Source organism: Molossus molossus, unplaced genomic scaffold, assembly GCF_014108415.1.
Source record: "Molossus molossus isolate mMolMol1 unplaced genomic scaffold, mMolMol1.p scaffold_m16_p_21, whole genome shotgun sequence".
NCBI lineage: Eukaryota > Metazoa > Chordata > Mammalia > Chiroptera > Molossidae > Molossus > Molossus molossus.
In genome coordinates, this window is record NW_023425357.1 from 48,522,159 (window position 1) to 48,644,054 (window position 121,896).

The window sequence follows — 121,896 nt, forward strand, 5'->3', positions numbered from 1 at the left end:
AGATCAGCAAACTCCAACTTCTCCAGCTTTGGGCTGCAGCCCTAGTCTAGCGCCACCTGGACAGGTTATCCGTGTTTCTGCGGGTGCCCTTGCTGAGCCCCAGCTGCTCTGCCTGGGCCAGGGGCGAGGGAGTGGCCAGTCCATCGGGGCAACTGGGAAGCGTGAGGCCTGCGGGTGGGTCACTCCCTGGGTCCTCTGCTCTCTCATTCCCAGGCTCAGGTCTTGTTTCCTTGGCTCCCCTTGCTTTGCGCACCCTGGGATGACCGAAGATCGCACACGGAAAACTGCCTTGCTTGTGGTCGTCGTTGCTGAAAATGAAGCAACGTTTCAGCTCCACTTTTTATATTAAGAAACATTTCCTCTGGCCACCAACAAACATCCTTTAAGTAGCTGTCACCTGCAAAGTAATGGCTCTTTCTGTCTTCCTTGCTTTTCTTTCCATTTAATTTCCAGAAACAGCAGCTGCCCTTCCTGGAGAGTGAAGTGTTCGTGGTTAAGAGGCTGAGTTCGGTTTTGGCCACTTACCATCTGATGACTGTGGAGAGGGGGTTTGCATACACCAAGCCTCGGTTTTCTCATCACTGAAATGGGGATGCTAATAGTACCTACCTCGAAGAACAGTTCTGAGGATTAGGTGAGCTGAATACAGGTAAGTGCTTAGACCAGCATCTGACTCACAGCGCTCAGTAAGTGTTGGCTCTAGTTATTGTGACCAAATTGTTACTGTCCTGTGGTCCTTAGGAATGTATGGGGAGATGGGCAACAGGAATCCAAGATTCTACACTAAAGGAAGACCACCCACAGGAAGGAAATGCGAAAGGGAAATACCAGAGCAAAATAATGTAATTTCAGCTATAAATAGCAGAGCCAGCAATTCCTGTCATCCTGAAAAACAAGTAACCCCTTCCTCTATGTCATTTGAAGGATACATAGAGCCCCACCTGCTCTCCCAACACATGAAAGAGGAGTAACTGGGGAACCAGGTCCCCCAACAAAGCAAGAACTAGAAGCACCCAGCTGGGTGCCGCCCACAGCTTCGCTCTACCCCTGGTTGAACAGCCTTCAGCCTTCCTCAGCAACCCAGAGCCTGAGAACCCACCAGGAGCTTCCAGATAAAGTCCCGCCTTGGGAGACTCCTGGATGATCCTATGGCGTGGACTTCTGGGCTGGGTACTTGGATGGATTTCAGAAGCATCCCTTAGGATTCCAGAGCTGGACTTATCATCTGTAGCCAACTGGCTCCAACCTTTGCCTTCTTCAGATAGCTCAGCTTCTTAACCACTCATAGCTAATCATCACCATCATCATCATCACCATTATCCTCATCACCATCATCATCACCAGCATCATCACTACCACCATCATCATTACCACCATCATCACCACCATCATCACCATCACCACTATCCTCATCACCATCACCACCACCACCATCATCACCACTATCCTCAACACCATCATCACCACCACCATCATCACCACCACCATCATCACCACCACCATCATCACCACCCCCACCATCACCACTATCCTCATCACCATCATCACCACCACCATCATCACCACTATCCTCATCACCACCACCATCATCACCACTATCCTCATCACCACCATCATCACTACCACCATCACCATCACCATCATCATCACCCCCATCATCATCATCACCCCCATCATCACCACCATCACCACCATCATCACCCCCATCATCACCATCACCACCATCATCACCACCACCATCACCATCATCACCACCATCATCATCATCACCCCCATCATCATCATCACCCCATCATCACCATCACCACCATCATCAGTACCATCATCATCACCACCATCATCAGCATCATCATCAACATCACCATTATCACCATCATCATCACCATCATCACCATCATCATCACCATCATCACCATCATCATCACCATCATCACCATCATCACCATCATCACCATCATTACCACCATCACCACCACCATCACCACCACCATCATCACCATCATCATCACCATCATCATCACCATCATCACCATCATCATCACCATCATCACCATCATCACCATCATCATCACCATCATCACCATCATCATCACCATCATCACCATTATCATCACCATCATCACCATCATCACCATCATCATCACCACCACCACCATCACCATCATCATCACTAATGTTTCTTTTGAGCATTTACTACACAGCAGGCACTTTTCTGAATCCTAATGCATCCTGTCCAGTCACACCAAGGCCCCTAAAACCCTGTTCAAAAGGTCCCTCCTCCAGGAAGCCTCTGTTACTCTGTGAAAATGACAGAGGTGGTAAGGCCACAAATCCCACTATATATCAGACTCTGTTCTGAAAAAATCACACTGTGACGTTGCTGCCGTTAAACGACTCATGGCAACCATAGGGTGCCACCGAGGAGTAGCCACCAGGGAGAGTCAACCTTCTCCAAGGTCCCCAGGACCAGCGCCCAGGCCAGTCACTGAGCACCTCACTGGTCAACTGCTCCACCTCTTGGCTGCTGTCCCACACCCTCATGTGTCCCCACTTCCCTGGTGGATGGGGGGTTGAATGGCTTTATGGTGACAGACTTGGGAAGGGAATCTGGGGTGTGTCTAGGCTGTGAGCTCCTCGAGGACAGGGAAGTACCTCCCACCTGCATGTTGGTGCCCAGTCATGGACATTCAGGAATAAATGTGACCCAGCAAAGAAAACCATCAACAAAGTGAAAATGCAGCGTACTGCAAGGGTGAACATATTTTCAAATCATGTACCCGATAAAGCGTTAATATCCAAAATATATAAGGAACTCACGCAACTCAGTAGGAAAAAAACAAAAACAAAAACAAACAGAAAATCTGATTTAAAAAAATGGGCAAAAGATCTCAGTAGACATTTCTCCAAAGAAGGCATACAGATGGCCAACAGGTACAAGAAAAGATGCTCAACATCACGAATCTTTCTGGGAAATGCAAATCGGAACCACCATGAGGTATCACTTTGCATCAGAGAGAAAGGTTATCATCAGAAAGACCACAGATGACAAATACTGGCCGGAGTGTGAAGCAAAGGGAACACTCGCGCACTGTTGGTGGGAACGCAACTGATGCAGCCACCATGGAAAACAGTGTGAAGGTTCCTCAAGAAATTGAAAGTAGAACTACAATATGACCCAACAGTCCTACCTCTGGGTAGTTATCTGGGAGAAAAATGATCTCGAGATGTCTGCACCCCTCTGTTCACGGCAGCATGATTCACGGTAGCCAAGGTATGGAAGCCACGGTGTGGACGGATGAACGGGTCGAGGTGTGCTGCACACATATAACAACGTATCATTCAACCAGAAAGAGAAATCTTGCCCTTTGCGAAAACATGATGGACAGCGAGGGCATTGCTAAGTGAGGGCATTTCTCAGCCAGAGAAAGACATATGATCTCGCTTATATGTAGACTCTGAAAGCGTAAACAACAACACCAGCTCATAGACGTGGAACAGTTGGGGGTCGCCAGAGGCGAGGGGTAGAAGGTAGGCAAGATGGGTGAAGGGCGTCAGAAGGTACAAGCTAACGGGTAAGATCAGTGAGCCCTGGGGATGCTGTGCGCAGCATGGGCACCACGGTTAAGGATACTGTATTGCACATTTGAAGGTTGCCAAGAGAGTAGATCTTAGAACTTTTCATCATAAGAAAAAAATAATGCAACTATGTGTGGTGATGGGTGTTAACTAGACTCACTGTGGTGATCATTTTGATTTTTTTTTTTATCCTCACCCGAGGACATTTTTCCATTTTTTGTTCAGATAGAGTGGGAGGAAGAGAGAGAGGGGGAAACATCGATGTGAAAGGGACACATCGAGTGGCTGCCACCCGCACGACCAACCAGGGCCGGGGACGAACTGCAACCGAGGTACGTGCCCTTAGCGGGAACCGAACCCGGGTCTCTCTGGACCACAGGCTGATGCTCTAACTGCTGAGCCAAACCGGCCAGGGCATTTTGATTTTTTTTTTTATTAAATCCTCACTCAAGGATATTTTTTCTTTATCTTCAGATAGGGAGGGAGGAGTGAGGAAGGAGGAGAGAGGGAGAGAGAGAGAAACAATGATGTAAGAGAGACACATCAACTGGTTGCCTCCTGCATGACCCTGACCAGGGCCAGGGATGAACTGCAATTGAGATACATGCCCTTGGCTGGAATTGAACCCGCGACTCTGGGGATCGGGCCCACAACCTGGGCATGTGCCCTGACTGGGAATTGAACCGGCGACCTCTTGGCGCATGAGTCAACGCTCAACCACTGAGCCACACCAGCCAGACCATAAAATGATTTTTCAAAACAAAGGACGAATATGGAGTAAATTAACCCAGGGAGGAACAATCGAATAGAGGGGCTTCATCATTGCCCCTTGTAAGGCAAAACTTTGGGAGCTGAGCAATTCCTGATTCTCCCCTGTCCAATACCTGCCTCAGGGCTGCTGGGCCACAGTACACTCAGTGATACTTGTTGAATGAAAAAATGGATGTTAACTGAATATGTAAACTCCTAGCATCTATCATACTGTTCAATATAGTACACAGTATGTGCTCTGTAAATATTTGACAGTTAAATTAATGAATGAAATGATTAACAACATGCATACTACTTAGCAAATGACCAAAATAATTTTTTTCATTATCGCTCATTAATACTTACTGGAAACAGATTTGATACAACCACAGGACTGCTGGCCTGGCCGGTGTGGCTCAGGGGTTGAGTCTTGACCCTGCACCAAGAGGTCGCTGGTTCGATTCCTGGTCAGGGCACATGCCCAGGTTGTGGGCCTGATCCCCAGTGGGGGGCGTGCAGGAGGCAGCCAGTCGATGTTCTCTCTCTCTCTCTCCCTCTCCTCCTCTCTCTCTAAAATCAATAAAGGAAAAAAAATTTTTTAAAAACAACACACGACTGCTGGATTTCTTAGCAAGTTAAAAAACAAAACCAACTGGGGGAAAGTAGCCTGTGCCTAACCTTAAAACTCGCCATGTGGGTTCCAAGTCGCCCCAGGAGTCTGCCCTCGCCTGGGGGGGCCGAGCTGCTGGGAGGAGAGCAGAGGGCACCGGAGGAGGGTCCCTGGGCTCTCTCAGCCACGTTCTTCCCGAAATACACTTTTTCTATTCTCGACATCATTATCCGAGTTCCATAGGATGTTACAAGACACAAGGTAAACGTCAGTACACCTACGTGTTTGCGAAACGAAGCCGTTTAATCCGAGGAAATATGGTTGGTTCGTGTGATGGATGATGTTTGGACAGGCCGACTTCGTATAAAGTCAACATTTACGGGGCTCTCAGAGCTGGCTCCTTGGCTAAATCAAGGCTCCCCACCTCTGCTCAGCTTGATCCTTCATCAAACAGAATCAGAGCCAGCAACGGGAACAGCACAGACACATCCTCCAGAAACGTAGGGGCTGGGAGACCAAGGCTCAGAGCGGGACTCCCGGCTGACCCCAGGGGCGTTCCCGTCGTCCACCTGCTCCGGAGGGGGCGCTGCGCGACACGCCCATCCTCAGGCTGACCCTCTCCTTGCTCTGGCCTCAGATGCAGAGCAGCGGGGAGAGCTTTTTTGGCCACCAGCCTCAGGAACCTCTTTCTTCCTCCTCCTCCTCCTTTGGCTGGGAATATTTTCTTTAGGAAAACAAAAACTCGGAGCTCAGGAAGGGTGTGGCTGTGCAGAGGCAGGGGTCCCAGCCACCTACACCACCTGCCCCTGGCGCAACGAGGGGCTTGGGAACGGAAGGGAGCCCGGCTTTCTCACTCACTGGGACCCTGTCCTGATGCCCTGCCTGTCTTCCTCCATGTGTGTCCACACCTTGGGACTCCGCAATGGGCTGGATCCCTGCCTTCCTATTTCCTGCCTCATCCAGCGAACTTGGCTTGTCAGAGACTCTGCCTGTCATTCACTCCAGGTCTCGTCCCTGCCTCTCCATTGTTCTCCGTATGGCAGGAAACCCCTGCCCAGGCTCCCTGGCCAAGCGCCTTCCGGGTGGCTTTGTGTGGTGGGAGAAGCCGGTGGGGACAAGCACAGGCAGGGGAAGAATCAACGCTCCCCCTCTTGTTCTGCCGCAGGGGACACCTCAGCTGTGGCCGTATCTCCTCGATGGCTCCAGTTGCAGAGGACAGCCCTTATGTCTCTGGCTCCTTCAGGACAGCCCTTGTCACCAGGTGGCCAGCTCCACAGGCGGCCCGGGCCCTGGTCTAGCTTCTGCCCACCAGGTGGACTAAGGTTGGAGTCCCTCTTGTTGTCCCTAAGCTGTGTTCTTCACTGTCCCCTGTTAACTTCTCATCTCCATTCTCTGTGCAACCAATTCCCTGTATTCAATCCCCTCCGTTGAAAGGTCTGGAGTGACCTCTGGTTCCTGACCGAGGCACAGAAGCACCAAGAGTTACCCAAGGGAGTCGCCCGAGTGTTTATGTACAGAGTCACCAACGCGAGGCTCTGCACAGGTCGGTCAGTGGGGACGTCATTTGGCTGAGACTCACCCAAAGCTAAGGCCCCAGTTGCACCCACGGGGAAACCCGGCCGGAATGTAGAGGAAGGAGGAGGAGTCATCAGCTGCTCAGGTGCCTCCAGACACCACCAGGTGCATGCAGCCCGGCCTTGACCCTTCTCCCGTCCTCGCTCCTTCCTCTCAGCATGGAGCTGCCCCCCTGGCTGCTTGGGGGGCGGACTAACCCCTTTCCGCTGCTCTTTGGTCCAGTGGGGCCTCTCACTAACAACCAAGGACAAAGAAACGGAGATCACAGTGGGACTTAATGTGAAGCCACTTGAGTAGGTGGATTTAAGAGACCGAACTCCCTCTTTGTTTCTGAATGGTGCCATCGAGAACTTGAAGGTGTGCGGGCTTCAACTCTCGGGCGGGATTTCCCTGCAGGTGGGAGGTGACCCGGGGAGGAGGAGAAGGTCTGTGCGGGCCCCAGAGCTTGGCCAAGGGTTCTGCGGGCCTTTTCTTCCTGGACATGGGCCACCCTTGGCAGGAAGGCCAGAAAGGAGCCCGGGAGCCTGTCTCCCTCCCTGGAAGGGATTGCCTCCAAGCCACACATGGGCCCCCAGGTGGCAGGACCCGTCCCACTGCCCATTTGGGACAAATATATTTAAAAAAAAACAACAGAAAACACTGTGGAGTTTTGTCACTCTCTGTGGATTTTACCCACAGTCTGGGCAACACGACTTGATGACCTTGGTCTCAGAACCTTGCCCACAGCCCACCCTCCAGGGTCCTGGATTTCTGGAGGGCACGGCTGGTTAGATGACCGTGGCAGAGGCTGTCCCAGCGCAGCAGGACTTACGGACAGTGGCGCAGGGAGGGCAGGTCCAGGAGCAGGTTTGGCAAACGAGCGAGGACATCGGGGTGTTTCCTCTTCCCAGCCCCGCGAGCGCTCGCTGGATGCGTACGCGCCTTCGCTCATCTGGGCTCCACAGCAGCCCAGGGATCAGGGCGGGAGGGACTCGAGGCTCAGAGAGGCCAGGTCGTAGGCGGAGGCCACACAGCTGCCTGCGGCTCAAGTTGCGAGGACAGTGTTTAGGCTGCTCAACCCTGAGGCAAAGTAAACATCTGGTGAGGCCAGGCCAGCAGCTGGAGAGGCCGAGGGGAGGGTCCCAGCTTGGGATGTTGGATGTGTGCTGATGTGAAAGTCAGGCCAACGTAGCCAAATGAGGAACTGCGGGGAGAGGAGGACCCAGCTGGAAGGGAGCGACTCGGCGCACTTGGAAGGGAGCGTGTCCTGTCTCCTCTGGCCCTCCGACCTGCAGGCGCTGCCTGGAGCCGGTCTTCCTTGGAGATGGTCCCCCCAGAAAGTACCCTGAAGTGACAGTCTTGGCCGCCCGGACGGAGGACTGAGGGAAAGTAGAGGTCCAAGGGTTTCCAAGTCTGTGTGGCTCCATGTGTATTCCCTCTGGGTCGCAGTGTTTCTCAAAACGTGGTTATTGGAATCGCATTCCTCAGATGAGAACATATGCGTTGAATTAGACAAAATGCAAAAACCTAAATTACAAAAACCTGCGCACATTTTAAAACCAATGACGAGTGGTTTACACTGCACTTGACAGATAATTTAGAGATGCAGAGAGAAAATGACCCTTCTCAAGTTACCTTCGTGTAATCTGTTCTTTAAAATATTTTTTATTGATTTTTAGAGAGAGAGGAAGGTAGAAGGAGAGAGAGATAGAAACATACATGAGACAGACACATCGATTGGCTGCCTCCTGTGTGCCCCCCACTGGGGATTGAGCCCCTAACCCAGGCATGTGCCCTGCCCAGGAATCGAACCAGGACCTCTTGGTCCGAAGGCTGAGTAATTTTTTTTAAACAGCTTATTGGGGTGTAATTCACAACTATACGTTCCATCCATTTCAGGTGCTCAGTAGTTTTTAGTATGTTCACAGTTGTGTAATCACCACCACAATTAAGTTCGGAACATTTATTCACCCAAAAGAAACTCCGGGCCTTTAGCAATTATTCTTTATCACCTCCTGCCCCATTTCCCCAGCCTGAAGCAACCACTAACCTTTCTGTCTGTGGATTTCCTATTCTGGACATTTCACGCAAATGGAATCACATATGACGTGCTTTTCTGTGATTGGCTTCTTAGCATGAACCTTCTTTTCCAGGCCCATCACGTGGCGCATGGATACTTTGTTCCCTCTTGTTGATGAATAACGTTCCATTGTATGGATATACCACACTTCATGTATCCATGTGTAAGTTGAGGGACATTCAGATTGTTTCCACTTGTTGGCTATTAGGAATGATGCTTCTATGAGGATGAGTTACAAGTTTTTGTAGACATAGGTTTTAAATGTTCCTGGTACATACATAAGAGTGAAAGTGCTGGGTCCTAGGGCAGCTGTGACTGTTTCCCACAGGGCTGTCCCATTTCACATTCCCACCACCGTGTGGGAGGGTTTCAGTCTCCACAACGTTGTCAACCCTTGTTATTATCTGTCTTTCTTATCACAGCCACCCCACTGGGTGTGAAGTGGTCTCATTGTGGTTCTGGTGTGCATTTATTTCCCTGATGGTTAAAGGTGTTGCGTATCTTTCCATATATCCAATTTACCCTTGAATACTCTTTCTTTTTTTTTATTCCTCACCCAAGGATATTTTCCCACTTATTATCAGATAGATTGGGAGGAAGGGAGGGAGAGAGACGGAGAGAAACATTGATGTGATACAGCCACATCGATTGGTTGCCTTCCGCATGACCCGACCAGGGCTGGGGATGAACTGCAACCAAGGTACGTGCCCTTGACCGGAATCGAACCTGCGACTCAGTTGGCCCAGGGCCGATGCTCCAACTGCTGAGCCAAACCAGCCAGGGCTGAATACCCTGCCCCTAAACCCTAAACCTATTCCACTCCCTGAAGTGCAACTCCAGCCTGTTTCACTCTGCTGGCTCCCAGGTACCACAGAGCAGAGTCCAAACTGCTGGGTGTGGTGTTCAAGACCCTTCACAGTCTGTCTCCAGCCTGCCTGCGTCCGTCCCTCTCCCTCCTGTGCAGCTGTGCTGTGGCTTTTCCAGGCTGTTCCCTCTGCTTGTCCTCCCTTCCCTGGAGCGTCCGCCTAGACAGCAGTCACTGTTCTTCAGGCAGAAGCAGAGTGACGCCAAGCAGGCCCTCCTTCTGCACCACTCCAGGGACCACCACTCTCGAAACCCACGTCAGGGTCAGCCAGGTACATCCCACGGCCCAAATCCAGCCCGCCACCTGTTTCTGTACAGCGCGTGAACCAAGGGGAATACTTCGCATTTTTTTAATGGTTGGAAAATAATGAACAAGTAGCATATTTCATGACACAATGTCAGTGCCTGTAAATACAGTTTCACGGGGGTTTCGGCCAGCTCACTTGTGTGCACACACCAGCTACGGCCCCTCTGTGCTGTGACAGCAGGCAGGGCAGACGATTGCAGCAGATGGTCCGGCCCACAGAGCATGAAATATGGACGGTCTGGCCCTTCACGGAATGTGCTCGTTGATCCCCGGTCTACGTGAATGGTGCCCGGCATTGGGACTGTGCAAGCCTGGTGGGGTGCCCCAGCCTCCCCTAGAGCTCTCTCTACTGTCTCCTCTAATATTTATCACGGGGGGTAGTGCTGTGACTTCTTCCCAACGGGCTGTGCCCCGAAACCCGAGGCTGGCTCTCTGGTCTCGTCCATCTTTGTATCCTGTGTCGCCAGGGTCTGGCACAAAGAGGGACCTCTATGATGTGTCAATGCACTGAATTAAATACTCCTGGATAGACTGAAGATGAACTAATAAAACAGTAAATGTTTCAGAATTAGTGTAACTATAAAAACCATGAGAGCCCTCGTCAACTGATGGTCGTCAGCAATTCAAGCCAACAGGAGCCCCCAGTGTGGGGTGCGGTGAAGGAGGACACTGTATTCCGTGCAGAGCAGCTCCGCTGATACAGCCTGGCGGGGAGAACAACTCAGCCGTGGACAGCTCTGGGGGCAGGGGCCCCGGGCCAGGCTCTTTCCGCCAGACAGCTCTGCTCTGCTTGGGGCTGGTCTGCTTCGCACTGTGTGGGCTGCTTTCCCCTCTGCTTTGGTGGGACAGCTGCGGTATTTCTGCTCCAGGAAAGGTCAGCCTTGGGTGGGAAGGGAAAGTGTGTTCCCAGAGCCAGAGGGGAGCTGGACAGAAGGCCCCACCCCTGGTCCCTGACTGGTCCATCCTCATGCAAATAAGGACTCTGAGTCCCTACAGCCTGACTGGCCTAAAAGGCACTGGTTGGTCCTGGTCAGCGGTTAGAGCATCAGCCCGCGGACCAGAGAGACGTGGGTTCGGTTCCTGCTAAGGGCGTGTACTTCGGTTGCAGTTTGTCCCCGGCCCTGGTTGGGGTCATGTGAGTGGCAGCCATTCGATGTATCTCTCTCACATCAATGTTTCTCTCCCTCTCTTCCCCCCTCTCTCCTTCCCGCTCTAACTGAAGATAAATGCAAAAACGTCCACGGGTTAGGGTAAAAAAAATAAATATAAAAATAAAAAATAAAAGGCACTGATTGGTCAGAATAGAACCACTCTGATTGGCTGGAGCTGCACAGCTCTGATCGGAAGGGGAAAGCCTCAGTCCTATTGGTTGAAACAGGATCCCAGGAAGTCCTCTGCAGGGGCAGCTCAGCGCAGGCTTCTCCCTCCCTGAAGTGCAGGCAGGGCTGCTCGGCTGTTTTTATGTATTTATTTTAAAATATGTTTTTATTGACTTTTGAGAGAGAGAGAGAAAAACATCAATTGGTTGCCTTCTGCACACTCCCTACTGGGGATCAAGCCTGCAACCTGGGCACGTACCCTGACCAAGAATCGAACTGGGGCCTCTCAATTCATGGGACGATGCTCAATCCACTGAGCCACACGGGCCGGGCTAGGCTCTGTGTGTAAACATTTGAGCCCAGTTAGCCATCAAGAGCTCTTCTTAGTAGGTGTCTTTTTTTCCCCTTCAGGGTTCACACTCTGCTGGCAAATTTCTAGATCCATGAATTCTGAGTTTAAACACATTCCAGATTTCAGTATAATCTACATGGCTTCGTCTCGCTCTCCTCCTAGAGAGGCGCTCGTTGGCATACTGCACTGAAGGAAATTGCCATCCCTGGTTGCTGTCGGATGTTGGACAGGCTGCAGCACCCCTGACTCTGCGGGACTAGCCCAGGCTGCACAGAGCCCAGCCCCCGCAGTGTGATTCCTACAAGGGCAGGTGAAGGCGGAGTTCACCTGGGGAAATCAGAGCTCTCAGTGGAGAGGAAGCTGCGTTCAGTTTGGAGAAGGCAGTAGAAGAACTCGGAAGCCGTTACACTCAAGAAACATTTGTGGAATGCAGGGGGAAGGCACCAGCCAGCATGGAACCCACACTTTTGTGCTGGACACTAGGAAAAGGAGGCATCTGTCCTTCATCTCATTTAGTCCCTGAAGATGACTATTTCCGTCGAGGGCGCAGACCCAGAGAGGGGGCGCCACTGTGCATATGCACCCCGTAGAGCTTGCATTCGCATCCGGGTCTCGGCGAACCCCGCCTGTACCTCTCTGTCTACCAGAGTTCTTACTGGATATGGAGAGCTGGCCCCTTCCCAGCGGATTTCAACAGGCCTTTGTGTTCCTGGTTTCCCTGAAATGTATCTATGTCCCTGCAGGAGCCAAGTCCTAACCTCTGAACATGAATTAGAAGGGCTTTCAAGGGCCACCCTGTGTGTCCCCCACCATCTGCGTCTTCATCTCCTCTCCCCTCCCTCTCCCTAGCTCTCCAGATCAGTCGGGTTTTTTCTTCCTCACCAAACCCTCCCCTACTCATTGACCAATCGATCAGGTCCAGGGAACCCTCATGAGTCATCTGGGATTAAATCAGCCCTGGCCACTGTGGTTCAGGGGTTAGAGCATTGGCCCAATGATTGCCAGTTTGATTCCCAGTCAAGGGCACGTACCCAGGTTGCAGGTTTGATCCCTGGCTCGGATCAGGGTCATGTGGGAGGCAACCAATCAATGTGTCTCTCCCATCTCAATGTTGTTCTCTCTCTTCTTCTCTCTCTCTCTCTCCCCTCTTCCCTTCCACTCTATCTAAAAATCAATGGAAAAATATCCTCGGGCAAGGATTAACAACAACAACAAAAAGAAAAAATCAACAAATGAAGTTTAGAACTCACCAAATTGGGGCATATCGTTTGAGAATTCTTTTTTTTTTTTTTTGCATTTATCTTCAAATAGAGAGGGAGTAAAAGAGAGAGAAACATCGATGTGAGAGAGACACATGGAGTGGTTGCCACCCACACGACCCCAGCTGGGGCCAGGGACAAACTGCAACCGAGGTACACGCCCTTAGCGGGAACTGAACCCGGACCTCTCTGGACCAGGGGCCGACGCTCCAACCGCTGAGCCAAACCGGCCAGGGCTCATTTGAGGACTCTCAAAGGACTCCAGGAAACAGTGTCCTGCGGAGCAGGTGTCTTGGAGAAGCACTGAGCACCCGAGGAAGGCATTTCCAGCCCAGCCTCCACTGCGTGAGGCCACGCAACCGCTACTGTGGGAGCCCGTGTGCAGCAGTTGGAGAGCTATGCCCCCGAGTCATCGGTTCACCTGGTCCAGGGCCCTCGAGATCAGACCTGTGCGGAGCTAGTAGACGCAGCGCTGGCTCACAAACCCCGGGGCCTCCCACAGCAACGCTGGCTCAAGACCCTCGGGGCCCCCCACGGCCACGCTGGCTCACGAACCCTCGGGGCCCCCCACGGCAACGCTGGCTCACGACCCTCGGGCCCCCCCCCATGGCAACGCTGGCTCACGACCCTCGGGGCCCCCCACGGCAACGCTGGCTCACGGCCCTTGGGGCCCCCGTCTGCACCTGCCTTCTCAGACCAGCTTACTTCCTTCGCCACAAATAATTTTCGAGCTGTTTCTTCCCTAACCCAACCTGTGCAAGAGTCGTTTTCAACCAACATAGGTATCATTCCATTCTGACGACCCCACCTTTGAAGACTGGTGGGCGAGACTGGGGTCCTGGACAGTACTGTTTGGGGAGGTGGTTTTCTGGGCCGGGCCAAACTGCTTTGGTTGTTAAGTAACAACTCATCTTTAGTGGAAAACCTGGGTGAGGGTTGTGTGGTTGTGTCCTGGCCCCGACCGCCTCCCTGTGTAGCTCAGGTGTTCCCATCAGCAGGGGCTGCTGCACCTTGCGGGTTGCGGGTGTAGACTCACTCGTGTCTGTGATTGGCGCTTAGGAGGAGCAAGGGACGTCACAGAATCCGTGAGTGGGCCGGACTAGAACCAGGAGCCTCCTGGCCCATCCTTGAGCTCTGAAGGACCCCGAGGGAAGCCCCCCACTGACTGTTCTGCCCCAGGACACAGGGACCTGAGGCGGACAGGGCTGAAGAAAGATGCACTGGCCACTCTGTAGCATCTCTCTGAGCTCAGGTGTGCGCGCCATGACCCCTGGCCTGCTTCTGATTTGTTGTTGTGCGTCAGGTAATTACTGTGGAGACAGCAGCCTGGTTGACTCACAACAGTGACTGATAAACCCCCTCTCTTTGCAGTTAGGTGCTGATTTGTTGAGAAAAGTGGTGTGTGAGCTCAACTGAGAGTATTTCAGGCATCTGGAATGCCCCTCCTGATGAGCTCCTCATAAGTTCCAGCTAACAACCAGGTTTGTCTGTTTTTGTAAAAAAAAAAAAAGAAAAGAAAGAATAGAAAAACCTCTTATTTTTCCCTTCTAGGATTAAAAGAATTGTTGCCCAAACTTAAAGGATATCAAATTCGTTTTTTAAAAATGATATGTTAGCCCGGCCGGTGTGGCTCAGTGGCTGAGCGTTGACCCTGCACCCAGAGGTCGCCTATTTGATTCCCAGTCAGGGCACATGCCCAGGTTGTGGGCCTGATCCCCAGTGGGGGGCATGCAGGAGGCAGCCAATCGTTCTCTCTCATCAATGTTTCTATCTCTCTCTGTCTCTCTCAAATCAATAAAGAAAATAATTTTTTAAAAAATAATAATATGTTAAATGAGGGTTTGTGGACATGTCTCCAGCTCTCACATTTTAAAATCCCACGGGGCACAGAGATCTGTGTCCCTCCAATACGTTCAGTGATGCCCAGTGACGCCCAGTGACGCCGGCGCACCGACGTGTGACGTGAGAGCTCACAGGAGCTACAAGCAGCTGTAACTTCACGGACCCGGAAGCCCTAGGGAGGGCAGGAGGGCTCCACCTGTCATCCTAGCAGGTCGCTCGGTCCCATGACTTGTACTAAAAAGTGGCAAAGAAACAAAAGGTGACAGAGGCAGCCCAGTGTAGAGACATGGACTTTGGACGGGGACGTGGCCCTCAGTGTGCGGGCTGCACGGCTGCCCACCTGTCACGACCTCACGGGGCGGGTTACGTCTCCTGAGCCCCATTTCTTCGTTGATCAAGGGAGGACACAGCTGATAAAACGGGGAGACCCTGCAGTCTCAAGGGCCCCGTGCGTCAGTAATGTGGCCGGCCGGGCAGATGTGCAGTGGATGCTAAGTCTTCCCAGAGTTTGTTCTTTTCCACAAAATGAGAGCAGTGTTTCTAAGCAACACCACTTCCCAGACGGAGAAGCTCGGAGGAGGCACTGGCTGAGCTCTAGGTGGCTGGGCTTAGGGGTCTTTCCCAGGTCCCTGGACCCGTTCCCTGGGGCCCCGTTCCCTGGGGCCCCTGTGACCCAGCTTCGATGACAGGGAGGCAGGATATTTGAGATCCCGGCTGGGGAACAAGTGGGAGAAACCTAAGCCTGCTGGGACTTCGTCAGCTCCCCGCAGGCCTGCGTCAATTAGTTTAATGGACTCCTTTGTGTGGTCCCAGGAAGGGAGCGGAGGGGACTGTATTTCTTTGCTCTTCCCTTTCACTACCTGAGTTTCACAAAGGTGCATCTTTATATTGACTCAGAGGCCCTGGGTGTCAGGAGATCTATGCTTGTCCATCCCCGTTGCCATAACAACAAGGGCCTAAAGGGCGCCCGTTGCATCATGTCCCGCCTTGTTCTTTAATACCCAGAAAAAACAACAAAAAACATGACCACTCAGATCTTACACTCGTTCAAAGAAAAAAAAACCCAGCACTGTAGTTCACATAGTTTAAAGAATCACACAAATTATTTGGAAGCTGCCAAATGACTTATTCAACAAGATGCCCACCTGCCCTGACCAGTTAGCTTCCTGTCTCAGCCCTGGATACTCCATAGCATGGCCTTCGGGCCTCGCAGTAATTACCAAGTGGGCAAAGGACCCCTAGAGATCTGGCATCCCGCCCCCCGCCACACACACACACACACACACGGGACACTAGTACCAAGTATCCAGGTTCAGGGGCAAGAACTCAGTTCTTCACTGTATCTCACTTTTCTGGGTCAAAAATTTTGCAACTTGCTTCAGAGGGAATTATCCCCCCACCCCATTTTCACGTACATGCCCCGCACTTTCCCATGAAATCTCGTCCTTCCGGGTTGTGCCTGCAGAAGTTTGCATGTTTAATTAGAGAAGGAAATATTGAAACTGGGTAGAGGAACCCAGTGTGTTTTTCTCTTCATGTTTGAAAAATTATTTTAGCTGGTATGTTCCTCCAGCAAGAAAGAGGCATCAAGGAATTGTCTACAGGTTGGAGCCTTTTAAATTCTGGACTCTCTCTCTCTCTTTAATCCTCACCCGAGGATATTTTTCCATTTGCTTTCAGATGGGGGGGGGGGAGACACCAATGTGAGAGAGACGTGTCTACTGGTTGCCTCCTGCATGGCCCCGACCAGGGCCAGGGAGGAACCACAGCCGAGGTACTGCCCTTGCCTGGAATCGAACCCACAGTTCTGTGGTCCACGGGCCAGGCTAGTCTCTCTTGAGGACATCCCTAGCACAGTGATCTCTGGTGTTCTGTTTCACCCTATAACTTCCCTTGCAGGAGTCTGGAAAGTGCAAACTCAGGGAACGAGAAATGGAAACATATTCTAGGGGACTTGCCCAGGACAAAATGAAGACGAAGGAAATGTTGACAAAGGCATGTGTGAAGGTGCTAGAGAGTTCGTTATGGGGACAGAACACAGATGTTTACTAGAGAACACGCATGAGGGCGCACTGGCCAAACTCTCTGAAGGGGGAGTTCGCAAAAGGTCAGTCCCACGAAGCTGGGAAGGGTCAGCAAAAGGACACTCTGGACTGGTTCTCGAAAGACTCGAGAGATGGCCTGGCAGAGGGGTGGCCTGCCCGCCAGGAAAGAGGGGGGCTTGGAGAGGAACAATCAGTGCAGAGTCGGGAGAACGTGGGTGCATCCACACGACCTCGACTTGCCATCTGTGTTCGGGAAGCGGGCTGCTCCGGTCTTCAAAGCCATTTCCCGCCGCCAGTCGCCTGTGACTCCCCTGTGGTTCTGTGACCGTCGGGAATCCAGTGACAGCAAGCTTCTGTTCCGAATGTGCCCCATCTTTCCCTGGCTCAGTGGGATCGTGCCTTCCCTCTGCCTGAAACTCACTTCCTCTGATCAGCTCTGTTCCGTAGAACTTTCCAGAATGATGCAAGTGTTTTTATTAACCTGTGTTGTCCAATACAGTAACCACTAGTGAACTGTGGGCATTTCACACTTGAAATGTGGATAGAGTGACTGCAGAATAAAATTTTAACTTTTATTAATTTAAATGTAAATAACTGCACCTGGCTGGTGTGGCTCAGTGGTTGAGCGCTGACCCCTGCACCAAGAGGTCGCCGGTTCGATTCCCGGTCAGGGCACATGCCCAGGTTGTGGGCCTGATCCCCAATGGGGGGCGTGCAGGAGGCGGCCAGTCGATGTTCTCTCTCATCGATGTTTCTCTCTCTCTCTCCCTCTCCCTTCCCCTCTCTCTAAAATCAATCAATAAAAAATATTTTTAAAAAAATTTAGAAAAAATAAAATAAAATAAATGTAAGTAGCCACAGGTGGTCTCCCCGTTGGAGAGCAGGGTCCTGGACTTTCTCGGGCTGGCTCCTTTGCACTGTTCAGATCTCAGCTCTCGGTGACCTTCTCAGAGAAGCTACCTCGTAAGACTGCCACCCGTGGTGGGCAGAAGGACACCCCAGGTCTCCATGCCCCTCAGGACCTGGGGCTGTTACCTCTTACACAGCGAAAGGGAAGTAAGGTTGCAGGTGGAATGAAGTTACTAACCAGCTGACCTTGCAATGGGAAGGTGATCCTGCATTTTCTGGGTGGTCCCAACTCAGTCAGAGGAGTCCTTGAAGTTGGAAGGACGTAGAAGCCGTCCAGGCAGAGAGATAAGATGGATGAAAAAGGAGGAAGGACTTGAAATGTGAGAAGGAATCAACCCGCCACTGCTACTTTGAAGATGGATGAGGACGGCCATACCCAAGACCGTGGGCTTCTGGAAGGTGGGAACAGCCCAGCGGACAAGCAGCAGGGAGACAGGGACCTCGGTCCTACACCTGCAGGGACCAGGTCCTGCCGATGACCTCGCAGACAAGCACACGCGTGTCTGGGAGGGAGGTGAGGCCCGAGCCTGACACTGTGAGGCGCTGGGATTGCGGGACACAGCAGGGTGGGGAGGTGGGAGAGCAGGAGGTCAGGAGGAGGGTTTGAGGTCGAACTGGCCCCCGTGCCCATGCAGGGCGGGACCCTGAGAAGAATGCAGATTGTAGCCCCAAGCCTGGTAGCCAGGGTGTGTTTGTCCACGTGGGAGAGCAGGACATTTTTACCAGCAGTCTGTTAGTTTGTTTACACTTTTTAAATATGTATGCACATGGCTCTGGTACGAGGGGTTAGAGTGTCGGCCTGGGGACTATGGAGTCCCGGGTTCGATTCCCGCCAAGGGCACGTACCTCAGTTGCAGTTCATCCCTGGCCCCGGTTGGGGTCGTGCAGGTGGCAACCAGTTGATGTGTCTCAAAACAATGTCTCTCTCTCTCTCTCTCTCTCTCTCCCTCCCACTCTGTCTGAAGATAAAAAATGTAAAAATATCCTCGGGTGAGAATTATAAAAAAAAGTTCTTTTGTTCGGCCGGTATGGCTCAGTGGTTGAGCATTGACCCTGCACCAAGAGGTCGCCAGTTCGATTCCCGGTCAGGGCACATGTCCAGGTGGTGGGCCCGATCCCCAGTGGGGGGCGTGCAGGAGGCGGCCAGTCGATGTTCTCTCTCATCGATGTTTCTATCTCTCTCTCCCTCTCCCTTCCTCTCTCTCTAACATCAATAAAGGACAAATTAAATATTTAGGCACAAGTCTGGGGCCTCCGTTTGTGCTCCCGGTCTGGCCTCCGCAATGGGGGCCGGCCCGTTGCTTAGTCTCTACCTGGAATCTCACTGCTTCCCCGGAGGTCTCCCCGGTGCTCTTTCCTCCGGGACCCCCAAGCTCCCTGGAATGACGCTGTGCCTGCGTGTCGCCACTGCCTTCCCCGCTGAAGCGGGGGCTCCGGAGGGAGAGCAGGTCTGTCTCGCTCCCCGATGCTCTGCCAGCAGCCGGATGCAGTGGGTGCTTATTGCTAAGAGCTGGAGGGGGGGACAAGTGGGGGGGGAGCCCCGCAGCGGGCAGGCGGGGGGGGGGGGCCCGCAGCCGGGCAGGCGTGTCCCCCTGTGCACGGGGAGTGCGTAAGCTCTGCCCCGACCCTTCCCCACTTGGGAGAACTGGAAGGGGGGTCCCTGAGGTCTCTTTAGGTTTGGCATTTCTGTGGACATTGTGGGAAAGGGGCAAACCCCAGTGGTTCCCAGCCAGGAGGCTCCTACTGCCTATTAGCTATCTATGAATGTGTATCAGATTACTGCGAACGTAGCAGCTGAAAACAACAAACATCGGTTTTCCACAGTTTCCGTGGCCAGGAATCCGGGAGCGGCTCAGCTGGGTCCTGACTCAGGGGCTCTCCCGAGGCGCAGGCAAGCCGTGGGCCAGGGCTGCCGTCGCCCGAAAGCTGGACGGGGCTGGAGGAGCCTCTCAAGACAGCCACTCGTAGGCTGTTTCCTGGACACCTCGGCCCCTCGCGGCTGCTGACTGCAGGCCTTGGGATCTGAGTCACTCTGGCCACCGCGTCACTGCCGTACGGAGTGGAAGGGGTCAGCTAGTGGGAATCGCAGCGAAGGGACCGGGTCTGGGCGGCTCAGGAGGGGAAGAGCCACAGCTGGGGGACACGGTGACCTCGAGTCTGGCTTGGTCTGTGGGGTTGCATGGCTGGTGTGTCTTGGTGAACCCTTCGGCAGGAAGCAGGTCAATGGAGAGAAAAGGCGGCCTTCCTAGAGCGTCCCACGCGTCGGAGGCGCTCAGCACAGAGAGGGTGAAATTCCACTGCCCACTCCGGCCTCAGGAGAGCCGCCCTCTGGGAAGGGCTCCCGATAGGCGTCGCGCCCCAGTCCCCCCTGAATCAGGCTCTGATGGCGGTCGCAGCTGGCCTGGATCGCGGGCCCCATCTCGCCGGTCGGGCACAGACAGCGTTGTCCTCTCTCCGCGGGAATCACTGCCCTTTCTCTTCCAGGCTCAATGCCCCGAGGAGCCCTGATGAGACAGCAATTGAAGCTGCGCTGGTGACCGGTTCCCTGAGGGAAGGAGGGCCGACTGAGCGGCGGTGGCCCCAGTAACCTCAGTGGCACAGACGCCTTTTCCAAGCCAGCGAAACTGTGCCAAGTGGAAGGGTGTCAGGATGACATCCTCCGAATATCAGTTTCCTCCGCTCTGGCAGTGGAGAGGATTAATTAAACGCGTGTGAAGGGCTTTGAAAATGTAAGCCGTTAGGAATGATTGTCCTGTGTAAGGGGGAAAACAGAGTGCTTGGCTCATCACTGGGAGTGCTTGTCCCAGGATGGCTCCGAGAGCTACTTCTTTATTAAAAGAGAGAATGAACGACATGTGTCTATGGCATACACTTGCTGGGTTCGTTGATGTTTCTGTTGATTAGGACACAGACTGTGAGAGGCTGTTTTTTATTGACTACCAAAGAGACAGTTACTAAGAATCAATTGCTCGAACGTAGAGGGACACTTTCCCCGAAATGTTAGCAGACAGGCATTTGGTTTCTTTCAACAGGATCAAGGGACGAAGAGGCGGAGACAGCACCTGTGCAGTCAGGGGGCTCAGGGAGCCTCGTCCGCCTGGACGGACCCCGGCGGGGCCTCTGTCTTCATGGGCAGACTTGCCCAGGGACCTCTCTGCTCTGTCCCCAGACGTGATGTCTGAGAGCACGCCGTCCTCAGGGGCCCTCCGTTCCCTGTCAATCCGTGCCGACTGAGGACTCACGCTTTCCATTGTAGGTATCGGGTCCCTGCGGCTGCTGTAACCAAGACCACCACCGTGTTACTAACCGTTCTGGGGCCAGAGGGCTAACGTCCGTCTCAACCTGGACCCTCGCTTTCTCGCCCTTGGGAAGGTCCTCGTCCTCTCTGTGTTTTCTCATCTAGGAGACTTCGTGATGTTAGTTTTTATTAAGTAGCCCATGACTTAAGCACACAGTAGTTCAATAAATGCTAGTTCTTTCAAGGAAGAAGGAGCAAAGATCTGCCAATGATCAATGGAAACATGTAAAAGGAAAACTAACCAGGTGCCGTGGACAGCCAGAGGTTGGAAGGACGCAGTTCGTGTCCACTATTTCTTCACTTGCTCCACAATAATGGGAGGGCTCAGGACGTGCCAGGCCTCAATGGGGGCACATGGGGAATGTGACCTGGCCCCTGTCTTCAAAGGGCTTAGTGTACTCCTTAGCGTTAACAGGAGTTTAATGTATACTTTTTAAAAGGCTCAATTCTAATGAATATAAAGAAAAACTATGGATCCATGGAATGAGCGTGTGTGTGTGTGTGTTTTGGGGTCAGGACACAGGGATTGTACAAAAGCCCCAGTAGATAGTAACTTTATTTCAGATGACTTGGACTGACATTTGGAAAGTAAATGTTGTTAATATCACCTACCCCCCACAGATCATTAGATACATAAAAACCTAAATGATTTTTTAGCCTCTTGCAAAACTTAGTGCCTAGCATGTACCTTTTTTCCTGAAGAAACAGATTAAATCTGAGGAAAAATAAAGTGTTGTGGGCTAATGAGTTCCCTGCTCATTCGGGCTTTTGGGAACTTTCTGCAGTTGAGTCCAGCCTCATTTGGGGATGCTCACACCGTGTCTCCAACTTCTTCTTCGCCATGTTTGCCAGGATTTGTTTTGATGCTGGTTAGCACATCACCAGCCAGCAGTGAGTGACTGTAACAGGTGTGTCTGATGAGGGAAACATTGTTTCTGCCCTGCTTCGGGAATGTCTGACATGCTAGGGACCTGCTCTCCTTCGCCCGGCTGATCGGAATCTGTGTGAGAGGGGGGAGGGCCTCCCACTTTCGAGCCAAGAAAGGCTCCGGGGTTGGCTTACAGCAGAGCTAAGCTTGGAAGGGAATGCTAGTGTCTTCCGAGCTCTCCTCTGCAGCTGCCGAGCGGGGATTCGTGGTCAACACGAGAGCAGACAGAAGTAGTTTCTTGGGCAAGGGATCCGTGTGATTGCTTAGAAACACACAGGCGTGAGCGCCCCAGGAGGGATGGGTTTGGTCTTGTGAACTGGTCTGTGGTCAGACAACTGCCTTGACTTCAGTCACTGGGAAGTCACCTCGACTGCCTTCGCGGGTCCCGTCAACCTTGACGGCCTTCTCTGGGGCTGTGTGGAATCCAGGCAAAGGCCAGCTTGCTTTGACTGGTAGAGGACAGCGCGGGTCACTTGAACGGTAACGACACAGTCGTTGAGTGAGCCAGCGAACTAATAGAGGCTTCATGGAACGAATAGAGGTTTGAGAAACGGGCCTTACGAAACTTCAGGGCTTGCAAGGACCCAGACCGAAAGCTACCAGTTAGATCAGCAGCAGTGTGAGGACCTAACCAAGACAGGATTTACGTTACGGGAAAAGCGCATGGGTGACCGGGAGGAGGAAGAGTTGGGCAAAGGTTGTTTTTTCAGCTTTTGGGAGCATTTGGAATGTCACTGTATCATTGTATTGTTGTATGTGAAGGTCAGGGTTTATGCATCTGAAATATATACATACATATAACCATAATAAGTATACATGTAATTTATATGCATCTCTATATATGTATAATTTGAGTTCATTTTTCTGCAGTCAGGCACACCGATGTGCTCAAGAGATCTGGCCAGAGAGGTGTTTCGGAGTGCCCTTCAGTTCAGAAAAGGTGGGGAAAGAACCCACTGGTGTGCCGACAGCAATCAAGACTCAACAGAAGGTGTACAGGCCACACGGGCGGGGGGGGGGGGGGGCGTGCACCTCCAGTGCCTGATCAGGGAGGCTGTGCCACAGGACCCTACAGAACACCTGCTACAACAGGCCACCTTACTAAGCCTAGGAGACATAGCAACTCTACTTAATACAGAGACAAACACAGGGAGGTAGCTGAAAAGAGGAGACAAAGAAACACGTCCCAAATGAAAAAACTCCAGGAAAAGAACTAAACAAGCCCTGGCTGGTTTGGATCAGTGGTTAGAGCATTGGCCTCTGGACCAAAGATTCTCAGGTTCGATTCCAGTCAAGTGTAGGTTCGATCAGTCAGGATTGTGCAAAAGGCAACCAGCTATTGTGTCTCTCTCACACCAATGTTTTTCTCTCTCTCTCCCTCCCTCCCACTCTATTTGAAGATAAATGGAAAAATATCCTTGGGTGAGGATTTAAAAAAAGGAAAATACTAAACAAAACAGAGATAAACAATCTAACAGATGGAGAGTTCAAAACACTGCTTGTAAGGACGCCCAATGAACTTAGTGAGGAACTCAAGAGCATAATAAAGGACCAGTCAGAAATGAAGGATGCACTAACTGAAATAAAGAATAATTTACAGGGTCTCAACAATAGAGTAGGTGAAGCTGAGAATCAAACCATCAATTTGGAATATAAGGAAGCAAAAAAACACCCAGTCAGAATAGCTAAAAAAAAAAAAAAAGAGAGAGCCCTGGCCGGTTTGGCTCAGCGGTTAGAGCATCAGCCTGCGGTCCAGAGAGACCCGGGTTCGGTTCCTGCTAAGGGCACGTACCTTGGTTGCAGTTTGTCCCCGGCCCTGGTTGGTCGTGCGGGTGGCAGCCACTCGATGTGTCCCTTTCACATCGATGTTTCTCTCTCTCTCTCTGTTCCTCTCTCTCCCTCCCACTCTACCTGAACAAAAAATGTCCTTGGGTGAGGATAAAAAAAAAAAAAAAAGAATCCAAGGGATTCCAAAACGGCGGTGGTGTGAACGGAAGCTACACAGACCGTCTCCCAGGACCAAACTGGAATTACAACTAAAACACAGACAAATCGACGGGAAAAACCAACAGAAAAGCAGCTTGCGAGGACCATATAACCAGGGACACTGACTCGATCCTGGTAGGACTGTGGAGACGCGAGACGGGGCTGGGAGCCCACAGACAGCAGCAGCCTCAGCTGGGAACAACGCCCTCGGGTCACACTCCCAGGCGGCCCCACAGCGCAGCCGGGACAGACGCTAAAACCGCCACAGCCACTCACCTTGGGCTCCGGCAGAGGGAGGGCGGACTGGACTGGAACTGTGTCGGGACACTCGGGGTTTGGAGGGCGCTCAGAGCTTCCGCTGAGTGCAGCCACTCAGGACGGTGGCCATATTGCTCCTTCCCAGGGCTCTGAGGAGAGGCAGCAGCCCCTCCCTCGAAGATCCAACCCCACCCTGTGGGCCATTGAAGTGCTAATTGAGGCTCATTAACAACCAGCATCTGCCCCACCTCGGGAAATCCCCTTATGCTGAGCACCTGAGGGAGTTTTTCAATCAACTGACAACCCAAAACCCATCAAGTAACCTCAACTGCTAGCCTCCAGGCAAAAAGCTAGAGGATAACAGTACCTTTCCTGGGCTAGCAACTTTAACCAGGAAAGTAAGACTTGACAGTGGTGTTCAACGTGGGTCCTCCCTCGCTCATCTAAACCCAGGAGAGGGAGCCACAAACAGCAGAACACCAACACCCACAGGGAGAACTTGACAGGCTCCAAAGCCCACTGTGAGAGCCAAAATGGTGAAGCACAGAAACAGAAGCCAAATGAAAGAGCAAGACACCTCCACCGAAGATGAGATCAATGTGGAGCAGTTAGGCATGTTAACAGAGCTAGAATTCAGAGCCATGATCTTGAGGAAGCTCAACAGCATGAGTAAGGACATAGAAATGCTGAAAATAAGCCAATTGGAAATTAAAAACCATCAAGAAGAGATAAAAAATGACGTATCAGAAATGAAAAACACATTGGAAGGTTTAAAAAGCAGAGTAGAGGAAGCTGAGGACCAGATCAGTGAATTAGAAGACAGGGTAGAAAAAATCAAGCAATCAGAAAACCAAAAGGAAAAAAACTATTAAAAAAACAGGAAAACAGCTTAAGAGAACTGTGGGACAACTGGAAACGTAATAATATTCGCATCATAGGAGTCCCCAAAGAAGAAGAAAACGAGCAAGGGATAGAGAATATATAGGCCCACTACATATCTGATAAAATAGACTTCAATATGAACGCTCAGCAATGTGGGAATAGAGAAATCATATCTCACAATAATAAAGGCCATATATGAAAGACCTACAGCCAACATCATACTCAATGGGCAGAAACTAAAAACATTTCCATTAAGAACAGTAACAAGACAGGGATGTCCACTTTCGCCACTCTTATTTAACATAGTACTGGAAGTCTTAGCCACAGCAATCAGACATGAGGAAAAAATAAAAGGGATCCAAATTGGAAAGGAGGAAGCAAAACTGTCATTATTTGCAGATGACATGATATTATACATAGAAAACCCCAAAGACTCCATCAAATATCTACTAGACTTAATAAATGAATTTGGAAAAGTAGCAGGACACAAAATTAACGTCAAGAAATCGACGGCATTCTTGTACACCAATGATGAACTCACAGAAAGAGAAACCAAAAAAACAATCCCATTTACCATAGCGGCAAAAAAATTAAGATACCTAGGAATAAACTTAACCAAAGAAGTAAAGGACCTATTTGCAGAAAACTACAGGACATTGAAAAAGAAATAGAGGAAGATATAAAAAAGTGGAAGCACATACCTTGTTCATGGATTGGAAGAATTAACATCATTAAAATGTCCATACTACCCAAAGCAATCTATAGATTCAATGCAATCCCCATCAAAATACCAATGACATATTTCACAGAACTAGAACAAATACTTCAAAAGTTCATATGGAACCAAAAAAGTCCCCGAGGAGCCACAGCAATTTTGAAAAAGAAGGACAAAGTAGGTGGGATCACAATACCAGATATCAGGTTATACTACAAAGCGACTGTAATCAAAACAGCCTGGTACTGGCACAAGAACAGGCATATAGACCAGTGGAACAGAACTGAAAACCCAGAAATGGACCCAAGGCAATATGCTCAATTAGTATTTGACAAAGGTGGCAAGAGCATACAGTGGAGTAAAAACAGCCTCTTTAATAAATGGTGTTGGGAAAATTGGACAGCTACATGCAAAAAAGTGAAACTAGACCATCAACTTACGCCATACACAAAAATAAACTCAAAATGGATAAAAGACTTAAATGTGACCCGTGAATCCATAAAAATTCTAGAAGAAAATGTAGGCAACAAAATTTCGGACATCATACGCAGCAGAATTTTCACTGATACATCACCTAAGGCAACAGAAACAAAGGAGAAAATGAACACATGGGACTACATCAAACTAAAAAGCTTCTGCACAGCAAAAGAAACAATCATCAAAATGGAAAGGGAACCCACTGTATGGGAGAACATGACTGCCAATGATATATCAGATAAGGGGTTAATTTCCAATATATATAGAGTGCTCATAGGACTCAACAAAAGGAAGACAAAGAACCCAATTAAAAAATGACCTGAGGACCTAAAGAGACACCTCTCCAAACAGGACATACAAATGGCCAAGAGACATATGAAGAAATGCTCAACATCACTAGTCATCAGAGAGATGCAAATTAAAACAACAATGAGGTATCACCTCACACCTGTCAGAATGGCCGCCATCAACTAATCATCGAACAACAAGTGTTGGCGAGGGTGTGGAGAAAAGGGGACTCTAATACACTGCTGGTGGGAATGCAGACTGGTGCAGCCACTATGGAAAACAACATGGTTTTACCTCAAAAAATTAAAAATTGAACTTCCATTTGACCCAGTGATCCTGCTTCTAGGAATATACCCTAAGAAGCCTGAAACACCAATCAGAAAGAATATATGTACCCCCATGTTCATAGCAGCACTATTTACAATGGCTAAGATTTGGAAACAGTCCAAGTGTCCATCAGTAGAAGAATGGATAAAAAAGCGGTGGTACATATACACAATGGGATACTACGCAGCTGTAAGAAAGAAAGATCTCGTATCCTTTGAGACGACATGGAGGGATCCGGAAAGTATTATCCTAAGTGAAATAAGCCAAGCGGAAAAAGACAAATACCATATGATCTCACTTATATATGGAATATAATGAACATAATAGTCTGAGGAATACGGTAGACCCAGAAACATGGAAGTAGGGCACAGACTGACATCAGTCAGAAGAGGAGGTTGTGGGGGAGAGATAAACCACAGAACTTATATGCATGGATGCATGACCAATGGACAAGGACAACAAAGCTGGGGACGGGGCGGGTGTGGGGTGGGGAGGGAGGTGCCAATGGGGTAAAAAAGGAGAAACATCTGTTACGATAAAATAAATAAATAAATTTTTAAAAAGAATGCAGAAAAATGAGGATAGTGTAAGGAGTCTGTGGGAAATCTTCAAGCATGCCAACATTTGCATTATGGGGGTGCCAGAAGGAGAAGAGAGAGACCAAGAAATTGAAAACCTATTTGAAAAAATAATGACAGAAAACTTCCTTAACTTGGTGAAGGAAACAGACATACAAGTCCGGGAAGCACAGAGAGTCCCAAACAAGAATCCCGGCTGGTGTGGGTTGGTAGATTGAGCACTGGTCATCCCATGGCCTGAGAGAGGTCCTGGTTTCATTCCCAGCTGGGGCACATTCCCGGGTTTTGGGCTCCATCCCTAGTGGGGACATGCGGGAGGCAGCTGGTCAATATATTTTGCTCGCATCGATGTTTCTCTCTCTCTCTTCCTTCTGTCTCTAAAAAAAAACAAAAACAATAAAAACACTAAAAAAAAAAAAAACTTAAAAAGATGAACCAAAAGAGGCCTATATCAAGACACAGCATAATTAAAATTCAAAAGCTTAAAGACAAAGAGAGAATCTTAAAAGCAGCAAGGGAAAAGCCGTTAGTTACCTACACGGGAGTTCCCATAGACTGTCAGCTGATTTCGCAAAAGGAACTTTGCAGGCCAGAGGGGAGTGGCAAGAAATATTGAAAGTGGTGAAAAGCAAGAACCTACAAGCAAGATTCCTCTATCCTGCAGAGCTGTCATTTAGAATCGATGGACAGATCAAGAGATTCCCAGACAAGAAAAAGTTAAAGGAGTTCATCACCACCAAACCAGTATTATATGAAATGTTGAAAGGTCTTCTTGAAGAAGATAAAAAATATAAACAATAAGATGGCAATACATACATATCTATCAACAATTAAATCTACAAACCAAATGAGCAAGCAGAACAGAAACAGACTCATAGACACAGAACTTTTTGTTGCTTGCCAGATGGGAGGGGGCTGGGGGGATGGGTGGAAAAAGTTGAAGGAATTAAGAAGTACAAATTGGTTCTTAGACTGATGAACATCAGAGGGAAGGGTGGTGGGAAGAGATAAACTAAAGAATTTATATGCATATATGCATAACCAATGGACACAGACAATAGTGTGGGGAAGGTGGGAGGAGAGCGGGAGCAGGGAGGAGGGGGTCAAAGGGGGAAAAAGGAGGGGCATCTGTAATACTTTCAACAATAAAGATAACTTTTTAAAAATTCCATACCTTAGGATATTTTTTTATTTATCATTAGATAGAGTGGGAGGGAGGGAGGGAGAGAGACAGACAGAGAGAAACATTGATGTGATAGAGCCACACTGACTGGTTGTCTCCTGCATGACCCAACCAGGGCCTGGGACGAACCACAACTGAGGTACGTGCCCTAGACCGGAATCGAACCTGCAACTCATTGCTCTGTGGGCTGATGCTCTAACCACTGAGAAAACCGGCCAGGGCAATATAGATAAATTTTTAAAAAGGTAGGGGAGATAAGGAATGTGTGAGTATATGTGTATTTTTAGGGAATTCCCATGTAAAAGACATAGTGTTACCTAGTCTTGAAAATGTAGTTCAGCCCAGCTGGTGTGGCTCAGTGGATTGAGCGTGGTCCCAAGGACTGAGAAGTCCAGGTTGGATTTCTGGTCAGGGCACATGCCCAGGTTTCGGCTCCATCACCAGTAGGGGGCGTGCGGGAGGCAGCCAACTGATGTCTCTCACACCTATGTTTCTCTCTCTCCCTCTCTCTCTATAAAAATCAATTAAAAAAACATATCTTTGGTGAGGATTAAGAAAACACACACACGCAGGCCCTGGCCAGTTTGGCTCAGAGGTTAGAGTATCAGCCCACAGACCAAAGAGTCGTGGTTTTGATTCCGGTCAAGGGCACGTACCTTGGTTGCGGTTCGTCTGTGACCCCAGTCAGAGCTGGTCGGGGCCCCGCGGGAGGCAACCAGTCGATGTGTCCCTCTCACCTCGATGTTTCTCTCTCTCCCTTTCTCTCCCTCTCTCTCCCTCCCACTCTATCTGGAGATAAATAGAAAAATATCCTCGGGTGAGGATAAAAAAAAAAAAATCACAGACCAATGCAGTAAGTTGAAACACTTTCCTCTTAGTCCATTTATTCCCACTTTATCTCTTGGTGAAATCTCACCAGGCATCCTGGAGAGAAAGTATATGAGATATGGAGTTAATGGGAGTTCACAGGAGCCCCACATGTAGACATACCAGCGGTGCTTGCTTTATTCTCCAGGAAAGAGGAAAGTGAGGGTGTTTGCCGTCTCTGGAGGGGTCCTCAGGCCAGGTCCGGGACTAGCTCGTTCTCTTCCACTGGAGCTCATGGAACTGCCATTCGATGTGATTCGAGGGGAACAGGAAGGCTCCCTACCCTGAAATATTTTCCCCACGTGGCCTGAAAATATTTGGCACACATCCTGCGAGCCCATCAAGCAGAGCACTGTTTGGGTTGACCTTACAGCTTACACAGTGCTTTTCTATAGAGCCAGTCATGGAAACGGAGGCGCCTGCTAGGCAGAAGAGGATGTCTCCTTAGGGCTTCACAGTGGGGTGTTCCCCTTCCGGGCTTACAATGAGAGCAGGGATGTCCGCGTGCCTCCCGCACCTCTCCGCCCTTCGTGCCTTCCTCGTTCGTGCATTCCGCAGGCTTTGACTCCATCAGACGGAACCCCTCCTAAATCTAGTTAGCGTTAGCAGAGATAGAAGTAATGAGATTGGTTTTGTGCAGAAGGAAGGAGGTCATTTAGACTCCTGGAGAAGAGCAGGCATAAACCAGGCCACAAAGAGCAGCCAGAAGTTGTCTAAGTGACCGACTCGAAGGTCCCGGCACTTTCAGACCAACAGGTGTGCGGTGTCTTCAGGGGATTTCTCTGTCCCCAGCAGCTTCCAGAAACCCACCGGTTGGTAACTCCCTGTCAGCAGGGGCCAGAGGAGTACGGCTGTCATATTCAGATGGACCAAATGCGTTGGCAAGGAAAGGGGTGCAGATATCAGGGGGCCTGCGTTTGATTTTGGCAAAGTAGGGTGTTTGGGACTTTCGTGTCCACATTGGCAAATTCTCTCTAGTCAATTACACCGTTTGTAGCGAGGGGGAGGTTCCAGGGAGCAGAACACACTGACATGTCACCCCCATCCTGCTTTTCCCCGCTGGGGCCAGAAAGCGACGCCGGTTTCTTTTATTAACGCTGGAGAAGGCCAGTGGCGAGTTCCAATGCGTTGCTTGTGAAAACGGAAAATTTATCTCCAAACTGGAGCAAAACTGAACTCTCTTCACCTCTCCCCGCCCCAAAATGTGAGAGAAAAATTGCAGTTTAAATAGTGTGATTTGGGCCCTGGCCGGTTTGGCTCAGCGGTTAGACCCAGGTTCGGTTCCTGCTAAGGGCATGTACCTCGGGTGCAGTTTGTCCCCGGCCCCGGTTGGTCGTGCGGGTGGCAGCCACTCGATGTGTCCCTTTCACGTCGATGTTTCTCTCTCTCTCTCTCTTCCTCTCTCTCCCTCCCATTCTATCTGAACAACAACAACAAAAAAGTCCTCGGGTGAGGATAAAAAAAACACAAAAACAAATAAATAGTGTGATTTGGAAATATTTAATACTGTATTTTGTATAAGCAAATTTTATCATATGCTGAACATTGATACATATATACCAGGTACAGGAATGTATAAACAGAACAATGGATACTGTACTTTATGGGCGATTCAAAGGATTTTCAAGGATATCTTGAAATAATAATTTTTTTTTATCCTCACCCAAGGACATTTTTTCTTTTTTTTTTTTTTTTTTTAATTTTTGGGTTTTTTTTAATCCTCACCTGAGGACATTTTTCCATATTTTGTTCAGATAAAGTGGGAGGGAGAGAGGGAGAGAGAAAGAGAGACAAGCATCGACGTGAAAGGGACACATCGAGTGGCTGCCACCCACATGACCCAACCAGGGCCAGGGACAAACTGCAACCGAGGTACGCACCCTTAGCGGGAACCGAACCCAGGTCTCTCTGGACTGCAGGCTGACGCTCTACCGCTGAGCCAAACCGGCCAGGGCAAAATAATAATTTTTAATAATCACACTAATTTTTCTCTTTCAGGGAGAAGTTTAGAACCAACCAGGGCAGATGAGCTGCCACTCCCTGTCACGCTATTGCATGTACCATGTGTTCGCTTCATGTCGACCTTCCTGTAGTTGGCTGAGATCTATCTTATGTCGTTAAAACACGTTCTGTATTTCATCGTGTAAAGTCTAGTTTTGCCTTAATTGAGTCAAAATCGACAAACCTCCAAATGGCGGCTCTAGAAAGAACCCTCCTTTTCGGGTTTCCTCATCATTCACCTCCTACGCCCCTCTCCTCTGTGCCTGCAGGGACTCAGACTGCAAGGAACACACAGCCCTTCCTTGCCCTGACCCTTGGACCCCTGCCCCTGGAGCATGACCTGCAACCTCCTTATTTCCAGCTGTTTCCCGCTGGCCCCAGACATGTCGCAGCGAATGCCTCCGAAGCCAGGATTTACCTTCCTTCTCCCTGCTCCCTGTCCATCACCACTTCCCAAGCTAGAAATCTGAACGCAGCAATGGCGCTGGGCTCGGGTTGCAATCCTGCTCTGCCGCTTAGCCGCTGGGTCACCCTAGGCAAGCTGTTTGAGCTCTCTGTGCCTCCGCTGCCTCGTGTGGAACATGGGAATAATAATGCTACTGCTTCGTGGAGTTTTTGTGCGGACTGGTGAGGTGATGCAGGTGCCTGGCACAGAGCAGATGCTTAAAAACACCAGCTAATCCTGACATCTTTGTCTTCATGAGGTTTGGCCCTTCACCCTCCTTCATATCCCACCAGCCCTAAATCCCACCGATTCCCCTTGGAAGCAGCAGTCCCAGGAGTCCTTGTCCGCAGCCACCTCTTTGATTCAGAGCTTCGTTTCTGGCTCAGACAGAAGTGTTGTTCCTGGTCAGTCTTTGCCCGTTTTGGCCAATCCGCTCAAGCAAGCCCTACCTCCCATCACCCCCATTCAGTTTGGACATGATTCTTTCTCGTGATTGTCCTGTCACGCAAGTTACGCTGGCCTTGGAAAGCCTTTCCATCTTCCTACTCCTTCCTCAGCGAATCCTTTCTTGGCCTTACCAGTCTCAGAAGTACTGTCAGTTACATAATTTGGGTACCTTGGCCCACAAAGCCCAGCCTGCGGGGGACCCCACTAACATCGTCAGCATCAGCATCATCGTCTGCACTACATCCCTGTGCCTCCTGTCCTTCCATTTCTGACCCCTTCCCCTAAGGGGAAAAACCCACAGGGGAGATTCTTTTCAGTTCCTGGAACTGGGCAGCCTCATGACCACGCAAGGCGTTCCTCTGAGATGCATTTCCCCTCCTTCAAGTCCTGCACTCTGCGCTACTCCCAGCTCGGGTCCTTCCTCCTCATCCTTCCATTCTTCCCTCAGTCACCTCTCCTGTGCTTCACCTGGCCTGTTAATACCTTAGCCTCAGGCACCTGCCCCCTTTCCTTCTTTTGGAATATTTTGCACAGTTGAAGTGATCCATTTAGTTGGGAGACTGGTTAACGGTTGTCCCCCACTAGACTGTACACACTCACTGACTACAGAGCTAGTACCTCTGTGCCTGTGTTCCCAGAGTCTAGCGTGTGCCTGACATGTCGAATGAACGCAGAGGCGCATGAGTGCTCTTCCCCACCCGGTAAGCTCCGTGACTAAGCACAGTGGGTGACAGAACATCTTCGAACCCCTCTGTAAATATTGTTGAAGACATGAATAACACCGTCAACTACTGTACGAACCTAAGGAACTCACCCAAGTTCTTCGAGTGACTTTTGGCCTTTGGGGATCAGCATATGGGTAGTATATATGGCTTGTGCCTAAGAACACAAGGTTTTTTTGTTTTGTTTTTGTTTTGACTTTCCAGACCTCAAGAAACACTGTTAGCATTTGCTAAGGGTCCCAGAGGAAGACAGCGGCTGTGGCCAAGTGTTAGGTGGAGAACAGAGGTAACAGTATCCACACGGACACAGCCCGCCCACGTGTTCGGGAAGCTGGGGGTCGCCTTTGCCGTGGTCCCTAGGGTAACCGAGTGTGCGCGTGGGCTCAGGCAGAAACCCTTGTGTCAGTGGGCTGCGTGCTTACAAACTTCCCACGGAGACGATTTCCTCGTGGTGGGGAGGCTGGAGACGACGGGGAGACAGCTCCCCGGATGGCTCGGCAAGGTCGCAGGCCGGCGCTGGCTCAGGCAGCTCAGCAGCCCTGCAGCCAGCACAGGCTGGGAATGACACCTCCTTTCTTTCCCGGGGAGAGCGGAGCGCCCTGGGGCTCCCGACCAGAAACGGGAAGAGGCTGAGACTCTCGGGCTCTGGGGGAAGCGCGGCTCCACCATCGGGAGGGGCTTGGACCTCGTCTCCTCCAGGGTGGGGTCCCGGGCCGGCGGCCAGAAGGGCAGCGGGAAGGGCCCAGGAGCCAGCCACCGGGCCGGGCGGGGCGGCGGGGAGCCCGGGGCGCCTTCCCGGCCCGGCGACCCCTCGGGCCCCGGACAAAGCCCCGCGGGAGACGCGCCACGAGGGCCCAGCCGCGGCAGGCAGGCGGCGCTCCTCCCCGGGGGCCCCGGGGCGGGCAGGAGTGGGACCCGCCGGCGTCCGCTGGGCGTGAGGCGCGAGGCCGCAGCGCAGCACCGGGGAGCCCGAGCGCCCGGCGCCACGCTCCCGGAGCCGCCCCGCGACGCTCGCGCTGGGGGCGCCGGCCGCGCCGGCCGCGCCAGCGCCGCCGCGCCTCTGCGCCTGCGCGCGCGCGCGAAGCCCCGCCCCTCGGGCCGCCGGCGCGCGGGGCCGCGCCTCCTCATGGCGGCCGCCGCAGTGTGTGGTATTTAGCGGGAGCGCGCGGCGGGCTCGAGGACGCGCGGAACGGCGGCGGCGGCAGGGGGGAGCCGGGCGGCCGTTGCGGGGCGCGCTCTCGAGCGGCGGCGGCGGCGGCGGCGGCCCAGGGTGTCGGGTCGGTGTCGATACGGGGCAGAGGCGGTGGCGCTGCCTGCGGCGGCGGGGGTCGGCGGCGGCGACGGAGCGCGTGTGAGCCGGGGCCGGGGTCCGAGGCGCGCTCTCCGCCCACAGGTAAGTGCGGCCCGGCCCGGAGGGAGGAGCCGCGCGCGGGGCGCTCGGGGCGCAGGGCCGGCGGGCCTGGCCATGGCGGCGGGTCGGGGCGCGGGGCGCGGCAGCCCCGGGCCCGGCGCCTTTGTCTGGGCCCGACCGGCCGCCGAGCGCCGCCCCCCGCCCCTCCCCTCCCGCCGCCGCCGCCCCCGCCCCCCGCGCCCCGGGCCCGCCGCCGGCGGTGGGGTGGGCCCCGCGCGGCCGGCGAGGGCGGGATCGGGCCTCCTCGCCGCCGGCTCGGCCCGCGCGGGGAGGCGGGCCCGGCGGGGAGGCGCCCGCGCCCGCGGCGCCCGGCGCCGGCCTTTGTTGCGAAGGGTCCCGGGGTGCGCGGGCAACATGGCGGAGGTCAGCTGAGCGCGGGCCGCGCCGGCCGCTCCCCCGGCCCCTCGCGCGCGCCCGGCCCGGCCCGGCCCGGCGGCGCCGCGCCCGCCGGCCGCCCGGCCCGCGCCCGCTTTGTGCGCCGGGAAGAATGCAGCCTCCTCCCTTGTTTGTGTCGCCGGAGGAGGTCGCGCCCGCGGCTGGCCGGGCAGCGCCGGCCGTGGACGGCGAGCCCCGGTGTCCCCGGGCCCCCTCCCCCGGCACTTCGGGGTCCTCCCCCGGCGGGCCGCTCGGGGACGGGCAGGGCCCGGGCCGCGCTGCTGCGTGAGTGTCTCGGCTCCCGAGCCCGGAGCGGCGCGGGGGTGTGCGCGCTGCCACCCCCCGCGTGCTGGGGTCCGACCGGGCGGCCACGCCGGCCCAGCAGCCTGGACGTGGGCGCAGCGCGGGGCCGCCCGGCCTGGCGGCTGAGCTCCCACCACCCTGGGTAGGCGCCTGTCAAGGGTGGACCGCGAACTCTCCTGACCAGTTGAATGTGGGGAGCCCCGACCCGGTGCCCAGACCGCCTGCTGTGGGTCCGGTCCTGCCCCGCCGGCTTGTGACCTTGGGCCACACACTCAGCCCCCCCCTTGGTTCTCCTCCTCTGCGAAGTGGGTCAGTGAGGGGGCCGAGCTCATGGGATCGTGAGGAAATGGAAGCGATGCTGGCCGGAGGGCCGGGCGCTGCGGCAGGCCCGGGAGAGCGGGCTTGGGCCGGGCCGGGCCGGGCCGCCGTCCCCGGGCTCCAGACCTAGGGGCGGTCCTGGCTTATCCTGAGAAGCGCAGAGGCCGGAATGCGTGAGATCTCCTTATAAATGGTTAGTCCTTGGGTTTTTCTTTTAGTGCTTGGTTGTTGAAAGTGAAAATAAGAGTTTTAGAGGATACATTGACAGGTGTTTTGAGATAGTCGTATTTGGAAGTTTCTCTAGCAAGGGCTTTGGATGGGTTTGTGTGGTCTGAGATTTTTTAAAAACCCAGTCGATTAAAATGAGGTGCCCTTGGAGCACTTTTACACTGATGGGTCAGTTTGCTTCCAGGGACGGAGGTACTGGGAAAAGTCAGCAGTGAGTCCCTGGGTGTTAGGTGTCTGTGGTGTCACTGTCTCTTTCAGACATTCCTGAAGAGCAGAGTAGTGTGGTGGTGTCATGGTCAGCAGATGGCAGTGGCTCAAATTGTGAGGAGAGGATTTTGGTTAGGGTTAGGAAGATTTTGAGAATTAAAGTGGATTATACAAATTGTGTGACTTTTTGTTGTTGTTGTTGTTGTTCTGGACATTAAAAATGGACTTTTGTGACCTGAAATGGTTAGTTGCAACCCTAAAGTTTGCTTTGCCAGGTATTTCCTTTAGATATGTTATAGACTTGGTCGAAATGATCCCTCTTGGCACCCTTTCAGCATGATCTAGCAACATTTAATAATATCTTAAACTGAAGTACAGGAAATGAATAGATATGGAACTTTCCAGGATAAGTATTCCACAGATTACACATGTAGAAACAAATTTATTTCAATTTAGCTTAATATTGGTTGCCTCTAAGCATTGGGAAATTCTTATAAAATTGCTGTAAAGCAATACTCTTTAATAACTAATTAAGAAAAATATAATAGGCTAAAAATTAATTGGAGTTACAAAGGAAGTATCTAGCTATGGCAACAATGGCATAATTTGAAGAACAGGTCTTTATTTCGGTGTTTTGAAAACAGGTCTTACATAATGAGGGTAACACAGTAAGTTCAGTAACTTCTCAGTGACCACTGACATTTTAAAGCAGTTGATTTACTCAATTTCTAAAGATTGGATGTTTTTCTTAGAGATTTATTACAGACTTTTGATTATAATTATGGATTTTCTGTATATCCCTTGTGAAATGTTTAAATTCTGGATAACATAATTAATGTATGAAAACCTCAGACTTCCCACCACTCTCCCCACCCCTCCAAACAAACAAACAAACAACCCTGGGATAAAATTTTCTTCTTTATAATGTTTCTTTAATGGTTTGTTTTAAACAGCAATTTTTCTATTGGTTTTCCAAGGATGTACTTACTAGAGCATCTGCTGCAGAATGGCAGGGATTGTGGCTTTTATTCCTATATCATCAGTACCTATCACTCAATGCACATTTGTTTCCTGACTGACTACTGTCTCTATACAATGACACTAAGACCTCTGTTTCCTGAACTCTAGATTCATGTATTCTCTTGCCTGTAGGTCATTTTTAAAATGACCTTTTTTTGTTGTTAATCCTCACCTGAGGAGGATTGATTTTTAGAGAGAGAGGGAGGGAGGGAAACATCAATACGCCCTTGACCAGAATATAACCCAGTTTTAGATTCGCCACAAAAAAGAAGGTACTGAGATTTCCCATATACTCCCTGTCCCCATTCACACACAGCCTTCCCTAGTATCAGCATCCTCCACCAGAGTGGTACATTTGTTACAGTTGATGTACCTGCACTGACACATACTATCATCCAAACATCCCTGCTTTACATTCTGGTGAACTCTTTTTTTGTTGTTGTTCATCTTCACCTGAGGGTATTTTTCCATTGAGAGAGAGAGAGAGAGTTTTTTTTTTTAGATAGAGTGGAAGGGAGGGAGGGAGGATGGGGGAAGGAGGAGAGAGAAAAAAAGAAACATTGATGTGAGAGAGACACATCAATTGGTTGCCTCCCACACAACCCTGACCTGGGCTGAGGATCTAATCCGCAACCCAGGTACGTGCCTTTGACTGGGAATTGAACCCGAGACCCATGTCTACAGGCTGACCCTCTGACCGCTGAGCCACACCATTCAGACCAGTTCTTGTTTCCTCTTGATGTTGTATATTATGGATTTTGACAAACGTGTGATGATGTGTATACACTTCTGTGTATTAAGGTACTTCAAGTTTATGTGTCCCAAACTAAAACCTTTATTGTTACTAACTGTCCCAGGCTCTCACCCTCTAAATATATCCAGTTAGTGGTCAAGCCCTGATTTTTCCACTGTCTGGTTATCTCAAATCTGACATTGCTTATCTCGCTCTCTTCACATTTACATTCAGTCCTCTTCTGCCTTCTAAGTGGTCTGCCTGCTTTGGGGCTCTGCCCTCCCTCCAGTCCTTCTGCAGTTCAAGGAGCTGTCTACTGTAGTGACATCAAGGCCGTCAGTGTCAAGTTCCGAGTTCCTTGATACGAATAGGAAGTACAGAGCCTTCCTGAGCTGGCTCCCTTGTTACTTTCCTGCCGTTTTCAACTGTGGGCTTGTGGGTGCCTGTGTGGACCATATGGTCCCTCTTCCTGCTAAGCTCTATACTCAGTCGAGACCTCACTAAGTCGAGGTGGTCTTTCTGGGCCCTCACCTTGAATTGGGTGTCACCTCTCTGTTCCCATAGCACTCCCTGCTTGGTCCCACTCTGATGTGTATCCCTCCTGCCCCCAGTACACTGTGATCTCTATGGGGACTTTGTTTTGATCACCCCTGTGTCTGGAGTCTAACATGTTCTGGCGTGTATTTGGTGCTCAGTGATTCTGTTTCTTGAACTCTGTACTTGAACATCTCTGTGTCTTTGCTCACGATTGTTACTGTCTCTCAGTGTCTATCTGTGCCACTTTGGGCAAATGATGTAACCTCTCTCCACACTTTAGTTCCATGAGCAGGGAACAGGGACCATGCTTGTTGCCCCTCGCCCATGTCCCATACTGAGGAGTAGACAGGTGGCTCAGAGGACAGCGTTGGACCCGTTAGGCCTGGAGGGCTCTTGGCTCTGTCACGTACCAGTTGGGTTTGAGACTCGAAGCCCCTGGAAAGCAGGGACACTGCTGCTTGTGCCTCTAAAAGCACACTGCCTAATGCAAAGGACGTGCTTGGAGAACTTAAACACTAGTCAGGGAGGTTACTTGATTTCTTTGAACATGACCATGTGTATTCTGGCGAGGAAACTAGGATTACACATTGTGATTCGTGCTACAAAGGAGTGAGTCCGAGTGCTGAGGTGGAGGAGGCCTGTCGGAGACCAGGGCACAGGCCCTGGCAAAGGAGGAGAGAGCCAGCCAGCCCTTTGGAGGAGGGAGGGGAGCACCTCTGGTTGAGGAGTAGGCACAGGCCCCGAGGCAAGATGACATGGCCTGTTCTCCAGCTCCAAGAAGAGGGTACTGCTGGAGCGACTGGGCAAGGGGAGAGAGGCAGGGTCCAGGGAGGGATGTGAATTTTCTTTTATGGGCACTGAGAAAGTTTTCATCACAGGAGTAACATAATCCTCTTTTAACTTTCGAGCTTGCTATTGCTGTTGTTTGGAGAATGGATTGGCTAGAAGGCCAAATCTTTGATCAGGCAGTATTTGATTGTGACCTGGATTAAGGTGGTGGCAGTGAAGATGAAGAGAATTGGAGGATTTGAGAGATTTTGGAGACAGAATTAACAGGACTTGCTGATGGATTAGATACTTGAGGTGAGGGAAGGAAGGAATTAAGTGGTTTCTGGCTTGAGCAACTCTGGATCATGGTGCTATTTACCAAGATAGGAAAGGCTAGAGGGGGATGGGACAGAGGGATGGGAACAAACTCTAGAGTTCTGATAGGCTGGATTTGAGGTCTCTGGGACATCCAGCATGATCCGGTGAGGTAGGAGGGCAGTCCAGGTGTGGGTCGCAGAAGCCAGAGTGGGAGACGGGAGAGCGTGTTTGGATGTGAGAGAGAATGCACCAGTGGAGAAGGGGGAGAGATGCTAGACGGAAGGGGCATGGAGGCTTGAGCAGGCGAGAGGACAGGGCCCGAGAGAGCTCAGGTGCGGGCCTCTCGTTCCATTGGACGGGAGGGAAGGAGGCGGCAAGTCAGCATTTTATGGCTTCTGTTGTATCTTCTAAAGGGAGCGTGGGTGACGCCCTCAGTGGAAAGTATCTGTTGCTAGTGAAGACGGCACTGCGGCAGGTCCGAGATGTGGAGAGGGCCGCAGAGCGGGAGGGAGAGCGAGCCGGTGAACAGGCCTTGTCTTCCTCCCTCCTTCCGTGGGCGCGCACGCAGATAGACTGCTACATGCTCTTTTTCCTGCACTGTTTAATCTGTATTTGTACGCTTTTTCTTGAAGTCAGTACTTGTCTCTGTTTATTTTCTGCCTTGTTTTCTCTGGCTCACCGCTCTCCCCGTAGCCTTCCTTATCGCGAACGTTCAGGATGCTGCTTCCTGCGTTGTCCAGTTAGCTCCGTCGTGGCCCCTGTTCTGTGGGCAGGTCTGGTTCTGCGGCCCCTGCTGTCCTTCCTCTTTGTTGGTCCGGCTCCTTGTGTTTGAGGAGCTTACCCTCCAGGAGCTTCATGTCCAGGGAAGTGTGTTTTGAAACCTTGCATCATTCATCTGCCCTCAACACTTAGGATAATTTGTTTGGGCATCAACTCTAGAATGATAATCATTTTCTTTGAGGATTTTATTTTTTAAAATTTTACTTATTTTTTTAGAGAGAGAGAGATAGAAACATGGATGTGAGAGAGACATTGATTGTCTGCCTCCTGCACGCCCCCCACTGGGGATCGAGCCCATGACCTGGGCATGTGCCCTGACCGAGAACCGAACCGGGACTTCTCAGTCCGTGGGACGACGTTCAGTCCACTGAGCCACATCGGCCGGCAGCACAGCATACTTTATAAGTAAGGTTTAAAAAGCATGGTTTAATTTCCAGATGGAGGAACAGAGCGAACATCTACTGGAATGAGTGATACTTTCATATCCTAAGAGAATGTAAAACATAATCAGTAGTAAATAGTTGCGTTCAAACTTGAACACAAAGAACTGAGTGACTAGTGTTGGATGCTTTTATCTAGACACAGGGAGGCCTGGCTGTGTTGCAGTGGTGACTGTGCTAATCTTCACTGACAGTTCCAATGATTTCACGTCATCACCAAAATTCTATTGTTTGGTAATGTGTGCTCTGAAATAAGAAGGTTGAGGAAGCCTGTTTGACCTTCTTCCTTCCTCCTTTACTCTTACTTCTCTGCTCGTACCTCTTTTCTTGATACTTTGCTTTGATTTAATGTCTTAATGATTTAATGATACACTGAGACTGTCAGATTCTACAACAGAAATTTTCCACAGGCAACTACTTGCTAGGACTAGAGGTTTAATGTAAATAATTTAGGGACATTTTAAATATTTTGGTTGATTTTTATTAACATTGAAAATATGTATTGGATGCTGAGGTAAATATTCTGTACGACACCGGGAAGATTAGTTTTACTTTTTTTAGGGTTATTTGAAAGAAAATGAGATTTAGGAATAAAGCAGACAGTCTGATTCTGTTCTTACTACTTCTTAAATGTTCTGATCTTTAGGAGATACAGCCTACTCTCCGAGCTTAAGTCAGAGTGTGTGTGAAGCTGCTGACGCAGCCTTCCAGGCTGGGGGTGCCCAGTGTGGCTCCCTTCACGGCATGCTCCGTGACTTCACCAGATCCAGCGCAGTCCAAGTCCAGGTGATGGCAATAACACCGTAGGTTGAAACAGCAATTTTCAGTCAAGTCCTGAATCATCCGGGTCTGTTTGGTTCAGGATTCATTCCAGGGTTCCTAGGAAGGCTGTGTAAACACCACTCTGTGAGCTTGTTGTTAGTAACGTCTCAAATGTTCCCATATATTTGATCTCATTTAATGTCCAAAAATCTGTTGTTGGTGTTTTTATTGTGCATTCCCTCCAGCCATGGAAGGAGCCCTGTGGCTCCACATGCCCACCAGAATCTGCTGTGGTTCGTGTTCTGGATTTGGCCATTCTGATAGGTGTGCAGTGGTATCCTGTTTCAGTTTGCATATCCCTGATGATGTATGATGTGAAACATGTTTCATGTTCTCATTTACCATCCTTACATCTTTGGTAAGGTGTTTGTTAAGGTCGTTGCCCCCCCCTTTTTAAATACTTTTTCTTTATTGATTTTAGAGAGAGAGGAAGGGAGAGAGAGAGAGAGAGAAACACCGATGAGAGAGAACATCAATTGGCTGCCTCCTGCATGCCCCTCGCTGGGAATTGGACCCACAACCTGGGCATGTGCCCTGACTGGGAATCGCAGACCTCTTGGTGCAGGGGTCGACGCTCAACCACTGAGCCACACTGGCCGGGCTCTTTAGCACATATTTTAATCAGATTGTTTTCTTATTGTTAAGTTTCTTTCTGTTATTTGTATTGTCTTTGTGTGCAGTCTTTTATTTTATTTTTTATTTCTTTCCTTATTCATTTGAGAGAGAGAGAGAGAGAAACATCCATGAGAGAGAACATTGACTGGCCGCCTCCTGCATGTCCCCCACTGGGGATCAAGCCCACAACCTGGGCATTCGCCCGGGTTGGGAATCGAACCAGCGACCTCTTGGTGCAGGGTCGACGCTCAACCACTGAGCCACACCGGCCAGGCTGCGGTCTTTACTTCAGACAATTGTCAAAATACTATTAAGTTAACTATTAGATTATTCCTCAACACAAGAGCAAAGATCACCTCCTGCAGAAACTTAAGAACCATACACAGAACTTTACAGAACAGAGGAGTAACTTTAGCTGAAGACTCCTTTGTACATTTTGGATAATAGTCTTTTATCAGATATCTCTTTTGCAAATATTTTCTTCTACTCTGTGGTTTGTCTTCTCATCCTCTTGACAGTGTCTTTTGCAGGGCAGAACCTTTCTGATTTTAATCAAGTCCAACTTATTGATTGTTTCTTTCCTGGTTCATGTCTTTGGTGCTGTTTCTAGAAGTCATTGCCAAACCCAGAGTCATCTAGATTTTCTCCTATGTTGTCTTCTAGGAGTTTTATAGTTTTACATTTTACATTTAGGTTTGTGATTCATATTAATTTTTGTGAGGTATAAAATCCGTTTCTAGATTTATTTTACACTCATATTTGCCAAACTGTGGCCTGATCTTACTTGACCACTTAGTGGATTCCACATGGCTGACTGCCTTTTTTTTTTTTACTATGTCTTTACCATAAGATTGTTTATTATTTTATTATTTCATAATTATTTGCACCTTGACAAGGTTTATAATATTTACATTCTAATTTGTAATTATAGCCCTGGCCGGTTTGGCTCAGTGGTTAGAGCATCAGCCTGTGGTCCACAGAGACCCGGGTTCGGTTCCCGCTAAGGGCATGTACCTTGGCTGCAGTTTGTCCCTGGCCCTGGTTGGGTCGTGTGGGTGGCGGCCACTCGATGTGTCCCTTTCACATCGATGTTTCTCTCTCTTCCTCTCTCTCCTTCCCGCTCTGAGTAAAAAATGGAAAAATGTCCTCGGGTGAGGATAAAAGAAAAAAAAATTTGTAATTATAATGCCTGCAGTTTATCCTTAGTTCTGTATTTAAATGGCGTCACTGTTGACTAACTTCAATCTTTTTACCACTTACCATTATCTAAATTATTTTATTTTGATTCATCACTTGATTGGTTTGGTCCCCCCCTCATCAAATAATTTTCTTGCGGGTTCTTGGGTACTTTACTTGAGTTCTTGCGTATCTGCCTGTTGCTTTTTAAAAAAAATTTTTCTGATTATAGAAATAATACAGGTTCCCTATAAAAATGTAATAAAGTGCAGTTTATTCTAATATTGATACACATGTGAGTTTTTATGTATCTTCTTTAATCCCTGCCTTCCCTTGACTTCTGGGAAGCTGCCTTCTCCCAGTTTTTCTCTCCCCTTTGCTCTTCTTAGTTCTGTATATTTTTGCTACTCAGTGTAGGCCTCAATCAGCAGCATTGGCCACACCTGGAGGCTGATTAAACCTTCAGTCTCTCAGGCTCAGTTTCAGTTTCTAAATCAGAATCCGAATTTTAATAAGATCTTTAGATGCTTAGAGAGCACAGTGAAGTTTGATAACTATCGTAGACGAGGTGCCTCTACCTTCTCCTATAATGAACCCATAAATCTTTAAGTGTTTGGATTTGTCCTCCTCTTTAGTCTCCAATCTTTTTTAATTTTTAATTTTAATCCTCACTTGAGGATTTTTTTTTCTTCTATTTATCTTCAGATAGAGGGGGAGGGAGGGAGAGAGAAAGAAATATCAACAAGACAGGGACTCATCGACTGGTTTGCCTCCTGCACGACGCTGACCAGGGCCGGGGACGACCTGCTGAGCCAAACTGGCCAGGACTTTAGTCTCCAATCTCAACTCTTCTGTGTATCAACTGTTTTTTTTTTTTTTTTTTTTTTAAATTTTTTTTCCCTGTATTGATTTTAGAGAGAGAGGAAGGAAGAGGGAAAGAGAAAAATCGATGAGAGAGAACATCTATTGGCCACCTCCTGCATGTCTTCCACTGGGGATCTGGCCCACAACCTGGGCATGTGCCCTGACCGGGAATCGAACCGGTGACCTCTTGGTGCAGGGTCAACGCTCAACCACTGAGCCACACCGGATGGACTCAACTGTTTTTTGATTAGACATCTCCAGGCATCTCCAATTTGTGTCTCTGAACATGTTTCAGGATGTAATACAATGCCTGATAGGTTTAAGTTGTGCCTTTTTAAAAAAAAAAAAACAAAAACCTGAGATGGAACCCTCAAAATACAGTGATTTAGGCAGTAAAAAAACAAAGGCACTTGTTTTATGAATTTGAGTTCGGGTTTGCATATCCCTCTCCACGCCCGTCGTCACTCTGTTCCGATCCTGCGCTTGCAGCAGTCTTCCGCCCTGGCTCCCCGAGCCAGATCGCAGTCTTCCCAGGCCCGAGCTCCTCCGTGCCGGCACAGTCCCCACGCCCGGCGTCACTCTGTTCCCATCCTGCGCTTGCAGCAGTCTTCCGCCCTGGCTCCCCGAGCCAGATCGCAGTCTTCCCAGGCACGAGCTCCTCCGTGCCGGCACAGTCCCCAGACCACTGCTAGGGAAATATGTACAGTTAAACTCTTTTTCTTACTTTGCTGTAGTTCTGGGAACTAAAAAGAGGTTATTTTTTCTTAGTATTGTTTTATAACAAAGTTTGATTTTTAACTTGGTGTTTGAAGCTATTGCATTTTTTAATGAGACCTGCCTAAATTTTAATTTTGTTAGTGTGAAAAGTAAATCTTAAAATAGAAGGAATTTTTAACATTACATTTAACAAAAATTTTATTCATAATTCCCATCATAATGTCAAAATGCAGAAAGTACCTCCCCCCCTCCCGCCCCAAAAACCAATTGAGTAAAGTCCTTAGATGTTTGTTTTTTTAAATCCTTACCCAAGGATATTTTTCCATTTCTCTTCAGATAGAGAGGGAGGAAAGGGGGTGGAGTGGGAGAAGTATCCATGTGAGAGAGACACATTGATTGGTTGCCTCCTGCACAACCAGGGCTGGGGATGAACCACAACTGAGGTACGTGCCCTTGGCTGGAATCAAACCTGAGACTTTTTTGTCTGAGGGCTGACACTCTAACCACTGAACCAAACTGGCCAGGGCTTTTTAAAAAAATATGTTTTTATTGATTTTCCTTTTTTCAGAGAGGAAGGGAGAAAGAGAAAAATAGAAACATTGATGAGAGAGAAAAATATCTATTGACTGTCTCCTGCACACCCGCACTGGGAATCGAGCCCGCAGCCCTGGCATGTACCCTGACCAGGACTCAAACCAGTGCAGGGACTTCTTGGTGCATGGTATGACCCTCAACCAACTAAGCCACACTGGCCAGGCAGCCCTTACGTGTTTTGAATGGAGCATTTTCATTTAACCTCTTGATTTCTAAAACAGCAAATTTATAACTTGAACCTGTGCTTTTACAGTAAATATTATGTCATTTCTAGGAATAATTTTGGGAGAAGTAAAAAGGGATAATGAGCACTGGCCGGTTTGGCTTACTGGTTAAAATGTCAGCCCAAGGACCGAAGAGTCGAAGATTCAATTCCTGGTCAAGGGCACATACCTCGGTTTTGGGTTCGATCCCCGGCCCCAGTGGGGGTTGTGCGGGAGGCAGCCAATCGATGTATCTCTCTCACAATGATGTTCCACTCTCTCTCTCTGCCTCCACTCTATCTAAAAATCAATGGAAAATATCCTTGGGCGAGGATTTAAAAAAAAGGGGGGGGGGTAATGATACCTGCAGCTTTTTTTTACTAAATTAAGAATGCAGATTTTACTTATTTTGAGTGTTTTCACATTTTTTTAGTTAGGCTAATCTTTATAAAGCAGCTTCTTTATTGTTCCCTTTTAAGGAAACATAGCTAAAACCACCCATCTCCTGGCACTCAGATAACTGGCCTGTTGATCATTTTCTGGTGCATGGTCTTCCTGATTTCTCAGCCCACCCCTGGACCTCCTATGTTCTATTTGTAACGTGCTTTATGATACATTGTGCTACATTTCCTAGTTCTCCATTTTAAACTTATTTGTAAGTAACTATTAGCGTCCTGCTGCCGCTGCTCTAACATAACATTTTCACAGGTTCAGTGGCAAGTGATAGGATGGGGGCATTATTTGCCTGCTATGGTAACATTTTTAAAGTTGAAGAAAATGGTACTCACAGCATTATGAATTTATTAGAGTAGCCAGGCATGCTGTTAATGACTAATCAAAGGAATTCTTCGTCAGCCATTTAAATAGAAGGAAACAAGTTCCCACACGAGATTGAGAATAAAAGTCCATCTACTTCTCCTGCAGGTGTGTTGGCTGTCGAAGCAGTGGTGAGATGCTCTGAAATCGCTGGGACAACACAGGCTGATTCTCAGAAGTCGTTATTTCGATTAAAATGTATTTAACTTATATTTAATTTTAATATAATTATACTTATTTTTAATATATAATAAAGTAATATATTAATATATATTTATTTTTAATTATTAAACTTATTATTATTATTTATTTATTTTTTATCCTCACCTGAGGACATTTTTCCACTTTTTGTTCAGATAGAGTGGGAGGGAGAAAGAGGAAGAGAGAGAGAGAGAAACATCGACGTGAAAGGTACACATCGAGTGGCTGCCACCCGCACAACCAACCAGGGTCAGGGACAAACTGCAACCGAGGTACGTGCTCTTAGCGGGAACCGAACCCTGGTCTCTCTGGACCACAGGTTGACACTCTAACCACTGAGCCAAACAGGCCAGGGCTAAACTTATTATATTTATTTAAACTTAATCCCAAACTGGGCTTGAGATGTAGTCTTCAGAAAGTGTAGGAAATTAGTGCACTCTTGCAAAATGTTGGATTTTTGCTTACTTTGGATTCCATAGGCTTCTCTTAGTGTGTTGTAGTTTTTGTGAAATTTTCAGCCAGTGTAGTATTATACCTAATTGAGAAATTCTTTTAAGGTTTACTGTACTAAAAATCAGTTTAAATGGCAGTTGATCTTCAGCAGACATATCTGAGCACCTGTCCAAGCTGAAGGCATCTTTTAGATTGTAAGTCTGGAACCCACTCGTTGTAGGTCTCTAACTAGTTGATGACCCCAGGCAAGTAACTTGGAGGTCTCAGGCGAGTACTTACATATTTGGGATTTGTATCTCTGATACAAGTTACCCACCTCCCCCAATCCAGACAGAAGCCACTTGAGGCTGGAAATGCCCAGGCCTACAGTTGCAGGGTGGGGACTGGGTTTGACTCCAAGTGCAGATGACTCGAGAACACAGCTGCTTCCCTCTCCTGGCTCACTTGTTGAGAAGCTTGTCCACGGACTCATGATTTGCAGACAGTGCCGCAAGGCTCTGCACAGGGCCTCTGGAAGTTTGGGGGAATGCAGTTTTCTTTTCGCTTGAGGAATCAGTCACCCCCTGACTTGTTCTATACATTAGGGTTCTGCCTCGATCCTGTTTGGAAAGAGTTTCTATGCCTAAAACGTTGGAAGTCTCCTGTACTAGAGATCTGAGACCTACCTATCTGGAATAAATATGTATTGGAAAAGAAAATGTAGGTAATAATAATTTGTCAACAATGTATTTTCAGCTATATTCTACTCCTAGTTATGTTTTGCGCAGCTTAATAGTCAAATAAGGTTGAGGTGATTGAACACACCATCCGTAGGGGGGAAGTGAGTGGAGTTGAGGTTTATGCTGAAAGTGGGCAGTGTACAATCTTCTCCCGGTGCGCTCTGCTCCGGCTCCTGCGGGTTTCAAGGCTGCCCTCAGCGCCTAATGACAGGTTACCCTGGGAATGCGCCGCTGACGCAATGGGGCCGAGCCCAGGGCTCGACTGGGGCAAGGGTGATGCTTCAGAACAAAACAAGCTCCTGTGTTTAATGAGGCCAGTAAGACGGCTTTCCCACAGTGGGAAGAGAGTCTGGCTCCGTGCGGAGGTTGCAGTGGGAGTTAATACGGTTACGGGTGTTGTGCTCGCACTGCAGTGTGTGAAGCGAGAGCGGGTTTGAGGTGTGGCGCTGACGGGTGGGAATGGGGAAGTGAGTTGGGACGGAGGACGCGGAGTTGCCGGGTCGGCAGTAACTGAATGCAGGGGGTGGGGGGGAGCGCAGGGGTGCAGAGGGTGTTTGTCTGCCACACGTTTCCCACGCAGTCTGTGCAGCTTAGGCTGAAGCCACATGAGGTGCCGGTACCGAGTGTTTGGCCTACAAAACAGCACGTTTCGACCTAAATACAAGCTGGTGGAGACGCTGGGTTTGGCCCCACTGGGTCGGAGTTGCGTGGTGCAGTGTTGGAGCCGCCCTCTGCCCGGTGGGCGGGGCTTGGGCGGGGCTGAGCCTGTGGGCCCTCCCCCGACCGCGCCCCACCCTCTCCCCCACGAGCCCCGCCCTGCAGAGCCTCTGGGGCCGGGAGGAGTCTGCTGGCTCTCCGGGTGGAGCAGGCTTCTCCAGCCGCGCGCCCGGCCTCGGGCTCCTAAGGGCTCACCGGGCGGCCGGAGCCGGCAGTAAGTCCTGAGCCCGTCCCGAGCGCGTCACCTTGTCAGGGTGCCTCCGCTGCGCACCTCAAGTCCGCCTTCCCCGGGAGCTGGTCGGAGCCAGGCTCATGGATCTGGGAGGACACCCTGCTGGGCAGCTCAGCGATGGCGCCCGTGTTTTCGGAGACGCAGTCGAATTTGAGCTCGAGGAGGTGTGGTCCACTCCTTTTGGGACAGAAGAAGCTTTCTTTCCCTGCCTCCGGAGCTGGTGCTTCTGAGGAGAGAATGGAGTAGATGGAGCAGGGCAGTCCGCTTCGCTTCTGGACAGTCTGACCCCGACATGCTCAGGAACAGAAGCTGTTCCGGAGGGGCCTCTGCTCCAGTGTTTCTGCGTCGGGGGAAGGGCTGTGCGCTGCCTGGCTGCTCATGACCGGGAAGTCGGCCTCCCCTTTTCTGTACTCCTGGAGGGGCGTCTTGCTCACGTGTTTACCAGCCGCTGGGACTAGGAAGAGAAAAGGTATTGGCATTTAAGAGACTGGGTTGCTTAAACTGTGAACCCAGGAAGCTGTGAGCCGGTGGGATCCGCCTGGATCGGGACGGGCTGCAGCATAATGGAGCTCGCAGTGGCATTTCTTTTGATTTGCACTTAAACTTCAGGTTGCACCATGGCTTCTGCAGAGCTGTCCGTGGACTGCGGGCTGCAGGGTTGGGATGCTTTTCTGTTTGAAGATGCAGCTGGGTTCCACCTTGGAGCTTTGGGAGGTTCCAGCAGCTGCTATCTTGTGATGTAATACCTTCATTCACAGGAAATACCAGCGGCACTTCACCTGTTTTTACACTTTGAATAGGAATTTAACTTGTGCTTACCAGTATTTGGAAAAATAGTAAAGTATATTGTGACACGAACTTGAACTATTGTTAAATGTATAACTATTTTGCTAGACCAAGAAATTAAACTGGTGTTTTTCTTGCTTAGTAGTTATATTATGTGAATACAAACTGAGTTTACTGATCCTCAATGTGATTAGCTGTTTCTATTTAGTGATTTGAAAGGCATTGACTTTTTTGCCCGAGGAACCACTTTCCAATTATTTTGTTACTCACTTAAGTGAGCAGTACAAAATAGAACATGAAGCAGGCATACAGCACACACAGGGCATTTTGGCAGTGCTAACCCCATTGTTTGAAGTGACCTAAAATGCTGGGTCATCATGTGCACGGAGAACCTCCTGGGGAACCTGGATTACAGGAGAGCTCCTTTGTGGTTTCTTTGCTGGGGTAGAGCCCTGGCTGTACTGGCTGAGCAGTGATTTTTGTCATCCTGCATCCGTGTGATGAGCCACATTGTGATGGAATTCTGTTGTCCTTTTGTTTCCCCTTGAAATTGAGAATATTTTGGTGAACGTGGAATTTGTTTTGCACCTTCAGCCCCCACGTCAAGGGCTTTATTCTTGAGTAATGTAGAACCAAAATTGCATTTACATGGTCACATTGGTAGCCAGCATTGTGTTTTCAAAGTTAAATTCTTTGCAACAGAATAACGATTATAATGGAGAAAACTTTAAATTTGAGGCATTAAATTTTTGTCGTTGTTAATCCTCACCCAAGGATATTTTTCCATTGATTTTTAGATAGCGTGGAAAGGAAGGAGAGAGAGAAACATCAATGTGAGAGACACATCGATTGGTTGCATCCCACATGACCCCAACAACCAAGGCCAGAGATTGAACCTGCAACCAGGTGGGAATCGAACTGGGAATCGAACCCAAGACCCTTCAGTCCTCTGGCCAGGGCAAGGCATTAACTTTTAGTTTTGTAGAAATATGACTTATATAGTTATTGTGACTACACTCTTAGGCCAGGAGGCTGGTCTTTTGTCACTGAACTCAAGACATAGATTCCTGGGGAAAGGTGCTGTTTTATCTTCCACTCAGCCTGAAAGTTACATTGTTGATCATTTCTTCCAGATGATACTTCTGTCTTAAATGTTTTTTTAACTGTGCTGATGAGTATGTCAGCAGCAGTGATGAGCCCCTAGGGTACAAGGAATTCTGTAACTGTGGACGCGACCCCCCATCCCCAGTGTTGTGTGAGTCTCTCTGGTGCTTTTATCTTTATTATTTATTACCTTTTTCTGATCCTATTTCTCCTTTGCAAATTATATCTTATTTATATTCTAGAATGGAAGTAGAATAGAACTATTTTCTCTAAATAATCAACCTAAAATTTTTCAGGGTAGCCTTGCATTTGTCCTCTGTCCCCTCTCACTTTTTAGGGGGGCACCTCTTGGTAGGAAACCAAATTAATATCCAGCTGATGTTAACTTTCTGAGGGAAGACATAATAGATGGAGATGGGTGATGGGATGGCAGATGGCCTCGCGACCCCTCCATTCTCCAAGTATACCTCCAGAACAGATAACCGGTCATCACTAGGAGATAATCAGAGTTAGTATCTTGGTGACTCTTTGGGTGACTTATAACTAACTCCCTGTACCTATCAACAGCTGTGACTCTGAATGGGAAAAAATACTCAGTGGGGGAATTGAACATAGAGGGAGGAGAAAGTCCACTCAGAACTGATTTGATTCAACTTTTCTTGGTGGCTTATGGTCCAGGTTGTAGTTCAGCATTTATTCCACCAGTTTATCCAAGGATGGTTTTCACTTCATTTTTTAAGAAAGGGAGTTCTAATGTGTTCTGGAACATTTTGAAGAGAGATTTTATTTAGCTTAAAACTCCTAATAATCAAAATGCGTATTTTATGTAATTATGTTTTTTTAACCCTGTTTTCCTTTATTGTTTTACTCAGTAAATTTTGCATGAAACACATATAACTTTGTAAAACAAGTTACAACTATAATTACTTTTTTCTTTCCTCCTTTTATTTTTATTTATATTTTCTCTGCAGAAATGAGCCGCCAGACTGCAACGGCATTACCTACGGGGACCTCCAAGTGCACACCATCCCAGAGGGTGCCCGCCCTGACGGGCACCACTGCGTCCAACAATGACTTGGCTAGTCTCTTTGAGTGCCCCGTCTGCTTTGACTATGTGCTACCACCCATTCTTCAGTGTCAGAGTGGCCATCTCGTCTGTAGCAACTGTCGCCCGAAGCTCACATGCTGTCCAACCTGCCGTGGCCCCTTGGGGTCCATCCGCAACTTGGCTATGGAGAAAGTGGCCAATTCAGTACTTTTCCCATGTAAATATGCCTCTTCCGGGTGTGAAATAACTCTGCCACACACGGAAAAAGCAGACCACGAAGAGCTCTGTGAGTTTCGGCCTTACTCCTGCCCGTGCCCCGGTGCTTCCTGCAAGTGGCAGGGCTCTCTGGACGCCGTCATGCCTCACCTGATGCATCAGCACAAGTCCATCACCACCCTGCAGGGAGAGGACATCGTCTTCCTCGCCACAGACATCAACCTCCCCGGGGCTGTGGACTGGGTGATGATGCAGTCCTGCTTCGGCTTCCACTTCATGCTGGTGCTGGAGAAGCAGGAGAAGTACGACGGGCACCAGCAGTTCTTCGCCATCGTGCAGCTGATAGGAACACGCAAGCAGGCCGAGAACTTTGCTTATCGACTTGAGCTGAACGGGCACAGGCGGCGATTGACTTGGGAAGCCACGCCTCGGTCCATTCACGAGGGGATTGCAACAGCCATTATGAATAGCGACTGTCTAGTCTTCGACACCAGCATTGCACAGCTTTTTGCAGAAAATGGCAATTTAGGCATCAATGTGACTATTTCCATGTGTTGAAACGGCAATCAAACCTTTTCTGGCCAGTGTTTGAAACCATTGCGTTCGATTTCAGAGAATAGGCACCCTTTTGCCTGCCAACCTGAAACTTTTGGTAGGCGGAGCCAATCACATGAAGGTAGATACAAGGAAAGGCTGTTAAATACAGGAAACAGTTGCATGTAGTAACACTAATATATTTAAAATAAGTCAACAGTAAACCACTGAAAAAATATATATATATACACCCAAGATGGGCATCTTTTGTATTAAGGAAGCATTGTAAAATAATTCTGGATTTGTGTTTGTTGTAGATTGAGTGTACTGTTGAAAAATACTGGGTTGTTTTTGCGTGTGTGTGTGTGTGTGTGTGCGCGTGCGTGCGTGCGTGTTTGGGTTTTTTTCCTTTAACTGACAAGCCATGTTGAGTGGTCTTGGGCCACAGCTTTTCCCTTTGAGTCAATACATAGTGCTGCTGTGTGTGTACATTGTCGTGTGTGTATTTGCTAATTTTTATTAATTCTAGATTTTCATTAAATAAATTTGACTTTCTTTTCTGTAATTCAGGCTTTTCCCATCTTTTTTTGTACCTTTTTAAAGTTAGTGTTTTTTTTTTTTTGATATGCTTAATTGTTTTATGGTAAAGTTTATACATGTGTGTTCCATACATATTTTTCCTCCCCATTAATCAGTTCATTAGAAATACTTTAAATTCAGCTATTTTGTGAAGATAAGAATTCCAGAAAGGAAAGGTAACATCAGAAAAATTATCGGAAGCTATAAGGTGGTCGGTCGGTTGGTCGGTCGGTCTGTCTCTCTGTCTCTGTCTCTCTTTTTTTTTGTGCAGCTGTGTCATACCTTCAGACTTTTCTTTGAAAGGTTAGGATATACTGATTTTTCAAAATACCTAAAAAAAGAAAGATCAGGCTCTTTTCCCCCCACAGATATCTTTGGACAAATCACATGTTTAAAATTTGTTCTCGTATTTATTGTTTTTGCAAAAGAAGGCATCGTCTTACACAGTATTTGTAATTGAAAGCAAATTATTTGTTTTAAAAAAAGGCAGTTTGCAAAAAAAATGTTTTTGGTCTTTTATAATTCTCATTAAAAGGATATCTGGCAAATTAAAAACTCTTTTGTGTTTGCTTTAGCTGTAAGTTTGATTGCAACCCAAGGTGTTTTCCTGTTCAGGTCTGTACTTGACATCAGAAAGCAGTGCTCTGTTTGAAGTGCAGTGGGTTTCACGCTAAAGCACAGCCCAGAACAGGTCCGGTCCTCTGTCTGGACTGCAGCCCTCTCCCTCTTGCCCAATTGTGATTCTCACAGCTCCTAGAAGACCGATCAGTTAAAATGCCAATCACCTTTTTCCTCCTTAAAAAAACAAAACAAAACTGAGTTACTATTTCACAGCCTAGTGACTGAGCCTGGGCTCAGCAGCCAGACTTGCAAGGACCTACAGGCCAGTCCCAGCTCTAACCCACTCAGCAGCTGCCTCGAGGAGATAAGAAGATAAGAATTGAGGACTGAATCAGTACAGGTAAGTTATCTGCGTGTAATGAGCACCCAACAAATGGTGGCTGCTGGTATGGTCCTTCCAGCTAGCACCAGACAGCTCACTGTCGCACTGTCTCGCTACCGACGAGATGCCGAAACTGCCCCCGAATGACTGGAGGCCGTTTTCTGCGGTGTGGCTTTCGTGGGTCCCTGACTGGGGAAGTCGGGGTGACGGCGAGCTCACTTCTGCCTGTTTCCAGCTCCACCTGAGCACCGCTTTGTCAGCTGGGGCTGTGACGTGCGTGTCCGAGGCTGGCCGGCCCCGCCAGCACGCGTGTTTAGGAAAGCAGGGCCCCTCACAGCCTGCCACTGACCCCGGGCACGGGGCTGAACCGCGGTCTGCTTCCGGCGGAGCCCTTCCGTCCGCGGGCCGGTGAGGGTCTTCTCGTGGCGACACTTCCTTGTCTCTAGCTTTCTCGTCACTGTACGCTGCACAGAGCGGCGGAAGTGCCAGTGTCCTGGCGTCTGTTAGTCGTTATTCTGGGGGGTCAGCACCCCACCCCTGCGTTGTTCAAGGGTCACCTGTGGCGAATTGATTTGCAGAGTGATATCACCTTGTTTTTAAAATACTAAAAGACTTCGGAAATTAGAAAATGGCTCACACAGTGGAGATCTGTAACTTAACCTACCCAGAGATGACGAAATACTTGTATTTTTCTAGTCCTTTATGTGTATTTACATGTGCTGACACATTTAGTTTGAAATCATGTGATTTTAGGTAATGCCATTATGTAACCCCCTCACCTCCTAAACATTTCATCGCTTTAACAATCTTGGAAAAACTCCATTCTGGGTACATTCTGTGAGGATTGACTAATTTTAGCCAGTTTCCTGATGTTGGGTACTTAGTTGCTTTGTCCAGGAAAATTTTTTTAGCTATTTATAAATAACCTGTGACCATTCTATGTTTTCTGATATTCTTGGGGTCTTTTTTTTTTTAAGGTCTTAATACTTTTATCATTGTTTCCCGGAGGTTTCAAAGGACAGTGTTTCAAGTAACCATGTGAATGATTTTCCATTTGATTGTTACCTCATAGTTTGCTGATTTATGCAAATTGAGAGAGTAAAGTTTGTGTTCGACAGCTAGAGGCTGCCCGTTTAATGGATGTTTTCTGCGCTTCCTTCACAGGCGTGGCCTGCAGGGGTGATGCTGTGGAGCCAGAGCCTGTCCACTTGACTTTGATCTAGGTGTCGCTCTGAAACCTTTGTAGACTCAGCGTTCCGCTTTCTCCATTGATGCTCCTGCCCTTTTTCTGGTGTCTGGGTGTTTCTTCCAGGGATTGTAGCGGGGAAGGGAGGTGACACTCTGACTCGGTCCTCTTGCCCTAACGCTCTCAAATTTGTCATTGAATGTGTCCATGTGTCAGTGGCTGTCGGGGACACATTCTTCTGCTCTCAGTGATTGTAGTTATGACATGTCTGACTTCCAGTCCTAGTCCCGCCCCCCCCTCCTCAGGAGCTCAGCTCTGCAGACCAGGGACATCTGCAGTGATTCTCCGAATGGAACTTTATGCCATTCAGTGTCTGGAGCGGGAGAAGGACCCAGATGAACAACCAACCAACCCCTGGATCAAACCGGACACCTGGGGCCAGTCGGCCTGCGTGTTGGAGTTAGAGTGAGGTCAGCAGAGGCTGAGCTCAGGGTATGTAGTCGTGTGAGTTACGGGGACCCGTGGGCGGTGTCACGGAGACAACTCTGCGTGCGCTGCCAGTCTGACACCTGCATTGCCACCAGTGCGCATGCTCGACCGTGACGCGCAGTGATGGTCGGGGGTGCAGGGAACTCACTGCCCATTGGTATCGGGTGACAAAGCGCAGTGACGGTCGGGGTACAGGGGACTCACTGCCCATTGGTATCAGGTGACAAAGCGCAGTGACGGTCGGGGTACAGGGGACTCACTGCCCATTGGTATCGGGTGACAAAGCGCAGTGACAGTCGGGGGTGCAGGGGACTCACTGCCCATTGGTATCAGGTGACAAAGCGCAGAGACAGTCGGGGGTACAGGGGACTCACTGCCCATTGGTATCGGGTGACAAAGCGCAGTGACGGTCGGGGTACAGGGGACTCACTGCCCATTGGTATCAGGTGACAAAGCGCAGTGACGGTCGGGGGTACAGGGGACTCACTGCCCATTGGTATTGGGTGACAACGTGCAGTGACGGTCGGGGTGAAGGGGACTCACTGCCCATTGGTATCGGGTGACAACGTGCAGTGACGGTCGGGGGTGCAGGGGACTCACTGCCCATTGGTATCGGGTGACAACGTGCAGTGACGGTCGGGGGTGAAAGGGACTCACTGCCCATTGGTATCGGGTGACAAAGCGCAGTGACGGTCGGGGTGAAGGGGACTCACTGCCCATTGGTATCAGGTGACAAAGCGCAGTGACGGTCGGGGGTGAAGGGGACTCACTGCCCATTGGTATCGGGTGACAACGTGCAGTGACGGTCGGGGTGAAGGGGACTCACTGCCCATTGGTATCAGGTGACAAAGCGCAGTGACGGTCGGGGGTGAAGGGGACTCACTGCCCATTGGTATCGGGTGACAACACGCAGTGTGACGGTCGGGGTGCAGGGGACTCACTGCCCATTGGTATCGGGTGACAACGCGCAGTGTGACGGTCGGGGTGCAGGGGACTCACTGCCCATTGGTATCGGGTGACAATGCGCAGTGTGACGGTCAGGGTGCAGGGGACTCACTGCCCATTGGTATCAGGTGACAACGTGCAGTGACGGTCGGGGTGCAGGGGACTCACTGCCCATTGGTATCACGTGAAAATGGTGAACGGTTTGGATACAGATAGTGGTGATGGCTGCACAATATTGAGAATGTAGTTTCTGTCCCTGATTATAACTGTAACATGGTTAAAATGGTAAATTGTGTTGTTTTGCTGCAATAAAAGAGAGTAAGTGAACAAAAAAGCTAAATTAGAAGCAGTGCTGGAGAAACGGGTCAGACAGTTGGTGTCATGTGCAGCCCGTCTTCCCTGAACTCAAGTGCAGGCTGCGGGCACTGGGAGAGCCGTCCCGCGCCGGGTGTGGGGGACGCTGGTGGGTGGGAACCGCGCCCCGGGCGGCTGGACAAGCAGGCCGTCTCCCCTCCCCGAGGCAGTCGGGTCCCCTGGTGCCTCCCACCGGCCACAGCGGGCTCTGGACTGGGACTTGTCCTCCCAGAACCTCAGACCTTCCTAGCGGGTCTGAGCGCAGCCTCTGGTAACTCGCAGACCCCTCCCCCGAGGAATCCCCAGTGTCCTAGAGCTGGTCTCACAGCTTGAAACGAGTCCTGAAGCCCATCACTAGACACTGTCCGAAGCTGTTTAGCTCTGCAGGCTGGCCATCTTCATGAGCACATGACTGGACCGCAGCCTGCGTTTACCGGTACGGACAGCTAGGACCCAGGACGTCGCCCAGCCTGACCCCTGGTGCCCACTCCCTGGTGAGCTATGGGAGGAGAGGACCAAAGGGAGATGGCAGGGGTCAGGACAGCGAGCCCTCCTCCGGGGACCGGGCCTTCTGGGGTGACGGACGTCCAGGGCCAGCGTGTTCGCGGGCTGGGTGCGAACATGCTGCTCTGCCTGCCCCGTCGCGACGCTGCTTCCCTCCGCCGGAGGGGCCCGTGCTGGCTGTGGAGGCCGCACAGCTCACTCGCCTGGCCACGGCGTGTGCGGGGCCCACAGCCACGGGGCCGCGGTGTGACTCCCCAGGGCGCGGTGGCCGGGGGACCGACCTTCCTCACGGGTCCCGGGGCACCGGCAGGCTGCCGCCAGCGCTCTGCGTTTCGGGGGCAGTGACGATGCCATGAAAACGAAAGAATTTAATCGTTACACTTTATTAAATTAACGTTTCTATAATAAACATGAGCCACCGTTTGGGTGAGTTTCGTGACTGCTGCGATTATGTTCACGAGCGAAGGGATGTTTTGCTAACTCGACTGTTGTGAAAGGTCCACCCTGCAGTACCTGGGGCACTGCAGAGCTCAGGGTCCTGAGACGCTGAGCCGAGCCTACAGCTTGCTGTTTAAGAGACCAGGTCTGGCCTTGACGGCGAAGCCGCCGTCGAAAGCGGCGTTAAGGACCTCGTCCAGGCAGCTGGCGGTGATGAAGCTGAGATCCTGCCGCACGTGGCCCGGGATTTCTTCAAGGTCTTTCTCGTTCCTCTGAGGAATGATGATCCGCTTCAGCCCTGCTCTGTGTGCGGCCAGCACTTTGTCCTTGATCCCGCCCACCTGGGAGGAAGGACGAGTTACTGGGGCTGTGGAAGAAAGCCCGCCCCCCCTTGAACACAGCGCATCATCTTCCGTTCTGCGCACCATGAGCTAGGAAAGCTACTAAAAAGGTTAGCAAATCGTGAGTTGTTTTCATTGCAGTTGGTGTTACATTAGATCTTTCCGCGGGGGGAGTTTAGTCTGCTGCCGGGCGGCACCTCTCCTGAACACGGTTCCTGTCTGTGCTGCGAAGGTCTGCACCCCCAGCCTGCGCTGCAGCCACAGCTCGTCCTGGGCGGACTCGGGAAGCTGTGCTGTCTGACCAGACTCCGTCCCTACAGAGCTCAGCTGGGTGCCGGGGCCGCCGTGCCACCAGTGAAGACAGGTCCCCGCCACCTCGGCTCTGTGCTTTGACAGATGTCCACAAAACTAAAAGACACAGACACGGAGGCTAAACAACATGGTACTAAATAATGAATGGTTAATGAATTCAAGGAGGAACTCAAAAGACACCTTGAAACAAATGAAAATGAGAACACAATCCAAAATCTACAGGACACGACAAAAGCAATCCTAAGAGGGAAATTCATAGCATTACAGGCCTACCTCAAGTAAGACAAACCTCAATCTAACTTTACACCTAAAGGAACTCGAAAAAGAACAACAAAGTCCAAAGTGAATGGAAGAAAGAAAAAGATCAGAGCAGAAATAAATGGAAAATAAAAAAATTAAAGTACAAAACATCAATGAAACCAAGAATGGTTCTCTGAAAAGATAAACAAGACTGATACACCTTTAACCAAACTCTTCAAGAAAAAAAGAGTGAGGACCCAAAGAAAATCAGAAACGAAAGAGAAGTACCAACTGACACCATAGAAATACAAGGATTATAAGAAAATATCATGTATGCCAATAAATTGGACAGTCTGGACCAAATGGATAAATTCCTAAAAACATACAATCTTCCAAAACGGAATCAGAGGATCTGAATAGACAATTACAACTAGTGAAATTGAAGCAGTAATAAAAAAAACTCCCAACAAACACAAGTCCTGGACTGGATGGCTTTACAGGTGAATTTTGCCACATATTCAAAAAGAACTGACACCTGTCCTTCTCAAACTGTTCCAAAATGCTCAAGAGGAGGGAAGACCCTGAAGCACATTTTACGGGGCAGCATCATCCTAATTCCAAAACCAGGTAAAGACACTACAAAGAAAGAAAATTACAGACCAGTACTGATGAACACAGATGCTAAAACATCCTCCACAAAATATTAGCAAACCAGATCCAGCAATATATTTAAAAGTCTACACACCATGACCAAATGGGATTTATTCTGGGGATGCGAAGTCGATACAATATCCACAAATCAGTAAATGTGATATACCACATAAAGGATTTACAATGGAATGTCCATACTACCTAAAGCAATCTACAGATTCAATGCAATCAAGATAGTTCTGGCAGATTTCACAGAACTAGAACTAATATTCCAAAAATGTATACGGAACCACAAAAGACCCCGAAGAGCCAGCGTTCACTGAGAACGAAGAACCAAGTTGGAGGAGTCGTGTGACCCGGTAGGAAAGTCTTCACAAGCCACGGGAACCAAAGCAGCGGCAGCGGCTGGTCTGCTCACCGCACCCACTGCTGTCCTCTTCCAGGGCTCCCCAGGCCCTGCAGAGAGCAGGTGGATGGAGCCCCCGCGTGCACGGCGGACAGGGCGGTGCGGCACGGAGCTGGATGGGCTTCCCCTGCACGCCTGGGTCACTGGCGAGACGGGGGAGGGCTCTCTCCTCGGGGGTCCACAAGTCACTAGGATGGAACCGTTCTCCTGCCCGGGAAGGCCCTTCGAGCTGAAGACAGCCGGAGGGAGGTCCCAGTGCTCGCTGGACGATCTGTCCTCGTCCAGTGTCTGTCACTAGACCCCTGTGAGTCAGATGCTGGATCTGCCAGACTGAATTTTTTTTAATAACTTGGCCTCTGCTCGGAGCCGGACGGGTGGGCGGCCGCTGGGCCGAAGACGCCCGCGATGCCCTGGCTTTTCTCCCGCCTCCTTCCTGCTCCTGGGCTAAGCTCCTTCCAGGTTCCAGCTGGGAAGGCTGCCTCCCTCCAGCCCTGTGACCAGGACACTTCTAGCTCCCAGAAGCTGGCTGAACTGCCAACATCGACTCCCCCCTTTTTGCGGGTCAGAATGTTTCCCCTTTGTTCCTCCATCAGTCCGCCCACTCCTTGACCTGGGAAAGCAGGCCAGGTCGGGAAGCCCGAGCTCGTCTGCTCTAGGGCACAGCTGGCATTGCTGCCGCCCCTCCCTCCCTCCCTCCCTCCCAGGCGCCAGGCGAGGGAAGGAGGCCGCTGCCAGAGCAGACCCGGCGTGTTGTGGCGGACGGGCCTAGACCCTGACCTGCTTGTGCCGAGCACGGGTCTTCATCGGTGCGTCCGTGGCCTGACGACCTGCCTACTATCACTCGTCAAGTGGAGAGACTCCCAGAGCACAGGACACTCCGCCCCTCATCTGCTATGACCCGCCGCAGCGCTGTGCACGGGACACTCCGTCCCCTCATCTGCTATGACCCGCCGCAGCGCTGTGCACGGGCGCAGGCGACCGTGGCTTCACGCCTACCCTCCCGGGCCATGTCTCTGTCAGTGTTGCTATGAGCTAAGATATGGGCCCAGGTGTGCAGCTTTTTTTCAAAAGTTAGCAACTGCACATGGTGAGTCTTGACCGCCGTTGCTATTTTACAGTGCTCTCTTTTTTCTGATCCTCACCCGAGGATATTTTTCCATTTATCTTCAGATAGAGTGCAGGGAGAGAGAGAGAAACATCGATGTGAGAGAGACACATCAACTGGCTGCCTCCTGCATGACCCCGACCAGGGCTGGGGACCAACCGCAACCGAGGCACGTGCCCTTGACGGGAATCGAACCTGCGACTCACTGGTCCCCAGGCCGACGCTCTAACCACTGAGCAACCGGCCAGGGCTGCAGTGCTCATTTTCCTGCAGATCTACCAGCTCGAGCAATCTCATTACCTGTAGGGCAGGTGGCCTCCCAGGAGGGCCCGGCGGTAAGAGCTGCGCTTACAGTTTCCCAGTAGCTCCTCCCCTATTTAATTGTTGTTGCTCCTCACCTGAGAATATTTTCCCATTGATTTTTAGATAGAGCGGAAGAGAGGGACGGAGGGAGGGAGAGTGAGAGAGAGAGACACACACATCGATTGGGTGCTTCCCACATGACCCCAACCAGGGCTGGGGATCCAACCTGTGACCCTTTGGGCCTCAGGCTGACACTAACCACGGAGCAACACTAGCCAGGACAACTCCTATATTATTTTTTCTGTTGATTTTTTTTAGAGTGAGGAAGGGAGAAAGATTGAAACGTGGATGTGAAACAGAAACATTGATCTGCTGCCTCCTGCACGCCCCCTACTGGGGATCGAGCCCAAACCCGGGCCGGTGCTCACAGTCCCTGGGAGGACGCTCAGTCCACTGAGCCACACCGGCGCTCTCTGGTCCTGTTTTATGCCTGTGCTGTGTAGTTAACACTGTGCTAACTGGAGCAGACCTTCACCTAAGTAGCTGATACTACTGACGACAAGACTGATTCGTTTCCCTTAGCAAGTCCTCGTTCTTAGTAGAAGAAACATAGGAAGAACTGTTTTGTTTTTGAATTTGATCAAAACTTAAAAATATGAATTATAGCTATTTTAAAACTAAGATATTCATAGGAAGAAAGCAAACCACTATTTTAAATTTAAATACAACTATTAAAAACTCCACAGTAACAGGCAAGGCATCTGCACAGCAGCTCGCACTCACGGGCAGAACCAGGCCGCGCAGCGTGATCTCCCCGGTCATGGCCACGTCCGAGCGCACCAGCTGCCCGCTGAACAGGGAAGCGAGGCAGGTCACGATGGTGACCCCCGCGGACGGCCCGTCTTTTGTGACGGCTCCAGCTGGGAAGTGCAGGTGGATGTCTGTGTTGTCGAGAAGATCGAAACTTCCAGAAGCTTTACAAGGGAAAAATAGGATTTCAGTGTAGAAAAATTAAACCTGTTTTCTTTTTCTCTTAAAAGAGAAAATCAAAGCAATGAAAAAACAGAATGTTTTGGGTGAAGGACTCTTTCAGAACATTACTAGACAGCGCGGCCCGAGTGGGGTCTGGAAGAGCCGCGCCTTCTGTTCCGAGTGGGAGTAAAACAAAACAGACGGCCCTGAGGTGGGAGCTGGTGTCTCCAGGGCTCCAGGACCAGAGTCCGCCAGCTGACCCACAGCGCGTCCAGTCCCAGCCGTGGCCCGAGAGGCTGTGCGCTGCAGGCCCCGGGTCCCGGCCGTGGTCCGAGAGGCTGTGGGCTGCAGGCCCCGGGTCCCGGCCGTGGCCCGAGAGGCTGTGGGCTGCAGGCCTCGGCCCCGCGTGCCCCCCGCTGGCGCCTGCGCGCTCACCGGTAGTCAGGTGGAACCTCTTGGCGTTGCTGCGGAGCCAGCTGATGGCGAGGTGGGCGGACTCCTTCATGACGTCCCCCAGCTGGCCGGTCAGCGTCAGCTGGCCCTCGCCCTCCATTCGGCTCGCCTCCACGAACATGATCTCCCCGCCTAAGGGCGTCCACGCCAGCCCTATGGCCACTCCCGGCTGACTCAGGCGCTCAGACACCTGCAGAGTGGAGGAGGGTAGGCAGCGAAGAGCTCAGGCTGGCCGGGCTGACGGACCCGCCCCAGGACCCCTGCTCTGCACAGACTGGGGGTCACACTTAACGACTGGCTGGCGTTCTGCCTGGAGAAAGCGGAGCTTCCTCTGTGCATTTATCAGAAGTCGTTCTGCCCTAGGAGAACTGAGCTGGGCTCCCTAGGGCACATCGTACACATCCCCTCATCTTCGGGGCACACCCACTGTCACCACCAGGCTGCGCTATCTGTAGAGACTCCAGACCCCGACTTCCTGTGCTCCCGTGCCTGTCTCAGAACGCAGAGCCCTCGTAACCCGCATTCAGGAAGTGTGCGCTCCGGGGCGCGGACGGTGCACGTCGGACCCCTCAGGTTCCCTTCTCTGCTCCTCTGCTGTTACTGCGACAGACACGAAGCCCACTTCCTGGGGCCCACGCCCTCCCCGGGCGCTCACTGCCGTGGCAGACGGCGTCACTCCCGGGGTCGGGCCTCGCTGAGGAGCCAAACCGGTGAACAGAGCAAGTCATGAAACAGCAACAGTGGAAAGCAGTCCTAAGGACTGTCCCTCTGGGCCGCCACACCTGTGCCGCAGACGCTGCCGGGTCAGGGCGCTGAGCCGTCCCCCAGCCATCCTGAAGCCAGACCGCCGCGGGCCCCGCGCGGAGCAGCCGGCTGGCACTGAGCTGCTAGGCACGGGGCTCAGCTGCTGGCGCCCACTCCTTTCCCGAGGGGAGCAGGTGGGGGAAATTCTGATCTCCATGATTTCTCCAAAGTGCCGGGTGGCAGCATGGAAGCTTCTAGGCTGCAGGACACGGGAGAGCAGCTCCGGGCCCTGTCTGGGGCTGGGACAGGGGTGAGGAGGGGCCGGCAGGTGCCTGGGACCCGGTAACTCTGTGGCCTTCTTTCCAGGACAATAGGCCCCACGTAAACGCAGCCCCGTGTGGTTGGCTGCCCGCAGTGTCCCCCTGCTCACGCCCCTGCCTTGTCACACAGCAGCTGTCCCTCAGCTCTGTGCCGAGACCCTCAGCCCGGACGGCTTGGACGGCTCCCTCAGCTCCGTGCCGAGGCCCTCAGCCCGGACGGCTCCCTCAGCTCTGTGCCCAGACCCTCAGCCCAGACCCTCAGCCCGGACGGCTCCCTCAGCTCCGTGCCCAGACCCTCAGCCCGGACGGCTCCCTCAGCTCCGTGCCCAGACCCTCAGCCCGGACGGCTCCCTCAGCTCCGTGCCCAGACCCTCAGCCCGGACGGCTCCCTGAGCTCTGTGCCGAGGCCCTCAGCCCGGACGGCTCCCTCAGCTCCGTGCCCAGACCCTCAGCCCGGACGGCATGGACACAGGATTTCCAGTCGTGGATGTTTCGGTAGCATGTGCGGAGGGAGGGCAGGTCCCGTTCCCCTCGGAGGGTGCTGGAGCCCCTGGCCCCAGGGCAGTACCAGAGAGCCCCAGCCTGGCCTGAGGGGCACCGCTGAGGCCCTGGCGTGCGGAGACCGGGCGGGCGGGCAGGTGCTCACTACCATGGCGCCGCTGGGCATGGGGGCGTCTGCACTCTGCCGGCCCCCGCACCTGGCTTTGCCTGAGAGGCTGGCACGCCGAGGAGGACTCCTGGACTCCACCGCGGGGGTGAGAGGCAGTCTGCCCAGGATGCTCTCCGCCTCCCCGACAGCTCACCCACCACGAGCACTCTGCACACGCACCGGCTTTGCTGGCTGTGCGGCCCTGCGGACCGTGCCCTGCGAGAGCCCAGCGTTCCTGCCCGTCTCCATCGTCCACCCACCATCCTTTCCCGGACGTCCCAGTCTGGGTGCCAGCTCCCCCTCCCGCAGCGTCCCGCTCGCCTGGGTCCTCCGGACCCGCAGATGTTTCTACTTGGAGATGGTCTCCTTCGGCGTTGCCACGGCCACGCCGTCCTGCACCGCCCTCAGCCACAGCTCTGAAGAGCTGCCCACTGATTCCACCTCCGCCCTCCCCTCCCCTGTCCACGGCCACCAGCCACCGCTCCCTGCCAGCCCACACTGGCAGCAAACACGGGCTCTCCTGAGCCAGCAGCTCGTCCCTCTCAGCCCGTCTCCCTGATCCCAGTGCTCCCAGGTACCTGCCCTTCCCCCTGTGGGGACCTCAGCAGCGCGGGGGCTCTAACTGTGCTGTGCTTCCTGCCAACTCGAGTCTGCACCTCCGCCTAGGTCTGTGCTCTGACCCCAGACCTGCAGTCCACATGCCTGCACGCGGGTGCCTCCACCTCCCCTCGTCCCCCACCCACCTGTCCCTCTCCCCGGCGGGACCTCAGCAAGTCTGGCAGGTCCCGCTCGGACGCAGACATGGCAGCTGCCGGCTCAGGGCCGCTGTCCACCCCTCCCAGCGCTGACCTCTCTCCTGATCTGCCCGGCCGCTTCTCTGCTGGTGAGACTCTGGAGTGACAGGCCCTGCCCCTCCACTTTCGGGGTAACACAGACATTTAAGCCAAAGAGGGTCCCTAACACCACCCTGGGAACATGCGGCCTGTGTCCCAGGACTCCTGCCCACGCTCTCCCTGCACGAAGGACAAACCTGGTCCGGGGAGCTGTCCCAGAGCAGAGGACCTGCTCGGGGCCGCCCGTGTCCTGCGTCAGCAGCACCGGACCGGGAGCCTGTACCAAACCCCAAGCACGGCCTGAGACTAAGACAAAAGCCCCCCGCGCACCAGTCCGGCTTCTCCCCGCCCGTAAGCACTGCAGAGAGCGGAGGTCTCCTCACGGTGCGCCTCACCTCCATCTCGTACATCGGGGGCCCCAGGATGTCCTTCAGGGCGTGGAAGTCGATCAGAATTGGCATCTCTGGGGGGAGGGCCAAGTCGGCAGTGTCACTGAGGGACTCGCGTTTCGTGTCTTCTAAGATGTGTTCCCTGCTCCCTGAGAGAGAAAACTGTATTTAGAAACTCAGACTTGCCGGCCGACGACTCAGTGGCAGTAAGTGAGGCAGAGGCAGGGACGTCACCCGTCCAGCCCCTGGGCACCTGGGACTCGGGGTGCAGCCGGTGCGCGAGGGCCCGTGCGTCCCTGTCCCCAGGGAAGGGTGCTCCAGGAGGCAGGTCCTCGCCTGCCTTCTCTCTGAGGTTATGCTCCTGGGACAAGGACAGGGTGCTGCCCCGCCTTCAGAGGCCGGGGGGCGAAGGGCTGATGCAGCTGTCAGGTCGGCAGACCCCAAACTGTCCATCCCCTCTTCAGGGGAGTCCCACCAAGGGTCCTGGTAGGCAACATGAACTTGAAAACGACGCAACCCATATAAGCAATGCCTCTTGCACACACAGCTCAACTCCAAGACGACCATTTTCCAGTAGCAATAAATCCAACGGCAGTGCCGGGCGACAGGGCCTGACCCTCGCCCTGCCGTCCAGCTCCCGCGCGGTCCGAGAAGTGCTGAGGATACGCTCGCTCTGACCTTTGTCACACAGCCTTCCTGCGGGAAGCGATGAGGGCATGTCTGATACACAACGTGGATAATCACACGCACCTCGCACTGCACACCTGAACAGACTCTAGTTTGGCTACGGTTCTTCCATTCCGAACAAACCCCCTTCCTTCCAAAACTGATGACTGGCTGCGTTTAATGACATCAGCCCCTGCACAAGACCTAGGAGCATCCCCGAGTGAGGCCTGCAGCCGGGTGTGCACCCAGGGCGCCTCCGGACGGGCCGTGACGCTGGGACCGCACGGACAGCGGGCCACTTCCTGCCGCCTGCCGCCTGCCGCGGTGGGGCCACCTCTCGCTGCCTGTCTCCACACGGCTCTTGTGAGAATCGGCCTTGTCCCCTGATCCTTCAGAGTTCCGCTCTCGATTCTAGAAAGTCTTACTGATCGTCCCACCTTCCTACAGCACCGTCCGCCGGAGCCTGCAGCCGCGGGGCTGTCAGCTGTGGGCAGAGACGTCTGTCCACCGCCTGCCTCGGCTGCGGCGGGGCAAGGTCGCAGGTGGTCGGCTCGGCTCCGTGAGATCTCGGAGCAGGACAGGAAGCGGGTGTCACTGTTCCCCCAACACCAGTGCACAGAGGGGCACTCCCTGCTCGGTCACTGCACCCTGAGGTCCCTGGACGTCAGCCGGTGCAGGGAAGGGCTGTGGGCTTCTCCAGCCCAATGTGCTTTGTGGGGGGTTTTCTGAGCCCCGACTACGCTGCCAGCTCGGACTCCACTGTCACGGGAGGAAGGGAAGCGGGCGGGTGGAAGCCAACCTGTTATGTGACCAGTGCTTCAGGACCTCGAGCCCCTCCAAGGGGAGAGGTCAACTCAGAGCTACGAGCGGGGGGAGGGGCAGGAGAGCGGCGTCTGATGTACAGAGGTGGCCGCTTTCTCCAGGTATCGGACGCAGCAGCTGTGTCGGGAACATGCAACAGACAGGACGAGGCCGCGCTGCAAAATGCCCCGTCACCAGAACACAGCCTGGGAACTGGAGTGTGAGTCAAGGGGAGGGCGGCTGGCTGCGAGGACGGACACACAGGCAGATGGCCGTCCTCGGGCCAGGCCACAGAGCCGTGAGGAGCTCACCTCCCGACCTGACGTGGGCCCTGCTCGACCCTCCTCCGGGGATGACACGTCTCCTTCCAGGACCTTCTCTCGGGCTACAACAGCGGCTTTTAACAAACCGTCAGTACGCATATGAAAAAATGATTATTTCGCCAAGAAGCAGGGAAGTTTAATTAAAAGCAGGACACCATTTTCTGGTTACCAAAGTAAAGTAACTAGTAAACAAGAAATAACAAACAGCAAAGTGGAAGAAAGTGAAGATCTCAAATGCTGTTGCTTGTGAAACTATAAATTGGTTTGATTTTTCAGGAAAGTCATCTGTCAATATTTAGAGTACTATTTAAGCCCTGAACGGTTTGACTCAGCGGTCAGAGCACTGGCCCGTAGACCAGTGAGACCCGGGTTCGATTCTGGCCAAGGGCACATACCTCGGTTGCAGTTTGTCCCCGGCCCTGGTCCGGGGCGCACAGGAGGCAACCAGTCGATGTGTCCCTCTCGCATCGATGTTTCTCTCTCTCTCCCTCCCACTCTATCTGAAGATAAATGCAAAAATATCCTTGGGTGAGGATTAAAAAAAAAGAGAGTACTACTTAATACAGACTTCTAAGACTCACCTGTCTTGCTCCATCACCCCTTATTTTTTTTCTCATCTGTAAAATGGGCCTAAAAACACCCATTATGTAGAGTTCTGAGAGGACTAAAAGAGTAAATCCATGTAGAATGCTCAGAATATTGTCTAGCCCAAAGCAGGAACTTGATAAACAATGACCCTTCCTGCCCGAGTTGTCACAATAGCCAACTAATTTGGTCCCTCTCCCCAGCATTCCTACTATCCATTTCATTCACACCTGTAAAGGAATCTTTTAAAAATCACTGCTGTGTTGCCCTGGCCAGTTTGACTCAGCAGTTGGAACATTGGCCCACGGACCAAAGAGTCTCGGGTTGGATTCTGGTTGGGGGAACATACCTTGGCTGCGGTTCGATCCTTGTTCTGGTCGAGGTTGTGTGGGAGGCAGCTAATTGATGTGTCTCTCTCACGTCGATATTTCTCTCTCTCTCTCCTCTTCCCACTCTGTCTGAGGATAGATGGATGAATATCCTTAGGTGAGGATAAAAAAAAAAAAAAAATTCATAGCCCTGGCCAATTTGGCTCAGTGGTTAGAGTGTTGGCCCGAGGACCAATGAGGCTCGAGTTCAATTCCAGTCAAGGGTACGTACCTCGATTCTGATTCGTCCCCAGCCCTGATTGGGGTTGTGCGGGAGGCAGCCACTCAATGTGTCCCTCTCATATCAATGTTTCTCTCTCCCTCTCTCTCTCTCTCTCTCTCTCTCTCTCTCTCTCCCTCCCACTCTATCTGAGCAAAAATGGAAGACTATCTTTGGGTGAGGATTAAAAAAAAAATAAACAAAAATAAAAATAAATAAATATAAAAATCACTGCTGTGACTATATCATTTCTAGTCTTAAATATCTTCAATAGTTTTTTTCATCGCAAATTCCTAACTTCTAAGAGTTGCATTTGAGATCTACCTCAATATAGTGTCAACTTACATTTTTTTAAAAATTATTTTTTAAAATTCTCACCAGAGGAAATATTTTTGATTTTATTTTTATTTTTTAATCCTCACTCGAGGATATTTTTTTTCCATTTTTATCTTCAGATGGGGGGGGGGGGCAGAGAGAGAAAGAGAGAGAGAGAGAGAGAGAGAGAGACATCAATGTGAGAGGGACACATCGATTGGTTGCCCCCCATACGACCCTGACCAGGGCCGGGACCAAATCACTACCGAGGTATGTGCTCTTGACCGAAATTGAACCCACAACTGTTTGGTCCGCAGGCTGATACTCTACCGTTGGGCCAAACCTGCCAGGGTGTTTTGTTAATTTTAGAGAGAGAGGAAGGGGGAGAGAGAGAGAGAGAGAGAGAGAGAGAGAGAGAGAGAAATGTTAAGAAAGAAACCTCGATCAGCTGCTTTCCATACATTCCCTGACTGGGGATTGAACTGGAAACGCAGGTATGTGCCCGACCGGGAATTGAACTGGCGACCTTTTGGTGCACTGGATGGCGCTCCAACCAATGGAGCCACCCAGCTGGGGCTCAATTACATTTCTAGTTGTATCTCCCACTGTCCTGGAAGGCCTTCCCGGCTGGAGCAGGAGCCACCACCCAAACTGATATCTATGCAGCACAGTCTTGGGTAAGAAGCTGGGCCCTAGATTCCTCGTTGGCAAAGTGAAAGTGACGAGATGACCTCTGACCTTTCCATCTCATTGCATCTTGTGCCTTACACAGAACAGGTATTCAACTGTGGTCTCCCGAGTTAAACTGAATTTGGGCTATTTGATTTTTAAATCTTAATAACATCTGTGGACAACTGACAAATCACCAAAATACTTAATCATGACTTGGATTTGCCAAAAAATTACTCAGTTTTTAACAATGCTGACTTTGGCAAGTAAACAATATTTTTCATCAGTGAACATTAATCATATAACAAAATTATTACTAAATGATTAAAAATTTTCTTGAAAGTTGCACCCCATCACCCTGGGCTCCTGCAGATGGCCTGCTGGCCTGGACTGCGTGCTCGGTGTAGGAGGAGGGTGACCTGCAGCATTAACAGCGTGAGCCAACGGAGAACACTGCTTACATCTTCACTCTTCAGCACGCGAGTATGTATACATGGAGCCAGACCCGTTCAGGCACGGAGACAAAGACTGGTATGGCTGCAGTTATAACAATGACTAAGGTTTTTTTCTTTTCCCTAAACCGAGTCTACTGTAAAAATCAAGCTGAGATGCTGAGATTATTAGTGGCTTTGTTATTTCTTACATGATAGTAGAAGTATGTGCCCCAGAGCCAAACTGACCAGGGATACAATGTATCTGAGAGCCTCCTCTTGGGAAGGCAGAAAGAGAAAAACAAAGTATCTACAAAACAAATCAGAAAAACTTGAATGTTTCCAACTGAATAATCTGAGATGTCAGTTTCAGGCTAACCCTTTCCAGAAAGCCATGCTCCTGGCCAGGGAAAGTGTGCTAAGTGCAGCCAGGGCTCCTGCCCAGGGCTGCCAGGCTCCTGTGCCGCAGACCGTCAGTCTGTTCTCAAAGGAACGAGCTGTAATGGAGAAATCTGGGGATCAAATGCCCAGACAAACCTTCATACTAGCAAGAAAATCTTTGAAGTTCTCTATGCCAATATTTTCTTCATTATTTTGGGGATGATAAAACAACCTTAACATTATCAAATACAATTTTTTTCTTTCTTTTTTTATCCTCACCTGAGGACATTTTTTTGTTCAGATAGAGTGGGAGAGAGAGAGAGGAAGAAAGAGAGAGAGAAATATTGACGTGAAAGGGACACATCGAATGGCTGCCACCCGCACGACCCAAACAGGGCCGGAGACAAACCGCAACTGAGGTACGTGCCCTTAGTGGGAACCGAACCCGGGTCTCTCAGGACTGCAGGCCAACGTTCTAACCGCTGAGCCAAACCAGTAGGGTCCAAATACAATTTCTTTTAAGTTTACCTACTAAACATTTCTATTACATAGTAACTACTGAGATAGAAATGGACATTATGACTGTGACCATTTCTCAATTTTAGTAATAGTTATCCATAAAAATCAAGAACATAAAAAAAGCATCTAGAAAACATCTATTTATCCATCCAAATTAATTCTGAGATGTAAGCAAATGACCATTTTGTCTCCATTTACCAAAAGCAGTTTTAAAAACCTACAATATTTATAATAAATAAAATGAAGCTTTCAATGATCAATTAATTCAGTGACTCCATAGCACTTTAATTATCCTACACGTAAAAATTATTTGTATCTCTTCCTCCCCCAGTGGACTGCACAGTTGTGAGTTCTCTTCCATCAGCTTCCCAGAATCCAGTCTAGACCCTGGCGCACGTAAGTACTCAGTCAATGCTAACTCACTGATGAAATGAATCAATGTTACACAAGAGCCCAAGACCTGGGCCCCTAACAGTCCCACACCAGGGAACTCACACCTGCCTTCCAGCAGGTTCTCTGCATTAATAAACCTCATTTCCAGTGTTAGAGATTCGGACAGTAGTCTTGGAGAATTATTTTGATTAGCAGTTAAAGTGCAGAGGCCATTTGTAATATTAAAAAGTACTGTTTTATTCTCTCTCAACCGAAAAGGCTGGCTTCCACGAGAATGACAATGACATCCAAAGGCCACTGCTCTCCTATGGGATCATTAAATGGGACAATGACTCTTCCGCTGGGCTTTGCCTTCACTGCAATGCAGCTCCCTCTGGTCTACGCGGGCGAATCACTCTCTCACGCCAGGCCGACGAGGGAACGGTCAGTGACCATGTCAGGAAAAGTACTTGCTGCATCTTCACGCCATGGGCAATGTACACCAATATGGTATTTTCATCTCAACACTAGCACACCACTTGATTTCAGATGTTTGGACACACATATGCTGCCTAATATCCCTACAAATGCAAAGGATTTAGTGCAGAAAGTCTCATCCCTAGATTTAATCGTCTCATAACCTTGGTTTTCTCTAACAGAACCCACAAACCCCCAAAGCTTTAGAACTGGCAAGCCAGGTCCCTTGGAACTGAAACTCTCTCATGTCCATGTTCCTCAGCTGCTAACCTTAGTTCCTTTGACTCTTGGAAGAGTTTATTTATCCTGAACCACTAATACAATAAAAAAGAAGATAAGCGTGAACAAATGAAGCAAGACTTTAAATACTGGAAATGCAAAACTTCTGAGCCCTGTCTGTGCAGCCTGGCCCTCCTAACACTTTAGCTCGAGTCTGGTGGGTGGGCGTTCAGGGCACACGCCAGTGCAGGCCTCGCGAAGTCCTCTGATGATCACGTGGCTCCGTGCTGACGGCTACACTGCCACGGCCTTTCCCTTCGTCAGTCCGTGGGAGTACGTGGAAGCTCAAAGTTGTGCTGCTTACAGATCAGGCACACCATCAACACCCAACACCGAGACTCGTCACTGTGCTCAGGACTCCCTCCAGCAGACACGGCATCTCTGCAGAACGGAGCTCTGACTCCTGGGGATCGCAACGGTCCAAAACCAACAGCATCTGCCTGCGGTTCTGGGCTCAGAGGTGCACACACAAACTACTCTGTTTTGTTCTAACTCTAGCCAGAAAGGAAGATAAGGGATTTAAGTTAAAATGTTTGAGGAATTTTGTATGTAACTGGAATCAAGTAATAGAAAATTACAATTATCCTTGCTTAACTGAAAACAGCCCGCATGGTTTTTATGTCCACAAACAAAACAAACGAGAGTATCAACAAAATCCACATTAAGAGCTGACAAATAGAGGTCATTTCCACTGTTGTTAAAGAATCATTCCTTTGCTGTGGGTCTTATTACACGTTTCCCTCCCGAAGGCCCACAAACTGCTCTTCTTGTTTCTGAAATTTGCACCCTCTATTAACAAGTCAAACCATAGGTTTTCTTTAGAACTCAAAATATTTCAACTCTTTGAAATGGGGTTTGTATTGATAGAAATGATATGTATAAAAACTTCCTTTAAAATAAAATTTAAAAACCTGTGAGCCAGCCTTCAAGACGGGCCCCCGTGACCCCGACTCCCGGGGTCTGCAGGCTGTGCGGGCCCCCTCTCGCTGTGCCGCGCTGTCGCGCTGTGTGACCACCAGGGCACGGCTGCTGGCTTGGCTGTTTCGCCCTCTCACGGAGACTCCGGGAGCCAGCAGCCGGGCTGTGAGCCCGGGAGCGCCCTGCGTGGTGCACAGCTGAAGGTCTGGCGAGCGAGGCACCGGGGCTGCTAACAAGCATGTCAGTGAGCCTGGAAGCTGGTCCCTAGGTGACCCTTCAGCTGGCAGCTCGGCTGGACCCTCGCGAGGTCTTGAGCAGAACTGCCGGCTGAGCTGCTCCTGGCCCGGCCCGGAGAACGTGAGAGGACACTGCTGGTTACATGCTGCCACCGAGCGCGCGAGGGGCGCTGTGTTACCCAGCACGAGTGCGCCCCTGTGAAACCCAAAGTCAGGAGACGGACCGGCCACAGGTACCAGGCAGCGCCAAGGAAAAAGATTTCAGTGAAAGGCGACACAGGCTGAGCTCCCTTCCTCAGAGGACAGCAGGGAGCACTTCCCACTGACACAAGACAGGCAGCCGCAGAGCAGGGGGAAGGGCCAGAGAGCAGCCGGGAAGGGCCGGAGAGCAGGGGGAAGGGCCGAGAGCAGGGGGAAGGGCCGAGAGCAGGGGGAAGGGCCGGAGAGCAGGGGGAAGGGCCGGAGAGCAGGGGGAAGGGCCGGAGAGCAGCGGGGAAGGGCCGAGAGCAGCCGGGAAGGGCCGCAGAGCAGCGGGGAAGGGCCGGAGAGCAGGGGGAAGGGCCGAGAGCAGCGGGGAAGGGCCGCAGAGCAGCGGGGAAGGGCAGGAGAGCAGGGGGAAGGGCCGAGAGCAGGGGGAAGGGCCGGAGGGCAGCCGGGAAGGGCCCTAGAGCAGGGGGAAGGGCCGGAGAGCAGGGGGAAGGGCCGAGAGCAGGGGGAAGGGCCGCAGAGCAGCGGGGAAGGGGGCCCGAGAGCAGCGGGAAGGCCGAGAGCAGCGGGGAAGGGCCGCAGAGCAGCGGGAAGGGCCGCAGAGCAGCGGGGAAGGGCCGCAGAGCAGGGGGAAGGGCCGCAGAGCAGCGGGGGAAGGGCCGGAGAGCAGCGGGGAAGGGCCGAGAGCAGGGGGAAGGGCCGGAGAGCAGCGGGGAAGGGCCGCAGAGCAGGGGGAAGGCCGGAGAGCAGGGGGAAGGGCCGGAGAGCAGCCGGGAAGGGCCGCAGAGCAGGGGGAAGGGCCGCAGAGCAGCGGGGAAGGGCCGAGAGCAGCGGGGAAGGGCCGCAGAGCAGCGGGGAAGGGCCGGAGAGCAGCGGGGAAGGGCCGCGGAGCAGGGGGAAGGGCCGCAGAGCAGCGGGGAAGGGCCGCAGAGCAGCCGGGAAGGGCCGAGAGCAGCGGGGAAGGGCCGCAGAGCAGGGGGAAGGGCCGCAGAGCAGGGGGAAGGCCGGAGAGCAGGGGGAAGGGCCGCAGAGCAGGGGGAAGGGCCGCAGAGCAGGGGGAAGGGCCGGAGAGCAGCGGGGAAGGGCCGCAGAGCAGGGGGAAGGGCCGCAGAGCAGCGGGGAAGGGCCGGAGAGCAGCGGGGAAGGGCCGGAGAGCAGCGGGGAAGGGCCGCAGAGCAGCGGGGAAGGGCCGGAGAGCAGCGGGGAAGGGCCGGAGAGCAGGGGGAAGGGCCGCAGAGCAGGGGGAAGGGCCGCAGAGCAGCGGGGAAGGGCCGCAGGGCAGCGGGGAAGGGCCGCAGAGCAGCGGGGAAGGGCCGCAGAGCAGGGGGAAGGGCCGCAGAGCAGCGGGGAAGGGCCGCAGAGCAGCGGGGAAGGGCCGGAGAGCAGCGGGGAAGGGCCGCAGGGCAGCGGGGAAGGGCCGCAGAGCAGCGGGGAAGGGCCGCAGAGCAGCGGGGAAGGGCCGCAGAGCAGCGGGGAGGGCCGCAGGGCAGCGGGGAAGGGCCGCAGGGCAGCGGGGAAGGGCCGCAGGGCAGCGGGGAAGGGCCGGAGAGCAGCGGGGAAGGGCCGCAGAGCAGCGGGGAAGGGCCGGAGAGCAGCGGGGAAGGGCCGGAGAGCAGCGGGGAAGGGCCGCAGAGCAGAGGGGAAGCGCCGCAGAGCAGCGGCAAGGGCCGCAGAGCAGCGGGGAAGGGCCGCAGAGCAGCGGGGAAGGGCCGGAGCGCCGCGGGGAAGGGCCGCAGAGCAGGGGGAAGGGCCGCAGAGCAGCGGGGAAGGGCCGCAGAGCAGGGGGAAGGGCCGAGAGCAGCGGGGAAGGGCCGCAGAGCAGGGGGAAGGGCCGGAGAGCAGCGGGGAAGGGCCGCAGGGCAGCGGGGAAGGGCCGCAGGGCAGCGGGGAAGGGCCGCAGAGCAGCGGGGAAGGGCCGAGAGCAGCGGGGAAGGGCCGCAGAGCAGCGGGGAAGGGCCGCAGAGCAGCGGGGAAGGGCCGAGAGCAGCCGGGAAGGGCCGAGAGCAGCGGGGAAGGGCCGCAGAGCAGGGGGAAGGCCGGAGAGCAGGGGGAAGGGCCGCAGGGCAGCGGGGAAGGGCCGCAGGGCAGCGGGGAAGGCCGGAGAGCAGCGGGGAAGGGCCGGAGAGCAGGGGGAAGGGCCGCAGGGCAGCGGGGAAGGGCCGGAGGGCAGCGGGGAAGGGCCGAGAGCAGCCGGGAAGGGCCGCAGGGCAGCGGGGAAGGGCCGGAGAGCAGGGGGAAGGGCCGCAGGGCAGCGGGGAAGGGCGGAGAGCAGCGGGGAAGGGCCGAGAGCAGCCGGGAAGGGCCGCAGGGCAGCGGGGAAGGGCCACAGAGCAGGGGGAAGGGCCGGAGGGCAGCGGGGAAGGGCCGCAGAGCAGCGGGGAAGGGCCGGAGGGCAGCGGGGAAGGGCCGCAGAGCAGCGGGGAAGGGCCGGAGAGCAGCCGGGAAGGGCCGAGAGCAGGGGGAAGGGCCGCAGAGCAGGGGGAAGGGCCGGAGAGCAGGGGGAAGGGCCGCAGAGCAGGGGGAAGGGCCGCAGAGCAGGGGGAAGGGCCGGAGAGCAGCCGGGAAGGGCTGAGCACCGCTGCTCCTGCAGGGAGAGCTTCCTGCTCCTTCCGAAGGGCCGCGCATTCCGCCCCCACCTGGCAGGCTGGGCTCCAGCAGCCGTGCAGGAGGCCACAGCACAGAACTGAGAGGCCCACAGCAGGCGAGCCCCCTGGCCCGGGTCTGAGGAAGGCGGGCAGGGCTAGCGGGGAAACGCACGGGCTGGAGGTAGCGGGACGGGCAGACACCCCGCGAGCCCGGCTCTCATGGGGCGTCCAGCCCGTGCACCCCGCAGACCCTTTCCTCGCCCAGCAAACTCCTGCTGGCAGCCAGTGTGGGGGCGGGGGAGTAAAATCAGTGCTGGGAAACGCAGGTATTTTGTTTGGATGTATTTTTAACTATCAGTTGTCTCAAAAGGACATAAAAAAACATTAAGGATATAATTCCTGCCTTCTTCGGCTGTATCAGGCTGACTCCACAGTCACACAGGCAAACATGTCAGAGAACAACACACGTCCAAGTAGAGCTCAGTCAAACTGAGACCCAGTGAGCTACAGATATTGTCACGGAGTTAGGCTGTGCTCCAGCCAGCCCAGGGCTCTGGCAGCAGGGGCCCCGGGAACCTAGCACGAGGACAGCCGGTCGTCGTAGACATCACACCCTACTGCTCGGGACTCAGGACCCTCCACTCAGACCTCTCGTACCACTGCTCCTCCTGGGGGGGGGGGCAGCTGCTGGGCGGACAGGACAGTGTTGGGGGGACGCTGCTCAGGACTCAGGACCCTCCACTCAGACCTCTCGTACCACTGCTCCTCCTGGGGGGGGGGCAGCCGCTGGGCGGACAGGACAGTGTTGGGGGGACGCTGCTCACACTCAGGACCCTCCACTCAGACCTCTCGTACCACTGCTCCTCCTGGGGGGGGGCAGCTGCTGGGCGGACAGGACAGTGTTAGGGGGACGCTGCTCACACTCAGGACCCTCCACTCAGACCTCTCGTACCACTGCTCCTCCTGGGGGGGGGGGCAGCCGCTGGGCGGACAGGACAGTGTTGGGGGGACGCTGAGAAGGCTCCAGGAAGTGAACCAGAGTCAAACCCGACAGCCTGCGAGTCCTGCTCAGCTGAGACTCTAGGGTGCTCGATCGGTGCTGAGTGGTGGCCAAAGGGACAACACCACGGCTTGTAGGCTGGTAATTTCTCCACAGGCTTTTCTGCTGCCCACTTTGCCCATTACCCCTATTTCTACATTTTCCTGGACTCGCCAGCTAGTGTGTTAGGGAAGAAATAAACCGACATTATTTGTATTTGTATTGACTGATGGTGCACACAGAAAATCTAAAAGAATCTACAGTTAAAATTAAAAGCTTGCTGGATACCGGTCAGTATAGTATTCCCATAGATTAGCAACAAAAAGAATTAGAAAACAAGTAATTAAAAATGCCATTTACAATAACATACACAGAGATCCAATAACTAGGAATGTATCTAAAAAATATGCAAAAGCTCACAACTGAAAATGATTAAAACACTTAAAAACATCTATTAAGGCTTAAATAAACAAAGCTAGCCATTATCAGAGACCCGGTAATATCAAACTGTCAGTTCTCCCCAAAATGACTTACAGATTCAATGCAATCACCATTAAACTATCAGGAAGTTTTATTTGCTGGTAGCAATCGGCAAGCTGACGGTAACACCTGTTGGACACCTGCGGCACCCAACTAGCCGAGGCTGTCCTGAAGAGCAAGGCTGAAGGACGTACACCCCAGATACCTGAGACACAGCTGCTCCTGAGACCATGGGCGACGCTGCCACGGGACCCCCGCCCGAGTCCCGCGCACTTGCTGTGAGTGAGCGCGTGTCCTCTAAGTGTGGCCTGAGGCCTCCACAGCAGACCCACTTCACAGTGAGAAAGCTCCTCGCAATGGCTTCTAACACACCTCATGAATAACTGTTAGAGTTGTGTTACTTTTGTCTTTTCTTCCTAACCAAATTTTCAAGTGACTTCTATGAGAATAAGAAACTAACATCTTGAGAGTCATTAAGTTTAATGTAGCTTCTCTAGTAAACACGATTATTTTAAAAAAATAACTGAGATGCTCCTTATTCTGAGAAACCTCACAAGGGTTGACTACAGTACAAATCCTTTGCTGAGGGTATTTTTCGAGGAGAAAATCTTACTAGATGTTAATGGACGTATGAGGTACCCGAGCCCTTGAGCGAAGGGGCGCGGCCTGACCCTGCCAAGGTGTAGCACGGAGCACGCAGAACACGTACCCTTGGTCGAGGGTAGGAAAGGGCAGAACGAAACTCAGCCACATTTCATCTCTCAACCCGCCCGCTGCCCCAGGAAGGAAAGGGCAGCTCGGAGCATGACGCCGCCGCGCAGAGAGCAGGCGGTCCCGCCGCACGAAGCCGTGCCCGCACTCTGTGAGCGGCCCAGGCGGAGCCGCTCGGACCCCGATCCACTGATCTTCCAGTGTCCCGCCCGCCTTCTGCAGTCTGCTGCTCTTTGTTCTGCTTAAGTGCCAGCCGAGGCCCCACAAACACAAGACAAACGCGCAGACCAGTGTTTCCGGGCCTCCTCCAGGAACTGGTCGACACGCGGGAGGTTTCTGCCTGTTTGGAAGCTTGTGGCCTGAAATTACTTTGTTCCTGGCAGTCACTCTGAGTCCAGCAATATTTTAACATTAAAAATAACTCCCTCACTGCATTACTTGAAATTTCTAAAACAACTGCTTTATTTTAGACTCTAATTTTAAATAATTCATTTCTTGAAGAGAAACTTTCAGTTACTAAGCTAGCTCCATCTGAACTTTGTAGCATGAAACCCTAATACAGACATAAAAGCATCTTGTTGAGAGTATCAGAGATGTCCCGTTTCCCCCACTGCCTCCCTCTTCCCGCTTCCCAGCCTGCCCCAGGCCTTCGCACCTACAGTCTGTGTCCATGGAGACGCACAGGCACATGCAAGTTCACACCTACAGTCTGTGTCCATGGAGACGCACAGGCGCATGCAAGTTCACACCTACCGTCTGTGTCCATGGAGACGCACAGGCGCATGCAAGTTCACACCTACAGTCTGTGTCCATGGAGACGCACAGGCGCATGCAAGTTCACACCTACAGTCTGTGTCCATGGGAGACGCACAGGCGCATGCAAGTTCACACCTACAGTCTGTGTCCATGGAGATGCACAGGCGCATGCAAGTTCTCTGGTTAATCTCTTCCTGCCCGCCGCCCCCTTCGTGCCAAGGTTCATCAGTCTGTTCCTAGACTTTCTGTAGAAGTTCTTGTGGCTTGGTTGAGGTCAAGAACACCAAACCGAGGATGTGGTATGATTATCTCACTACAATCCAGAGCACAGTCACACAGTGACTCAAGGACATCTTACAACGTGAAAGCCACCCGGAGCCTGCTTCTAAATACAAGCGACAACCAAATGGCCCTCAAGAGACAAGCCTTTGTCCTGATTATTCACTCATCTGGATGGCCTAGGTAATACTGTACCTACCCAAATCTACTAAACCAGGCTATCATTTAGGATTCTTTTTCTGTGAATCATGGATTTACTTTATTTTTTTAATCCTCACCCAAGGATATTTTTCTATTTATCTTCAGGTAGAGAGAGGGGGGGAGGGAGAGAAACATCAACGAGAGAGGGACACATCGACTGGTTGCCTCCCACAAGACCCCAACTGGGGCCAGAGATGAGCCTCAACCCAGGCACGTGCCCTTGACTGGAATCGAACCCTGGACTCACTTGGTCTGTGGGCTGATGCTCTCACCACTGAGCCAAACTGGCCAGGGCTGAATTGTGGACTTAAAAAAATAACCAAATAGACGTCACCGTGAAACATTGCTCTCACACAGCTCAGGAACTATTTGAACAAGTCCCTGAACACTCTGGGCATCTTTATTTTTATCCTCACCCGAGGACATTTTTCAATATTTTGTTCAGATAGAGTGGGAGGGAGAGAGAGGAAGAGAGAGAGATAAACATCGATGTGAAAGAGACACATCCAGTGGCCGCCACCCGCACGACCAACCAGGGCCGGGGACAAACTGCAACCGAGGTACGTGCCCTTAGCAGGAACCGAACCCAGGACTCTCCGGACCGCAGGCTGACGCTCTCACCGCTGAGCCACACCGGCAGGGTTCTGGGCATCTTTGGCTCCGCTGCCAGACGGTGCCTGCAGCACGCCGACGGGGTGGCGCGTGGGAAGCGCCGCGTGGCTGTGGAGCCCCCGGGACACAGGGGCTTCGGTGTCCGTCACCAGAGCACCCGCACCCGGCGGCTCTTCCTCCAACTGCCCGTCGTGACTTCTGACAGCAGCGAGCAGACGGCGGCCCAGCGCGTGAGGCCCCGGCAGAGGGGAACGGGGACCCCGGGGACCCAGGCCTCCAGCGAGGATGGGAACAGACACAAGCAGCTACAGCGCGTCCCTCTCACTGCCGGCGGTCACCGGTGTCTGTCCCTCTCTCTGTTGTTGGCTCTCAGAAATGTGTCTTTACTTAGAGTTGACATATAGTATGATGTTAGTTTCAGAGGTGCAACACGGCGACTCAGACTGATTTACACCAGGCACCACCCAGTGCTACGACATTGCTCATCATACCCCCACGCTGTGCGTGGCGGCTCCGTGACTTACTCTGTAGCTGAAGTCCGCACCTCTTCACCGCCCCACCCCGTTCCATTCTGCGTGGGCAGGCCCCAACTCATGCAGAGCACCTTAAAAACTTCACATTTTTAAATGGTGGTCTGGACATGTGTTTACCTTTAAAATTCCTCTTCACATCCTATTAAAATGACAAGAAATGTAATAAAGGAAAACCCCACAAGAACACAAAGAATAAGAAAGAAGGCAACAGCTGACATCCTACACAGGCTCGGGCACTCGAGGTCGCCCTAAAACACGCGTGAGGGTGGGACTAAAGAGTCAACGTGGAAGTCTGTGTAGGAAACAACCAGCCTAGACCCCGACCTGACTCCACAGGAGAGCACTGCCCACCCCCACGCAGGGGCAGGCGGGGCGGAGGGGCCGGAGGGGCCAGAGGGCCTGGCCCGGGGGAAGCACCACGCTGGGAACAGGAGGCTTCTGGGAACGTCTACTTTTTTGATGATAAATGCAACAGAACAAAAAACGGAAGATGTTTAAGTGCATCTACTCCATGAAGCCCACCACAAATCATGGTTCTTCAAGCACACTCCCCGGACTCCTTTCTAGAAAGACCAATGGACATGGTGGAATATCTGATACATCCCTTCTTTATGGGAGACATTGCCAGTTCCCTACTACCAGAGTCAGGTTTGTTAGAGCCAGTCTGGGAACCCAAGACGCATCACTGAGCCCGGCGAGGCCTGGGCAGGAAGGTGAGAGACTGATTAATCCCGGTCACAAACCTTCCCTTCTTTCCCTATCGCCACCTCCACAGTCTAAGAAAAAATAATTTAAATTACATTGAAATCATGTAGCTACCACAGAAAATGCATGAGAAAACATATGATTTTACCTATGAAGCTACTGCCGAGGACAGAGACCTGCCCCCTTCTCCGTGGGCAGCGTGGATGCTCTTACTGCCGTAACGACTTTCTAAGCTACAAACATCAAGACTTCGCGACAATCTGAGCGAGAAGGGAAAGAGAACCCAGAACCTGCGCACTGCGCCCCACACCACAGACCTGGAGAGCTGGGCCCAGAAGCAGCGATGTCCAGCTCTCTGCATGAGGACTCCTAGTCCTTCCCCTTGACTGCCAGACTAACAGGACAACAGCCAACACAACAGCCGTCCGGTGTGAATGTCGTCTCGTACCGTAAACATACAGGTCATGTAACAGTGTTACTTCTTTTGGTCACATAGCATAATAAGGTTGCATCTGATTAATTCTTGGTACCAGAAATCCTTATATACAAGGATAGGCACCTGATTTTTTAAAAAGTCACTTTAGAGCAAAAAAGGTAGGTAATTACTACTATTATTATTTTTTTTGTAAGCCAATCAAAAGTATACCTTTGTTTTTGTCAGGTCAGCAAAAAGTATATTTTTTGGTGCGCTGCAGAATTTTAGTGGTTGGTTTACATGCCACGAGATGAAAAGTTTGAATGAAAACCGCAGCCTTATAGGACTAACACCGAGTGTGATTCCACCTACAACCCTGCGCCGATGTGAAAGAGAACCTTCTGGATGAACGCCCTCCCTCGGTCAGGTCTCCTCCTGGAGTGGAGGCCAGGGTGAGGGTGCCCCCAGGTCTCCCAGCTCCTGTCACCCCTCTGCCTCTGCTCCGGCCCACCTGAGGGCACGCTCAGGGTCACAGACCTTCTGCCTCGGCTGCGTCAGAATGATCCAACTTGGCTTCTTTGTGCTGCCCTTCGGCGACCTTCACAGCGACCGCTCGGCAAATGGCCCCCAGCTTCCTGTCCAGAGAGCGCACCCCTGCCTCTCGTGTGTACCTGTCAATAAAGAGCAACATTGTATCTTTGGCTGAACACCACCTGCAAAAATAGACAAAAGTAATGTGTAAACACGTACATTTTAAAGGTCATTGCATTTTCATGAGTACTGCCCCTCACATTAAAAAGTTCCTTGTAAAAGTATTGTTATCTCTAAATATTCAGATGGACTCTCAGCTACGACGTTTCGCTTTGCAGAGTCTCTGAGACCACTGACCGGGACTCACATGCGGACCCTCGGTCTGCGGAGCTGGGCTGGCAGCTCATATCACTTCCGAGGGCTCTAGTGCTTTCCTGGACAAGACCAGAGAAAACTGCAGACAAGTGTGCTAGGCTGCAGACTCTTCTGCACAACAATTTTAGAACAGAACCGTTTCCCGCTGAAGCCCACAGCACCGGACAGAAATCGGGTGTGTCCAGGAATGGCCGCCGCCGCCGCAGCAGCCCCGAGGGTGCGGAGCACGCGAGCATCGTGCTTCTGCCGACCACTAGGTGCTTGTGCAGACTGTCTCGCAAACCTCGGTGTCACTCCAAGCCCACAAGCCACGTCACAACATCACACAGCACGACCGTCTCTGACACCCAGCGTGAAGGGTCTGAATGGGCAGGATGAGGTACAGAACGCAGTGTCCTGTGAACCCTGGTTCTGACTGGCGGTCAGACATGTTCTAGGCTGCAGGGAAGCAGACTTTTAAGGTTCTGAGAAAAGACAAATACAGACTCTTGGTTAATACTCTAACCAAGGCTGGAAGGATCGAGTCCACACCTCACAACTGCACATAACCCCAGTACGGAGGAAAACAGGGAGGCATCTTAAAAACAAAGCGCCTGGCCGGTGTGGCTCAGTGGTTGAGCGTCGACCCTGCACCAAGAGGTCGCTGGTTTGATTACTGGTTGTGGGCCCAATCCCCAGTGGGGGGCATGCAGGAGGCAGCCAATCACTGTACCCTCTCATCAATGTTTCCATCTCTCTCCCTTCCCTTCTTTTCTCTCTAAAAATCAATAAAGAAAAAAATTTAAATAAATAAACAAAGCAACACAAAACCAGAACCAGAAGTCCACTGCAGCTTCCCAGACAAGCCTCCGGCCAGTGCAGCTGCGGTGTCTGGACAGAGGATGAGAAGAGACACCCAGGAAGCTTACGGGAGAATCGCCCTGACGTGCAGGCGCAGCCGCAGGAAGTTCGGGTGTGCTGACAATCGCGAGGATGACAGCAACAAAAAACACCTTTTTCAAAAAGGCGTTTGAACGACGACGCAGCAGGAACGCACGCAGACTGCAGCAGGAGCAGCTGACTGCAGGAAGGAGGCAGGCCACCCTATTTGGCACTGCTACACCGTGAAGTGTCCCGTAAGAGCTGGCTCCTGTTCTCATCACGACCTGGACGGAAGGTGTTACAGACACCAACTTTCAGGCGACATAAAACTAACGTCCTTGATCAGCAAGATGAAAAAAGTCAGTTTGCTGCAATGGTAGCTAAACAAAATATACACAGATTGCAAACTTTCACATTTGGGCTTTAAAAAATTCCCCCCAAGCCCTGGCCGGTTTGACTCAATGGTTGGAGCGTGGGCTGGCAGACCAGAGTCTCAGGTTAGATTCTGGTTAAGGGCATGTAACTCGGTTGTGGTTCAGTCCCTGGTCCCAGTCAGGTCGTGCGGGAGGCAACTAATCGATGTGTCTCTCTCACATCGATGTTTCTCTCTCTCTCTCTCTCTCTCTCTCTCTGCCCTCCTCCCTTAAAAAAAAATCCACCAATGAATACAGAATGGTATAGGCCAAACTTACCAGAAATTCATATGAAAAGAAATAGTTCTCTAGGCAACAACTGGGAAATACAAATAGTGATTACTTTTGGAGTCATTATTTAGATCCAGATAAGCTATGGATATTTTATCCCATCACTCAAATTTTACAGATGGGGAAGCCTTCAAGAGGCTGAGTGACTTCGTGAAAGTTGCCCACAGGCACCGGGGGTGTAATCTGGGAGAAGGCTGCTGGAGGACTTTGGCATATAAGTCACATAATTTATTTCTCCTGGCATTATCCACACAGTAAATCTCAAGTTAAGAAAAGGAACTCCCAGGTCAGATGTAGTCTTACTGTTTTGTATAAATCTAAACAGACTTCCGAAGAAGGCTGGCTTAGATCAGAGAGCAGTCTTGGTGGCCAATTCTAGTCTAAGTTCAGCACGAGAGACGGCTTTGCTCCTCCTGAGAAGCAGCGGTTCCCGAGGAGGCCGCCGAGCGCCTGGCGGGCCGCTGAGGCCCTGGTCTGCAATGCGGAGCCAGGACTCGAGAAGCCACTGCAGACATCCTTCTCCACACGTCCACTCCGACACGCAACTCACGGAGCAGACTGAGCGACGACCTGGGCCATCTCTGTGCTGCCTGCACAGGCTGACACACTGGGTGGCTAACTTGGGAAGGTGCCTTCTCCATTGTTCCAGGGTGAGTTCTGAAGATGAAAACTCCAAAGATTTTAAAAATCTCTCAAAGAGAAGAGAAGAAAATCGGAATAACTTAAAACAGATGTCTGAAAGCAGCATCTGACATTTTAAGATCTGGGCCATAAAAGGTGTCTCGATAGTTTCCACGTTTTTGGTTTTCAGATTAATCCCTTACACTGCTACCGGGGAAAAGCTGAAATTCGGCCTCACGCAGAGTCTTTCGCTACGAAGGCACGCTCAGTGCTCCCCCAGGACCCCTGCCTAGGACAGAGCCCTGTGCAGACGGCAGTCACGGGACGCGGCCGGCCGGCCGCTGCAGACGCAGGGAGGCAGGAAGCTGCCCTGCCGGCGCCAGCGCGGGGACGCCTGGGGACCGTGACTGACCTGGTGATGATGTCGAGGGTGGTGGCCTGCGGGACCTGCACCTGCTGCGGGGTCAGCCCGTGCTGCTCCAGCTGCTTCGGAATCAGGTGCCTGTGGGCGATCTCGATCTTCTCCTCCTGGGTGTACCCTGCAAGAGGCCCGGTTGCAGCGGCTCCCACGGCTCCCCGGCGACGCTCGTTTACCGTGAGTGTAAGTGTTACCGCAAATAATGCGAATAAAGAAATGTTTTCTCCAATCGACCGTTAAAATTTCCAACTTTTCCCCAAAGAAAACAAGGATTTGTAAGCACAGCATCTGAAAGTCTTTTGATTAAATGATATGTCTCTCAAAGAAGAGAAAAAAGTCTCAGTCAAACCTTAGAGGTAATTATCTCCTTAGCTTAATTTTGAGTTATTTTATTAATAGGAAATACATCCCTTTTCTTTCGCATAATTTGATACATAATTGAAAATAGTTAAACACAACAAGACAATGAAATAAGCAGTGGTTCCCAGGGAAGAGCCACACATCAATTCCAGTAACAAGCCCAAAACTAAATGTCCCTACAGCAGATTTTCCCTCTACATGTTGGATTCTATATGTAATTTATATATCTGAAAGACTTTATGTTCTTATTTATTTAAAAGCCTCCATGAGCCCGGCCGGTGTGGCTCAGTGGTTGAGCGTCGACCCTGCACCAAGAAGTTGCCGGTTCGATTCCCAATCAGGGCACATGCCCAGGTTGTGGGCCCGATCGCCAGTGGGGGGCATGCAGGAGGCGGCCAGTAGATGTTCTCTCTCTCCTTCTCTCTTTAAAACCAATAGAGAGAGAGAGAGAAAAAAGAATGATCTTACTCTTAAATAAATAAATAAATAAAGGCCTTAATGAGTGCAGATTTACTTTGTCTTTAAACCTGTGAGACAAAATTCCCCCTGAACCAACTGCCCCCTTTCATGGCAAAAGCAGCAATTAAAACGATGGGCTGATAGACACCCGAGGCAGAAGAGGAGACAAGGCCGCACTAAGGCCAGCGCTGCAGAAGGAGCTGGGCGGCACGCAGGGCACCGAGCTGGGCGGCACGCAGGGCACCTCCGCGGCGTCTCCGACTGTCTGCACACTGGGAGTTTCTGGGCAACTGCGTTTCCTGACCTATTTATTGTAGTCTCATAAATATGCACAAAGCAATTTTTACTCCACCCTATTTTAAACTAAGCATAGGAGCTGGCAGGGCTCAAGAAATGCAATCATCATTCACTTGGTAGTAAAATGATATTTCAGATTGTATTAGAATCTAAATATAAAATCTACTCTCTCCATTTTAACAACCCATTGATAGCAGATGTCTTCTAGGGAAAAATCATTCTGAGCAATTAAAATAAGGTGAAGACACTGGGATTTATTCACTGTTAGCAACTGGAGGACTTTTTGAAAAAGAAACAACAACAAAAACACAAACAAAATAGAACAAACGACCTGAGCTGAAGCGAGGGATGTGGACGCAGCCTCACGGCCAGACGAGACCCAGGCCGGGCAGCAAGCTCGGCTGGTCTCTGCGGCCTGCCTCTCACTGCATGAAGACAAAGGGTTACGCCTCCCCAGAGACCGTAAACACATCAAAATCTGATTAATGGGAAGCTAACGTGACCATGAAAGATCTGTTTTTGGTTTCTAGACACTTATTTTAAAAAATAATTATTTTTATCTATAATTTTAGAAATTGCTTCAAAGAAGAATGCCTTGTTTTTCATTAAAAAATGACCATTCTTGAATGCTAAGTTCGATCTGAAATTATTATGCGAGATTATTCCTGAGACTCATCTGTTACAGTTAAAGTGAACAAAATGTTGTTGCTCCAGACTCTGAATCTACATGAAAGCTGGTTTATTCAGCAGACTCAAAAACGGGGATGACCATACACAGGAAATCAACTTTTTACTCACAACTCCACAGTGCGGCCCATTTTAAAGGGCTATGTTCAGAAAAGGAAGAAGAATCGGGTAGTGACTTTATTTGGGAATCAAGTACCTGGCACCTGAATGATCTCCATTCTGTCCAGCAAGGCAGGTGGAATAGTGGCTGTGGTGTTGGCAGTCGCTATGAAAAGGACTTGGGAGAGGTCAAAGGCCACGTTCAGATAATGATCTGTGAAGTTGTGGTTTTGCTCCGGATCCAGCACCTGCGGCAGAACGGACACAGTGAACCAACGCAGTGGTTCCGGCAGGAAGCTGTGCGAATGAACACACGTGACACAGGCCGACACTTCTCAGCAGTTAGCCGGAGAAACATGGAGATAACACCAAGACCTGGCCACTGTCCCGCACGTGTTCCGCATTCTAAACGCCATTTTTAAAAAAATGGAACACATTCAATGTCAACATTTTTGAAAACATAAAAGCACAAAGAAGCAAAAATTACCCTTTCCATTTTCTTCTTCAACCTACGTGACTCACTGTGTGGCCCTCGCCAAGCTCCCAGCCCTGCAGAACCAGTTCCTCTGGTAGCCAACCCCCTCCTGACTGCTCTGGGGAGAGGAAGGGAGCGTGTGCAGCACCTTGAAATTCTTAGGTAACAGGTGAAATAATAGTTAGCATTTTCCTCCCCAGACGTTATCAGAAAGCCTGGTACAAGTCCTCGGCTGCAAGGGGAAAGCTGAACAAGTCACCAGTCCAAGTGGCTCTGCCCTATTCTGACAGCACAAGGGCACACTCAGCTGTGCAGAATGCCTGAAGACAAAGCCTCTCTGTGTGTGAGGAGCAGAACGCAGCATCTACTAAGCCATTCACATGGATACATCTGGAAACTGATGTGGAACAACTATCTGGTTCAGATGGCTGCCCCGATGCCCCGCGTCACGGCTCCCCGCGCGAGGCCTGTGGGACCTCAGAGAGGGCTCCCGGGCCTCCCACGCCCGGCCCTTCCACTGCACGCGGAGACATAGACGGGGCTGGCACACTCATTAAAAAGAAAGGAAAATGACTGAAATACCAACCACAATCACACTTATCTATTTAGAATGCACTGTTTTCACTAAGAAGTATAATAACTTCTCTCTTAAAATCTACTCTGTGTGTGTTATCCATGTGAGTACCTAAAGCGAGTGCAGTGGCGTAAGGTTAGGGGAGACCTCAGAAGAAATCCCACCCGCCACCCCTAACCCTGCCAGCACCTTGACCCTGGGCTTCCATCCCCAGAACCGCGAGACAATACATTTCTGGTATTTTTATTTTTATTTACTTATTTAAAATATATTTTTATCCTCACCCAAGGACATTTTTCCATTTATTGTTCAGATACAGTGGGAGGAAGAGAGAGGAAGAGAGAGAGAGAGAAACATCGACGTGAAAGGGACACATCGAGTGGCTGCCACCTGCATGACCAACCAGGGCCGGGGACAAACTGCAACCAAGGTACATGCCCTTAGCAGGAACCGAAACCGGGTCTCTCTCGACCCCAGGCCAACGCTCTAACTGCTGAGCCAAATCGGCCAGGGCTAAAATATATTTTTAAATTGATTTTTCAGGAAGGAAGAGGGAGAGAGAGATAGAAACATTAATGAGAGAGAAACATCGATTGGCCGCCTCCTGCACGCCCCCCACTGGGGATCTGGCCCACAACCTGGGCATGTGCCCTGACTGGGAATCGAACCGGCGACCTCTAGGTGCAGGGTCGACGCTCAACCACTGAGCCACACTGGCCAGGCAATTCCTGTTTTTTAAAAAGCCACCCAGTCTGTGGCATTTTGTTATGGCAGCCTCAGGAGACTGATATATCCTTATTACATACATATTTATATACATAGGGATATATTTTTACTTATTATAATTTTGTTGTTGTTAATCCTCACCCAAGAATATTTTTTTTAGAGAGAGTGGAAGGGAGGGAGGGTGAGAGAGAGAGAAACATTGATTGGTTGCCTCCTGCACGATCCGTGCTGAGTATCAAACCTGTAACCCAGGAATGTGCCCTTGACAGGGAATCGAACCTGAAACCACTCGGTCTGCAGGCCGATGCTCTATCCACTTAGCCACACTGGTCAGAGCACACAGGAGTATATTTTTAAGATTTTTATTGGTGGGCTGCGTGAACAAGATGTATGGAGATCACTGGAGCAGACAACAGAGACCTCAGCAAATATAAAGCCTCAGACTGTGTTCTAGACTCTGAGAGTGATGCCTGATAAGTACCAGAAAGAGACAGGAATTATAAAAAAGAAGCAAATACTTATCTTAGACTTGAAAAATACTGTAATTTAAATGAAAAATTCACGAAAGGATCTAGACAGCAATTTCAGCTGGCAGAAGAAAGAATCAGCAACTTGAAGATAGGTCAGAATTACTATCTATCCTTCTCTTGGGTGCTTGATTTTTTTTGTTTTGTTTTTTATTTTACTACTGAATCCCAGCACAAGGGCACACTCACGCCCTAGGAGGGTCCCTGCAGAGACAGAACTATGACAAGGGGCCCCATGTTAAACAAAGAAGGCCTTGGAGAGACTTCTGGTCAAGGTGGCATAGGTAAACATGGTCTCGCCTCCTCCCACAACCACATCAAAATGACAACTAAACTACAGAACAAGCATCATTCAGAACCGCCTGACACCGAGCTGAAGGGAAGGCCTACAACTACGACATTAAAGAAGCTGCTGCCACATGGAGACTGGGAGGAGGGCAGAGGCGTACAGGCTGGTCCCACACCCACGTGTGGCGGATAAAAATCAGGAGGACGCCTCGGCTGGGAAGGTCCTCCCTGAGGAGTGAGGGGTCCCGGTCCCACACCAGGCGCCCCGCTCAGGGTTCCAGTGCCAGGAAGTGAACCCCCATCACTTCTGGCTGGAAAACCAGCCGAAACTGAGGCTGAGGGAGGCTGAGGCTGCTGGAGCCCCAGGCAGTTCCTCTTAAAGGGCCCGCGCACAGACTTACTCAGACTCGCACCCTCCAGGCTCCAGGATGGGGGAGGCAGCTTGAAAGGCACCAGAGACATAAGGGAAAGAACTAAGTGGTTTGGCATTGGGGCGAGAGCTGGAGAGGCAGCTTTCTCCTGGACAGAAGTGCTGTTAGAGGCAGCGGATCATTTGGTGAGCCCTTCCCCAGGGCGACAGAAGGGCACCATATCTGGGACTCCAGCAACCTGGTTCACACTGTTTGCCCCACCCTGTGATTCCCTGAGGCCCTGCCCCACCCAACTTTTTAGCCCACCCAAGCTATTTCAATGGCTTTACTATAGGATTGTCCTGTCTTAGATCCTGCTTCAGTTTTTCCTAAAATCTCTCAAACAAGCAGCATCTGGTCTCAGCGAGCCCCATACCTCTCACTAAGTGGCCCCAGGACTACACTAGAAGCAGCCAGCCTTGGCTTACAGTTTGGCTTTGCCTGGGCACCTCCAAGACCAGCACAAGAAGCAGCAGTTGGCAGATTGCTTTGTAGCTTATGCCAGGTGGCCCCGGGTAGAACACAGGCAGAGGCTGACCTTGCCCCAGAGCCAGCACACCCAGTGGACAGCTTCAGACCACATCGAAACACCACCACCCAACCACCCCCACAAGCAACACACTCAAGGAATAGACTCAGTGGGTACCAGAGCCCTGCTGAAGTGTCTTGCTCTGTGTGGTGGGCCCCACCTGCACAGCCGATCCTCCAAGGTGGTCAGAGGATGGTGGATAGTGGACACAGCCAGTCCTTGCAGCTGATTAACCTGCACAAATCCCTCCCATTGATGTGCCAACAGCAATCAAGACTCAATTACAACAGAGGGGTGTACAGTCCACACTAGGGGTGCACCTTGAGGGTCCAGCTGGGGTGATCAGGGAGGCTGTGCCACTGGACCCTACAGGACAGCTACTGCAATAGGCCACCCTACAAAGCCTGGGAGACATAGCAACTCTACCTAATACATAGAAACAAACACAGGGAAGCAGTCAAAATGAGGAGAGAAAGAAACATGTCCCAAATGAAAGAAAAGACCAAACTCTAGGAAAAGAACTAAACAGAATGGAGATAAGCAATCAATCAGATACAGAGTTCAAAACACTGGTTATAAGGATGCTCAAGGAACTTAGTGAGACCTTCAAAGAACTTAGTAAGAACATCAACATAAAAAAGGACCAGTCAGAAATGAAGAATGCACTAACTGAAATAAAGAATAATTTACAGAGATTCAATAGTTGAGTAGGTAAAGCCAAGAAGCAAACTGTCAATTTGGAATATAAGAAAGCAAAAAACACCCAATCAACAGCAAAAAGAAAAAAGAGTCCGCCCTGGCCGGTTTGGCTCAGCGGTTAGAGCATCGGCCTGTGGTCCCGAGAGACCCGGGTTCGGTTCCCACTAAGGGCACGTACCTTGGTTGCAGTTTGTCCCTGGCCCTGGTTGGGTTGTGTGGGTGGCAACCACTCAATGTATCCCTTTCACGTCGATGTTTCTCTCTCTCTCTCCCTCCCACTCTATCTGAACAAAATATCAAAAAATGTCCTCGGGTGAGGATAAATCTTTAAAAAAAAAAAAGCGTCGAAAAGAATGAGGACAGTGTAAGGAGCCTCTGGGACAACTTCAATCATGCCAATATTTGCATCATAGGGGTGCCAGAAGGAGAAGAGAGAAGAGACAGAGCAAGAAATTGAAAACCTATTTCAAAAAATGACAGAAAATTTCCCTAATTTGGTGAAGGAAACAGACATACAAGTCCAGGAAGCACAGAGAGTCCCAAACAAGATGAACCCCAAGAGGCCCATACCAGGACACATCATCATCAAAATGCAAAAGGTTCAAGACAAAGAGAATCTTAAAAGCAGCAAGAGAAAAGCAGTTCGTTACCTACAAGGGAGCTCCCATAAGAGTGTCAGCTGATTTCTTAAAAGAAACTTTGCAGGCCAGAAGGGAGTGGCAAGAGATATTCAAAGTGATGAAAAGCAATGACCTACAACCAAGATTACTCTATCCTGAAAAGCTATCATTTAGAATTGATGGACATACCAAGAGTTTCCCAGACAAGAAAAAGCTAAAGGAGTTCATCACCACCAAACCAGTATTATACGAAATGTTGAAAGGTCTTCTTTTTTTTTTTATCCTCACCTGAGGATATTTTTCCATTTTTTGTACAGATAGAGTGGGAGGGAGAGAGAGAGAGAAACATCGACGTGAAGGGACACATCGAGTGGCTGCCACCCGCACGACCAACCAGGGCCGGGGAAAAACTGCAACCGAGGTACATGCCCTTAGCGGGAACCGAACCCGGGTCTCTCCAGACCACAGGCCAACGCTCTAACCGCTGAGCCAAACTGGCCAGGGCTTGAAAGGTCTTCTTGAAGTAGAAGAAGAACAAAAATAAGAACAATAAAATGACAATAAATACATATAAATCAACAATTGAATCTACAAACAAAATGAGCAAGCAGCCCAGAAACAGACTCAAAGATATAGAGGACAGTTTGTTGCTTGCCAGATGGGCGGGGGCTGGGGGGCTGGGTGAAAAAGATGAAGGAATTAAGAAGTACAAACTGGTTGTTAGACTGATGAACCTCAAAGGGCGGGAAGAGACAAACCAAAGAACTTCTATGCACATATGCATAAGCAATGGACACTGACAATAGCGTGGGGAAGGCAGGAGGGGGCGGGATTGAGGAGGAGGGTGTCAATGTGGGAAAAAAGAGGGGACATCTGTAATACATTCAACAATAACAAAGCTAAGTTAAAAAAGAAAAGAAAGCCTTGGAGACTACCTAGTCACAGTTCGTAACAAGCCTCCCCAACCACTCCATGAGTAACCTCCATGTAAATTCTAACAGTCAGACCACCAATCAAATATGAGGGAAATGTAAAGCCATTTCCAGATATAAAAACTTGAAAAACATTTACCACCCATGCAGGCTTCCTCGGGAAACAATTGGGGGGTTAACTCACAAAAACAAGAGAACAAACAGAAAGAGGCAGACAGGGAACAGGAAACAGGAAACAAGAAACCCAACAGGGTTCAGGCAAAGGGAGAACCCGAGGACAGCCATGTGCCAGATATGGAGGGGCCTGGCTCGGACCAGATGTGGAAGCGCCCAGCTCAGACAGACCAGAGGCTTAAAGAAGATAAACCTGATGGAACACATGGTGTCTGAAAGTCTTGAAAATAAGTTAGACAACTGGAGGAAGTAAACAAAAGAAGCAAGACAATCATTAACACTAAGACGATTGTAAAAAACATACAGAAAAACAAAAAGGAAGACAGGATGAAAAGTGGTTTCACCACATACTCAGCTGTGAAAAGCACTTCTGTAATTATAGAAGTGTGAACACTCACCGAGTGAACACCAGGACACAGTCTGTACTGGGAGACGGGGCACCAGACAACAGTGGGGCAGAGGGCAGCACACAGATGCTACAGCCCCAAACCACAGAATCAAGAAGGAGCGATACAGCCATGCTAGCGTGAGCATGGATCCATCAACAGAGGTCAAAGTGCAGAAGAGGACACGGGGACCCCAGGGAGAAGGAAATTTGGTGCTGTGTTTTGTATCCTCACCCGAGGACACTTTTTTGTATTCTTCTGATAGAGAGAGAGGGAGAGGGAGAGAGAGAGAGAAACATCGACGTGAGAGAGCTCATCGCCTGGCTGCCACCCACACGACCCCAACCAGGGCCGGGGACAAAGTGCAACCGAGGTACATGCCTTAGTGGGAACCAAACCCAGGTCTCTCTGGACCGCGGGCCAACACTCTAACTACTGAGCCAAACTGGCCAGGGTTTGGTGCTGTTTTTGCAATAACCTTGTAGAACTACTGGTCTGTAAACAAAAAGCATGCATAAAGTTTTAATAAACTATTTGATTAAAAACAAACAAGGAAAAAAATGAGAATTATTATAAAAAGAAATCTCCGAGACACTGAAACATCGAACTGCTTCAGACTGTGGTCCACACCAGCCTGGCTTTCTCGGGACGAACCCACATGCACGGGAATGCGGTCACTCCTCCTCCAGGCTCACCTCAAGCAGAGCGGCGGCAGGGTCACCCTGCAGACTCTTCCCCAGCTTGTCGACCTCATCCAGCAGGAACACTGGGTTGTTAACCCCGACTGTCTTCAAGCCATTGATGATGCGACCGGGCATGCTGCCGACGTAGGTGCGCCTGCAGAAAGCAAGCCGCAGTTTAGCGCCAGGGGCCAGGCGTGGGAGCCCGGTCCAGCTGCCCCAGCGACGCAGCGAAGTCTGATGATGCACCACAACATTACCAGACTTCCTATTTAGGTCGACGTGAGTGCCCATGGTACTGGAGCTGGATCTAATTTTGGCCATTGAGTGAAACTGAAAAACGTTACACTGAGTCACATAGTTGCGACTCTTACTCTTCGAGTTTCCAAGACATGCAACACGCTGTGAGTTTAATCCCCAGGCTGCTAGTAGTTTTCAGAGCACCCTCCTTGCACCCCACCCCTAACACAACCAGCTCTCCAGGAAGTGAGACAGCTGCCCCAGGCTGGCTCATCGCCCTCATCTTCACCAAGGAAATCAGAATTGGTTCAAAGGGCCACTCAAAATGCAGACCCCCGACCCCTGCAAAAGGAAAAAATTCCAAACTCTTTTATTTTCACAGGCAATCAACTGTTATTAATTGCAGTAAGAGGATCTGGGGTCACCAGTGTTTATACCAAAATTCCATTAATTCTGGCTACTGAATAAACTGTGTCCATCCTACATACACTCCGTGGCACAAACCAGTTCAGCCGGATACTTTGTTACGAGTTACAATTACAGGCAGCTTCATCATATGTGAATAAAGATCACCTACAGAATCATGACAGGTGTGGAGTGTGGCATGAAGTAAAAACAGTACGTTTGTCCAACTGGGAAAAGCACCTTTTTTTACAAAGCCAGCTACACTTTATTTTGCGCAGCCTAGGACTAACTTTCATTACCACCCCGCTGTCTGGGCCTGTGCAAAGCCAGCGCTGTCTGTAAGAGGGATGAAGGGTGACGCCTAGAAGAACCGGTCAGGGTGAAGTGGCCAGCGGTCTCCCAGTCCACGGAGCAGCCCTTGCCTCTGCCATGTGGGTGGCACAAAGCACAGGGTAAACAGCGGGCCTCTGACGCGATGACAAAGCCTTGGCGACGTCCCAGGGAGGGAAAGAAGGCCCTGGGACCAGTCACAGCAAGCACTGCCCTGTCAGCAGGGTCCGCACATTCAAGGTTGCAGAATGGGAGACAGGAATGACCAGCCTCGAATCAACACACTCTCTGATAGATTTCTCTGAGAACGTGCACACGTGCCAGTGTTCTGTGCTAAGCAGGGAAGGGGGACATTTTCTTTTCTTTTTCTTTTTTTTATTATCCTCACCCGAGGACATTTTTCCATTCTTTGTTCAGGTAGAGTGGGAGGGAGAGAGAGGAACAGAGAGAGAGAGGGAAACATCGACGTGAAAGGGACACATCAAGTGGCTGCCACCCGCATGACCCAACCAGGGCCGGGGACAAACTGCAACCGAGGTACATGCCCTCAGCGGGAACCGAACCCAGAATTCTCTGGACCACAGGCCAACACTCTAACCGCTGAGCCAAACCATCCAGGGCAAGACAGTTTTTAAAAGCCCTCAAAGCCTCTCAGGGTCATTTCTTGCATTCGTCACTTTTCCTCTCCTTACTGTTTTCCATGAGCAGGTACTGACAGTTCCAGACCCAAAGTCACGGAGAGAAAGTAACAGCCTAGGCCGGCGCCCCTTCTACAGAAGTGGAATCCAGACACTCGCCACCACAGACAAACAGAGGCCCCTGAGCTGCCCAGAGACGCCGGCCCGGCCCCTGTCCGGAGCTCGAGGCTCTCCTGCCCGGTCCCCGGAGCCTTCCTGACTTGCTGCCACGACACTCCTGACTCCTCCATGACACCCTCAGGCTTTCTCCCCTCCGTCCACACGCTGCCCTCCGTCCGTAAGGCCCTCCCTGCCCATGGAGCCCCGCAAGCTCTTGCCGCCGGGCGGCCGCAGTGGTACTGCGCGGGGGCCGCACAGCGCCTCTGACGCGGCCTCACGACCTGGCGCTTACTCACAGGTGCCAAGCACACACCTCCTGCAGAGCCCGCGAGCACCCGGCTGACAGAGGGGCTGGGCACGGGGCTGCGACACTGTCCCCCACACAGAAGTGGTGTCTCCCACTTACTGAGGACATGCAGCGCCGCCAGCACCCAAAGCGTCTTTCCACCACCACTGCTACAACCGCACCAGCTCCGAACGCTGCTGGGACAGACTACTTGACCTAAGCCTGTTTCCTCGGATCTAAAACAGGGGTAACAGCCAACCTCGTGGATCACATTTACTTCTATGAACTGACTGAAATGATTTCCATGTAGTATTTAAATATAAAAACAGCCCTGGCCGGTTTGGCTCAGCGGTTAGAGCGTCGGCCTGCGGTCCGGAGAGACCTGGGTTCGGTTCCCGCTAAGGGCACGTACTTCGGTTGCAGTTTGTCCCCGGCCCTGGTTGGTCGTGCGGGTGGCAGCCACTCGATGTGTCCCTTCACGTCGATGTTTCTCTCTCTCTCTCCCTTCCTCTCTGTCCCTCCCACTCTATCTGTACAAAAAATGGAAAAATGTCCTCAGGTGAGGATAAAAAAAATAATAAAATAAAAAATAAATAAATATAAAAACGTACGCCGGGAAACTGACGGGCGGGAACAGAGTCCGGCCATGGAAGGGCCGGCAGGGAGCCCCGTGGAGGGGCCAGGGGGGCCGCTGAGACGGCAGAGCTGCGCTGGTCCCGGTGAGCGCGGCTCTTCCCAGACGCTCGAAGCACGGACCTGAACGGCGGGCCGAGGTGCCGATACGACCGGACTGTAAACTGCGTCTTTCTGTTTCTCCCCGTCGCCCACATACATCATCATCATCTAACTCTATGGACACTTTAATTTTTTTTTTAATCCCCAGCTTTCCACTGATTTTTAGATGTGGGGGTGGGGAGAGACACATCAGTCTAAGGAGACAAAGCGATTGGTTGCTTCCTGCACGACCCCGACAGGGGCCAGGGATTAAACCTGCAATCCAAGTACATGCCCTTCACTGGGAATAGAACCCGTGACTCTCGGGTCCTCGGGCCGACGTGCTAACCGCTGAGCCACACCGGCCAGGGCTCTGTGGACACTTTTACAGTCAACTCCTGACTTATCAGCAGCTTCCTGCACAGCAACAGGCACTTGCGACGAGAGCCTGGAGTCCCATGCCTGGGAAAATCAGGAAAGCAGGGACCAAGCAAGAGAACAGCGAGGGCGAGAACAGAAAGCAGCTCTGTCTGTCCTGGGCTATTTAAAGCTGAGGACACGGGGCCTACTCAGAGGCAGAGGGAAACAAACTGTGCGAACGCCACTCGCGGGCACGGGACCACACTTAAATGCCAAGACCCGGGCGCTTCCAGCATGCCCTGCTGTCACGGACAAGTGCTTGCCCCCCCCCCCCCCCCGTGCCCCTCCATCACGCTCAGAGGCAGCCTGGGCTCTCCGCTCTCCTCTCGACGCCTGCACCCCACTCCCACCTGCTTCCCGACAGGTTTTCAAACAGAACCCTCTCCGGGCTCTGATGACGCCCAGGGCGGGCGGCGCGTGGCGGCCGAGGAGCGCTCAGCAGCCGAGGGTGCCGGAGGGCAGGCTGAGGGTTGGGGGGCTGGCTCAGAGGAGCCCCACACCTTTTCTCCGCAGGGGCCAGTCTCTCCACATGCGCACGTGTCTGAAAGGCTCACGTTTATATTTTAGACAAAAACACAACCTTCTTTTACAAGACAAGGCCCTATTTTCCTTAGATTCAGTTCTCTTAACAACAGTCACACACGAAAGTCAATTCACTTGGAAAAAAGTGAACACATTTTATATCAGTGTCAGTAGATTTAGAACAGAGCTGTTTGAACCCAGCCCAATGTTCATAAGTGATGAGAACTATGAGATTACATATTGCCGACCAACAGGCATCATAAAAATACATGTTCCCACACAAATTCAACGATCATACCAAGAACAGGATGTTTTGGGCACAGTGTAAAAGTCAGACTGAATTTTGTAAAACGTTATGTTGAAATGTGTAGCTCTAACCCTGCCCGAGCATCGAGCCCTGAAGGAAAAACCAAAGCTGACTTTATGGCAGGCCGCCCGTGCGCCAGGCTCCGACTGGGCACTTGCCAAGCCTCGCTGAACTGTCAACTCCAACGAGGAAAGAAACAGGACAAATCACCTGCATGCCACATACCCTTGACCTCGATTTCACAAAAATAACTCCACAAACTCACTCTGCAAATTCCATCAAGTGCTTACACAACACCGTGCTACAGATCACAACGGAAGAAACAAACCAAAACAACTGCAAGTGCACGGATGCAGTCACCAGAGCGGGAAACCTCCCCGAAGCCCTGCAGCTGGAATGGGCAGTGCCAGGCCCCACCCCGCTTCTCCAGGGCGGGCCCCAGAGGCCAATCTGCGCAGAAGCCAGCGCAGCCTCCAGGGGCACAGCCAGAACAGGACAGTCTAGGGAACAGGCTGGAAACCGCCTCCCCGACCTCGCTGCGGCCCTCGCTGCTCTGCACTAAAATCTTGGAGTGATTTTCCTTTAATGTGTAAGATTTGTAAATAAGCAAATAAAAAAAAACAAAAAGAACCATTTTTCATGCAAGTTTCTGACGTTTCTTCTCCTGGCCTAAGACCGGTGATCTTGTGACTAGGCAAATGGAAAATAAGATGTTATAAAAGCTTCACATTCTGCCCCCCCCCCATTCCAAGTTTAATCTACATTCACCAAACTGTAATATTTTTATAGAAAGGTGTCAAAAATGCAAGGATAAGCCTCAGTAATGATCCGAACCTTTCTCCTTGTGACTCACACCCTTCTGCAAACCAGCCTTCTCAAAGGGGTTTAAACTGCAAACGTGTCTACCCAACGTCTTATTCCTCCTTCCTGCCCTGGCCATGCTGCACTTACGTTTCACTCTAAGAGTTACAGTCAGTATTTATGGAGTCCTGCTGGGTCAAAATGATGTGAAGGCAGCCCATTGGTGTGGCTCAGTGGTTGAGCGTCGACCCAGGGACCAGAAGGCCGCAGTTCGATTCCCAGTCGGGGCACGTGCCTGGGTTGCAGGCTCGATCCCCAGTGGGGGGCGTGCAGGAGGCGGCCAGTCGATGTTCTCTCTCATCGATGTTTCTCTCTCTCTCTCCCTCGCCTGCTTCCTCTCTCTCTGGACAATGAATAACACACACTTTACAGGTGACACCAAGGCATTCTGATCCCGTCTTCTACTGCACGAGCGGGCGGAGGAGACTCCGGGAGAGCGGGGTGCCCATTCCCGGAGGCTCCACAGCCCTCCACCCAGCACCCAACAGAGGAAGGCGGCATCGGGCTTCGACTCTGGGGGTTCGAGTCGACTGACGAGGAAGGAGAGTAACGGTGCGACAGAGAAGATGCCTACCTGTGCCCTCGGATGTCAGACTGGTCGCACACCCCTCCGAGCGCGATCCTGTGGAACTCCCGGCCGAGGGTCTTGGCCACGGATCTCCCCACGCTTGTTTTCCCGACTCCGGGGGGGCCGACAAAGCAGAGGATGGGGCCCTTCAGGTTGCTCTTCAGCTGCCTGACAGCCAGGTACTCCAGCACCCTCCTCTTCAGCTTCTCCATGGCATAGTGGTCGTTGTCCAGGAGGACCCGGGCCGCGCGGATGTCCAGACGGTCTGTCGAATAACCACAGAAACACCTGAGCACACTGATTTTCAAGTGGAAAACCTCCTTCCAAGGCTGGCAAGAGTCCGAATACTTTTTAGAAAAAATATGTGAGAAGAACAGACTCGGATCCTTCTAACTGAGTCTTTGGGAGGCTGGAACGTGTGTTCTGTGTTGCTGAAGAAGATTTAGTGTCTACAGAAACAGCAGGCACGGCACAAACGCTGAGTCAACACTCCTGCCGTCGCCTGGAATGCTCTCCAGACACTTTGGGGACAAGGCGCCCACACATGGGCCAGGGTCGGGGTGCTCTCTCCCTCCATCACCTCTGCTCACTCCCCGGAGAGGGAGACCCCTCAGTCTCTGCGCAACAGGACCACCCCTGGGGTGCGCTCGCTCCCTCCCATCACCTCTGCTCACTCCCCGGAGAGGGAGACCCCTCAGTCTCTGCGCAGCAGGACCACCCCTGGGGCGTGCTCGCTCCCTCCCATCACCTCTGCTCACTCCCCGGAGAGGGAGACCCCTCAGTCTCTGCGCAGCAGGACCACCCCTGGGGCGTGCTCGCTCCCTCCCATCACCTCTGCTCACTCCCCAGAGCCAGGGAGACCCCTCAGTCTCTGCGCAGCAGGACCACCCTGGGGCGTGCTCGCTCCCTCCCATCACCTCTGCTCACTCCCCGGAGAGGGAGACCCCTCAGTCTCTGCGCAGCAGGACCACCCTGGGGCGTGCTCGCTCCCTCCCATCACCTCTGCTCACTCCCCGGAGAGGGAGACCCCTCAGTCTCTGCGCAGCAGGACCACCCTGGGGCGTGCTCGCTCCCTCCCATAGCCTCTGCTCACTCCCCGGAGAGGGAGACCCCTCAGTCTCTGCGCAGCAGGACCACCCTGGGGCCCGGGAAGCCGGAGCTCAGAGGCCGCCCAGCTCACCCGTGGTGCTCTTGCTCCAGGGCAGCTCCACCATGAGCTCCAGGTACGTCCTGGTCAGCGCGTACTCTGGCATCGACTGAGGCATTTTTTTGAGTCTGTGGGAATAGAATACACAGCAAACATGTTCAAGAATAAAGATTTCCATAAACACAGGAAAATCAAGTTTATTTCCATTTCTTGGTCAGACATATCATACATATTTGCTTCAACAAATCTGAAAAAGTTTTTTTTTTAAATCTAGTTAAGAAATCACTAATTACAACAACTAAGGCCAGAGAAACAAAGGAAAAATGAGCACATGGGACTACATCAAACTCAAAAGCTTCTGCACAGCAAAAGAAACAGCCATCAAAAGGGAAAGGGATCCCACTGTATGGGAGAACATCATTGCCAATGATACATCAGTTAAGGGGTTAATTTCCTAAACATACAGAGTACTCATACAACTCAACAAAAGGAAGACAAAGAACCCAATTAAAAAATGACCTGAGGACCTAAAGAGACACCTCTCCAAACAGGACATACAAATAGCCAAGAGACATATAAAAAAAAAAGCTCAACATCACTAATCAACAGAGAGATGCAAATTAAAACAACAATGAGGTATCACCTCACACCTGTCAGAATGGCCGCCATCAACAAATCATCAAACAACAAGTGTTGGCGAGGGTGTGGAGAAAAGGGGACTCTAGTACACTGCTGGTGGGAATGCAGACTGGTGCAGCCACTATGGAAAACACTATGGTGTTACCTCCAAAAATTAAAAATTGAACTGCCATTTGACCCAGTGATCCCACTTCTAGGAATATACCCTAAGAAGCCTGAAACACCAATTGGAAAGAATATATGTACCCCCATGTTCAGAGCAGCACTATTTACAATAGCTAAGATCTGGAAACAGCCAAGTGTCCATCAGTAGACGAATGGATAAGAAAGCTGTGGTACATGTACACAATGGAGTACTATGCAGCTGTAAGAAAGATCTCTTATCCTTTGAGATGACATGGAGGAACCTGGAGAGTATTATGCTAAGTAAAACAAGCCAAGCAGAGAAAGACAAATATCACATGATCTCACTTATTTGTGGAATATAATGAACTAAAACTGATGAACAAAATAGACCCAAAAACACAGAAGTAGGGGGCAGACTGACACATCTCAGAAGAGGGGGTGGGGATAAACCACAGAACTTATGTGCATGTGCGCAGAACCAATGGACATGGACAACAAAGCTGGGGACGGGTGGGGTGGGGAGGAGGGTGTCCATGGGGAAAAAAGAATAAACATCTGTAACAAAAATAAATTAATAAAAATTATTTTTAAAATAAGAAATCACTTGTTTTGTTTTGAAGGCAGTCACAAAACAGAATGTACTTACAAAGCTAGAGGTGCCTGCGAGTGGAGGTCGGGCGGGGACCTGACTCAGCCTGTCCTTGAGGGGCCTGAGCAGTGGGAGCGCCTCCCGGTCTCGAGCCCCCGTCCACAGTCCATCCACAGGAGGATGTGAGCGCCTCCCGGTCTCGAGCCCCCCGCCCACAGTCCACCCACAGGAGGACGTGAGCGCCTCCGGTCTCGAGCCCCCCGCCCACAGTCCACCCACAGGAGGATGTGAGCGCCTCCCGGTCTCGAGCCCCCCGCCCACAGTCCACCCACAGGAGGATGTGAGCGCCTCCCGGTCTCGAGCCCCCCGCCCACAGTCCACCCACAGGAGGAGGTGAGCGCCTCCAGTCTCGAGCCCCCCGCCCACAGTCCACCCACAGGAGGACGTGAGCGCCTCCCGGTCTCGAGCCCCCCGCCCACAGTCCACCCACAGGAGGACGTGAGCGCCTCACCATGCCTTACACGCTAATTATACAGCTTTCACATCACAGTTGAAGTCGGTCCACAAAAGCAAGTTAACATGAGATATTTAATTTAAAAATGCAACTCCCATAACATATCCAGTATGTAACGTTTTGGTACACCACGCATGGTCTACATTTATTAACTAATGTCAGAGTCAACATGAAATGTCCCTCAATTATACCTACTAATGTTAACTGTGAACCTCAGAAAGTCAAATCTTTAGGTTCGTTATAATTTACTAACAACATAAAATATATATAGCTATAATGTCACAAGTTTGCAAAGAAAGAACAGGTTTTCTATTTAACTCTGAGATTATCCAGAAAATGTAATCAACCCACATACTGTCATCAAGATCTTCCTGTACTGCACCTTGTACAAAGAGGAACTAACATTTCCTGACCTCTAAACTTTGTAACCTGAAGAAAACACTGATGTGTGCAGAACACAGTAAGTGAACAAACATTATGTCCGAACAAAGGACGGTCCACTCTTTGAGACGACCAACAGCAGCGATCACACCAGACAGCACACTGCAGACATTTCAGAAAAACATCAGGGAAAGTGGTGTGAACTGAGGAGTATTAGGGATGCTTTAAGAGTCAGATTCTGCATAAGGAATGAAGAGGAATAAGCACTGCAGATCACGTGACAGCCTGCGAATCTGGAAAGTCAGGCAAGCTGAGTGTGCAGTGCAAAGACAAGACGGAAGAAGAGGGAAGAAGAGTCTGTGACTGCGTGAAGAGGAGAAAGATCAGAGCACATAAAGTAAACGACTCAGCTTCAAGGTTGATGCAAAGTAGCAGATCTGTTGCCATGGGCAACACCTTTATAATGAACAAGGAACATGTAAACACTACCCAGGGAGAGCTTCCACTGTTTACCTTTTGATCTCCTTGAGGCAGACTTTGTGGGCCTGCTCTGGCATACTAGAAGTTCGTATCTTCTTCTCCAGCATGACAATGTCATCGTTATCTTCCTCCTCATCCTCATCCTCTAGGGTGCCTGGGATGTGGGTGATCCTCCTAATAGGGCGAATCGCTATCACCTACAGGAGCGAGAGGAAGAGTAAAACCCAAGGTCGGCACACAGGGCGCGAAGTTCCCAGCGGCACACAGGTTAGACCTGGCGCCGAGTGAACGCTCTGCATGGCGAGAGCCTGACCCAGGGGGGGCGAAGGGCGCAAGCTCGCAGGAAGGCAGCAGAATTCACGAAGCCGACCCAGACCAGGTGGTCAGGACTGGTATCTGCTTACAGGTGAGAAAAAACCAGGAAACTGACTGCTGGAAACAATGAAAACATGTAGGAACCACCTTTCTGTGAGCTCCTGCTGCGGCCACCATTTTCTGGGTGCACATTACTACCCCCACTGCACAGCCGAAGAACCCCATTCCCCTCCCACGTCACAGCGTTCCTAACCTTTAACCCGCCCACCGCGGCCCTGTTCTGTTGGCCAGAACGGCCTTCCTCCTTGCAGCGTCCTCTGTCTCTGCGCCCCCAGGCAGCTGCACACAGGGCCCCTCCCTGCCAGCCCTGCTCCCCAGCACTGGCTTCAGCCCGGCGATTCCTGCCGGTTCTGCATCCTCTGCCCTCCTACTGCGGCTTCGGTCTCCTTCGTGCTGGACTGTTCTTTGAAATCCAATAGCCGTATTTTAAACTACCACATTTTAAAACTAGCTGTGTGCTCTTTTAAAATTCTCACTCATTAATGTAATAATTATGCTCCAGCCATTACTGGAGCAGAATGACATACTGGTATTTAATTTAGCCTCAGAAGTTATTTTTTTAACCTATGGAATTACCCATTTAACACATCCAAGTAAAGAAAAAAACGTTAAAAACACCAAGCAGCAGCCCTGGCCAGGTAGCTCAGGTGGGTAGAGCACACCAAGCAGCAGCCCTGGCCAGGTAGCTCAGCTGGGTAGAGCACACCAAGCAGCAGCCCTGGCCAGGTAGCTCAGCTGGGTAGAGCACAGTCCCTATGCTCCCAGGCTGCGGATCTGCCTCAGTCAGGGCGCAGACAGAGTCACCCGTGAGACATGAGTAAGTGGAACAACAAATCACTGTCTCTCTCTCCCTCTCTAAAAATCAATCAATACATTTTTAAAATGTGTGTGTGGTTTTTTTGTTGTTTTTTAAAATCTTCACCCAAGGATATTTTTCCATCTATTTTCAGATACGGGGGGGGGACTGAACCTAAGGTATGTGCCCTTTACCGGGAATCTAACCTTAGACTCTTTGGTCTGCGGGCCGACACTCTAACCGACCAGGGCAAAAAAATAATGTTTTTAATTAGGAGGCAGGGATAATTAATATTTAAAAGAAAACACAAAGCAGAAAAGAAAAATGCAATCTTATAAAAACAAATATTTTAAAGATATATACTTTTATTCTTACATAAGTCATCAGCAGATAAAATTAATAAAATATTTTAAAGTATGAAAAACTGAAAATGAAAATTTTTTAAAAAAACTGAGATTAAAAATAAAGCACATCAGTGATTTTACTGGAGACAAAAGCACGTTTTATGCAGTTCTCCCTGGCTGCTAGGAGTGCCTTCCAGCCTTGGGGAACCGGCAGGGGGCTCAGTCTGGGCTAACTCCAAATACTACCCACCCTGTTTCCTCTAGTGGCAAATATCTGTCAACTGTTTCATATTTTTCTGGAGCAATTTCTTTTTTTTAATTTACTTTTATTATTTTTTTCCATCGATTTTTAGAGAGTATCAGGGAGGGCAGGAGGGGAAAGAGAGAGAGACAAATATTGACATGAGAGAGACACACCAATTGGCTGCCTCTCGAACTCGCCCTGACCAGGCCTAGGATGAAACCTGCAACCCAGGTACATGCCCTTGACCAGGGCTCAAACCTGAGCCCCTTGGGTGCGAGGGCCTGCGCTCTAACCACTGAGCCCAGCAGCCAGGGCAAGGGGCAGTTTCTTTGTAAGCAATGGTGCCATTCACTGAGAGCAAGGCCCTGGCTTGTCTTTGGGCACAAGATGAAGACTGAGGTAAGGGGTGCTCAGATCTGTCCCGGGACGCACACCAGGGGGCACTCCATCTTGTCCTCCTCTCAGCCTTCCAACTGCTCTCCTCCCATCCCACCAGGGAGGGAGGCTTCCCTCCCCCTGTGACCACCCCCCGCAACACTACTCTCCACCTCCCACCTCATCTCCCGGCCTTTAGAGATCTTTTTTCGCCCTGGCCGGTTTGGCTCAGTGGTTAGAGGGTTGGCCTGCGGTCTACAGAGATCTCTTTTCTTTCACTGTGTCCACATCCTGTATGTTTTCCTGGTCTTAACTCTGCCCACACATAACAGTGGTGAAATCAACAGCTCAAGGCAGACTTCAGCCAGACCCCACCCTCCGTGGAAGTGTAAGTATGATAATGAAGATATCACAAATCAATGGGCAGTGATCCTGGTATTGAGTCAAACAAAGGGCTCTTTGGAGGAAAATGCAACTGCTGTCTTCACCCCACCACAGGGCCAGTTCGGTGCATGTGGCTCACACAGCTGAGCAAGCACCTTTTAAACATCAACTGCAGGCAAATCACAGGGAGGACGGAGGCTCTAAGCTTACAAGTCCGCGAAGACTGACAGTCTGACCGAACGAAAAGCAAAGCTTTTACCAGTTAAAACAAAAAAGTCCACCAAGTGAAGGCACAACATATGGATGCAGTGCTTCAGTCTGTTCTTAGCATCACATCCCGTAAAATACAGCTCTCCTCAGACACTGACAGCAGGTATCTGCTAATGTTTAAAATACAGACAACACTGGAAAAAACACACAATGTTTGGCAAAAGACAGTGGCTTGGTAGATCGCCCCTTTTGATGATTACCAAAACAAAAACAGAAAATGAGAAAACGTTCACATGCTTAGGGGAAAAAAAAAGATTCAGGCATGAAAAAGGACTAGAGGGAAACACATGAAATTGGAAATTTTTATCAGTAACTTGAGCAGTGAGAGACAATGAACTTTATCTTCTTTGTTCGTTCTTTGATTCCCCCAATTTTTCTTAACGAGCACACACACACAAACCGAGTCTCGTATCACACAGGAACAGCTGGGCACCTGAAGAAACGGACTGAAGGGACAGTTACCCGCTTGTCCTCGTCCTGCTTGTGCTTCCTGGTTTTCTGGAGCAGCTTCAGGCCCTCGATCTGTCTGACGAGCAGCGGGATGGTCATCTTGAACCGGTCCTCCAGGCTCACAGCATCTAGAATCTAAGGACGCAGCAGTGAGTCCATCACCAGACTCGCGCGCTGAGAAATCATGCTCCAAAATCAAGGCAGGCAGAGACTCGACGTAAATCAGATCCTATCAGCAGTCACAGCTACATGAGGCCAACACAACCACGCTAACTATATTAACTCAGCAAGGTTGTTTGACATAAATACCAGAACCCTAAAAAAAACCAAAAAAGCACCTTGAGTTTTCATTTAAAAATGAAGCCATGCCCCAGCCGGTTTGGCTCAGTGGCTAGAGGGTTGGCCCGCAGACCAGAGAGTCCTGGGTTCGGTTTCCGCCAGGGACACGTACCAAAAAAAAAAAAAAATGTTCTAGGAAAATTCAATGAAGCAGATTGCTTAAAAATGCTATAAGAATATGTTTGCAAGATAACTTTTATGGTTTAGGAGAAAAAACATGTAAATCTAAGATTTTGTACTTGGATTATTTTTCAAGTGTCTTTAAAAGTCATTTCAGCCCTGGCCGGTTTGGCTCAGCGGTTAGAGCGTCGGCCTGCGGTCCTGAGAGACCCGGGTTCGGTTCCCGCTAAGGGCATGTACCTCGGTTGCAGTTTGTCCCCGGCTCTGGTCAGTTGTGCGGGTGGCAGCCACTCGATGTGTCCCTTTCACATCGATGTTTCTCTCTCTCTCTGTTCCTCTCTCTCCCTCCCACTCTACTTGAACAAAAAAAAAAATGGAAAAAAAAAATAATAATAAAAAAAAAGTCATTTCAGTTTAGCCCTGGCCGGTTTGGCTCAGCGGTTAGAGTGTTGGCCTGCGGTCCAGAGAGACCTGGGTTCGGTTCCCACTGGGGGCATGTACCGCGGTTGCAGTTGGTCCCCAGCTCTGGTTGGGTCGTGCAGGAGGCAGCCACTCCATGTGTCCCTTTCACGTGGATGTTTCTCTCTCTCTCTTCCTCTCTCCCTCCTGCTCTATCTGAACAAAAAATGGAAAAAGGTCCTCGGGTGAGGATAAAAAAATAAAAAATAAAAGTCATTTCAGTTTAAAGAAACAGGAAACTTAAAATTATAGATAATGCACCACAAGTGTGGTTTATGTAAGAAACACCGAGAATTCTATCAAAGCAGACCCACACCCAAGGGAAAGGTCACAGCCCCCCATGTGCCACCCATAGTGAGACAAAGTATACTGACATATTTAAGTTCAATTAAATATCTACCTTCATTATTACTCTCTGCTTTGACTTTTTCCATAAATTGACAAACTACTAGTATTAATAATGCGAATAAAAGCCATCGCTTTCAAAGTCAATGTAACTACTTCTGTGTGTCTCCAGTATCTCTAACCTGAAGGTTCAAGCCTACTCGCTATCTAGATCCAAATGACAAGTGACAAGGCGACTCTGCACCTGAGAGGGCACACTGTACCTGCAGCTTTTCTTTGTTGCTTGTGCGGATAATCGAAGTCAGAATGTCCGGGAGAGCCTCCCTCGGAAGACTGTCTAACAGACGTCTCAGCTTCGCAACGGCAGGGACAGACATGTCCAGCATTTCAACCAACTAGAGCGGAAGAGAGAGACACCTGGCACTATTCCGAGTTTCATAGTCAGATGGCCACCCTGGCCGGTGTGGTTCAGCGGTTAGAGCGCTGGCTTGAGGATCAAAGGGTCTCGGGTTCGAGTCCCAGTCAAGGGCATGTGCCTGGGTTGCAGGTTCGATCCCTGGCCCTGGTTGGGGCAGGTGTGGGAAGCAACTAATTAATGTGTCTCACTCACATCAATGTTTCTCCCTCCCTCCCGTCTACTCTCTCTTAAAAGCAATGGAAAAAACATCCTCGGGTGAAGATTAACAACAAACGTCAGGTTTCACAGTTGGGCCTCTGAGTCTATGTTTTTGAAAGATTGCTGATTATTATCGTCCAGGAATTTTACAGGCCTCAGAGGAAAAGAGAGGTACTTTCAAAATGTCAATCAGAATGAAAAGCAAAAATGGCTCACCCTGGCCGGTTTGGCTCAGTGGTTAAAGCGTCGGCCTGCAGTCCAGAGAGACCCAGGTTCGGTTCCCACTAAGGGCGCGTACCTCAGTTGCAGTTTGTCCCCAGCCCTGATTGGTCATGCGGGTGGCAGCCACTCGATGTGTCCCTTTCACGTTGATGTTTCTCTCTCTCTCTCTCTCTCTCTTCTTCTCTCTCCTTCCCACTCTATCTGAACAAAAAAATGGAAAAATGTTCTCGGGTGAGGATAAAAAAAAGGTTCAAAAGTGGATAGTATTGGTTCATAAAAAGGCTTTATAAATCTGGGATTTTATTTAGAAAAACATTAAAATGTATTGAAAAGTTGAAATCATTCAATAAACTATATATTCTTCCCCTAAATTCAACAATTGTTCACATCTTGCCATGTTTGCTTATCTTTCTTCACACACTCAGACGCATTCACTGCTGAGCATTCACTGCTGAGCACTCTGGTGAACATTCTGGGACGAGTTGCGAGCATCATAACCTTGTTCTTAAGAACAAGGCCTTTACCTAATCACAGCGTGATGATCTGATTCTGGAAATTTAGCACAGCTGATGCTGTTATGTTAACAAATCAACAGCTGAAATATTGCTTTTCAGTAGGACATTCCTTAGAATCTGAGTGCTGACCATGAGTGATGGTTATAAAACACCTTCCAGGGGACATCCTGGGGTTGAGTTCAAGGCAGCTTTCCGGAGCTGTGACCGTCGCTGGGGCTGCTGACAAAGACCTCGCTGTGAGCCATGGAGCGAGCGGCCACGGTCCCGGCCCCCGCTGCTCCCCGCCGCGCTGGACGCTGCTCTGAGATGAAGGCTCACCACCAGCCCCGCCAGAGCCGCCCCCGCGGCCCTCCCTCCGCGTTGCGCGCAGGCACAGTGCGGCCTTCTTCTGAGCCAACGTGCCTTACAGAGTTTGGTGCCTGGATAGTCTAGTGACAACAGCAGTATTTTAATTTTTTAAATTATTCACACTTAGTAACTATCTGGTTTGGATTCACCGAAAGTTATAAGGAAAATTCCAGAAATACTTTTTGGAAAAATTTTAGAAAAGGTTGGTCAATATGTCCTCCTAGAATGATTTAGGTACAATCCGAGAGACAAGCAAATTGAAATGAACACATTATGATATATTATTAAATCATTTAAACCAGTGGTTCTCAACCTTCCTAATGCTGCGACCCTTTAATACAGTTCCTCATGTTGTGGGGACCCCCAACCAGAAAATTATTTTCGTTGCTACTTCATAACTGTAATTTTGCTACTGTTATGTCTTAGGCAACCCCTGTGAAAGGGTGGTTCGACCCCCAAAAGGGTCATGACCCACAGGTTGAGAACCACTGATTTAAACATAGGCTGCCCTGCCCGGCCAGTGCGGCTCAGTGGTTGAGCGTCGACCCTGCACCAAAGTTCACCGGTTCAATTCCCGGTCAGGGCACATGCCCAGGTTATGGGCCCGATCCCCAGTGGGGGGCATGCAGGAGGCGGCCAATCGATGTTCTCTCATCGATGCTTCCATCTCTCTCTCTCTCTCTCTTCCTTTCTCTCAAAAATTATTAAAAGAAAAAAAAAATAGACTGCTCTAAAACTTCACCACCCAACAAAGTCACGGTGTCTCAAGCAGCACAGGACCAGAGAGTTTCCGGAGGAACGAGGCCGCTCACCTGCACCGCGTACTTGTAGAACTGCTCGGACAGCTCCCCCAGCCCCTCCCTGGCCTCGCAGGTGCTGGGGAGCTCCTCCAGCCGGTCCAGCTGCTCCACTTCAGCGACAGGATACGGCTTCTCTTTCAGCACCTGCACGATCTGGAAGCGGCACAGGCCGGTGATCAGCAGAGTGTAGTGGGGCTTCGGCCAGTTGCTGCCCACGACCTGCACGGCCAGGGCAGCCGTCCCGATCCTGAAACACACACCCACATCCCTGTTACACACCTGCAACCTGCAAACCCGGAGTTCGCCTCAAACACTGCTGCCTCCCGAGAGGTTCACGCAGAGACGAAGACCGCGCCGCTCTGTGAAGTCCCGGCTACGGGGAGCAGGGGGCCGCACTCCCACTAGCACCCTCTTAAGAGTTAGGCAGGAATTCCTACACATTTGGATTATTTAAGCATAAAAACATAAAGGTAGTTGACGATTACATAGCTTGAGCTCATTTTCCCTACTAGGCAGGAGGCCGTCTTGTCCCGGAGCAAACAGCATTTTAAGCGGATTCACGGAGAAACAGCAAGACGTGAACCAGTCTGAGAAGTCGGTTGCAGTGCCAGCTGTGCCAGGACTTTTCTCGCCTGTCTGTGAAACTTCCACATGCCCGCCTCAGCACGGGACATCGGTCTGGGGACTGACACAGGCCCTGGACAGTCTCTGAACATGGGGGATGGCAGAGGCTACAGCTGCCACGGACCGAGGAGCACCAGGTAAAGACCGAGTCTTTTCACCTAATACTAGTCGGAAAGTTGTCCCTCACTTAAGTCTTAGCTCCTTCCTTATCACAACACACACTGCGGGCCAGGCCGCACGCAAACTTCCTTCACAGCGACGAGGCCTCGTCCAAACGGGCGACCTACGCTGAGCGGAAAGGTCAGCACCAGGAGACACAGGGAAGGGGGACTTCCAGGACGGAACGAAAGGGGACGTGCCCGCGAACGAGCCCTTGCCCCTCGCGCACACGGCGCCACAAACCGCCCGGGCCCCAGGGTGAGCGTCTGCTGCCACGTGCGGTCAGTCCTGACCACTGCTCACGCTGTGTGTTCAGTGGACGCTGTGACCCGGCTGCCCTCTGCCACTCCGTTTATTTTATTTTTTACTCTCACCTGAGGACATTTTTGCATTTATCTGCAGATAGAGCGGGAGAGAGAGATGGAGGAAGAGAGAGAGAAACATCGACGTGAGAGAGACACATCGAGTGGTTGCCACCCACATGACCCCAACCAGGGCCGGGGACAAACTACAATCAAGGTAGGTTCCCTTAGCGGGAGCCGAACCGGGGAGTCTCCAGTGCACGGGCCGAGCTCTAACCGCTGAGCCACACCGGCAGGGCCACTCAGTTTATTTTCAACTGCAATCTCTCCTTACCACCGTTCCACCCTCTCACATGTGCAGGGGATAAAAATCGATTTACACAGTAACTTAAACCCAAAAACCTGGAAGACGATTTGGTTGAGAGAAAAAAGTCACACTTTGAACACACACGATGCAGCCACGACCTGGCACGGAGTCACTGGGGCCGCGGCTGCTTCCCCCGCGCCCAGCCCACAGCAGGCTGCGGTCCCCCGCGCCCAGCCCACAGCAGGCTGCGGTCCCCCGCGCCCAGCCCACAGCAGGCTGCGGTCCCCCGCGCCCAGCCCACAGCAGGCTGCGGTTCCCCGCGCCCAGCCCACAGCAGGCTGCGGTTCCCCATGCCCAGCCCACAGCAGGCTGCGGTTCCCCGCGCCCAGCCCACAGCAGGCTGCGGTTCCCTGTGCCCAGCCCACAGCAGGCTGCGGTTCCCCACGCCCAGCCCACAGCAGGCTGCGGTTCCCCACGCCCAGCCCACAGCAGGCTGCGGTTCCCCGGCGCCCAGCCCACAGCAGGCTGCGGTTCCCCGCGCCCAGCCCACAGCAGGCTGCGGTTCCCCGTGCCCAGCCCACAGCAGGCTGCGGTCCCCCACGCCCAGCCCACAGCAGGCTGCGGTTCCCCGCGCCCAGCCCACAGCAGGCTGCGGTTCCCCACGCCCAGCCCACAGCAGGCTGCGGTCCCCCATGCCCAGCCCACAGCAGGCTGCGGTCCCCCACGCCCAGCCCACAGCAGGCTGCGGTTCCCCGCGCCCAGCCCACAGCAGGCTGCGGTTCCCCACGCCCAGCCCACAGCAGGCTGCGGTTCCCCATGCCCAGCCCACAGCAGGCTGCGGTCCCCCACGCCCAGCCCACAGCAGGCTGCGGTTCCCCGCGCCCAGCCCACAGCAGGCTGCGGTTCCCCGCGCCCAGCCCACAGCAGGCTGCGGTCCCCCACGCCCAGCCCACAGCAGGCTCGGCTCCAGGCCCGGAGAACCAGCGCGGGCTGCCCGCAGGCAGCAGTGCTGAGTCAGACGGAGGGGACTCAGTTCGCTTCCACCCGCAGGCAGGAGTTCCCCACTGTCCGCTGGGGACGGCGGGAGCGTGAAACCGGATGCCTGGCTGAGGGGTGGACAGACAGAAACCACAGAGAAAAAGGAGCTACATCCCAAACTCCAGATCAGGAGATAGGTTTACTTATTTGGGCTTCACCGTGATGACAGGAGAGACTGAAAACGCGTCTTCTCGCAAAGCAGACAGTGGGTTTGCTGACTGAGCGGGGAGACGGGCCAACCTGAAGAGAGCACGCGTGGCCGCTCCCCCCAAAGACACAGGTCACTGAGGTTTCTCAGTGCCTCAGTGGTCCTTCCTTTAAATCACTTGCAGTTGACTCGAATGTAGCCCTTTTAAAGAAAAACATGATTTGGGACGTGGCGGACGGCTAGAAACGCCGGCGAAAGACACCTTGAGGGACAAGCTCTGCGCGGAAGAAGCACGTGCGTTCATGTCTTAGACGGGTGCTGCGGTCTGGGCTGCGGGTCTTACACAGCACACCTCGGAGACCCGCGGGCCGGGACCCAGACCACTGCGAGAGGCGAGTGTCAGGGAAGAGAAGCACACAGTTCTTCAGCCCCAGCGCACGCGGGAGGGTGTGCACACTCCGCCCGCCCTTCAGCAGCATCACAGGGAAAGAGCAACGCAGCGCTCCGATGAGGACACACACCACTGCCAGCAATGCTGGCCGCCGCCGGAGCCTCCGGTGAGTTGTGACCCTTTTGCTGGTAGGAGTGTTGCCTCGATGTTGACGGTGCTGACCGACCAGGGTGTGGCTGCTGACGGCTGACTGGCGGGCAGTTTCTGAGAATAAGACAGCGAGGTCCGTCCCGTGGACGGCTCCGCTGCAGCATGCGATGCTGCCCGACAGCGTCTTGGCTGCAGAGCTTTTAGAACTGGAGCCAACCCTCTCCCAGACCCTGCCGCTGCTCCGTCGGCTCAGTGTTGCAATGTTCCAAGTCCTGTGCTGCCGTTTCGACAGTCTTCACAGCATCTCACCGGGAGTGGATTCCATCTGAAGAAACCACTCTCTTTGCTCGTCCGCAGAAGCAGCTCCTCCTCCATTCACATCCTGCCATGAGGCTGCGGCTGTTCAGGCCCATCCTCGGCTCCACTCCCGTCCTCGCGCTCCTGCCGCTTCACCCCATCTCCAGTCACTCCTCCACCGAGTCCTGCACCCCTCGAGGCCATCCACGAGGGTGCAAACCAGCTTCTCCCAAATTCCTCTGCATGTTGACATTTGACCTCTTCCCATTAAACAGGACTGTTTAGTGGTGGTGGTGAACCCAGAGGTTTTCAGTGTATTCTGCCCAGATCCATCAGGAATCACTACCTACAAAATGTTTTTCTAAGTAACAAGACTTAAAAGTCGAAATCACCCCTTGCCCCATGGGCTGCAGAACCGATGCTGTGCCAGCAGGCACGATCCTGCCCATCTGCTAGGACTCGTGGGTGGAGAGGTGCACCGTCAATGAGCAGTGACACTCGGAAGAACTCACCGGTCTCCACAGCGCTTCACCTCTCCAGTGCGCCATGCTGTGAGCAGGTGCCCGGCCGGCCCGTCTTCGTGCTCCATCCAGAGCACAGGCAGAGCGGATTTAGCGTAAGGGCCCTGGGATTTCTGCAATGGCAGATGAGCACTGGCTTCAACCTAAAGTCACCAACGGCATTAGAGAGTCGGGCTGTCGCTGGAAGCGCTGACGCCGGGCACTGATGTCTCTCTGATGATGAGACTGAGTTGGCATCTCCCTCCAAGAGAGGCAGTTCTGTCTACCCGAACATCTGCTGTTCACAGTAGCACCTTTATTAATTCCCTCAGCTAACTCTTCTGAATGGCTTGCTGCCTCACCGGCACTTTCACGACGGCTTCTCCCTCACCCTGGGAACCTGCCTCGGTCGGCCTCCAACCTTCCTCCCAGCCTCCTCTCTCGGCCTTCAGACTGAAGACGGGGCCTTGCTCTGGACGAGGCTCTGCCCTAAAGGAGTGTGGGTGCTGGTTCCACCTTCTATCCAGACGACTGAAATGGTCTGTCAGCAATGAGGCTGCTTCCTTTCTTATTACCGTGTGTTCGCTGGAGCCCCCTTCTAACGGATAGAGACAGGAGTTGATCCAGGTTCCAGAACTGCACCTGCCATACATAAAGCATCCGTTTTTTTCACAAATGCCAATGAAACTAACTTGGGGCCTCGGAGGTGAAGCAGCAGCCACACCATGAAGAGGGGCTGAGAAGCCAGCGCAGAGGAACGGAGCCTCGTCCCCGACAAGTGTGCGGCTGCAAGAAGGCTGCACACGAAGGGCAGGCAAGGACGGTATACGGACGGCGCTGAACGTTCACATTTTCATTGAGAGAGGAGAGGGCTCAGGAGCCACAGAACACACAGTCCAGTTAAGCAGGGTGTCCTGTGGTGGCACGGGGGCCGGGGAGAACCCACAAGCGTCAGGCATGCTTGCGCACTAATATGCAGAAAAGGGCCAATGTTCAAAACGGCAGAGGAGGTGGTTCAGGAAGTCAACTGGCCCTGCTCCCGGCTGCGGCAGGGATCCCGGGTCAAAGTGACTGCAGTGCGCCTGGCTGTGTACAGGAACCGGCAGGAGCAGAGAGCACCCCTCGCCTTCCCTCTGGAGACCACACTCTTTGGAAAAGCAGGTAACTGGCGAAGGAGAGAAAAACGTTATGCGTAACTCAACATCTCTGTGCTACTAACTTGAAAGTTTTTATTTTTTAAAGTAGAGTGTTTCAAGGTCACCTTAGAGAAAAAGGCAATGGAACCTAATACTAGGGGATGAAGTGGAGTCTTTCCAGAGACTTTTCAGGGAGCAAACAGCACTTTCAGGAAAACTAGATGGCTTGGTGGGTCCTTATAACGCTGGAATTCTAAGGAGGATTTTCAATGTACATTTTCCTTTTTTTTTTAAACATTGATTTTTTTTATTTTTATTTTTTATTCTCACCCGAGGACATTTTTCGATATTTTGTTCAGATAGAGTGAGAGGGAGAGAGACAGAAACATCGACGTGAAAGTGACACATCGAGTGGCTGCCACCCACACGACCCAACCAGGGCTGGGGACAAACTGCAACCGAGGTACGTGCCCTTAGCGGGAACCGAACCTGGGTCTCTCCGGACCGCAGGCCGACGCTCTAACCACTGAGCCAAACCAGCCAGGGCCTTTTTTTTTTTTTAATTTATTTATTTTTGTTACAGATGTTTCTCCCTGTTCCCCCACCAATTCTCCCCTTCCCCTCCCTCCCCACCCTGTCCCCACCTTTGTTGTCCATGTCCATTGTTCATGCACACATGCACATAAGTTCTGTGGTTTATCTCTCCCCCACCACCCTCTCTTCAGGGGATTGTCAGTCTGTACCCCACTTACACGTCTCTGGGACTACCCTGTTCCTCAGACTATTATGTTCATTATATTCCACAAATAAGTGAGATCATGTGATATTTGTCTTTCTCTGCTTGGCTTGTTTCGCTTAGGATAATACTCTCCAGGTCTCTCCATGTCGTCTCAAAGGATAAGAGATCTTTCTTTCTTACAGCTGCATAGTACTCCATTGTGTATATGTACCACCGCTTTTTTATCCATTTGTCTACTGATGGACATTTGGGGTTTCCAGATCTTAACTATTATAAATAATGCTGCTACGAACATGGGGTACATATAGTCTTTCCGATTGGTGTTTCAAGCTTCTTAGGGTATATTCCTAGAATCACTGGGGATCACTAGGGTCAAATGGCAGTTCAATTTTTAATTTTTGGAGGTAACACCATAGTGTTTTCCATAGTGGCTGCACCAGTCTGCATTCCCACAGCGGTGCACTAGAGTCCCCTTTTCTCCACACCCTCGCCAAAATTTGTTGTTTGATGATTTGTTGATGGCGGCCATTCTGACAGGTGTGAGGTGATACCTCATAGTTGTTTGAATTTGCATCTCTCTGATGATTGGTGATGTGGAGCATTTCTTCATATGTCTCTTAGCCATTGTATGTCCTGTTTGGAGAGGTGTCTCTTTAGGTCCTCAGGTCATTTTTTAATTGGGTGCTTTGTCTTCCTTTTGTGAAGTTGTATGAGCACACTATATATATTGGAAATTAACCCCTTATCTGACATATCATTGGCAATTATGCTCTCCCATACAGTGGGATGCCTTTCCATTTTGATGATTGTATCTTTTGCTGTGCAGAAGCTTTTGAGTTTGATGTAGTCCCATGTGTTCATTTTCTCCTTTGTTTCTGTTCAATGTATGTTTTCTAACTTGAACGATTACATTTTAACATGGCTATTCTATTCGTGTAAAACAAAGGCAACAACCTGAACGTCAAGGATCAGATTACGTACTATCTGAATATTAGTGACTGCTTCTGGGCAGGAAAGATTAGAATTCAGTTATTGTTATTCCAGAGAAATTTACATAAAATAACTTAAAAACCCTCCAAAATCTGGCCAGAATAATACCAATAAATGGTCACTTAAACCTAAAATAATATGACTAAATCTACTTCTTAAAAAAATCCTCACCCAGCCCTGGCTGATGTGGCTCAGCGGTTAGACCGTTGGCCCGCGGTCCACAGAGCCTGGGGTTAGGTTCCTGCCAAGGGCACGTACCTCGGTTGCAGTTTGTCCCTGGCCCTGGTTGGGGTTGTGCGGGAGGCAGCCACTCGATGTGTCCCTTTCACGTCGATGTTTCTCTCTCTCTCTCTCTCTCACTTCCTCTCTCTCCCTCTTATTCTATCCGAACAAAAATGGAAAAATGTCCTTGGGTGAGGAATAAAAAAAAAAAAAAAAAACCTCACCCAAAGGTATTTAAAAAAATTTATTTTAGAGAGACAGGAAGGAAGACAGAGAGAGAAACATTGATCAGCTGCCTCCCCTGTCCGTCCCCCCACCCCCGCCATGTTCCCCAACTGAGGATCAAACCTGCAACCCCTTGGTGTATGGGACGACGCTTCAACCAACTGAGCCACCTGGCCAGGGCTGACTTAATCTATTTCTGCAACTCACAGTGTGCCCATGGCCGATCACCATGCATATGCACAACAGAAAGAAACCAGAAAGTCTAATCGTGGTCACTCTTGACTCAACAGGCAACTAAGTGCCCGGGCACAGAAAGCGAAAAACTGTAAGAGAAGTAAACAGAGCCTTAAGGAGTGGGGTCGCATGCAGGGGAACCAGAACGCAGTACAATGTGTCAGAGTTTACTGAAACTTGAAAAGTATACAGTCCCACTGGTACAATAACCAAAGCGGGTCAGAAGGGAGCCAGATGTTGGGAAAGGAAGGCTTTCACAATGTGGACTGAAAAGGAGCTGTTAGGGCTTGTTTGTTCTGATTCGGGAGGGGAGGGGAGAGTTTCCTTTGAGAATTTGAAGAAAGCTATGGTATCTCCTTTAAAAAATGTGTATACATGAGGTTTTGGATAAAAATAGGCTTTCCTAACCCTCCCGAAATCCACTGCATCAGGAACCTCCAGTTTTAAGAGAGGACCTGCAGGTGAACAAGGGGCTCCAAGCTGAAGACATCTCCGGAGGAGTTAAGGGCAGGAGGGAGGGGTCTGGGAGGTGAGTCTGGAGGTAGTAACCATCTTTCCGGAGAGGGAGCCACATACCAGCACAGTCCAACAGAAATACAACACCAGCCACACACCTAATCTTAGTACTAACACCGTAAAGTCCAAAGAAACAGGTAAAATGCTAATGTTTTATTTAACCACAAAGAGCCAAAATAGTACCATTCCAACATTTCATCTATGGTAACAAATAGTCATTTAGTAATCAAGAGAAGGTTTTTCATACTAAGCTTTCAAAGTCCAGTGAGTACTGCACACTTATGACACATTGCGGGTGAGGGATCTGTCTGGGACCCAGGACTTCCAGTGCCAACACCCGGCGAGTCCCCGGTAAAGGGGGCTACTGGTCACTCCAGGACCTCACTCTGGACCAGTGGCCAGTCTGCGCGGCGCACCTGCCCATCAAGCGTGCCCCGCACGCGTTATTTCACTTCTTCATAGCATACCCAGGGGACGGGCGCTGTCAGTTCCCAAGTCACAGACAAGTGGCACAGACGAGAGGCACAGGTTAAGTCTCTCCCGAAGTCCCGCCATCAGGGCCAGGGGGGCGACCTCGTGGCCAGCACAGGCCTGAGCCACGTTAAGGAGCAGAGAGGAGAAGCAGCAAAGTCCCAGCGCAGCAGACACGGGCACCTGTGCGCGGGAAGGGCCTTGGAGCAGGAGCGCGGAGCCGCGGGTGCGGGGACGCGGCGGCGGGGCGGTGGCAGGAGGGCACCCCGAAGTTAACGGACGGCGTGAGCGGTGCAGGACGGGGCAGGGAGAGGCGAGGTCGTGCGGAGCGGCGAGGGTCACTGGGCAGAGGTCACGAGGGACGGAAGGAAGGGCAGGGCGGCAGGGAAAGGAGCGGCTGGGAAGTTAAGGCCCGGGGCGGGCAGGTGTCCGGGCGACACCGTGCGCACGGACGGCTCCTGGTGGCGGCCCACTGCTTCGAGAGCGTCCCTGGCCGGTGTCGAGGGACAGCGGTCACCCCACGTCCCGCGCCAGGAGGGTCACCCCACGTCCCCCGGCCCGGCTACCTGTGCAGCGGCGGCAGGTCCTGCGCGTCGCTGGCCGGGTCGGGCGTGTTGGGGATGACGCCCAGGATGGTGCTCTGCAGCGACGTGCCCTTGAGCAGGCGGCTGCGCACCAGCTGCAGGTTGCGGGCCGAGTCCACGCTGGTGCGCATGGTGGAGCCGGGCAGCAGCACGCCCTCGTGCGTGAGCAGCAGCGGCAGGCGGCTGGGGATCTGGATGGGGCTCACCGACGACATGGCGGCGGCCGCTCGGGCCCGGGGACCTCAGTCGCGCCGCGCACACAACCCTGCACGACCTGCGCCGCCGTCCGCGGAGCTCAGAGCCGCCGGCTCGCCGGCACTTCCGGCCCCGCGCTACGGTCCGCCCCGAGGCTCAAACGCCGCCGCTTCGCGCTGCCCGCGGGCGGAGCCGCGCCGGGAGACGGCCGCCGTAATTACGCGAAAAGAGGAGCACAAACCCCGTGGGACTCGCCTCTCTGGGCCTGCCTGCTCCTCAACTTTTTCGTGGGACTCCCTCACACAGTGTCCCCCTCCTGCTGTGTTCAGAAGGGATGTTTTTAATTTTTAATTCGAATTGAGTTTAGCTGTGCAAATGCGTTGCAAGAATATAGTAGAGAGGTCCCTTACACCTTTGTCAGCGTCCCCTTTAATCATCTTACAAAATCAAAGTTCAATGGTAACATTGGCGTTACTGTTTGTCTAACCTGTAGAGCTGACTTAAATTTTGCAAGTTTTCTCGCTAATGTCCCTTTTTTCTGGTCCAGGATTCCACTTTTCATTTAGTCGTGATGTCTCCTCAATCATCCTTTTCTTTCTTTTTTAAAAATATTTTTCTTTATTGATTTTAGAAAGAGGAAGGGAGAGGGGGAGAGAGAGAGACCAATGAGAGAGAACATCAACTGGCTGCCTCCTGCACGCCCCCCACTGGGAATCAGGCGGACAACCTGGGCATGTGCCCTGACCGGGAATAGAACCAGCAACCTCTTGGTGCAGGGTTGACGCTCAACCCCTGAGCCACACTGGCCGGGCAATCATCCTTTTCTTTTAAAAGATTGATACTTTTAGTGTTTCGGTCTGTTATTTTATACAATATTCCTCAATTTGGGTTTTCTCCTAATTAGATCAATCATACGTATTTTTGGCAGGAAGACCCCAGAAGTGATGTGGCCTTCTCAGTCATACACAATGGTGAGGTATCTTATTTATGGTGGTTTTATTTTAATTACTGGAAGGGGCTGTCTGCCAGGTGTCTCTTCTGTAAGTGACTGTCTTTCTCTCTGCAAGCCATAGATACTTTGTAGCGAGTTAAGTCTACATTTATTCATTGGAATTCTGCTGTGCTCATCTCCCTCATTTATTCACTTGTTCAGTTGTTTCTTTCTGTTAATATGGACTCGTGGATATATGTTGCAAGGTTATCACCCGATCATATCATGTGTTACATTGCTTGAATTATCTCAGATTTGTTTCCTTCACTCTGGCCTTTGCCTGGGGTTTGACTGTGGATGACAGAGGAGAAAATTCCCTCAAATCTGAAGCTCAGCAATGCTCCCAGGGCAATCATCCTTGGTGACATAAAGCAAGGTCCTACCCTCAAGCATCTCTTGGCTAGGGGGACAGCCCCACCCATGTCTGAGTCTGACACAGGGCAGATAGAATTGTATGCCTCTGTGTGTGCAACAGACAAGACAGAGTACGTGGCAGGTGTACCAGGTACCGTGGGAGACACACCCACGTAAAGCTCTTTCTCTGATGTAATCCCACCTTCTATCATTCATTCGCTAAACAGATCTCTACTGAATACCTACTACGTTCTAGATATTATTTTAGATGCTGGGGAATACATCAATGAACAAGACAGACAAGGTTCCTGCTTTTATGAAGCTTGCCATTCTAGTGGAGGGAAAACCATATGCAAGGAAGGTAATTGTGGACAGCAGTACGTCCTTCAGATGGTCAGAGAAGGCCTTGCATTTGAACGGAGCCTCGCACTCTGAGGAGGCAGCAAGGCAAAGGTCAGGGGCAGGGGCAGAAAGAAGCAACAATTACAAAGAATGTGAGGCTGGAATGCACTGAGGGTGTTTGAACCTGCTCCTGGAATTTGCTGAGCTCAGAGGCAGCCAGGAGATGAGAGATTCAGTGGGGTCAGATTGTAGAGGGTTAGAAGGCCCTGGTAAGGAGTTGGGGGTCTTACACTAAGCCTGATGCAAGGCATTGGAGGTTTCAAGTTGCAGAATAACCTTGCCTGGCTTGTGTTTTCAAAAGATCGTTTTGGCTGCTCTGTGAAGAATGGAATGCAAGGGTTTAAAATAAAAAGCAAGGATCAGTGAGGCGGTGGTTGCCGTTGCCCTGGAAAGAGGTGATGGGGACGCAGACCAGAAGCTGTGGAGTTGAGCTATGTTTGAACGTAGCTGCAGCAGGATATGCTGCTGGGCTGGACATGACACGTGAAGGACAACCGCGGCCGAGGATGTCCCCTAGACTGGGAAGTTAAAGGGTAGCTGAAGATGATGGATATAATCAGCAAGCTGGGTCATTTCTCTGTATGTGTGCTCCCTGCCCTTTGATAGATGCTGGGGGTGGTGCAGAGATAAATATGCATGGCCCAGGACCACAAGGGCTTACCGTTTCCTCAAGGCCTCTCCAAGGGCGTGGGGGGAGGAAGGGGGAAGGGGTTCATATGTTGAGGCTCCCAATATTTTCTGTTGTTGTTAATCCTCACCTGAGGGTATTTTTCCATTGATTTTTTTAGGTAGAGTGGA

General features: G+C 51.3%; 2 protein-coding genes across 6 annotated transcripts; one reads left to right on the forward strand and one right to left on the reverse strand.

Moving 5' to 3' along the window:
- The first annotated feature begins 34,105 nt into the window (after positions 1-34,105).
- SIAH1 (siah E3 ubiquitin protein ligase 1) lies at positions 34,106-53,628 on the forward strand. Of its 5 annotated transcripts, none has more exons than XR_004961149.1 (3): positions 48,388-48,905; positions 51,298-52,266; positions 53,538-53,628. XR_004961149.1 is itself a non-coding variant. In XM_036275392.1 (2 exons), the coding sequence occupies exon 2, from the start codon at positions 51,300-51,302 to the stop codon at positions 52,146-52,148; it is 849 nt and encodes a 282-aa protein (XP_036131285.1). In that variant the 5' UTR covers positions 34,106-34,262; positions 51,298-51,299; the 3' UTR covers positions 52,149-52,689. The 5 variants fall into 5 exon arrangements, 3 of the variants coding, with proteins under 3 accessions (XP_036131285.1, XP_036131287.1, XP_036131286.1); XR_004961150.1 differs by having other exon boundaries at positions 53,551-53,609; XM_036275392.1 differs by lacking the exons at positions 48,388-48,905; positions 53,538-53,628 and adding an exon at positions 34,106-34,262 and having other exon boundaries at positions 51,298-52,689.
- Positions 53,629-57,520: 3,892 nt separating this feature from the next.
- LONP2 (lon peptidase 2, peroxisomal) lies at positions 57,521-119,371 on the reverse strand. Its single transcript, XM_036275125.1, has 15 exons — positions 119,139-119,371; positions 110,136-110,370; positions 107,886-108,017; positions 106,372-106,494; positions 103,155-103,318; positions 100,426-100,520; positions 99,252-99,510; positions 93,811-93,952; positions 86,873-87,023; positions 84,868-84,994; positions 81,901-82,034; positions 65,287-65,429; positions 62,328-62,535; positions 61,704-61,894; positions 57,521-57,903 (listed from the first exon to the last, which is right to left on the reverse strand). Exons 1-15 carry the CDS (start codon positions 119,369-119,371, stop codon positions 57,682-57,684), a joined length of 2,559 nt encoding a protein of 852 aa, XP_036131018.1. The 3' UTR covers positions 57,521-57,681.
- Positions 119,372-121,896: the final 2,525 nt, after the last annotated feature.

Excerpts from the sequence above, each read along its gene's own strand:
- SIAH1 (XM_036275392.1), top strand. The coding sequence starts at position 51,300 with ATGAGCCGCCAGACTGCAACGGCATTACCTACGGGGACCTCCAAGTGC.
- LONP2 (XM_036275125.1), bottom strand. The coding sequence starts at position 119,371 with ATGTCGTCGGTGAGCCCCATCCAGATCCCCAGCCGCCTGCCGCTGCTG. Across the intron at positions 84,995-86,872 it reads GGAGATCATTCAGGTGCCAG|GGTACACCCAGGAGGAGAAG; the intron begins GTACTTGATTCC and ends GGCCTCTTGCAG. Across the intron at positions 57,904-61,703 it reads TGCGCGGCCTGGTTCTGCCC|GTGGGCGGGATCAAGGACAA; the intron begins GTGAGTGCGAGC and ends CCTTCCTCCCAG.